General features: G+C 46.4%; 4 protein-coding genes and 1 long non-coding RNA gene across 5 annotated transcripts; all 5 read right to left on the bottom strand.

The window, feature by feature from the left end:
* Positions 1-3,250: 3,250 nt before the first annotated feature.
* Positions 3,251-18,038, bottom strand: TNNT2 (troponin T2, cardiac type). Its single transcript, XM_075613966.1, has 13 exons — positions 17,933-18,038; positions 16,804-16,852; positions 15,431-15,444; positions 13,959-13,997; positions 13,805-13,834; positions 13,130-13,151; positions 12,589-12,649; positions 12,193-12,309; positions 11,709-11,786; positions 11,511-11,621; positions 10,876-10,985; positions 5,134-5,224; positions 3,251-3,356 (listed from the first exon to the last, which is right to left on the bottom strand). The coding sequence occupies exons 1-13, from the start codon at positions 18,009-18,011 to the stop codon at positions 3,312-3,314; spliced, it is 846 nt and encodes a 281-aa protein (XP_075470081.1). The 5' UTR covers positions 18,012-18,038; the 3' UTR covers positions 3,251-3,311.
* A 4,757-nt stretch (positions 18,039-22,795) lies between these two features.
* Positions 22,796-44,230, bottom strand: LAD1 (ladinin 1). The gene is made up of 12 exons (XM_075613963.1): positions 44,074-44,230; positions 35,609-35,722; positions 34,525-35,524; positions 34,211-34,392; positions 33,920-34,094; positions 33,254-33,346; positions 33,132-33,178; positions 32,017-32,089; positions 31,194-31,328; positions 30,916-31,002; positions 30,719-30,793; positions 22,796-23,219 (listed from the first exon to the last, which is right to left on the bottom strand). The coding sequence occupies exons 1-12, from the start codon at positions 44,109-44,111 to the stop codon at positions 23,214-23,216; spliced, it is 2,025 nt and encodes a 674-aa protein (XP_075470078.1). The 5' UTR covers positions 44,112-44,230; the 3' UTR covers positions 22,796-23,213.
* Positions 44,231-67,712: 23,482 nt separating this feature from the next.
* TNNI1 (troponin I1, slow skeletal type) lies at positions 67,713-81,975 on the bottom strand. The gene is made up of 6 exons (XM_075613961.1): positions 81,835-81,975; positions 81,446-81,577; positions 81,190-81,279; positions 74,053-74,229; positions 73,728-73,839; positions 67,713-67,987 (listed from the first exon to the last, which is right to left on the bottom strand). Exons 2-5 carry the CDS (start codon positions 81,569-81,571, stop codon positions 73,732-73,734), a joined length of 501 nt encoding a protein of 166 aa, XP_075470076.1. The 5' UTR covers positions 81,572-81,577; positions 81,835-81,975; the 3' UTR covers positions 67,713-67,987; positions 73,728-73,731.
* Positions 81,976-82,845: 870 nt separating this feature from the next.
* LOC142502673 (uncharacterized) lies at positions 82,846-85,882 on the bottom strand. The gene is made up of 4 exons (XR_012803822.1): positions 85,698-85,882; positions 84,488-84,569; positions 83,282-83,352; positions 82,846-82,877 (listed from the first exon to the last, which is right to left on the bottom strand). It is a non-coding gene; the product is annotated as an uncharacterized LOC142502673 (long non-coding RNA).
* Positions 85,883-99,501: 13,619 nt separating this feature from the next.
* Positions 99,502-106,328, bottom strand: CSRP1 (cysteine and glycine rich protein 1). Its single transcript, XM_075613962.1, has 6 exons — positions 106,148-106,328; positions 102,508-102,623; positions 101,311-101,479; positions 101,039-101,168; positions 100,790-100,883; positions 99,502-100,227 (listed from the first exon to the last, which is right to left on the bottom strand). Exons 2-6 carry the CDS (start codon positions 102,617-102,619, stop codon positions 100,151-100,153), a joined length of 582 nt encoding a protein of 193 aa, XP_075470077.1. The 5' UTR covers positions 102,620-102,623; positions 106,148-106,328; the 3' UTR covers positions 99,502-100,150.
* Positions 106,329-127,142: the final 20,814 nt, after the last annotated feature.

Raw genomic sequence — 127,142 nt, 5'->3', positions numbered from 1 at the left:
TTGCTCGGACAGTTCCTGGGTGGGCTGCTTAGCCTGAAGTGTTCCTCCTCTCCCTTGTTTGCTCGGTCAGTTCCCTGGTGGGCTGGTTAGCCTGAAGTGTTCCTCCCCTCCCTTGTTTGCTCGGACAGTTCCCAGATGGGCTGGTTAGCCTGAAGTGTTCCTCCCCTCCCTTGTTTGCTCGGACAGTTCCCGGGTGGGCTGGTTAGCCTGAAGTGTTCCTCCCCTCCCTTGTTTGCTCGGTCAGTTCCCAGATGGGCTGGTTAGCCTGAAGTGTTCCTCCCCTCCCTTGTTTGCTCGGACAGTTCCCAGATGGGCTGGTTAGCCTGAAGTGTTCCTCCCCTCCCTTGTTTGCTCGGACAGTTCCCAGGTGGGCTGGTTAGCCTGAAGTGTTCCTCCCCTCCCTTGTTTGCTCGGACAGTTCCTGGGTGGGCTAGTTAGCCTGAAGTGTTCCTCCCCTCCCTTGTTTGCTCGGACAGTTCCCGGGTGGGCTGGTTAGCCTGAAGTGTTCCTCCCCTCCCTTGTTTGCTCGGACAGTTCCCGGGTGGGCTGGTTAGCCTGAAGTGTTCCTCCCCTCCCTTGTTTGCTCGGACAGTTCCCGGGTGGGCTGGTTAGCCTGAAGTGTTCCTCCCCTCCCTTGTTTGCTCGGACAGTTCCCGGGTGGGCTGGTTAGCCTGAAGTGTTCCTCCCCTCCCTTGTTTGCTCGGACAGTTCCCGGGTGGGCTGGTTAGCCTAAAGTGTTCCTCCTCTCCCTTGTTTATTCACACAGTTCCTGAGTTATGGTTGGGTTCCACTTGGCTAGGTTGGCAGGTGGCGATTGCGCGGGAAACATGGTATGTGTGGGCTCGGCTTTGGTCGGGCCTAGCCCGGCAAGCCCACTATTGTTGTATGAAATAGTTTAAAATGTGGTTAATAAATGCTGTGGCCTTTTCCCGTCCCATTTCAATGTCTTGTGTCTTCATTGGGTGTGGATGCGGTTGGTTAAGGGAGAGTGGTTCAGTTAATTTGGAAGGATTCCTCTGAGTAGGGCCAAAGTTGTGTGCTGTATTCTGTCCTATATACATATATACTGTTCTGTATACTGTCCTACATATTTATATAGCATGTTATATATTATACTATATACCGAGCTGCATACTGTTATATGTTTTTATATACTGAGCTGTATTTTTTTTATATTCATATTTGGTGCTATGTACTGCGGTACATATTTATATACTGTGCTATATGTGCATATATACAGTGCAGTATAATGTTCTATGTATTTATATATTGTGCTGTGTAGTTATGTACTGTGCTATATATTGAACTATTTACTATTCTATATATTCATACACTGTGCTATATATTTATATACTGTACTGTGATGTATATACTATACTGTATACTTATATACTGTAGTATATGCTGTGCTATATACAGTTCTATATAGCCATGTGTGCTAGTGCTATATATTTATATACTGTGCTTACATATTGTGCAATACATTTATATACCATTCTATATATGAATATACTGTGCTATATACTGTGTTGTATATTAATTTACTGTGATATATATTTATATATTGCGTATATACACTGGGCTGTATACTGCCCTCTATAGTGTGCTAATATTGTATATATTGTGCTTATACTTTACTGTATTTATATATTGGGCTATTTATATACTGTGCTATATATTTATATACTATGCTATAGATTTATTTACTGTACTCATGCTATTTATATACAGTTCTATACAGTGTGCTACATATTTATAACCTGCACTGTACACTGTCCTATATATTGTGCTATCTATTTATATACTGTGTTGTATACTGTGCTAGATACAAAGCTGTATAATGTGCTATATATTTACTCTATACACCGTGCTATATATTTACAGTATATGCTGTGCTGTATACTGTACTACTTGGGGATTCCCATGTGTTGCCTTTGTATCCAACCTGTGGCTGTGCTACAAGAGGTGGAAATTATGCTTAAATTTCTGATTTTATGATGATGAATCAGTGATGTTTTTTGGTTAAAACGTAAAACTGTGTAGGTTACTGAACTGTATACCTAGCTATATACTGTGCTGTATACTCTCCTGTATACTGCTCTATGTATCTTGTACTGTACTATATACTGAGGTATATACTGAGCTCTACATTCATATAATGGGCTTGTATGCTGTCCTGTATACGGTGTTCAATATTTATATACTTTGCTGTATACTGTCCGTTATATCAAGCGGCATTCCACTCTACAGCTAGTCCTCGCTATCCAACGTTTCACTTTACAACGAATGGCATATCCAACGCTTTACAATGCAACCCTAAGGGCCGTTTTTCGACGCCGGAATGCGTTATCCAGCGCTCACCGCCACTGATTAACATGGGACTCACTTTACAACGGTTTCACTATCCAACGCTACTTCCAGAACGGATTCTGTTGGATAACCGAGGACTGTCTGTATATATTCAAATACTGTGTTGTGTACTGACCTATATACTGTTCTGCATACCAGGAGATATACTGTGCTATACATTTATATACAGCACTATATTTTTATACACTGTGCTGTATATTGTCCTATATATAGTGCTATATATTTATAGACTGTTGTGCACGGTCCTATATACTGTGCTATATATTTATATATGGTGTTGTATACTGCCCCATACACAGTACTCTATATTGATTTGTATACCGTGCTATATATGGTCTTATATACCATGCTGTTTACGGTTGTATATTTTCATAATGTGCTGTATAGTGTCCCATGTACAGTACAGTGCTATATATGTAAATATGGTGCTGTATAACATCATATATACTGTGCTATAATGTGCATATACTGTGCTGTATACAGTCCTATATGTTTATATGCTGTGCTTATTGTTCTGGGTGTTACAGTGCAGTTTACAGTGACTGCAAACGTGTACCAGAGACTCACCTCTTACTGCACAGGGAGGACAGCGAGAGGGAGAAGGAGGATGGGAGAAATAAAGAGGGGAAGAGAGAAATTAGGCACATTACTCTGATACCAGACTATATGTACTGTAACTGACATGGGGAAAATTACATTGGGGTGTACTAACTAAGGGGCAGATCAAGTGCTGCGAAGGGCAGGTGAAGGGAGAGCGAGAGAAGACTTAGTGGTGCATACTGTTTGGTGAGGTAACAGGGTGTATGTTAAGTAGCTGGGGTAACAAAGTGAGTTAGTCAGGGAAGGGGTAATTACTCAGGGGTTATTACTCCTGTGGAGGAGTAATTAGCCTGAGGGTGTAATTTGTTGGGAGGGGGGTGGGGGGAGTGTTTCAGAGTCTCTTACAGCTTCTGGTGGTCAGTGACTCGATTCCGCAGGACATTAATCTGAAAGAGACAGAGACAATTTTGTGTAACTTGGCCTAGTCGTTATATTGCTTTAAACTGGGAGTGAGGACTGGATCAGTTTGTATAATGGGAGTGAGGACTGGTTCAGTCTGTATATTGGGAGTGAGGGCTGGATAAGTCTTTATATTGGAAGTGAGGGCTGGATCAGTCTTTATATTGGAAGTGAGGGCTGGATCAGTCTTTATATTGGCAGTGAGGGCTGGATCAGTCTTTATATTGGCAGTGAGGGCTGAATCAGTCTTTATATTGGGAGTGGGGGCTGGATCTGTCTTTATATTGGGAGTGGGGGCTGGATCTGTTGTTATACTGGGAGTGAGGACTGGATCAGTTTTTATACTGGGAGTGAGGGCTGGATCAGTTTTTTATATTGGGAGTGAGGACTGGATCAGTTTTTATACTGGGAGTGAGGGGTGGATCAGTTTTTTATATTGGGAGTGAGGGCTAGATCAGTCTTTATACTGGGAGTGAGGGCTGGATCAGTTTTTATATTGGGAGTGAGGGCTAGATCTTTATACTAGGAGTGAGGGGTGGATCAGTCTTTATACTGGGAGTGAGGGCTGTATCAGTCTTTATACTGGGAGTGAGGGCTGGATCCGTCTTTATACTGGGAGTGAGGGCTAGATCAGTCTATATACTGGGAGTGAGGGCTGGATCCGTCTTTATACTGGGAGTGAGGGCTAGATCAGTCTATATACTGGGAGTAAAGATAAATCCCTGTCTCAATATAGATTTATACTGGGAGTGAAGGCTGGACCACTTTGTATACTGGTTTACATTGTGAGTGAGGGGTAACCCCAGTTTGCATACTGGTATACATTGTGAGTGAGGGCTGTACACTATACAGTATGTATGCTGGTATATACTGGTATATAACCTTTATACTGGGAGAAAGTCTGTGTAGTGGTTTATACTGAGAGTGAGGGCAGTGTGGGACAGGCTGTATACTAGTTTGTTACTGGTATATACTGAGAGTGAGGGCAGTGTGGGACAGGCTGTATACTAGTTTGTTACTGGTATATACTGAGAGTGAGGGCAGTGTGGGACAGGCTGCATACTAGTTTGTTACTGGTATATACTGAGAGTGAGGGCAGTGTGGGACAGGCTGTATACTAGTTTGTTACTGGTATATACTGAGAGTGAGGGCAGTGTGGGACAGGCTGCATACTAGTTTGTTACTGGTATATACTGAGAGTGAGGGCAGTGTGGGACAGGCTGTATACTAGTTTGTTACTGGTATATACTGAGAGTGAGGGCAGTGTGGGACAGGCTGCATACTAGTTTGTTACTGGTATATACTGAGAGTGAGGGCAGTGTGGGACAGGCTGTATACTAGTTTGTTACTGGTATATACTGAGAGTGAGGGCAGTGTGGGACAGGCTGTATACTAGTTTGTTACTGGTATATACTGAGAGTGAGGGCAGTGTGGGACAGGCTGTATACTAGTTTGTTACTGGTATATACTGAGAGTGAGGGCAGTGTGGGACAGGCTGTATACTAGTTTGTTACTGGTATATACTGAGAGTGAGGGCAGTGTGGGACAGGCTGTATACTAGTTTGTTACTGGTATATACTGAGAGTGAGGGCAGTGTGGGACAGGCTGTATACTAGTTTGTTACTGGTATATACTGAGAGTGAGGGCAGTGTGGGACAGGCTGTATACTAGTTTGTTACTGGTATATACTGAGAGTGAGGGCAGTGTGGGACAGGCTGTATACTAGTTTGTTACTGGTATATACTGGAGCTAAACCGCACTCACCTCGTATTTCTGCTTCTTGATTTTTTCCTGATGATCAAACTTTTCAGCCTCTAGCTGATAGATCCAATTATACAGACGCTGAGCTTCTGCCCTGTGCATATATATATATGTGTAACTGATACAGACCCTGAGCCTCTGCCATGTATATACATACAAACACATACACACATTAACACTGTATACAATAGACTATATACTATACCTCCACTGATACAGACTCTAGTCTTCCACAGAGTGTGTGTTTATAATATATATACTACCCCTCCACTACCCCACAACACGCACTGTAATGGGCAAAAGGCCTATTGTCCATATCTGGAAAATAGCGCATTTGCCCATTAAAAATAAAACATTTGCCAGCATATACACGTGCAGCGGCCGTTATTCGAACAAATCACGGAGCCGTTTTCGTGTGCGCTGCTGTACTCCACGCGGCATTAACGCCGCCAATCACACCAGGCACAGGTGGTTACTTTGTTTGAATTTCATGGATTGTGTGCAATTAAATGCAATGAAATGAATGAATTGTAATGTGTACAGTGCTGTGCTACGGTGTCACTTTCAGGTGTTTAAAAGCCAGAACACTAAAATGCCATTTTCTGCACTCGCGTCTAACGGCGTTACAGTTGGAAGACATCGCGCGCCATCACATGGGTATTCCGAGGTATACACCGCGTGAAGTGTTTCAATAACGGCCGCTGCATCTGTAGTAAATTAAAGTTGTGCTTACCCCTGCCAGGTTGCAGGCTGTCATCATCTTCGGCCCTCTGGTCCTCTACGTCATCCGTGGGCAGCAACATTAAAATAAAATAACCAACTACTGGCCACTAACCCCTTAATTACCTTAGTGGTTATTAGCCGCTATCATAATTACGGAGTTAACCCCCCCCGCCCCCCCTCCCTGCTACCCAGCCAGGACGCCCAACCATCCTCTCTGGGGCAACTATCCCCATCTCCACCCCCTCCCCACTACCATCACCACCACGCATACAAATGGACAAAAGCACTAGTAATTGCACGTTTGCCTATTTGTTTTTAAAACAAAATAAATATACAATAAAATAACATTTACATAACAGTACAATACATTACAAAGTAGGCAATAAACCCATTGATTGTCACTGTGGTTATGTATATCCTCAAATGGGTATAAACACATTGCCAGTCGACTAGCACCCTAAACAAAATACACAATTAATTATAATACATTCAATGTGTTTCTTAGCTTTGCTGGGATGAAGATTTATGCTCCTCATCCAACTACAGCACCAACTCTTGCCCCACCACACGATGATCCTCAGCAATGTGAAGAAGTCCATGATCCTCAGTTGCTTACAGAGGAGCTTCTCTTCTTTCTTTTCTTCTTTCTTGTCTTTAAAAGGTCCAGGAGATGTTGATCCGCCGCCTCCTTGGGGTCAAATGAGACGTCACATTTGACTGTCCAATGGTACATCCACCAATCCAATTGGTGGATGCACGATGTGATGGCTTCCATTTTTTTTTCAATGATGTGATGTCACCAAAAAGGGAGGGAGGCATCCAATCAGGTACCATGCCTCCCTCCCTTTTTCGTGATGTCACATCACTCCAAAAAAGGAAAGACATCACATGGTACATCCACCAATAAGATTGGTGGATATACCTTGTGATGACTTTCATTTTTTTGCTGAAGTAACATCATTTTAAAGGGAGGGAAGCATACTGTATGATACCTGATCGGCTAGCTTCCCTCCCATTAAAGTGATGTTACATCATAAAAAAGGGATGCCAGCACATGATATATCCGCCAATCGGATTGGTGGATGTACCATTGGACAGTCAAATGTGATGTCAAAGGCCTTCCAAATACGTCTTATTTGACCCTAAGGCGGCGGCAGATCAACATCTCCTGGACCTGTTAAAGAAGAAAAGAAAGAATAGAAGCAGAAAAGACAAAAGAAGGAAGATCTACTCACCTGAGCCTCCTCTGCAAGCAACTGAGGATCATGGACTTCTTCACATCATTGCTGATGAGGATCATTGCATCGTGGGGCAAGAGTTGGTGCCATAGTTGGATGGATGGATGGAGGATGAATCCTCATCCCGGCACAGGTAAGAAACATTGATTGTGTTTTATTTAATTGTGTATTTATTTTTAGCGTGCCCATTCACTGGCAATGTGTTTATCTATGCCCATTTGAGGGTATAGATAACCACAGTGACAATCAATGCATTTTTTGGCAAATGTTTGTTTTTATTTTATTGTAATGTATTTAAATTTTTGGAAGTTTTATTTTTAGGTTGTTCATTCATTGCCATTGTGGAAAATCCTTGTCCCCATTGTGGGTATAGTTTATCATAGTGACAATCAATGGGTTTATTGTCTACTGTGTAATGTATTGTACTATTATGTAAATGTCATTTTATTTATTGTGTATTTATTTTGTTTTGGAAACTACAAGAGGCCCACCCAAGAGAGTGGGAGTAGCGCTACCCTGTGAGTTGTTGGTGCACTTTGTGAGATACCTGCTCAGTACTCCAGTACTCGGTGCGGCCGACATAATGATGGGGATCCGCTGATCCAGCAACGTGACTGTCCACGATGGCATCCGCCTCTGCATTGGGTGGTCTCTGGTAGGAGGGTCCCACCTTTAAGACTACTACCACGCTCAAAATCGGTAAGTGTTTCGATACACTAACTCCTCGTGGTGACGTAGTGACGTAATACGTCTCAGCATATGGGTCCCTACGCGTTTCATCACAGACACGTGACTTCGACATCAGTTTCCCCTGGTCAGTTTCCAGCGTGGTAGTAGTTTACTAAGGACACTTTATAGCAACATAGTTGCAATTTCATCTCATTGCCCTGCTCTGATTGTGGAGGCATAAGGACTGCTACATTTGTTTCTACACAACCCTCGGAGATCTGATGCGGAGTTTCCTGAAGCTGCAGGAGATGTTCCAGATGAGTATCATCTCGTAAGAGATTGACTGACTCTAAATGCTTACATTTAGCTACACTTGTGAGTGTGCTTTTTAATTATCTACTTTTGAGAACAAATACACATAGATTTATGCAATGTGGCACACGCCTTCCTTCTCCTTTTTTCTGCTAGATTACCCTGGATGTGGTTCATCCTTTGAGAGGCTGCGGAGAAGTCACGGCTTTGGATTATTTATTTTCTATTTTTTATTCACATTCATTTTTTATGGACACATATGTTGACTTTGTTTTTTTCTTTTTTCCATGTGAATATATTCTCATTATTATAGTGTGTATATTTTAACACTGTATTTTATGTTATTCACACACTCTCATTTCTATTATTTTTGTTATCTATCTTCAGCATTTACAACCTATCTCACCTTACATTGGGTTTAATTTTATATCTTATAATGTAATTACCAGATATTTTAGAACAAGCATATACGTTTTTGTTCTGTGTGTATATATATACATACATACATACATGTACACACACGTCACAAAAAGCAGGCATACAAAATATTATATATAGACGATAAGCTTCTAGTGTGTGTATACATATGTATGTGTATGTGTGTATAAATATATATATATATATATATATATATATACACACACACTATATATACAATACACCCACTTATACAGTGATAACACTGTATACTAATTAAATAAGCTAAAGTAAATATTTCACAAAACCAAGATCAAATTAATCAGACACAGCACTGCAGGAAATATTATATATTATATATATATATAGTATCGTAGTCAAATACCCCCAAAAATTGTATTTGACTAAAATATATCTATATTTAGCAGTTTTTCTGCAGTGCTGTGTCTGATTCATTTGAGCTTGGTCAGGTGAAGTTAGGGCCGGCGTGATGGCGATGCCATCGGTGCACCGATCCCCACGGTTACAGAGGCCCCGCACTCTCCCCCATGACAATTAAACTGATTGCCAGGGGGCGAGTGCAGGGCCTCTGTAACTCTCCTACCTTCTCCGGTGACATCTGATCTCATCCCGGCATCTCCCCCTGCATGATCCCGTAATCATGGATCCACGATGTTCAGTGGTGTTGCCATGACAATGGGACGTCGCGACACCATGTGGCGTCACATTGCTATGACACCAGGACGTCCTGTGATGCCGCGTTGCCATGACGACGTGACACCTCATGGCGCCGTGACGTCCTGTTGTCATGGCAATGCAACACCATTTGATGTCGCAGAGCCATGATGACTGGACTATACAGGGGGGGATGCCGGGAGGAGGAGATGCCGCCAGATAATGCCGATGATGAAAGTAACAACTGAGGCCCGCACATGTCCCTGCACCGAGCCCTGCAAACATCCCAGCCCTGGTGTATTAAACCCTTGTGTCCTTTATCCATTGTAACATCGCCGGAAGAAGAGTTCAGTGCATCTCGAAAGCTCGCAGAAATAAAAGATTTCGTTAGCCACAGAACGGTATCGTATATTCATTTTTGATTATTACGCTCGGCTAACACGGTACAGATACATCTACATATAAATATAGTATAAAATAAAAAATTAATAGATGATACCGTTCTGTGGCTAGCAAAATGATTTTATTTGTGCGCGCTTTCGAGACACACTGATCTCTTCCGGCGGTGTTAAAATGAATGAAGCCAAAAAAGGGTTTTTACTTTAAAACAGTGCATACTGGAATGTGATCCATGATTGAAGCTTACCCCTCCCCCCTGTACAGTATGCGTTTTATGACTTGAGGTGTTAAATGGTGCCTGAATGTACAGTGAGTGTGTATGTGTGTATGTGTGTATGTAAATATAAATTTGTAAAGCACCCAGAGTATACAGCGCTTTACAAATGGTGTGTGTGGAGTGGACGTGTATATAGTGGTGTGGGTAATTGTAGAAATGTAAGAGGGTGTTGCATTACTATAAGTGTGTGTAGATACTATGTGGTCCCTATTGATCTATAGGGATCGAATTACATTGTATATTTGTATGTGCAGGAGACTGCTGTGTGTGTATTCATATAGCGCATTATGTATAGACATGGCCTTTAGCACTCATGGGAAGAGAGTTCACCTGTGTCAGTAATGACTCATGAAACTTCAGTCTCGGTTTAGGCCACTGCTAAGTGTCCTGAACAGTTGCATACATTTGTATTCATGCAACCATCTCTCTTTCGGTGTTCTAAGATTACCTTTGAGTATGGCAACCCTCAGATCGTTCATCTTATGGCCAGTCAGAGAAATGTTCGCCAACAAGACTGTCACCTGTTCCACGTTTGACACTGTGGCGATGCAGATTCATTCTCTTGTTTAGCCCCTGTCCCCTCTCACCTATGTAGTAGCATCCCCCTGGGCATTTCATGCACATGATGAGGTTCACGACATTGCTGGAGGAACAGGTTAACCTTCCTCTGATTTTGTACTCCAGATTCCTGTGTGGTATTTGTATTGTGCCCGCTGTGTGGAGCATTGCGCAGGTTTTGCTTCTTGCGTCCTGGCATGGTCTTGCCCCGCATTCAGTTGTTTTGTTGGATATATATTGTATTTATATATATACACACACACAATACACTATATGCCCACTGAAACCAACGCAGAACTCCAGTTCATATGTACCCACTGATACACACACCCACTAATACACACACACAAACACAAACACACACACACACACACATATTTACAGGTGTGTGTTTATATACAACACATTGCATACACATACACACACACACACACTATACGCAGACATTTAATATATATATGTACATATAGTATATACCTCAGTTTGTCCTCACTTAGGTTCTGTATAGTTAGTGGTTTTCTTCTCTCCGTCAGAATCTTTTTTTTCTTCTCTCGCTCTGTCTGCTTCTTCCCTCCTCTCCTCTCCGTCTGCAGGAACACAACACTCAGCCTGGAACATGGATACAGAGCCTGCCACCTCTAAGGCTGGCACGGGTATACAGAGCCTAGCACCTCTAGGGCTGGTACAGGGAATTGGAGCCTGGCACCTCTGGGGCATGCACATGTGTACCGAGCCTGGCATCTCTAGGGTTGGTACAGGGAATTGGAGCATGCACAGGGATACAGAGCTTGGCACCTCTAGGACATGCACAGGGAAACAGAGCATGACACATCTAGGGCTGGTGCAGGAATACATATTCTGGCACCTCCTAGGTCTGAAAAGAGGATACAGAACCTGGCACCTCTAGGGCTAGTACACGGATATTGACCTGGCACCTCTAAAACTGATACATGAATACAGAACCTGGCACCTCTAGGGCTGGCATAGGGGATACAGAGCCTGGTACCTTTAGGACTGGCACAGGGGATACAGAGCCTGGCACGTCTGGGACTGGCATGGGGGATACAGAGCATGGCATCACTATAGGTATACAGCAGTATTTAAGTATATACCTTCTGTAGGTAGCCACCGAAGTGCAGCATGTTGGAGAAGGCTTTCTTCTTCCTGACGTCATCCTCCACTCTCTTCCGATTCTCTTGCTCCTCCTTCCGGGCACGTTCCTCCTGCAGGGAGAGAGGTGAGAGAGAGTGCTGAGATACTCCTGCTGATAGTGCTAGTGCAGCAAGCGCAGAGCTGTACGGGATACTCACAGCCATTCTGGCCTGTCGCTCCTTCTCTCTCTCTGCCCGGATCCTCTGCTGCTCTGCTCTCTCTGCTCGTCGCTTCTCCTAAAATAGAGAGAGTATGAAAGAGAGATGGAGAGGAAGGGAGCAGGAGACATACAGAGATAAAGAGGGAGCGAGAGATGGGGGAAGAAGGAAGAGGGATGGAGAGTAGGAGGGGAAGAGAGGAGTTGAGATTAGATACACAGATCATCCACTCCCCTGGCAGTGCCCCTTCCTGGTAGTTACTCCTACCCTTGCTGTGCCCCCTTGCCTTGGAGTGTCCTCGATCAAGCTGCGCCGACGACCCTTTCTGTGCCCCATCCCTTTGCTGTGCCCCCTCTCTTGGCATTGCCTCCCAACCCCACAAACTGGCAGTGCCTCCTTTCCTGGCAGTGCCCCCATCACTGGTAGTGCCTCATCCTGGCAGTGCTGCCTCCCCTGCAAGTGTTCCCTGTGTCAGTCTCTGTACCATGCGCTCAGTCAGTTCCAGCAGTTCTTCTTCCTCCTTCTTTCGACTCTCAAAATGACCCTCGATCAGAGTCTGGAGCTCTGTGAGGTCCTTCTCCATGCGCTTCCTGTGAATGTCCTGCAAGGGGCAGGAACAGTGGCAAAAGGGGTGGGACAGAGGTGAGAGGGGCAATAAAAGAGTCACAATTAAAAGGACTAATGCTATTAGGATTTATATGATCACACATAATCCTAATAATAATTATAATAGTGATGATATTACTACTACTAATTACACTAATTATAATAAAAAATAACAATAATAATGGTAATTATACTACCAATAATTATAATAAAAATAATAATAATAATGGTAATTATACTACCAATAATTATAATAAGAATTGTTATCCCTCACATCAAAATCCACTTTCTCTCCATCTGGGATTTTCAGAGGTATCAGGTTTGGCATAAAGAGCCTGGGAAGAGAGGAGGAGAATAGGGTTTAACTTTTAAATTCCTTATTGCACCATCCCTCCCTCAGTCTCTTTCTCTCTCGATTCTCCCCCACATTCTCTCTCCACTCACTCCCTCACTCTTCCTCTCTCCCATCTCTCTTCCTCCCCCAAATTCTCTCTATCGCTCTCTCAGTATCTCTCTCCCCACTCTCCTTTCCTCTCTCCTCCCCATTTGTCTCCCCCTCAGCATTCTCTCTATCCCTCTCTCCCCCACATTCTCTTTCTCCCCACTCCCTTTTTCTCTCTCCTCTCCATTACTTTCCCCCTCCTCCACATTCTCTCTCACTTTCTTGAATATCACTCTCTCCCCACTGACTCTCCCTCTTTCCCATTTCTCTCCCTCTTCCATTCTCCCCCCCCCCCTCCCACACACACACATTCTGTCCCTCTTTCTCTCTCCCCTACGCTCTCTTTCTCTTCCCCTCTTTCATTGTTACTCACTTGGGTTTGAGCTTTGACGCCTCTACAACCCAACATATGTAAAAAGAAAAAAAGAAACACAAAATGAAGACAGAAAATAACTTGGCCACATAACATCTTCCACCCCCGGTCACCTGCAAACTGGTACAGTATTCCTAGAATTTGGGGTCACTGTCTTAAATTATCATGTGACTTGAGTTCTCCCTGGGAATGGAACATTCAAAGAGCTGAGGGGGCAGGTGTAGTGTATCCATGACTCTGGCTTGATCCAATCAGAGCCCTCTGTGTTTCAAAGCCCCGTGAGTGACAGCAAACTGAATCTATTTGAGTGAGCCTTGTCTCAAAGTCCAATAAGTGACAGCAGCCCTAGACAATCAGAGTGTTCCCAAAGTTCTGCACTACGTGTGATTGAAAGCAGCCTGAGACAATCCTATGTGAGGATCCCCTTGTAGTAAGATAAAAGGGGCTGTGGGATTCCCTGAGCAGATCTAATTGCTTGATGACACAGGTCTAAATTATCATGGAAATATGGCACTTTAGGCAGGTGTCATATATAAGAGCAGCCCTCACCTCCCTGCTCCTCCTCCCCACCGGTGACAAAAAGCAGGAGGTTAATGGCCGAATGTCCTACATACTGTACAGAAGCAGACAGCTATCTCACCCATATACACAGAGGCAGACAGAGATGTACTTTACCCTCCTTCTCATTCGCTTCCTCCTCAGTACCTGCAATTAATAAAGATCATGTTTGGTAAGATCATATTAACGAAACACACACACACTCTCACTCACACACTCTCTCACTCACACACTCTCTCACTCTCTCACTCTCTAAATAGGGTCTACCTACCATCTCCTACCGGCTCCTCCTCTCCTGCTTCCTCTTGCACTGCAAACATGAGAGCCAGTGACATTAAAAAACCCAAACTTTATTTGTCCCCCAAATGTCCCCTTTTATTTACTTTGCAAAAAAACTGAAATATGATATATGTAATATTTCTACATGTCATCAATTTCAATTTAATAAAGGTTACATTGAAATATCCCAGTATTTCACTGTGGGAATATAAAATAATGTTATAAAATATGATATAATGTAATGTAATATGATATAATATAATGTAATATGATATGTATTGTAATATGATATAGTATAATATAATGTAATATGATATAATGTATTCTAATATGATATAGTATAATGTCATGTAATATGATATAATATAATGTAATATGATATAATGTATTCTAATATGATATAGTATAATGTCATGTAATATGATATAATATAATGTAATATGATATGTATTGTAATATGATATAGTATAATATAATGTAATATGATATAATGTATTCTAATATGATATAGTATAATGTCATGTAATATGATATAATATAATGTAATATGATTGAATGTATTAGAATACATGTTATGCAATATGATATATTATAAAGTAATGTAATAGGATATCATATAATGTAATATAGTATCAAATGTAATGTAATATAGTATTGTATAATGAAATTATCAATTTATTGGTATAAAGTAGAGATGGGCAATTGTCCTGGTGTTTTGGTTCTAAATAATTTTCTCAGTTTTGGGGTTTGACTTTGGTTTTGCACCATGTATTATTATTAAAAAAAAAACATTACATTGCAGAACTGCAATGAAATACACCCTTACATTACCAGAAAGCAGGGACATCCAAATCATTATATATAAAAAAAATAAATACAATAAAAAAGTGAGAAAAAAAGAGACCTCATTCAGGATGTTATTTGTACTTGTGTTGCATTTGCATGTCTCAGACAGGTCTGCAACCCTGTGTTTCCCCTTTAGCACTTAACAAATGGGTCCATGCTCAAATGGATGAGAAGTAAAGAGTGACACACTGTGCTCGTTTACATGTCATTACCCAGAATACATAGCTGCAGTGGAGACCTGTTTGAGACATGCAAATGCACCACAAGTGGTATTTTTATTTACTGTTCACTGTACGGTGTAGGGTTTTTGTCGCTTTTTTCCCGCACCCAATAATAGCCTGGTATTTTGGTTCCAAGGATCCTAAGAGTTCTGGTTTTGTATTTGGTTTTGGAATGTAAGGTTCTAGTACAGTAGGTTCTGATTTCACACACTTGGTTTTGCCCATTTTCGGTGGAAAAATATAAAATATTTTACATTTCTAAAACACAAGTTTATAGGAATTGCTATTAAATATCCAAAACAAACCAAAGGGACATAAAGGGGTTAAACAGGGGCACAGAAAGTCAGCGTCGGAGCCATTACGGGACTCTCAGTATAGAGGATTCTCAAATTCTTACCCTCCTCCTGCTCCCTGTAAGAAAGAAGAGAGTTAATATAGTTAATATAGTGCCAGAGACAGGAGGGAGCTATATAGAGCTGTCCAGGCTCTCCCACCCCCTCCCATCTGTGAAAAGGGGCCTCATACATGTGGAGGACGCCTTATAACGTCTGAAGCTGCATCTGTCAGGGGTGGGGTTATGAAGCGAGGGGGGTGAGCTTATGATGCGCGGGACACGTTTAGGACTCTATATCAGGGTCTGCGGTCAGCGGGAGAGGGACCGTGAGACAGAGCCCTAATGTGTGAGCCTTGACGGCTGGCTATGGGACATGAAGTCTGTCCCTCCTCCTGCAGGGTGACATAGTGACACAGATAGAGGGAACCTATGGGACATGGATTCTGTCCCTCTGCTTGCAGGGTGACATAGTGACACAGATAGAGGGAACCTATGGGACATGGATTCTGTCCCTCTGCTTGAAGGGTGACATAGTGACACAGTGACACAGATAGAGGGAACCTATGGGACATGGATGCTGTCCCTCTGCTTGCAGGGTGACACAGACAGAAGGGACCAGTGAGACATGGTGTCGGTCCCTCTCCCCGCAGGGTGACACAAACATAGACAGAGGAAACCTGTGGGACATGGAGTCGGTCCCTTCCCCTGCAGGGTGACACAGTGACACGATAGAAGGGATCTATGGCACATTGAGCCTGTCCCTCTCCCACAGGGTGACAGTGACACAGACAGAGGTAACCTCTGGGACATGGAGTCTTTCCCTCCCCCCGTAGGGTGACACAGAGAGATGGGATCTAGGGAATATAATGTCTGTCACTCCCCTTAGGTCTGGCTTGATGGCTGTCCCATCGGTGCCCCTGCACCGCGCCCCGCGCTAACAGAGGCCCCGTGCTCTTCCCCACAACAATGAAACTGATTGTCGGGGACAGCGTAAGGCCTCTGTAAGTATCTCTTCCCTGGCCCGGCGGCATCTCCTGGCATCTCCTCCTACAGAGTCCCGTCATCATGGCAACGGGACGTCAAATAGTGCCGCATTGCCATGACAATGTGAAGCCACATGGTGCCACAATGCCACATGGTGTCGCATTGCCATGACAACGTGACGCGGCATGGCGTTGTGACGTAACATGGAGTTGTGTTGCCGTGACAATGTGACGCCGCATGTCGTCATGATGTCACATGACGCAGCTACGTCATGACGCCATGAAGTCTGAGGAGGGGATGCTGCACCGGACCAGGGAAGTGGCCCCACGAAAGCTCCTATACCGAGCCCCCCGAAATACCAAGCCAGCCTTGCCTCACCCATGGGGTGACACCGTGACAATCACTGGGTGCCTTACTACCAGAATACTAAGGAGTAAATAATATATACGCACTCATATTCCTCTGTTATCTCCTCAGTGTCAGACATGATGTGAGCAGGAGCTACAGGGTTAAACAAATGATACACTGTCACTTTAACCCATTAAACATGTCACTGGGATTGTCAATTTGCTCTTATAGATGTAGCAGATATAATTAACCCTAACGCAAAATAGCGCATTAAATACCATGTGTTATCGCCTTGCCCAGTGTTTTCAATAGCACTAGTGTTAAATAACACGTTAACAAATCATGTAAACGTGTGAAACAATGTCTGCTAGGTCTGTACATGGGACTAACCCTTTAACGGTACCCATTAAACATGTCACGGTCATTAGGTCACTTCAGGACCTTTAATCCCTGCAATGCTTTGCTGGCCCTGCCGGCAGGGAGAGGGTTAAGTCCGCAGCCTCTTTGTGCCGCCTTATCTCTGGCTCCTGCATGGTTTGAGTGCTCTGTATCTTATCAGAGGCCTGTTTATTAGGGCACTCTCTCTGAGTCTCTCCTTGTATGGCTCTGCGTTTAGTATCATATACTGTAATCCCAGCCACTGATATGTGACATTCCTGTGACCTGTGTGCCTGCTCCCCAGCTGCATGACACCCTGACACTGGTAACTACTTGCCTGCTTGGATATACAGTATATCTGTATATAGACTGTCAGAACTTCCTCTATATGTATATAGATTGTTAGCTCTTCTTCCTTTGTTATATCTGTATATAGATTGTCAGCTCATCTCCCACTATCTGTATATAGTGTCAGCTCTTCTCCCTGTGCTGGTATATAGAGTTCCGGTTCTTCTCCTAGTATCTGTATATAGTCTGTCAGCTCTTCTCCCTGTATCTGTATATAGATTGTCAGCTCTTCTCCCTTTGTTATATCTGTATATAGATGTCAACTCTTCTCCCTGTCCCTGTATATAGACTGTCAGCTCTTCTCCCTGTGTCTGTATATAGATTGTCAGCTCTTCTCCCTTTGTTATATCTGTATATAGATGGCCAGCTCTTCTCCCTGTGCCTTTATATAGATTGTCAGCTCTTCTCCCTGTGCTTGTATATAGAGTTTCAGTTCTTCTCCCAGTATCTATACATAAATTGTCAGCTCTTTTTCCTGTACTATATATGAAGTGCAAGATTCCTTACCTGAGATGGCTGCACTGCGGACAGAGTGAGAGACAGCTGTGGTGGAGAGGAGGGGACACTGTCTTATATCTCCTCGCATACGTGCTGATTAGAGGTAGGGGGAGGCTGGCACTGCTGCTGCTATTCCTGGTTATCACAGGACCACTTAAGATGCAGACATGCCCACCTTATAAGTATATACAGTATGTATTACATGCAGAGAAGCCTGCGCATTTGTATTATAGGCAGAAGAGTGTGTATGTTTCTTATACGCAGAGCATCATGCCTATTATACGCAGATTAGTGTGTGTATCTGTATTATACGCAGAGCAGCCTACGTGTTTATCTGTACTATACGCAGTGTGGCATGTTTATCTGTACAGAGGCGCCAGCCTTTATTCTAAAACTTCGCCCGGCGCACCGCTCTGAATACCGGGGTAATTAGGCGCTATGTTTTCCAACCGTATAGCAATTGACTCGGGTTTCTATTGGGCGCAGAAAAGCGCATTTTAGCGTTGTCTGCAATACTGTCTACAAACTCAAGTGGGCGATTGCGAGCTGTTGTCTTAAAAGTCTAATAGCAATTCAACCTACAGCCGTACAGTTCTGCAAGTCTGTGTGAGTGTGTGTGTGTGTGTGTGTGTGTGTGTGTGTGTGTGTGTGTGTGTGTGTGTGTGTGTGTGTGTGTGTGTGTGTGTGTGTGTGTGTGTGTGTGTGTGTGTACAGTAATTGTAATTTGAAGATTTATATTTGAGGCAGAGATTAACGTTACGAGTTCAAACTGTATACAGTAGTCTGAGGCTCCTTAGCCATACACATAAAAAATATGAGGACACATACTGTACTGTATACAGGATAATAAAGGGAAAAGAAGTACAGTATTACAGTACAAAAATATAACGTCTCATCTTCTTCCGAATATAAAATATTTTTTCCGCTCATGCGGATTGGAACCTTGCTGAAACGCATACTGTATGCGTGTCATCACATTTCTATATGTATTATTTATTAATCAATACTTTTGCTAGGCTTGCTCTTCTTTTCATACTGTTTTTATTGTATGCGCATGCGTGTATGTCCAACTCAGGAAGCAGGGGGTCGCTAGGGGTGATGTGTATGGGCTCCAGGATTCGGAGATTATGCCAGTCCCCTTTAGTTCCACTTCAGCCTGGGACAATCTCTGTGACCTTTCCCTGTAAAGATGGATCTAGCCCTGCTTTTTTTTTCCATCCACTGCGAGGCCTTCAAACACAAGGGATGGATGGTCAATGTCCAGCAATAATCGTTTCCACCGGTGGTCTGGCACCATTCTGCAATTGTCCAAATATATGGGCATTTGTGTCAATTATACTGTAGTCCCAGTTTCAACCTTGCTGCTGACTTCAGGGCATATGAGGACCACCCCCGTCAATGGTCCTTCTACTCCAGTTATTTTCTTGGGAAACTTAAGCTTCACCACTACATATCCTAGATAAGGGTAGCGGGCGTCACTAACATCACAAATGACCAAGACCTCCAATGGTTGCACGGCAGGTGTTTTAGGTATTGATCATACCAGGGCTTAAAAATTATGGATACTTGTGATCCACTATCCAAGAGGATGTTGCATATTTGTTCCTTAATCTTCACCTTCACTCACGCTGAGGGCCCCAGTAATCTCCAGGTAAGTGGGAGGTAGAATGATCTCTTGCTGGTGCCATCCAAACGGAGCCTTTCCGCACCCAGGGCCCAGTATTCTCCTTTAGTAGGTCCCTAGGTCATTTCCCGAGCAGAACGAGAGTGGATGAACTGCTTCACCCCCTGAGGTAGATTTTCTCTTTTGCGGCAATGACTGGCATAGTGCCCTTCTTCCCCACATCTATAGCAGAAATCCATCCCTCCGTTTTTGGGATTAGGATTTCTCTACAGCTTCTTCCCACACCTGGATGTTTGCTCTTTATAGGGTGACCATCGTGCTTCTCCCGGATATTCCTCTCAACCATTCGCATTATCCACTTCTCCCATTCGCATGGCATTCATTAATTCTGCCACCTCTTCTGTGGGCTCACCTGCTCGGTCCAATGCTCGGTCGCTCCTCATTTGGCCTATCTATAAGGGTTCATAGCCCACGTCGGTCCTTCCTCGGGGGGCCAGACTCCAGCTGCGCTATCTCCTGAGCCCCATTGGCTAGCTGCTGCTACGCTCTTCACTGACCGCCCTGTGGCCGGGCGAAGGGCCACCTGTTCTTTCTCATGCCGTATTCTCGTAGTAGCTCTAGCAACTTTTGGGGAGACACTTTTCGCTCTCAGAATCGCAAATAGAGGGTCATTACATCTCCGTATGGTACCACCCTGATCAATTATTCTACTTGGTCGTGCTCTACCCGATCAAGTGTAATACCCTTTTTCCTCATACCCTCATATTCCTTATACCCTTCATTAAGGCCATCTCCAGTCTGCACAAGAGCTCAGATAGTTACTCACCTTCATGCTGGTTCCTTCTGCGAAATCTAAAATCTGAGAAAATTTGTAGCTTCTTATAGTAATTGTTCCCCTCTGTGGAGTGCATGGATTTCTGCACAAACTGTCCCATGGCTGTGATGAGGGTCTGGGGGAAAGCGGGGGCATGTCCCGTAGAGGAAGTGGGTACTTCAGGGTACATCTCATTACGGAACTGTTCTGGTGTAGCTACCTCCTTAGCTAGGAACTCTCGGACCTTATGAGTCTCTGCAAATAACTTACTGGGCCACATGTGTCAGCAGTCAGACGGCAGGAAGAATACAGACAGTATGGGTGATACAATTAGTTTACTTATACCTTACTGACTATGGTACCTTGTGATCTTCAGATGAGGATCACTGCGGTTATTACACACCCTCAATAATGCTGTGCTGGTGTGAGTCAGTGTCAGGGGTGTAGTAGCCACCCAATCCTGGGTTGTGATGGTGCCGGCACACAGTGGGACCTTGTTGTGTACTGACCCTGTTGCAGGCCTGTTCTTCGAAAGGGAGCATCAGCACCGCTGTGCTTTTATAGTCGTTGAGGGTCCCCTCCAGCAGCGTTTGCTCTCTCGTCCATGTCTGGAACTGTTGCTCTATCTTCCTCGTGCACTCTGCAGACCTCAACAAAACCTGATAGCACGAGGTCCGCGCAGATCTGATTCAACACGGCCGCTCCCCCCTTTTTAAAGGTTCCTTGCCCTCTTAGTCCCTCCTCTTTCACATCCGTTATTATCGGCTGCTCTCATGTCTGTCACAGTCACATGTCCAGAGCACACTGGAGAGGAGCCTGCCAGGGTGAGTGTGTGTGAGCTCATCACACAGGCGTTACATGTATTATGCACAGAGCAGCATGTGTATCTGTATTATACGCAGAGCAGGAGAAGAATCAAAGGCCGCAGAAAGGTTGAGTAATATAAGCAGGGTGTATTGACCTTGGTCTTTGACAGCATGGAGGTCATTAGTTATTTTGGTGAGGGCCGTTTCAGTGGAGTGAGCAGTGCAGAATCCAGATAGTAGAGGGTCTGGGAGAGAATAGGAGGTAAGAAGAAGGAGCAAGTGAGAGAATACAAGGCGTTCAAGGAGCAAGGAGTTTAGAGGCAAAAGCCCGCCGAGAGGCAGGGCGATATATAGACAGGTAGTGCAAGCTTAATGTTTTTGAGTAAAGGTATAACTGTTGCATGCTTGAAGGAGGTGGGAGAGGTAACAGAGCTGAGGGAGGAGTTGAAAATATGTGTCAGTATAGTGACTTGAGTGGGAGCAAGAGTTTTGAGGAGATGGGAGGGAATGGGGTCGAGGGCAAGAGGTAGAGGAGGAGAGCATCAGAAACACTCCCTCTGTATCTGTAGAAACACGCAGAGCAGTGTTTGTGTCTGTATTGTATGTAGAGCATAGGGTTGCCAGGTGTCCGGTATTGAACGGGACTGTCCTGTATTTGGATACTCTGTCCAGTAAAAAAAATGAGAGGTACTGTAATACTGGACATGTATGTGTCCGGTATTTTCCTCCCTGGACATAGTGACCTGACGCACCTTTCACCATTGAGTCCAGTATTTTTGGAGAAGCCACCTGGCAACCCTAGTAGAGCAGCGTGTATCTGTATTCAGGGCCGCTAACAGCTCTCTGAGGAGGTGGGTTGTTGGGGAGGGTGGGTGCGCCCCACAGCTTGTTCAGCAGGGTGAGGGGGGGGGGGGCAACCTCTGTGTATCTGTCAGCAGCAAGGTACAGACCGACCCAGGCGGCCAATAGCAGAAGCAGCTGGGCACAGCTTTCAGGTTCAGTCCCAGCGCTTCCCTCATTGGCGACTTTGTCTGTATTATACACAGAGCAGAGTGTCTGTATTATATGCAGAGCAGCGTGTCTGTTTTATACGCAAGACACATCCCCTTAAAACAAGAAGGAACTGGCACTCCAGAGGTCTTCATCCAAAATATTTATATTTTTAATCCACACATTAAAAGGAGGATGTGTAGTTTATTATAGGTCTCCCCTGTGGGTATAATCTCTGTGCACCTGAGGCAGTTACATATATATACGCAGAGCAGCATGTGTCTGTTTTATACGCAGAGCAGTGTGTGTCTGTTTTATATGCAGAGCAGTGTGTGTATCGATTATACACAGAGCAGCGTGTGTATCTGTATTATACACAGAGCGGCCTATTTTTCTGTATTATACACAGAGCAGCGTGTGTATCTGTATTGTACGTAGAACAGCAGGTGTTTCTGTATTATATGCAGAGCAGCCTATGTATCTGTATTTTACGCAGAGCAGCGTGTGTATCTGTATTATACGCAGAGCAGCATGTGTATCTGTATTATACGCAGAGCAGCGTGTTTACAGTATCTGTATTATACGCAGAACAGCATGTATATCTGGATTATATGCAGAGATAGATAGATACACAGATATAGATAGAAGACAGCTAGATAGTAGCTGTATTAAAGGAGTGCTCCTATAATTTTATTTCAATACTCATCTTTATACAGCAGCAGGAGAGACAGATTGACAGATAACAATGAGAGGGCAATTACTAGAGAGAAAGAGGGCACTCAGGAGTTTGGTGACTCACAGAGGGCAATTAATAAAGCACTGAGGTTGATGTCAACCCAGGGGCAGCGAATGGGCATAAGGCACTCAGAAGCTGGGTTACCACTGAGGGTCACCTACCCCCTGAGTGCCCCATTGTCAGAAGGAGAAAGGGGCATGAAGCATCTTTTTTTATGTTGGCACAGAGGATGGCCCCCTCCTCTCTACTTCCTTGAAGGAGGGGGGTGTTGCGGTAAGAGGTATACAGGGCAATTTCTTTGCTGGAAACTTCATTGCAGATCAGAGCTGGAAGAGGCAAAGGAGAAAACAATTACCCTGGGAATTACCCCTGTGGCCACCTGCCCCAGATTAATGGGACAGGCTCAGCCAATCCATGTTTATATCTAATGTAGGATGACTATCTTATCAGGCTCAGACAGTACTGTTTTACGTATAATGTAGGGTGACCTTCTGACCACAGATTATAGGGACCGGCTCAGCCAATCCTGATTTATATCTAATGTAGGAATCTTTATTTTAATACTTGCAACATAAAATTGTTTAAAATATATATAAACAAGTAAACCACATCACATTGATATCATTCAATCTAGGAAACAAATCAATATGATTTGAGTATATTTTGTCTTTATGTACATCCTTATCTTTATGAAATATATATTTTAAACTTCCCTGAACATTATACATCACTTTTTCACCTTATTGTAACACTTTTAATCAATTCTCCACTTAACCACTCTTTCACAACCCTCCCATAGGGTAAAACCTATTATTTCTCTCCCATATTTGACCTCTCCTATTTGCTGATTTTAATCAAGGTTTGCTGAAGGTTGAAAAATAAAAATGTTTTCTTGTAAAGTGAATATCTACCTATCTATCTCCATGTCTTGTATAGCGTACATGCAGAGCAAACCCTGCTCCTACGCGCTTTTTAAAAACGCCAAAAGGTGGAGCGAAGAATCAATCGGGGTTTGGAAAGGTGATTTCAAAGAGCCGTCTTGGCCTTTCCTCCCCCTTTCCTCCCGACCACTCGAAATCCACCCTCCTGCGCAATTCTTGTTGGGCACTCTATGATAGCTGGTTCTCTATATTAATTGATGTTTCATTTTTTTTGTAACGGGACATTCTTTGATACCTGGGTGCTTATTTGGTGCTTCTTTATTGGTTGCACCATTCCTTACAGTTGGGGCTGGGCGTTCCTTGCTAGCTGAGCCATCTTCAGTGGGTGCTGTAAGGTCTCTCAGTTTTTCCGTCAATTATAGATGACTTTTATTGGTTCATACTGTATTTATGTTTCTTGCAACTTGCTTCATAGCAGTAAATGCCCATCCTAGTGATTCACCAATGTCTTCTCTTACACTGTGTTATTTTTCCCAATCAGGGTTATTGTGCTGTGGATCTGGACATAGTCTCAAAGTATGTTCGCTCTCAAAACACAGATTGCAAACCAGGGGTGGAACTGCTCCCCGGTGGAGAAAAAAATATATTCCTCTCTTCTTTCTCCCCTGGGGCCCTACCTGGGCAGCGGGGCGTTACCCAGCAGCGGTGGAAGCAGGAGCCCACACAGGTGGCAATTGTGGAAGTTGGGCTCCGATGGTGCCAAACTTCTGTTAGGACCACCTGGGTGGGCTCCGCCTGCCCCACTGCACAGGAAGGGACATCAGGGAAGGGAAGAGAGAGAGGGGGCCCTGTAGAAATGCCACAACGCTGTTCCGACGTGCGGGTAGTAGTATGGGCCCCTAACAGTCGGGGGCCCTGGTGCAGTTGATCTGGCTGCACATGTGGTAGTCCCGCCACTGTTACAAACTACATCCTTCTTGCAGTCCTCTTTTGTGTGGCCAAGTTCTCCACATAGTGAGCATTTGAATTTATGACAGCTGTATGACAGGTGCGTGACAGAGGCACATTGGTAGCACACGTGTGGCTGGCTGGGATATAAGCATGTTCCTCTCTCAGCCCCCAGATAAAACACGGGGTAGGTGCCGAGTGATGCTTCTCCTTTGCCATAGCTTCACTGACTTTCCAACCGCCATTCCAGATTTCTCCTTCATCACACATTTTCGTAGGTGTCTTTATCACCGTACATTGTCTTTGTAGCGAGAACAGTATGTCTGACGGGGCTACCACCTCTGCCTGGAACAGCAGGGTCAGTGCTACCGCTACAGGTTTGGACAGCTGAATAAGTTGCAGTTATTCACAAATGTGTTGTTCCTTTGGTTTGTGAAACTGCTCCCAGAGTGCACCCAACTGCTGTGGCAACTTAAAGCTCTTATAAGCACAATGGGAGAGTCTGAAGCATGCATTAGTGCAGGAGTGGCCAACTCCAGTCTTCAAGGGCCACCAGCAGGTCACATTTTAAGGATATCCCTTCAGCACAGGTGGCTCAATCAGTGTGCTCAGCCATTGACCTGACCTGTTGGTGGCCCTTGATGATTTGCTGGGCTCACTGAGTTGTGTTAGGTCTTCAGATAACTTTAACTGTGGAAAGTGATAATTTGATTCCGGTGTCCTATTATCCAATAAAAGTGGTTCTTGATCATTGGAATATGTTTTTTTTTAAGTTAACAGCATTTTCCGATTCTTTATTTGAGAACTGTGCTTTGCTCACAGGTAACGTGCTTTGCTCACAGGTAACGTGCTTTGCCCACAGGTAACGTGCTTCGCCAACAGGTAACGTGCTTCGCCAACAGGTAACGTGCTTCGCCCACAGGTAACGTGCTTTGCTCACAAGTAACGTGCTTTGCTCACAGGTAACGTGCTTTGCCCACAGGTAACGTGCTTCGCCCACAGGTAACGTGCTTCGCCCACAAGTAACGTGCTTCGCCCACAAGTAACGTGCTTCGCCCACAGGTAACGTGCTTTGCTCACAGGTAACGTGCTTTGCCCACAGGTAACGTGCTTCGCCCACAGGTAACGTGCTTTGCTCACAACTAACGTGCTTTGCTCACAACTAACGTGCTTTGCTCACAAGTAACGTGCTTCGCTCACAGGCAACGTGCTTGGCCCACAGGTAACGTGCTTCGCCAACAGGTAACGTGCTTCGCCCACAGGTAACGTGCTTTGCTCACAAGTAACGTGCTTTGCTCACAACTAACGTGCTTTGCTCACAAGTAACGTGCTTCGCTCACAGGCAACGTGCTTCGCCCACAGGTAACGTGCTTCGCCCACAGGTAATGTGCTTCGCCCACAGGTAACGTGCTTTGCTCACAGGTAACGTGCTTCGCCCACAGGTAACATGCTTTGCTCACAAGTAACGTGCTTTGCTCACAGGTAACGTGCTTTGCTCACAGGTAACGTGCTTTGCTCACAGGTAACGTGCTTTGCTCACAGGTAACGTGCTTTGCTCACAGGTAACGTGCTTTGCTCACAGGTAACGTGCTTCGCCCACAGGTAACGTGCTCTGCTGCTGTCCTCTTGTGCTAGGTTTACTCACCCTTTTTTAATTTTGTTTAACCCCTTCTCTTCTCAATCTTTTATCCACTGTGAGGTTTGTTTTTTAGTTCTGTCCCTGCACTCCCCGTTTCTACTATTCTCCTTGTGATCCAGGTAACATTTTCTGCGATAGACTGCGAAAAGTTATTTTATTTCTTTGTATGCATTCAGCTCTGCTTTCTCTCTCTGTTGTGGCCAATTTCTTCTTTTTTCCACTCCACCCTTTTGCCCACCCTTTTGCCCACCCTTTTGCTCATGCTTTTGCCCACCCTTTTGCCCATGCTTTTGCCCACCCTTTTGCCCACCCTTTTGCCCATGCTTTTGTTCAGCCTCTTGGATTTGTTTTTTTTTTCCTGCAGTTTTTTCATCAAGGGGGGTTTCCAAGGAGCTTTTGCAGTTTTTTTTCCTTTTTAGATCTCCCATTGCAGCTTTGTGCTCTTCATTTCCGGGCTCAACACATTGATGTATTCAATTCTGCTACTCACTCTGGCTGCATTATACAGCTCTTCAGATGTGTTCATAACATTTGGGCCTTCCGCTATAGACAACCAAAGGAGGCCACATTCACTCTGTTTCCTGGGGGATTCAGCCCGGCTTCCTCCACTTCCTCTTATCAGAGCCCAGACTGAGCCCCAAGTGGGGGTTCAGCAGAGCATGTCATCTCCCTGCTAGGGCGACCTCCTGACTCCAGATTATCAGGTACTGGCTCAGACCGTGCTGGGTTTATATAGCTCTTTGATGAGCCTTCCGGGTCGTGACAAAAACAGATACATTATCTGCATAAGGGCTGTTCTATAGTGCGCGCGCTACGCCGTGCACGCTGCAGTTTTAGTTGGCTGAGGTTAATCTGCCTTTCTATAATGGTGCCGCGCGCGCACGGCATTGTGCGTGGTACCGGCCGACAGGGGGGAAGATGCGTAAAATAAAGAATTTGCGCCGCTACCGCCGCTGAAATGTATGTATATGTGTGTATGTATGTATGCGTGTGCGTGTGTATGTGCAATGTTAATAAATAATTTATTAACGTATTTATTTAAAACGTATTTATAACACACACATACACATACACACACACACACACACACACACACACACACTACCTTTCTAGCCTGTCGCACGGACTCTGTACACACAAAAAGTGTGCGTCACACGCACACTACAGAACAGCCCTAACAAACACATTTAACAGCATTATCTGGCTTCATGATCTTTACAGGTTTTGGGGCCTATGTTAGTAGACTTCATTTAAAAAACCCGCCCTGCCATTTAATCCGCCAGTTTTTTGAGCGTTGCTATCACAGTGTTCTGAAAGCCTCGATTACCAGTGATAGCAAAATTCCCAAAACTGGCGAGTAACCGGCGGCGTGCTGATCGCCTCTCTCAAAAAGTCACATCTGGTGATTGGTTTCAGCTGCAGAGCGAGCCGCCTCTCCCTGCGCAAATCTCGGCTGAAATTTTTTTTTAATACATTTTTTTAATACTAGTGTAGATGAGCAGGGGGTCTCGGGAGCAGAACCGCGTCGATTTCATGTCCGGGGAGCCCCTGCTTCACCGAGAAACAGGCCATGTTATGGGGTGCCGGTATCTCCTATGCCTTGTATTCCCACGAGCACGTGACGGTGGGATTTAAATGCATACGAGATACCGGCACCCCATAACGGGGCCTGTATCTTGGGAACCAGGGGGTCCCCGGACCAGAAATCAACGCGGTTCTGCTCCGGTGACCCCCTGCTCATCTATTCTAGTATTAAAAATGTATATTAAAACAGCTTCATTTCGCTAAGGCAATGAAAGGGGTTAAACACCAATAGCCTGTTTCTTGGGGCAGAATGGATGGATGAAGGGGGTAGTAGTCCCAGGGTGAGTGGTTAACCCCTTCACTACCATAGTGGTGGGAACCGCTATGGTAATGAAGGGGTTAACCAGTCCCGCTACCCCCGGAACACCTAAAGACCCACCCTTGGGGCTACTTCCCCCGTCCCCCAATACCTCTACCCCCAAAAACAATAATAAAAACAACAACCCTACTACCCACCTCCTCTACCCCCAACAAACCCCCACAACACATACAGTACATTAATGGGCAAAATAACTATTATCCAGATATGGATAATAACTCATTTGACCATTATAAAATCAAACATTAGCCAGCCAGCATAAATAAAGTAAATAAATAAATAGAGAAGGAGTGGCTCAGTGAGTAAAGACACTGACTGGCACTGAGTTTGAAGCAGGTAACAAAAATCTTCTCTCTTTAATCTTCTTTCACCTCCTTCTATCTTCATCTGTCATTATTTTCTTCTTTTTTCTATCTTCATCTGTCAATCCAAATTTCTCCATTGTAAATCCAAACGAATGTTGCCACATTGACGTCTTCCGCTAAAATGAGACATACAGGCCTTATATAGGGCCTGTGACATCACTTTTTTCAGTCAGATGATACAGCTTCAATCCGATTGGACGCTGTATCATGTGCCCGCCTCCTTTTTTTTTTTTTAAGGGAGGTATGTCAGATCCTTAAAACCACATGGCTATATCACATGGCATTACATTGGATCTGTTTCCTTTGTGAGGGCTACGTGTTGTGTTTGTCTGGCTTTGCATAGCCCCGTTCTCCTTGTGATCCAGGTTACAGTTTCTGCAAATTGCAAATTTTTCATTTTTTCCTATTATTTCTTTGTGCAGCTTCTGCTTTTATTTCTTTCTACGTTAAGCCCAATTTTGTATTTGTGCTACCGCACCCTTACTCTCGGACTTCTGTACAGCCTTCTGGAACTGGGTTTTGTCTTCAGTATACTCATGGCTCTGCAGTATGTATCTAGGCAATTTTGTGTCAAAAATTGGGGCATTTTCATCCTGCCCCTATGTACCGTACAAAGCATTTTGCCCCATCTGCCCTAGCTTGCCTTTTGGGGAATGCCAGTATGAGGAATGGGGGAGGAATGACATAATGCCCATATTCCTGTATAATGTGACGAATCACATTCCTCTCTGTGCGCCATTCTTTTTTAATTTGCCACAATAAACCCTCCATATCTGAAGTGCAAGTCTAACATTCTGCATCAGATATAAGAAAAACTGTTCTTACATATGCCGCAGCTCTGCTTAAAACAAAACGATGCCGTGCGGCAAAACACACTTTTCTCTGCATTAGTACATAGACAAAGTCTCTTTTATTATTCAACGATAATTTGCAGCGTTTCCTTTTTAGACGTATCCTTTTCTTTTCCAAGCCCTCTTTGCAGCCTTATGATCTTCATTTCCATGCTGAGCACGTTTATAGATTCGGTTTTGCTGCTTTATACGATTCTTCTGATTTATCCGTCACATTCTTTTCTCTCGAATTCCCAGCATCCATAATATCGGGCAGACCGGCCAAAGTCACAGCCGCTCGTTTTCTTAGCGGCCGCAGCCCAGCTACTTCCACTCCCACCTGGATCAGAGGCCGTGACGAGCCTCTAGTGCAGGGTAGCGCAATCTTTTTCCCCTGCGCCACCCTGCCGGCTGACCCCTTCTCCGCACGCCCCCCCTTTACCTCGGCTCCGGCGTTCTGGGCGCCATGACGTAATTTGATGCCGCTTTGCAATGGCGACGTGTCTTCAGCAGCTGTCTGATCCAAGGTAAGTGACGTTTACAGAGGCCTTCGCCGCTTCCCCAGCTTTTCATTGAAGTGCCTTCGGGAAGCGCGTGGGGCCTCTGTAAACCCCGCGCCCCCCTCAGACCATCTCGGCGAGCCCCCCAGTTTGTGCACCCCTGCTCTAGCGCATATTTATTTTTAACAGCAGTTCCTATGAGTCCTTGGGTTCCCTGGGTATCCCTAAAAGGTTCCATGCAATTTTTCACCTCATTTTAAAGTTGTACCAAATACAGAAGAATTTACAGTGAATCTGATCTCAGACGCGCTGTTAGAGAGGGTTGAGGTTCCTTACAATGCATCTGATCTCAGACACACTATTAGAGAGCGTTGGGGTTCAGCAGCATTTCACAATATCATTATAGGGTTCCCAAACCAAAAAAAGTTGAACACCACTGTCCTAGTGGTAGCTCAGAAAAGTATGGCCTCTCTCTGTGAGTGTGATCTCCTGGCTGCAGATAATAAGGGTCGACTCTGACAGTACTGGATTTATATTTAATGTAGGGTGACCTCCTGACTCCATAACATTAGGGACAGGATTAAACTATCCAAGGTTTATATCTAATCTAGGTCGATTTCCTGTTCCCAGATTAGCAGGGACATGGTAAGACAGTTCAAAGTCCATATCTAATGTAGGGTTACCATCTGACCCCAGATTATTAGAGATAGTCCTGGGTCCCCTCTCTGTGGGTTAGTGGCTCTGTATTTCCCTCCTCACCTTGGTGTCACTCGATGACTGAGATCTCTGCTGCCACAAACTCCTTTTGGTGGCCACGTCACCCATCCTGATGTCCTGCAATGAGACCCAGGTCACACCCTGCAGAACGATGACACTCCCCCCTTAAACTCTTTTCACTGCCAGAGAGCTGTAGAGTCTGAACACTCACCCCATTAACCTCTTCACTGCCCCCTCACCTTGGTTCCTGTGCTGGCGCTGGAGTCCTGCTGGTTCCTGTTCCATTGATTGATCCGGGAGGAGACAGCACCAGGAAGAGTTAAATCCTGAGGAACGTAATACAGAGGTTAGGTTAACCATGTGATGTCACTGTGTCACTCTGCGGTGGGTGGACAGACTCCATATCTCATAGGTATCTTATGTCCGTGAAACCCTGCTCTGCGTGGTCCCCTCTGTTTGTGTCACTGTGTGACCCCAGAAGGTCCCCCCTCTCTGTCCCAGGTCTGAGTTCTCTCACCTTCTTGGCATGGGTGTCATTTGTTCCAGCAGAGTTCTCATCACTCTCAAAGATGCTCCTCTTGCCGGCGATGCCATCGGCTGCCCCAAGGATGCCCCGGCTACGGGGATTGGATATCCTGACACTTCCTGACCTCTGGGGAGAGAAGCAGTGACTTACAGAAGCATGGCACAGAGGTGAGTGATGGTGAGAAGGAACAGTGATACGAGAGTGACAGCGACAACTAACACTGCACCTTGCACGCCCCTCTCCCTCTACAAACACTGAACCATGTGCACCACTCTCAGTATTACCACTGTATCCTGTGCTCTCCGCTCTCTCTGCTAAAGCCGCATCTGCTCTCTCTATCCTACGCTCCCGCCTCTCTCTCTGCTAACACTGCACCCTGCGCTCCCCTCTCTCTCTCTCTCTCTACTAACACTCCACCCTGCGCTCCCCTCTCTCTCTCTCTACTAACACTGCACCCTGCGCTCCCCTCTCTCTCTGATAACACTGCACCCTGTGCTCCTGTCTCCCTCTGCGAACACTGCACCCTGCACTGGGTACCTGCACTAGGTGTAATTCTCCACTCGATACTCTTTCTATCCCCCATTGAGTGCCCCCCACTCCCACCTGATGCGTGTAATTACTGCCGCCACTCCCCCCCTGCAACCCATGCCCCCCTTACCTCCCCCCCCCCCAGGCTAAGGGTAGCTGATATCCTGACACTTCCCTCTAGCACTAACACTACTAGCACAGCACCTTGCACGCCACTCTCCCTCTGCTAACCCTGCACCCTGCGCTCCTCTCTCCCAGTACTAACACTTCACCCTGCGCTGGGTACCTGCACAGCTGAGGTGTATTTCTCCAGTCGATCTCCTAACTTCGGATTCCGAAGAGAAATCCTGAGACTGCAACTGGACAGAATAAGGGTATCACAAGACTGCCCCTCCAATGTGTGAGACTGACCTCCAATGTGTGAGACTGCCCCTCCAATGTGTGAGACTGACCTCCAATGTGTGAGACTGACCTCCAATGTGTGAGACTGACCTCCAATGTGTGAGACTGACCTCCAATGTGTGAGACTGACCTCCAATGTGTGAGACTGCCCCTCCAATGTGTGAGACTGCCCCTCCAATGTGTGAGACTGCCCCTCCAATGTGTGAGACTGCCCCTCCAATGTGTGAGACTGCCCCTCCAATGTGTGAGACTGCCCCTCCAATGTGTGAGACTGACCTCCAATGTGTGAGACTGCCCCTCCAATGTGTGAGACTGCCCCTCCAATGTGTGAGATTGCCCCTCCAATGTGTGAGACTGCCCCTCCAATGTGTGAGACTGCCCCTCCAATGTGTGAGACTGCCCTCCAATGTGTGAGACTGCCCCTCCAATGTGTGAGACTGCCCCTCCAATGTGTGAGACTGCCCCTCCAATGTGTGAGACTGCCCCTCCAATGTGTGAGACTGCCCCTCCAATGTGTGAGACTGCCCCTCCAATGTGTGAGACTGACCTCCAATGTGTGAGACTGCCCCTCCAATGTGTGAGACTGCCCCTCCAATGTGTGAGACTGCCCCTCCAATGTGTGAGACTGCCCCTCCAATGTGTGAGACTGCCCCTTCAATGAGTGAGACTGCCCCTCCAATGAGTGAGACTGCCCCTCCAATGAGTGAGACTGCCCCTCCAATGAGTGAGACTGCCCCTCCAATGAGTGAGCCTGCCCCTCCAATGAGTGAGACTGACCTCCAATGAGTGAGACTGACCTCCAATGAGTGAGCCTGCCCCTCCAATGAGTGAGCCTGCCTCCCCCCCGATTATTAACACTTGCCCCCGCTCTAATGAGTGTGATTGCCCTCCAATGAGTGAAACTGCCTTCTAATGAGTGTCACCCAATGGAGGTTGACAGTGAAACAAACAGAGGGGGCCTGATGGTCCTTGTCCAAAATTAGAGCCCAGCAGACTGACCTGCGTGTGAGAGGGCTGCCTTCCTGGTCCTCACTCTGAGACATTGCCTGAAAACAGAGAGACAGTCAGTATACTGTAGCAACAAGCCCTTCACTGCCGGAGTTTGCATTGATCACACTCACTCGGAAGGAGCTGGTCCGGGGACTGAACCGTCTTAGGGGAGAGACACCATCATCATGAGACCCCTCTGCTGAGGGGGAGGTGGGGGGCTGGTCCTGAAGAGAAAGAACAATAAGATACTCAGAAGCCGGATTTCTTCAATAATAGGTTACAAGTGCAATAAGGCTCTCAAGAACTGGGGTAATTCAATAAGGGGTTACAGAAACAATAACGCACTCCGGAGCTGGGTAACAGCAATAAAAGGTTACGGGGCAATAGGGCATGCAGGAGCTGGGTTCCTGCAATAAGAGGTTACAGGGGCAATAAGGTACTCAGGAGCTGCGTTATTGCAATAAGAGGTTACAGGGGCAATAAAGTACTCAGGAGCTGGGTTCCTGCAATAAGAGGTTACAGGGGCAATAAGGTACTCAGGAGCTGCGTTATTGCAATAAGAGGTTACAGGGGCAATAAGGTACTCAGGAGTTGGGTTACTGCAATAAGAGGTTACAGGGGCAATAAGGTACTCAGGAGCTGGGTTACTGCAATAAGATGTTACAGGGGCAATAAGGTACTCAGGAGCTGTGTTATTGCAATAAAAGGTTAGAGGAGCAATAAGGCACTCAGGAGCTGGGTTACTGTAATAATGTGTTACAGGGGCTACAAGGTACTTAGGAGTTGGATTATCTCACCTTTTTCCTGCTCTGATCTCCACTGAGTGCAGGGGGGATCTGAACTTCAGCTCTCTGCACTGTGTTGGTGACAGGGAGGGCTCCCTCAGCCTGACCCGGCACAGATGGGGGACTCGCTACCCGCTGACCGCCATCTTTATCGCTCCCGCTATGCCGCCGTGGAATCACTATAGCGCTGTGAAAACATGTAGCAATGCATCTGCTTCACTAGAGGGTAGGATGGAGGTGCAGAGACTGAGCTGTGTGTGGTCAGTAAGGGTATTGCTGAGGGTGCAGGGACAGTCTGTATACCTCACAAACACCTGGCTCCTGTATTTCGGGGAGTTCCTTGGGTCTGGAGAGGTTACAGAGCTACTCCTTCTTGCAGTATCTGTGGGGGACGCCGTGATTGTCACCACAGCACTGGAGATGCTGGTTATACTGGGAGCACTGCCACCATCCTGCACTCCTGCTGCTCCATCAGTGTCCTGCACCTGCAGTGACAGAGAGACACACGGCCAAAGTGACCCACAATATTGACAATAATTTTTTTTATGGGTTAAAAAGGTCAGTCCCATTTGGAGCAAAGTGACTTAATGTCACCACATCCTTTATGTAAATGTTACCTCTTTACAGGGCTGGGTCTTTTTAAAGACCCCTCTCTCTGTTCTCTGTATTTCTGATTTCACTCGCGCATCTCTGTGCCTCTGGATATCTTCTCTCTGGGTCCTGGGCTCCTGGTTTGATTCTCCCTGGCTCTTATCTCTCTGGATTCCAAGCTCAGGGTTTGATTCTCCCTGGCTCTTATCTCTCTGGATTCCAAGCTCAGGTTTTGATTCTCCCTGGCTCTTATCTCTCTGGATTCCAAGCTCAGGTTTTGATTCTCCCTGGCTCTTATCTCTCTGGATTCCAAGCTCAGGTTTTGATTCTCCCTGGCTCTTATCTCTCTGGATTCCAAGCTCAGGTTTTGATTCTCCCTGGCTCTTATCTCTCTGGATTCCAAGCTCAGGTTTTGGTTCTCCCTGGCTCTTATCTCTCTGGATTCCAAGCTCAGGTTTTGGTTCTCCCTGGCTCTTATCTCTCTGGATTCCAAGCTCAGGTTTTGATTTTACCTGGCTCTTATCTCTCTGGATTCCAAGCTCAGGTTTTGATTCTCCCTGGCTATTATCTCTCTGGATTCCAAGCTCAGGTTTTGATTCTCCCTGGCTCTTATCTCTCTGGATTCCAAGCTCAGGTTTTGATTCTACCTGGCTCTTATCTCTCTGGATTCCAAGCTCAGGTTTTGATTCTCTCTGGTTTTTATCTCTCTGGATTCCAAGCTCAGGGTTTGATTCTCCCTGGCTCTCATCTCTCTGTCTCTCGTGCCTCTGGATTTCTTCTCTCCGACTCTCTGGTCCTTGTTTTGATCCTACGTGTCTCCCAGGCCCCTGGATGTCTTCTTTATGGCCCCCAGGATCCTTGCTCTCTACACTCTTCTTCCAGGGCCCCTGGCGCTTTTCTCCCTTTACAGGGACCCCATGGCTCCGCAGTCCTTTTAGGGTCTCCACCTCTGTGAGTTTCCTCGGTATCTCAGTGAAGTCACTGTTCTCAGTGCTGCAGACCGTTGACACCGATGGGGATGGAGAGCTACGGATAAAACATAAGACAGGTGAGGGGGAGGTTACTATCCAGCCTTTAGCCCCTCATCCTCATTTGGGACTCTGCTCTCACCTTTTCCCTGCTGGTGATATTTCTGTTACTCTGCCCCCTGTGCTGTTGCGGCCCCTCCTCCTCCTCTCTCGGACCTGCTCCTCTTCATCATCCTCAGTCCTCTGCTTGGCCAACCTGAGGGGATAGGGTGGACCAATGTCACAGCAGGATGACACAGTGACAAAAGAAACCCGTGTGACACCCACACGGTGACACTGTGAGCCAAATAAAGGGGACGTGACTCATGGCGTCTGTCCGTCCCGTCGTAGGGTGACACAGTGACAGACTTATGTCCCTTTAAAATAAAAGTTCCAAACAGGTTTCAAAGAGACACTGCCCTATAATCTTAGTCGATTTCAGAGCTGACGCGCCCTGTCACCAATGCCCAATGATAAAGGGGATTTTTATGGCTTCTGCCGGGAACAAAGAGCGCAGTGTGACATCGGGAACACTTCCAGGACTGGTCACACCCTAAATAAACTTTTTATCTGCTGGGGAGAAGGGAGGGAGTGCCAGTGGATCATACATATATACATACATACATATAGAGGTTCCTCTGATGAAGTCGCCATTTACCCTAGCGACCTTGGTTGATCCTGGAAGCTGTTCCTACTGTTTACCTGCCACTGCGCAAGAGAGCTGACGCAAGTGGAACCAGAAAGTGCAGATACTAATGTGCCGGGGGACCATTGTGTGGACGCACACAAATGGAACTATCCGACCATGTATGCGGAAGACCAGTGCACGCTTCTAACCACAAGCTTCAAGCCCTGTACCGGCAGAAATACTACAGGATTCCAGAGTTTCTATCCAAGGCGTTTTTTTCTACTGAATTGTTGCGTGTATTGATTTTAGCATTGTGGTATTAAACCTTGCTGCCCGCGCTGTCCCTTTTTGTGTATGTGTGTGTGTGTGTGTGTGTATATATATATATATATATATATATATATATATATATATATATATATATATATATATATATATATATATATATATATATATATGTAGAGGTATCAGTACCGTGTTAGCCGAGCTTCAATAATCAAAAAATAAATAGATGATACCGTTCTGTGGCTAACGAAATGCTTTTATTTGTGCGAGCTTTCGAGATACACTGATCTCTTCTTCCGGCGATGTTACAATGAATGAAGCAAGGATAACTTAAAAACAGTGTCTCTTGGAATGTTATCTGTGCTGTTCCTTCCCCCGTGTGGATGTGTTTTATGGCTAGAGGTGTCAAAGGGTAACTGAAAGCAAGTGAAGAAAGAGTGTGTATGTGTATCAGTGTGAATAAAAATGAATGGAGAGCCCACAGTATAAACAGTGCTCTACACAAGGTGTGAGAGGGATATAAATGGTGTGGGTGGGTGTGGAAATGTGAGAGTTTGTAGCACAACTAAAAGTGTGTGTGGATACTGTGTGGTCCCTATTGGTGTATATGGATGGAAAAATAAGGAGTATTAGTATGTGTGAGAGACAGCTGTGTGTGCATACATATAGCACAGTATGTACAGACATGGCCTTTAGCGCTCATGGGAAGAGAGTTCGCTAGTGTCAGTAATGACTCATAAAATTTCGATCTCTGTTTAGGCCACTGCTAAGTGTCCCGAACAGTTGCATAAATTTGTATTCATGCAACCGTCTCTCTTTCGGGGTTTTAAGATTACCTTTGAGTATGGCAACCCTCAGATCGTTCATCTTATGGCCAGAGTCAGAGAAATGTTCGCCAACAGGACTGTCTCTTGTTCCGCGTGTGATGCTGTGGCGATGCAGGTTCATTCTCTTGTTTAGCCCCTGTCCTGTCTCACAGATACTTTCTGGGATCGCAGGAGCCACTCACAGAGACAGTGACTAAATGCATTGAATTTATTCTGACCCATAACTACTTCACATTTGGAAATGACACATACCTCCAGACAACCGGGACCGCTATGGGTACTCGGATGGCGCCACAGTATGCCAATCTGTTCTGCGCAAAACTGGAAAGTGACTTTCTGTCCACCTGTCACTTGAAACCCCTTACATACCTTCGCTACATCGATGACATCCTCCTGATTTGGACCTCTGGCGAACAGGACCTCCTACAGTTCTATGACAACTTCAATACTTTCCACCCGACCATCAACCTCAAACTCACCCATTCCCCGGATGAAGTACATTTTCTAGACACCACCATTACTATAAAGAACAACCAACTACAGACTTCTGTATACCGCAAACCTACAGACAGAGCCAGCTATTTGAGGGACACCAGCTTCCACCCGACACACACCAAACATGCAACCATCTACAGTCAAGCCATACGATACAACCGGATATGCTCCGACACAGCAGACAGAGACCAGCGGATTAAAGCCTTGAGATCAGACTTTATAAACCGTGGATATAACCACAGAATTGTAGACCAGCAAATTCACAAAGCCACCAGAATACCAAGAAGTGATCTCCTTGAATACAAACAGAAGGAGACAAGCGACAGGGTTCCTTTGGTGGTCACATATAACCCACACCTAGGAGCCCTACGCAAGATCGCCAGGAAACTACAACCCATCCTCCAGGAAGATACAAGACTGCAACAGGTCTTCCCTGAAGCACCCTTATTATCATACAGACAACCCCATAATCTCAAGAAAATTATGGTGAGGAGTAAAGTATTCAGCAGTACAACTGAATGCGGGACAAAACCATGCCAGGACCCAAGATGCAAAACCTGCGCAATGCTCTACACAGCGGACACAATACAAATACCACACAAGAATCGGGAATACAAAATCAGAGGAGGGTTCACCTGTTCCTCCAGCAATGTCGTGTACCTCATCATGTGCATGAAATGCCCAGGGGGCTGCTACTACATAGGTGAGACAGGACAGGGGCTAAACAAGAGAATGAACCTGCATCGCCACAGCATCACACGCGGAACAAGAGACAGTCCTGTTGGCGAACATTTCTCTGACTCTGGCCATAAGATGAACGATCTGAGGGTTGCCATACTCAAAGGTAATCTTAAAACCCCGAAAGAGAGACGGTTGCATGAATACAAATTTATGCAACTGTTCGGGACACTTAGCAGTGGCCTAAACAGAGATCGAAATTTTATGAGTCATTACTGACACTAGCGAACTCTCTTCCCATGAGCGCTAAAGGCCATGTCTGTACATACTGTGCTATATGTATGCACACACAGCTGTCTCTCACACATACTAATACTCCTTATTTTTCCATCCATATACACCAATAGGGACCACACAGTATCCACACACACTTTTAGTTGTGCTACAAACTCTCACATTTCCACACCCACCCACACCATTTATATCCCTCTCACACCTTGTGTAGAGCACTGTTTATACTGTGGGCTCTCCATTCATTTTTATTCACACTGATACACATACACACTCTTTCTTCACTTGCTTTCAGTTACCCTTTGACACCTCTAGCCATAAAACACATCCACACGGGGGAAGGAACAGCACAGATAACATTCCAAGAGACACTGTTTTTAAGTTATCCTTGCTTCATTCATTGTAACATCGCCGGAAGAAGAGATCAGTGTATCTCGAAAGCTCGCACAAATAAAAGCATTTCGTTAGCCACAGAACGGTATCATCTATTTATTTTTTGATTATATATATATATATATATATATATATATATCCCTTGAAGAAGTCACTCACGTGACGAAACGCGTCGGACGTCGTGACGCATGTAGCACTGACGTCATCGGCTGATCAGGAAATTGTGTGGAGGAACCTGTAGCAGCTGTGTGAGGGTTTGGAGTTGAATGCTGCCGATTTTACTGAGAGGAGAGAGGGCAAGTGTGCAGCATTGACAGCTTGTGCTGTTACACAGGAGGCACAGAGAGAAGGCGCAGTTCCTAGTCATACCTGGGCTGGATACCACAGCTTCGTTTGAGGGATGGTCATCTCCAGGCTGCTTCCATCTACACTGCTGTGGAGAGAACCACCCCCCTTCCTCTCAAGTGGATAAGTATCGGCTCCTACACCCACTCCATTGCAATATATTCTGGCTGCAGTTTCTCTCCCTGATTCCTGAAGGCCAAACAGATTGTCTCCCATGATTGTTTTTTACACATTGAAGTGAGTGCATGTCCTGGCAGTGAGTGCATGTCGTGGCAGTGAGTGCATGTCGTGGCAGTGAGTGCATGTCCTGGCAGTGAGTGCATGTCCTGGCAGTGAGTGCATGTCCTGGCGGCCTCTCTTGTTGTTTTGTTAATAAATTTGATTTTTATACAGTATTATGCTATGGAGCTGGCGCTTCTTCTTCTCTTTTTTCTTAGATTTCCATGATCTGGCTAGATCATCTTAGAAGCCGCCTACTCCATACTGTGACTGGAACATTTACACCTGGACTTGATTTCATCTTTTTCTATCTTGGACTTACAGCTTGTTCTATATATTTTTTATTGGACACTGAACACTAAACGTCAAATATTTTTTTTTTCCGTTTTTGTTTTTATTGTGGTTTTATATATATATATATATATATATATATATATATATATATATATATATATATATATATATATATTATTTTATTATTATTATTATAATTATATTATTTTTATTTTTACATTCACATCACAATTGTCACATTCACTTTTATAGAACACACTTTATTCACACACTGCTAGCGCTACTTTTTGTTTTTTTATATATATATATATATATATAAATATATATATATATATATACAGCCCCTCCTGTGCATTGTTACAGGGCTGACTGTTTTCTCATCACTGCCAACCTCCTGTCTTTAACACGTGCGCACCCTGCCCCCTGCATCCTAGGGAGGTGACGATTTGGGAATTTATTAGATTCTTATCTCATGCTGTCACAAAGTGTGAGTGACATTTGTATGTCTGAGTCACCCCCTCGCTACACACTCCCTTCAACAGTGCTAATTACCCCACAATTATCATTGCGCTGGCTGTACCTGTTCAAGAAGGTGTATCAGTGTGTGTGATGTAGAGGTTGGCACTGCTGCTGCCCGCGCTGTACCTGTGCTGTGTATAGATGTCATAGTGTAGCACTATATGTGTGAGGGGGAAGCTGGCACTTCCACTGCCCACGCTGTTCCTGTACTATGTATACAGGTTATGGTGTAGTAGTGTGTGTGAGGTGGAGGCTGGCACTCCTGCTGTCCACACTGTACCTGTGCTTTGTATAGATGTCATGGGGTAGTAGTGTGTGTGTGGCGGAGACTGGCACTGCCTCTGCCCGTGGTGTACCTGTGCATACATGATGTCATAGTGTAGCAGTATGTGTGTGAGGGGGAGGCTTACATTGCTGGGGCCCTCTGTATACATGTCATGGTGTAGTGTGAGGGGGAAGCTGGCACTGACTCCCGAGGTGTACCTTTTCTTTGTATACATGTGTACCAGCACAGATACAGCGCAGGCAGAAGTAGTGCCAGCCTCACCCACATACTGTGTATGTGTGTGAGGGGGAGGCTGACACTGCTGCTGACTGTGCTGTATCTGTGCTGGTACACGTCATGGTGTAGTAGTGTGAGGGTGAGGCTGGCACGCCTGCTGCCTGTGCTGTAACTGTGCTGTATCTGTGCTGGTACACGTCATGGTGTAGTAGTGTGAGGGTGAGGCTGGCACGCCTGCTGCCTGTGCTGTAACTGTGCTGTAGTAGTTTGTGTGTGAGGGAGAAGCTGACGCTCACTCCCTCTGCCGTGCTGTATCTGTGCTGTCTATACATGTCATAGTGTAGTAGTGTATGTGAGTGTAGGCTGGCACTCCGGCTGCCCACCCTGTTTCTTTGCTATGTATACAGTACGTCATGATGTAAGCCAGTAGTGCGCAAATTGGGGGGCACGCGAGAATTTTTAGGGGGGGCGCGGTGGTTACAGAGGCCCCGCGCTCTTCCCCACGGCATTTAAGTTAAAGTGAGGCCTCTGTAACTCCATTACCTGCTCTCTGCTGCGACGCGTCGCCATTGCAATGCAGCGTCAAATTACGCTACAGGGTCATGTGACGCATCGCCATGGCAACGCGTGTCAAATGACATGGCGGGGTCACGTGACGTAACATCACATGACCCGCGACGTCATTTGACGCAGAGTCCTTGGCGTGGGGGGGGGGGGGGGGCGCGAAGGCTGCGGCTGCCGGGCAGGGGGGCGCAGCTCAAGAGGTTTGCGCACCCCTGGTGTAAGCAGTGTGTGTGAGGGGGAGGCTGGTACCGCACTAACTGCGCTATATTAGCCCTGTGTGTACATGTCATGGCGTAGCCGTGTGTGAGGGGGAGGCTGGCACTGCCTCTGCCTGCGCTGTACCTGTGCTGTGTGTACATGTCATGGCGTAGCCGTGTGTGAGGGGGAGGCTGGCACTGCCTCTGCCTGCGCTGTACCTGTGCTGTGTATACATGTCATGGCGCAGCTGTGTGTGAGGGGGAGGCTGGCACTGCCTCTGCCTGCGCTGTACCTGTGCTGTGTATACATGTCATGGCGTAGCTGTGTGTGAGGGGAGGCTGGCACTGACACTGCCCGTGCTGTACTTGTGCTGTGTATACATGTCATGGCGTAGCTGTGTGTGAGGGGGAGGCTGGCACTGCCTCTGCCTGCGCTGTACCTGTGCTGTGTATACTGTACATGTCATGGTGTAGCCGTGTGTGAGGGGGAGGCTGGCACTGCCTCTGCCAACGCTGTACCTGTGCTGTGTATACTGTACATGTCATGGCGTAGCTGTGTGTGAGGGGGAGGCTGGCACTGCCTCTGCCTGCGCTGTACCTGTGCTGTGTATACATGTCATGGCGTAGCTGTGTGTGAGGGGGAGGCTGGCACTGCCTCTGCCTGCACTGTACCTGTGCTGTGTATACTGTACATGTCATGGCGTAGCTGTGTGTGAGGGGAGGCTGGCACTGCCTCTGCCTGCGCTGTACCTGTTCTGTGTATACTGTACATGTCATGGCGTAGCCGTGTGTGAGGGGGAGGCTGGCACTGCCTCTGCCTGCGCTGGACCTGTGCTGTGTATACATGTCATGGCGTAGCTGTGTGTGAGGGGGAGGCTGGCACTGACACTGCCCGTGCTGTGTCTATATGTCATGGTGTATTAGTGTGTGTGAGAGGGAGTCTGTCACTGCCGCTGCCTGCGCTGTATATTATTATATATATGTTAGTAGGACCTATTAACTTGTATATGTCGTACTCACCCTATAATCATGCCGTATAAAAACAGTGTCTGTTATTAGGAATTTAACCTACATACCAATGATAGGAACACACTGCATTGTAAATAATGCTAAGTATCTCTATGCACTGATAATGAATATATTGTGTTGTATAATGATACCGAGTATCTACAGTATTTACACTGAAAATAAGCATTATGTACTGTATAATGGTATTGAGTACCTATACACCGCACTGTAAATAATGCTGAGTATCTCTGTAGACTGATACTGCACACAGTGTGCTGTATATTGATGCTGAGTATCTCTACACTGATAATACACATGCTAATACATCTCACTTCCCCCTCGTTACTTCTTGCTGGGTATTACGTGGGGTCAGAGGCAGGAACCTCGATATAGCAAAGAAGCACTGACAGCGAAAGGAAAACCAAGTGAGAGATAGCTGTGCATGTTATATATGGAGAAAGTGAGAGATAGCTGTACATGTTATATATGGAGAAAGTGAGAGATAGCTGTACATGTTATATATGGAGAAAGTGAGAGATAGCTGTACATGTTATATATGGAGAAAGTGAGAGATAGCTGTGCATGTTATATATGGAGAAAGTGAGAGATAGCTGTACATGTTATATATGGAGAAAGTGAGAGATAGCTGTACATGTTATATATGGAGAAAGTGAGAGATAGCTGTACATGTTATATATGGAGAAAGTGAGAGATAGCTGTACATGTTATATATGGAGAAAGTGAGAGATAGCTGTGCATGTTATATATGGAGAAAGTGAGAGATAGCTATATATGTTATATATGGAGAAAGTGAGAGATAGCTGTACATGTTATATATGGAGAAAGTGAGAGATTGCTTCCCTCCCTATATAATATGCACAGCTATCTCTCACTACCTCTATATATAACACGTACAGCTAGCTCTCACTATGCTCCTCTCTTTATAACATGTACAGTACATCTCTCTCTCTCTATTTAAGATGCACTGCTTAGTGAGAGATAGCTGTGCATTTTATATAGAGAGAGAAGCAGAGTGAGAGATAGCTGTGCGTTTTATATAGAGAGAGAAGCAGAGTGAGAGATAGCTGTGCATTTAAGAGAGAGGAGCAGAGTGAAATATAGATATGCATGTTATATAGAGGGAGAAGCTGAATGAACGATGTGCATCTTAAATAGAGAAGTGCAGAGGGAGAGATAGCTGTGCATGTTATAGACTGGAGCGCAGTGAGAGATAGCTGTGCATGTTATAGACTGGAGCGCAGTGAGAGATAGCTGTGCATGTTATAGACTGGAGCGCAGTGAGAGATAGCTGTGTACACATACCTGGAGAGGTTAGACCAGGTGCTCCGGCTGACAGACATGTCCAGAGGGACGGGGGTGTCAGGTGCAGTGCGTGTCCCCCCTCCTCTGCTGCTCTGCGCTCACACACCTGCCTTCCTGGTTCACACGGACACCTTGACTGTGATGGGTCATGTGACCGACGTGTCCCCTCCCAGGGGAGGGCGGGACATGCAGGTGACACTGTACCTTGTACTGCATGTGTCCGCGCAGCACAGTATAGCTATACGAGAATTCCTACATACGAATAATGAACACACTGCACTGTATAATGATGCAGAGTATCGCTATACACAGATAATCAGCAAGCTGCACTGAGTAATGATACTATCTATATACTGATAATGGAAATGCTGCACTGCATAGGCATACTGTGTCTCTATACACTGATAATTAACACGCTGCTCTTTATAATGATACTGGGTATTTCCATACACTGATAGTGAGCACACGGTGCTGTATAATGATGCTGAGTATCTATACACTTAAAATGAACATGCAACGCTTTATAATGCTGTTGAGTATCTCTTTACACTGATAATCAACATACTGCTCTGTATAATGATACCGAGTATATACGGATAATGAATGTGCTGCACTATATAATGCAGCGTATATATACACTGATAATGAATACACTATGATTTATAATGATGCTGAATATTTGATAATGAACATGCTGCACTGTATAATGATGCTGAGTATCTATACACTGATGATGAACATGCTGCAATGTGTAATGATGGTGAGTACTGGATCTCAAATACACTGAGAATAAACACGCTGCACTGTATAAATATGCTGAGTATCTATGCACTGTTCTAGAGAGCCCCAAACTGATTAAGTGGAGGGATGGCATGACTACATGACAGGGGTCACCTCTTAATGGTTGTTCAGTGTTACCGGGTGTTGAATGTTAGGCATGGTATGTATGGCTACACTTGGCTTGATACAGCCTCTCCAGATACAGCAAACCACGTAGAGAAACATGGCTGTGAGGAGGAGATCTCCATCTGTGAGAAGGACTGCAGGCCTGTGGAATAAAACATCCTTTCCATATTTACTTATTTGGTATATCCCTGTATATCGTCCCTTTCTAAAAAGATGTCCAACCATTTTTTGAAGATATCTATTGTATCTGCCATCACAGTCTCCATGGGTAATTAATTCCACATTTTAACTGCCCTTACTGTAAAGAACCCTCTCCTTTGTTGCTGGTGAAATCTCCTTTCCTCCAACCTAAAGGGATGACCCCGTGTCCTTTGTACTGCCCTTGGGATGAATAGTTCCTTTGAAAGATCCTTGTATTGTCCCCGAATATATTTGTATATAGTTATCATATCCCCCCTTAGATGCCTCTTTTCGAATGTAAATAAATCTAATTTAGTTAGCCTTCTACTCATAAATCAGATTCTCCACCCCCTTTTATTAATTTGGTGGCTCTTCTCTGCACTTTCAATAGTTCTGTCCTGGAACAGGATTGATTATATGTTTTTTTCTGCTCTCAGCAATCCCCAGTTTAAGTTGCCACATCGTTGTAACTAGTATAACTTATTTCCCTCCCTGTTTTGCCTGTTGCCTAGCAACTACTGCACAGACCCCTGTTGGTTCTCCCAGCAACACTTGTTGTATGTGTAGTTCTGACTATATCCTGTTTGTACAGACTAGCACACTTCCTTTTAGATCTAGCAGTCTGTGAGTACACATCTTTTACTTCCTCTCCCAAGGCATTATTAATTTACCTTCCCCCCACAGGTGCCACCCCTGTACTTTTGCCAATACAACTGCAGAAGATAGAAAAACTTTGTGTGTACTTAAAGGGGATCTGTCTGACCCTACCCCTTTGTTACAAGGGGCTGGAGGGCCATAACAAGTTCCATAATGTATTTTCTATGAAGTGGTGCCCAAAATTGTACTCCATTTCAAGATGTGGTCTTACTAATGCTTTATATATAAAGGGGCATAATTATGTTTACTTCCCTGCCCGTTTAATGCAAGATAAGATCTTGTTTGCTTTTGAAGGTAATGCATGACTTTGGGCACTATTGCTAAGCCTTGCTGTCTACAAGCACTCCTAAATCCTTCACCAAGGATTCCCCCAATGTATCCTCATTTAATTTGTTAATTGCCTGTTTATTCTTGTTTCCCAAATGCATAACCTTACATGTACCTATATTAAACCTTATCTGCCATTTAGCTGCCAAAGTTTCCAGTCTTTCCAAGTCCTTCTGGAGAGAAATTACATCCTGCTCTGATTCTGCTACTGTACCTTACAAAATGTAGTCTCATCAGCAAAGATGGAGACTTGGGTCTATATGCCAACCATGTCATTAATAAACAAGTTAAAAAGCAGGGATCCCAATATCGATTCCTGAGGTACTCCACTCACAACTTTAGCCCAACCTGAAAAAGTTAAATTTATTACAACTATCTGTTGTCTATCCTTCAACCAGTTTTCAATCCAGGTGCAGATATTTTGACAGAGTCCGATTTTGCTTTATTTTGTACATTAACCTCTTGTGTGGAACTGTATCAAAAGCCTTTGCAAAAAAAAAGTAGACCACATCAACTGCATTACCCTGTACTAAATTCCTACTTACCTCCTCAAAGAAACTAATAAGATTAGTTTGGCACGATTCTTTATAAATCCATGCTGACTATTACTAATAATTTTGTTTTCCATTAGGTATTCCTGAATATTATCCCATACTAAACCTTCAAATAGCTTCCCCACTATTGAGTTTAGGCTTACAGGTCTGTAATTCCCAATTTTGATCTCTCTTTTTAAATATAGGCACCATGTCTGCTTTAGGCCAATCTTGTGGTACTGAGCCTGTGGAAATGAGGTCCTTGAATATTAAATGTAATGGTTTGGCTATTACTGAGCTCAACTCCTTAAGAACTCTTGGATGTATGCCATCGGGGCCAGGTTCATGGACTGTTCATGTCCAGTTTTTACTATGATTACCAATGCTGGTAGCACGAGTACAAACCAAGATGAATAGTTATCCACTCTGCTGTGCACCACCTCTCTCACCTTGGGATCTACAATAATCATGTGTTTTATACCTCTGCTTTTTCCTTTTCTCCAATAATTTGACTGCCCATCTCATACTGAACGGGTCTTAAATTGTCATTTTTTCAAATGAGATCATGTTATGATCACTGTTACCCAAATGTTTCCGGACCTTAATATTTGTTATTACATCTACATTCTTTGATATTATAAAATCCAGTAATTGTCTTTTAAGTACCCCCAAAAACCTGTTTCCTTTTGTTGTAATGCTAATCTCGTTTCCCCAGTCTATGTCTGGATAATTAAAATCACCCATTATACAAGCATGACCTAGTTTTGACGCATTCTTCATTTGCAAAAGCATTTTGGCTTCCTCAAGCTCACAGATATTTGGTGGGTTATAGCAAATCCCTACAAACCGTTTATTTGTACTTTTACCTCCACTGCTAATTTCTATCCACAAGGTCTCTACATTCTCATCATTCCCCTCATCAACATCTTCCCTTATAATAGGTTTAAGATCCAGTTTAACATATAAACATAATCCACCTCCTCTTCTATTTACTTGATCCTTCTGAAAAAGGGATTAACCCTCTAGATTAACTGAGCAGTCATGAGTTTCATCCCACCATGTTTCAGTAATGCCTATGATATCATACTGCTCCCTTGTAGCGATTTAATTCAAGCTAATCCATTTTAGTCCATATTATCATTGAATATGGGTGTCTCTTCTTGCCAAACTCCCACTTGCCACCATTCTACCTCAATGACCTCAACTATTTCCCCATCCCTATCTATTCTATCCACTACAAATTCCACCCTCCTGGCCCACACCCTGGATTACTCAAAAGACTTGCACTATCTACTGAATGTTGGTGGAGAACTCTGAAAACCAGCACACCAAGCACCACTCATTCTAATGGCCAACATCACAAGTTTACAGCTTGTAAACAACAACTCAAATTTCTATCTATACTGTTACTCTCTTTAGCAGATGATATTGAACTTAACCCAGGCCCTCCCTTTTCAACTCTGTGCCATACCCCTGAGAATACCCATTTCAAATTTCAAAAAGGTCTATATAAATATACAGAGCCTGCTGCCCAAACTGGATGAACAAAGGGCATAGTGCCTTATATATAAACCCAACGCCACCATTCTCACAGAAACATAGCTAACTCCTAAAACCCTCGATGCAACCATCGCCAATCAGGGATACTCCATTTTCTAGGAAAGACAGGTCAAAGAGAGGAGGAGGGGTGTTATTTTATATTGCAGACACCTTACAATGTGTGCTGCTAACTTGCCCCCAAGCCCACTGTCCTTTGAACTCACAGTTGGCAAAATCTGCCTACCCTTTTCTAAACCCGTTCTTATTGCTGGCATCTACCGCCCCCCTAAAGCCCCACCAATCCCTGATTGATATCATCCAGTTTCTTGGCTCATTTTCCTCTCTGAATGAGAAGAGTGAGCTGCTAGTTATTGGCGCCTCCCCTGCCTTACCTTCTCCATTGGCCACCCCCCTCCGTACCTCGACGCCGCTGGGTCATGTGATGTCACATCACGTGACCCGCGTCGTCATTTGAAGTCACGTTACCATAGCAACCGTAACGTCACATGACCCCACGGCGTCATTTGACGCCACGTTGCCATGGTCACGCATGCTGAAGCCGGCAGAATCCCAGTAAGTAGAGGTCGCAGAGGTCTTGCGCGATCCCCTGGCAGAGCATGGGAACTCTGCCACCCCCCCACAAAAAAAATCTCATGCCCCTGAGTTTGTGCACCGCTGACTTAACCTAAAGCAACTAATTTCCCAACCCACACGCAAAAATTTCAAATCTCTGAATGCTTAAGGGCTAAAAGGTAAAAGAGACAAGAGATAACAATCAGCCATGATCAGGATTCTACCTAAAAAAACGGAGGCCACAGTTCCCATATCTTATAGAATTTATCTAACTTTTGATTAAGTTGAGCTGAAAGCTTTTCCATTAATTTAACTTTATTCACTCTTTTAATTATTGTATGTCTCGATGGTACATTTATATTCTTCCACGCCGCTGCTATAGAGCAACGTGCTGCTGTAAGAACAATAGAGATAATTTTTCTCATCTTATTAGATACCTCTTCAACAGGCTTTGCTAATAAATACGTTAGTGGGTCTAGAGGGATTCTCGTATCTGTAATTTCCTGTAACATAATCTGGATCTTTGTCCAAAACTTTTGAATCTGTGGACATGACCACCATATATGTACCATATCTCCTCTCAGGCCACATCCTCTCCAGCATAAATCTGATGTGCCTGGGGAAATCTGGCTCAGCCTACTCGGGATTAGGTACCATTAAAATAACATTTTGTATATATTTTCCTTCGTTATCGGGCAAATTGAAGTTTTCGCTGCCGATTCCCAGATATCCTCCCAGGTTTCCCTATCTATTTCTACATTGAGATCTTCAGCCCATTTTAACATATAATTATGATTCTGAGGAGTTGTTACTAGAATTAATTCCTCATATATTCTCGAGATCAACCCCTTTTGATACGCACCTTTTTTACAAAGTCTTTCAAATTTTGTTAAATCAGGAAATTTCTCTTACTGTAATAATTTCAACAAATAATGTCTAATTTGAAGAGAACTAAAAATTGGAATATCATGTGTTTGATATTTTATTTGTATCTCCTTAAATGTCATTGGTTTCCCTTCTACTACCAAGTCATTTACCGTTGTAATATTAGCTCTCTGAATTGTTTGAATGTTTTTTTGCCCACCATGGTCTAAACTCAAGATTATTAAATATAGGCGTTAATAACGATGGAGTTGAATTTAGTGAATATTCTGTTTTGTTTTTAGACCAAGTTTCCCATGTACAGTACATCTCATCGATCCTAATTTAAACTTCTCCACATATCTTTCCTCTTTTAACCCAGTCCATAGGACTGACGTCAGTGAAAGTGGACTCACATAAATTGACTCAATCCCAGCCAGCACGTAGTTGCCGGGTCGTGGTTCCACATCACCACTTGTTTCAATTGGGCCGCCTGATAGTATTTGATGATGTCTGGGACTCCCATGCTCCCGCCTCCTCTGTGAGCTAACATTACCGACCTTGCCACTCTTGGTCTTTTTTCTTTCCAAATAAATTGGAAAATTCTATTTGGGATATTTTTATATTTTTAAGTTCAATTAATGGGACTTTTATTGGGATTGTCTGAAACAAATATAATAGTTTTGGCAAAATATTCATTTTTACTGAGGCAATTCTGCCTATCCAAGATATCTGGAAGCTACAGTATTCCATCTTTGAAGATCTGCTTTAATTTTTTAAAATAGGGGTGGATAGTTGCTTTTGTATAAATCTTGATATGATTTTGCTATATTAATTCCTAAATATTTAATATGTTTGGAATTCCGTTTATATTTAACATTTCTTTGTAAATGTGACATCTCAGGTATTGTCAAATTTAAATTTAAAGCTTCTGACTTGTCATTATTGATTTTATATTCAGAAACTTTTCCAAATTCGGTTAGTTGATATTGAAGATTGGGTATGGAGATTAATGGATTAGATAAGAACAATATTATATCATCTGCAAAAATAGATATTTTATCATTTATATCTCCTATCTGAATTCCTTTAATATTTATATCTTCTCTAATTGTAGACACTAGGGGCTCAATTGTTAATGCAAAGAGAAGCGGGGACAGGGGGCAACCCTGTCTGGTCCCATTTTTTATTTCAATGGGTACTGAGTCTCCTACTGGAAGTTTAACATAGACAGTTGGTGATCTATAAAGAGCTCTAACACCCTCTAGAAATGGGCCTGAAAATCCAAATTTTAACATTGTTTGATCAAGAAATATCCATTTTATTCTATCAAATGCTTTTTCTGCATCTAAACTTAATAGTATAGCTTTTGTATTAGTCAGATGAACATGGTCAATTATATTTATAACTTTTCTAGTGTTATCAGAGTCTTGCCTATCTTTGATGAAGCCTACCTGGTCTTTATGAATGAGACCTGGGAGTATTGAAGACAATCTATTTGCTAGAATTTTACTATACATTTTTAAATCTGAGTTTAGTAAAGAAATAGGTCTGTAACTTCCACATTGGAGCGGTCTCTTTCTTCTTTATGTGTGATAGCCAAATTAGCTGTAGACATCGAGAGGGGGATAGGGGCCCCTTCCACGAATTAGTTGAATGTCTCAAGAATATACGGGGACAAAACCTTTATGGATTTTTTATAGTATAAATTTGAAAAACCGTCTGGGCCTGGAGTTTTATTTGTTTTTAGTAATTTTATACGTCAAAGAGTTCTTCCTGAGAAATTCACATATTTAGAATTTGAGATTCTTCCTCTGTTAAGACCGGTAGTTTACACCTACTTAAATATTTAGTTAATGCCTCAGAACCTGTATGGACATTTTGATTAGAATTTAGATTATAAAGTTTATTATAAAATTTTGAAAATTCTTGAGCTATTTCTTTTTCAATATATGTTGTTGATCCTGCTTTTGTACGAATTACTGGGATTTGAGATTGAACTCTCAGACCTCTTAGTTTGCAGGCAAACAATCTATCTGCTTTATTTCCTTTATCATAATATCTTTGATTTGTCCACTTTAGTGCTCTCTCTACTTCATCAATTTGGTTTTGTTTTAGGTCCATTCTGTTTTTTTCTAATATTTGGAATAACTTTTTCGTAGGTTTATTTTTATGTTGTTGCTCTAGTAAAGCTAATTTGTCAGATATTTCTTTATATAATTTTTGTTTCTCCCTTTTTTTATATGTCGCAATAGATATAAAATCTCCCCTAATTGATGCCTTGTGTGCTTCCCACAAAATTGCCGGGGTAGTCACAGAACCTGTGTTTAATTCAAAATATTCCGACAACTTTTGTTTGATCATACTCTCTATTTCTTTAGAATTTAACAGAGAGTCATTCAATTTCCAAGAATACTTATAATTTTTTCCAAATGGTAAAGAAAGCACCAACTCAATAGGAGCATGGTCAGACCAAGATATAGATTCTATATTTGTCTGTGAGGATGCCTGGAGAATATTTTTAGTACCCAGAAAATAATCAATCCTCGAGTAAGTCTGACGTGGAGCTGAGAAAAAAGTATAATCCCTCTGACCTTGATGTTGGGTTCTCCAAATATCTGTAAGCGCAAAGCTTTTTATTATTTCCCTGAATTTTTGGGGATTTTTGGGGGGTTTGTTTAGAGTGATCAGCTCCAAGTGATATAGATTTATCTAAGTCTCGGTTCTAGACTACGTTCATATCTCCTGCTACAATTATGGAAGATAAAGTCTGTTGGTCAAGTGTATATAACACATCATTCAAGAATTCTGTTTGGGAATCATTAGGAGCATATATATTAAGTAGAGATAGCTGAATTCCTGACAGAGACCCTTGCACTAATAAGTATCTTCCTTCTGGGTCTGTAGTAACCTTACTAACTGCAAATGGGGTATTATTTTTAAATAAAATAGCTACTCTTCTCTTTTTTGTAGTATATGACGCATAGTATGCCTGAGGAAATATTTGGTTGAATGTATTTGGAGGGGTATTAGTATTAAAATGAGTTTCCTGTAGAAACCGGATGTCTCCTTTAGTTTTTTTGAGTGCTTGTAATGCTAATCTCATTTTTTTGTTTGAATTTAAGCCTTTAACGTTTATTGATACTATTTTTATTGAGGTTATATTGGCCATAACTCTATTTTATTGACAATAAAGGTATGATTAACCACTTTCCCAAGGTGGTCAGTTCGGCTCTGATCAACTTCATCCCAGGGGGCTGAGAAGGGGGGTGGGTTGGAAAGGGATATAGAAAGGGGAGTGAAAAAGAATGGGTTTATCAAAGAAAACCCTAATGTGCATTCCATGATCACTTATGTGATCGGGAATGTGGGCTTATTTCCCTTTGGAGTCAACTCTGAGTACTCCACCCGACAGGCACTCAGAAATCCCATCCCGAACCCTCTATCTTTTCTACTGTTTTATTTAACTTGAATCATTTGTTGGCCTTCTGCTCTTTTGCTCCTTGTGGTATCTGATTTCAGGTGTGTTAGACCCCACCATGGATGGGAGTGTCATGATAATATCATGTGATATTAAGTCTTTTAGTCAATCTGGCGCTTCAGGGGTTAATGTAGCCAGGGTTTCGTTTAAAAAATACAATATATTGGGTTTATGATAGGCTAAGACGCTTCCTGTCAGCCTCAAAGAAAACAAAACATTCTTGAATGAATACTAGTTGGAGGATTTTATTAAAAATGAGAATATCATGTGATGTCATCTACTGAGATATATATTCGACATCGTGACAAAAAAGACAAATCAAACCATACCACACACGTCCGGTCTATCAGGTAATAAAGGACAGATATCAATTTGTCAGTCAGATTTAGGCATAAGACGGTCATAATTTGTCTAGTTACATCTGTCATAATCGCCTGAATCTATTGATATGACTCACGTGTGTTTAAGTATTAGAGAAAAGGAAGTTATGAGTGTGTTTATATATTGAGGAAAAAACTTAAATGTTGTTTGTTAGGTTTTTTTTTTTACATTGTCGTTAAACTGTGAAACTAGCATCTGATTTATGACAGGGGTGGGCTTATATTGTTACAATGGGGAAAAATAGTACATAAGACTTAACAAGGTATTACAGTATGCAAATCAGAATTCAACAGAGCTGTGTTTTGGACCAAACACTTGAACTTTCATATTTTTACGGCAGTCACCTCTCTGGGGGGAAAACCTATGGTGATGTAATGTATATGGATTTATGTTTTATCCTGTTATTTTAAGAAATTGTCCTACATTTACTGTAATTGTATGTTCTTGTAAGTATCCTTTTCTGTAATCTGAAGCACTGTATTTGTATATATATTAAATAATTCTTTAATAAGTGATGGTTTGGGGCTCTGAATGAACTGTTGCACGCTTTGGAGAGAGTACCTTTTTGGACACATTTTGCTACAACAGATTTATGTGTGTTAAGTGCATAGTTTTTCTATAATAAACAGGGACCTGAGACCCTGGCAGATATATATTAATGACATATTATGCATATTTCTTGGGTGGTGGCAGTGGATAGATCTGATTGCAATTGCGTGAGGGGTTAATATTAACTCATTGAAAGTACCTTGCATAGGAGAAAGGTGTGTTGGCTAGAGTTGCTGTGTGTATTAACCCTGGTTGCATAACTAAATATTGTGCTCACGTGTGTCGTACGTGACAAATGGTGGCATACCGTAGCAGTGGGATATGATTTGTTAATATCAGAGCTTTTTAGTGGTTTGCATTTATGCCTGTGGGAGAAATGAAACAGTAAAAAGTGACTGACCTGTATGAGTCTTGTGAGAGATCACAGCTCAGTTCCCCATAGCTATTGCTCAGTGCTATTTTTATAAAACATACTAGCAGACAGTTTTGTGCTCTTCCCCTCTTGTTTTTCTTTGCTATTTCTTTATTTTGAGTAAGTGTAGTGAATATGGCTGCTTTATACCAATGCCAGACGAAAGAGGCGCTGATGACTCAGTGTGATGAGCGTGATCTCCAAAGTCTGGGTAAAAATAAAGAAGAGCTGATACAAATCTTGCTGGAAAATGATAGAGAGCAAGATGCTACACTGAGCCAGGACGACAACGGTACTGAAACTGAGTGTGGCTTAGCCCTGGAAATTGCCCACAAGTCAAGGAACACAGGACTGTCATATTCTGAAGACGCCAGCAGTTTGTAGCCTGCCAATGCCCTGGATGTAAACTTACAAACTACACTCAAGTATCCGGGACCAGTAGATGATTCACTGTGTTTGCAGTTCATCACCCAGTTCCAAGAGCTTGGGTTGAGAGAGAAAGACAAGCTTTAGAACACGAAGCAGCGAGGTATGCTACAGAACGCAAAGCAGCGAGATATCCTGCAGAACGTGCAGCACAAAGAGTTAGGCAAGCAGCTACAGAAGCGAGGTATGCTGCAGAATGCTAGGATGTAAGGGAAAGACACGCTGCGGACCTAAGGTACCAACTGGAACTTGCCAAGCTCCAGAGGGCATCGCCAGCACCAAGCAGCAGAGGTTCCAGCCCTTCCAACCCCTGTATGGACCATTTCCCAGTAGTCCTGCTACCCAAAAAAGATGGGACCACCAGATTCTGCGTTGACTATAGGGGACTAAACCTAGCGACTTTGTTTGACGCATACGCCATGCTCAGGATAGATGAGCTGGTAGACCAGCTGGCAGGTGCCAGCTACTTGAATATTATGGACTTGAGCAAAGGGTACTGGCAAATCCCCATGATGCCAGAGGGTCAAGAACGGTCCGCATTTATTTATAAAATGTGCTATTAGGAAGTAATACATTGAGAGTTACCTCTCGTTTTCAAGTATGTCCTGGGCACAGAGTTATAACATTACATGGTTACATTAAATGAACAGAGGTTATACTGTACAGTTAATTCACAGACATTTCATGGACAGATAGGGTTGGAAAATTGGGTACAGGGGATAAAAGGGCTGGTGAGTTTCAGATTCAAATAGAGAAGCTTTAACATCACCAAACATCAGCGAATGGCAGCAAACGGCTCGCATCCTTTAGCTGCCTTCAGCTGCACCAAAGAGTGTCCACCTTTGGAGCGACGCAGATGTACACTGAAGGGGTTCATATTGAATGCAGCTTTGTATTCAAAATCCTTTGTCTTCCTGGCTTATTAACATTTCAGTGGGTAGTTTATCACCCGGTTGGTTTATATGAGTTTTATGTCATGTCCTTTGGGAGGAAATATACCCCTGCCACCTTCCAGCGACTCGTGAATCACCTGTTAGAAGAGCTAGAAGGAAGAACTGTAGCTTATCTGGATGATTTTGTAATATTTAGCCATTCCTGGGAGGAGAATCTCAAACACTTGGCAGAGGTACTCATTTGCATAAAAGCAGCAGGGCTAACCATAAAACCAGTGTTTAAAGTGCCAGATGGGTATGACTGAGGTACAGTACCTAGGGCACTGATTATGGGTTGGGACCCTGCGCCCAGAGCCTAGCAAGGTGGACACCATTACTGCTTAGCCCACCCCTAAGACTAAGAAATAGGTGATGCCCTGTTTAGGGACTGCTGGGTACTACAGAAAGTTTGTCCCTCACTATATTACCCTGGCAAAACCTCTGATGGACCTGACAAAAAGGAAACTACCCCTACTGGTGACATGGACTCCTGACTGTGAGTAGGTCTTCAATTTCCTGAAAACCTCCCTCATTAACTCCACTTACAGGTCCCTGACTTCAATAGGAGGTTTGTAGTACAGACAGAAGCTTCTAACTTTGGGCTACGAGCCATCTTCACCCAGGTAGATGGCCAGGGTAAGGAGCACCCAGTTGTGTACCTGACTAGGAAACTGTTGCCTAGGGAAGTAGCATATGCCACAGTAGAAAAGGAATGTCTTGCCATTGTGTGGGCCCTGCAGAATATGCAGTCCTACCTGTACCAGAATAGTTTTGCAGTAATTAACGACCACAACCCCCTGAGTTGGTTAAACAGAGTGGCTGAGGAGAATGGGAAGTTACTGAGATGGAGCCTAACTCTCCAACAATACACTTTCCAGGTCCATCACAGGAGAGGTAAAGAACATGGTAATGCTGATGGCTTGTCATGCCAAGGCAAAGGTAATAGTCATGTGAGCCCGGAGAATGGCTTGTAGCTCATTTTGAGGAGGGAGGTGTCATGATAATATCATGATATATTAAGTCTTTTAGACAATCTGGTGTATCAGGGGTTAATGTAGCTACGGTTTGATTTAAAAAATACAATATATTGGGTTTATGATAGGTAAAGACACTTCAGGGGTCTGTGCAGACTTACAAAGAGGCCTTAATAGGGAGGGCTATCACTAAAAGGGATATACAGTATGTGTCATTTAGAGCACCATAAACAATAGCCAAGTACATTTATGTCAGCCTTAAAGAAAACTAAACATTCTTGATTGATTATTGGTGCATTCCAGAGATAGGTAACACACAGGTCATGCCTTAGTTGGAGGACTTTATTAAAAATGAGAATATCTCTACTGAGATACATATTCAGCATTGTGGCAAAAAAGACAAATCAAACCATACCACACATGTCCAGTCTAGCAGGTAATAAGGGGCAGATATCAATTTGTCACACAGATCTAGACATAAGACAGTCATAATTAGTCTTGTTACGTCTGTCATAATCGCTTGAATCTATTGATATGACTCACATGTGTATTAGACATAGGAAGTTATGAGTGTGTTTATATATTGAGGAAAAAACTTAAACATTGTTTGTTAGGGTTTTGTTTACTCTGTTGTAAAATCGTGAACCTCCCATCTGATTTATGACAGAGTTAGGCTTATATTGTTTCAATGGGGAAAAATAGTACATAAGACTTAACAAGGTATTATGAAAATTAGAGTTCACCAAAGGTGTGTTTTGGACCAAACACTTGAATGTTCATATTTTATGCCAGTGACATCTCTGGGGGAAAACCTATGACATATTTTACCCTGGCAGATGTATATTAATTAAAAAAAATTTGCATATTTCTCGGATGGTGGCAGTGGATAGATCTGATTGCAATTGCGTTAGTGGTTAATATTAACTCATTGAAAGTATCTTGCACATGAGAAAAGTTGGCTAGAGTAGCCATGTGTATTAACCCTGGTTGCATATCTCAGTCACATGCTCACAGGTGCGCCGTACATGTCAGGATGTTATCTGTATTTTCTGTATTATTCAGTGTGTTTCCTATGATATTGTAGGTGCAGTAGTATAGGTAGATTCTTACTGTTTGCTCTTCTGTTTGGGTTTCTGTTTTACAGAGTCTGTTCTGGTTTCCTTCTTATTTTATTTTTTACTCTTTAGTAATCTTTGTTTTAATGCAGAGTTCTTTCATTGCTTTTTGTTGTTTGTTTTTTCTTGAAAGAATATGGGCCTCATGCTATAAACAGAGATAAGCCCCTAATCGCCAAAAAAGCCTAAAGTGATTCAGTAAGCCCAGATAAGCTGGCGATAAGAGCAAAAATCGCCAATTTTTTTGCCTGGAGAACAAACTTGCCAAACGTGCGGCGATAAGCCACTAATCGCTAGCTTCTCAAACTCGCTCAATTCTAGTAGCCCTGATCATCTTATCAAGGCTGATCACTGCTATAGAATGGAGATTTCCTCTCCAAAAAGTCCCACCACAAAAAGTTGGCAAGAAGGTGGTGAGAAGCTGCCGATGAGCAGCGAGACGGCACTTAGAAAAAAAATGCATTTTTCCTACATCTGATTGATGTTGGGAAACTCCGGCGCTGATATCCATTAATATCACCCCCGGAGACCCCCGGCATGAATCAGATGCATTTAAAATGCATTTACATGCAACTTCATTACGTTAGGGGCTAACCGCTAAGGAAATGAAGGGGTTAACCACCAGTGCCATGCTTATTGTGGGTAGCGGGGGTGAGTGAAGGCATTATTTGGTCCTTGGTGGGTGCTAAGGCCTTGCGGGGGGCTTGCGAGTGGACTTAACCCCTTCATTAACCCCTCCCACTACCCACCCGGTAGGCCTAAACACCCATCCTTGGGGCTAATACCCCCTTCACCCACCACCGCTACCCACAATACAAAAAAATACACACAACAGCCCTACTAGCCACCTCCTAGGCCACCAAAAACCATTGCAATATTTAATAAACAACAATACATAAACCACCCACCATCTGTGCCCCCCCCATAAAACCATTATTTATTTTTTTACACACAGGATTAATACCACAGGCCGGTGGGGGTCTGCAGGGCACCCTTGGGGGGTTCCCACAGGTGTCTGGGGGCCCACAGGTGGTCCTCGCTAGGCTCCGTGAGCATCCAGATGGTCCCTGCGGGTGTCCATGGGCCCCAACGGGTTGCATGGGTAGTCCCCGCGGGTGTCTGGGGGTCCCCGGGTCATCCCCACAGGTGTCTGGGGCCCTCAGGTGGTTCCCACGGGTGTCTGTGGGCCCTTAGGTGGTCTCTGCGGGTGTCTGGTCCTGCAGGTGTCCAGGGGTCCTCAGGTGGTCCCCGTTGGCGTCCGTGGGTCCTCGGGTGGTCCCCGTGGGTCCCCGCTGGCCTGCGGTACCATTCCTGTATTTAAAAAAACAGAGACATGGCCTACATTTCAATAAATACACCCCCCCCACCAAACACATACAGTAATGTGCAAAATAACTATTATCCAGGTATGGATAATAGATTATTTGCCCATTATTAAACACATTAGCCAGCCAGCATAAATAAAGTAAATAAAAACCATTCTACTTACCCCTGCCAACATGAAGGGCGTCCTCGTCAGCATACTGCAGGACCATGTCCTCCGATGGCACAACAATACATAAAAAAATTCAATCTAATGGCCTCTAACCCCTTGATCACCTTAGCGGTTAATTACCGCTATATTAATTAAGGGGGTTACCCACCCGGGAGGCTTAATTACCCACCCTGGACCCACTATACCCACTCTGTACTCACTATACCCACTCTGTACCCATTGAGTGGCATAGTAGTACATCATACCCATATAATATGGGCATGATAAGCTACTATAGCAGTCAATGGTCACACTAATTCATGCTTTTGTATGTCAAAAATACACAAGAATAAAACAGATACAACAAGCACCTAAACACCTAAACACCCAGGAACACAAATTAAAAGCACTAGCCAACCAAGCAATTAACTAAATAAAACCACTAGCCCGTCAATTAAAGAAATAAAACCACTAGGCATTCAATAAAATAATTAAAACTTCTATGCAATCAATTACATAAATCATACCACTAGCCAAAAAATACATGTAATACCTAAAAGCTGTAACCAACACAACAATTAATTCATACAACTACTAGGCAACACATTAATTAAAACCAGAAGCCACCAAAATACATCATTAAATAAAATCGCTATCCAATCTGTAAAAAGAAAAAAACAAGCCATCAAAATTCAAATCAATGTAATCTAAACAATAAAACAGCATAGAAAATAAAACTGTCAATAGAAGAAATTAAATGCATTTGCCAAAAAAAGCATTGGCTCCCACTGTATTCATCTGTACCATAAACAGGCACAGATTAATACATTAGCAGTTTTGCGGCTGGCAATACATGCCGAAATCAGTCCCAGGACTTTCGTGAGTACGTACCAGTCAAGGAAAAGGGCTCCTAGAGAGGTCATTTTTGTGAATTTCGTTTAGAGGATAGATATATTCGTTAGCCCCGTTCCCAGTAAATGTGTTAACCCTGTAAATTGTGTTACATTGTGTGTATGTCTTTTCCTGAAATAAATTACAATTTATTTTACCGCCATGCTTTGCTCAATCAATGATTCCGGTATAAAAAGGTGTTAATAAAATAACAACGCCCTCATTCTTTTCTCAGCCGGCCACAAGCGGAAATCTTCCACCACCAGCCATGGACGAACCCATGCAATTGGGACTCACCCGCTTGTCCACCGTTGAGAGTCAGCATAGACGCCGCTCCGGACTATGTGTATACTGTGGTAATAGCGGACACTTAGTTGCTACCTGCCCTTTGAAGCCGGGAAATGCCACAGCCCAGGGAAAGCCGGGAGGACCACACTGGGAACCATCTCTTCTCCTCCCAAACTTCCGTCCAGGGTCTACATCTCCATCGTACTATGCGGGAACACCTTCAGGACTACCACATGGACCTTCCTGGACTCCGGGTCAGGTGGCAACTTCATTGACCAGAGATTTGCAGAGAGGAACAAAATACCCCTAACAGATAAGGATCGTCCCGTAGGCCTCAAAGCAATCGATGGCCGTCCACTCCAACACACCTTCATCACTCTACAAACTAGACCTCTCTTCTTGCAGGCCAATGGAGGTCATTCCGAGATCATACAACTAGATGTCATTCACACCCCCTCCGTGGACATCATCCTAGGACTACCATGGCTCCAGCTACATAACCCCCAAATCGATTGGACGGGAGCCTGGCCTATCCGTTGGAACATCCAGTGTCAAGGGAGGTGCCTGACTCCTTCCAAAGGTCTAGCAGGAGTGCTACTGCCGGAATCAGGGAATCAGCTGCCTGACATCTACACAGAGTTCCGGGACGTCTTCGATAAGAGATAGGCCAAAGAACTACCACCCCATCGTCCCTACGACTGTCCTATAAATCTTCTGCCGGCGCCACTCTTCCCAGGGGGTGCTCTTATCCTCTGTCCTCACCAGAGACCAAGGTGATGAGACAGTACATTCAAGAGAATCTTCAGAGGGGCTTCATCCGAAAGTCTTCTTCACCCGCAGGTGCGGGGTTCTTTTTCATAAAGAAGAAAGATGGGTCCCTCAGGCCGTGCATTGAGTACCGGGGGCTCAACAAAATAACAGTTAAAAAACGCTATCCCCTGCCCTTAATCTCAGAGCTGTTTGACAGGCTCCGAGGGGCCACCATCTTCACCAAGCAGGACCTGCGGGGAGCATACAACTTGATAAGAATCCGTCAGGGGGACGAGTGGAAGACGGCCTTCAACACTCGGGACGAGCACTATGAACATTTGGTGATGCCCTTCGCTCTGCAATGCACCCGCAGTCTTGCAAGATTTCGTGCATGAGATCTTCCGGGACCTACTCGACCAACACATGGTCGTGTATCTAGACGAAATCCTGATCTTTTCCAAAAGTACTTCTGAGAACATGGAACACGTGAAACAAGTCCTCCAAAGACTACGAGCTGATCACCTCTTCGCCAAACCGGAGAAGTGCCAGTTTCACAAGACCTTAACTACCTTCTTGGGATACATCATATCCAACACAGGACTTGCCATGGATCCAGCCAAGGTTAAAGCAATCATAGACTGGCCACGTCCTCTATCCCTCAAGGCTGTGCAGAGATTCCTCGGGTTCACAAACTACTACCGGAGATGTATCCAAGGTTTCTCTTCAGTGGTGGTGCCCATTACGGCCTTGACCCAAAAGGGAGCCGATCCAGCCCAGTGGCCTCCTGAAGCCACCAGAGCTTTCAAAAAGCTAAAAATGGCCATTATCTTGGCACCTATATTGGTGCACCCGGACCCGGCACTGTCCTTTACCCTTGAAGTAGACGCTTCAGATGTCGGAGCAGGGGCAGTATTTTCCCAGAGGAGAAATCCTCAAACCAGGCTTCACCCATGCGCATTCTTTTCGAAAATAAATTCTGCCGTCGAGAGGAACTACGATGTGGGAAATCGGGAACTCCTTGCCATTAAGATGGCTTTAGAAGAATGTAGACACCTAATCGAAGGTACAGAGACTGCCATCACCATCCTGACCGACCACAAGAACCTACTTTATATTGAAGGTGCGTGTCGCTTGGGGTCACGCAGGCATGATGGTCCTTGTTTTTCACCTGTTTCAATTTTATCATATCTTACCTTCCCGGTTCCAAGAATGTAAAGGCAGACACGCTCTCTCAGCAAGTTCTGGTGGAGGTTAAATCGGAGGATCACCAGGAGACTATACTTCCCCCGGCCTGTATCCTCTCAGCCAACATCTTTGGCGCTCTACCAGACATCACAAGGGCACAGAGCAGCATCCCAGAGGGTCTTGGGGTACAAGAGTGATGCCTGTTCACTCCTCCCACCTTCAACAGACAAGTAATGGAATGGGGCCACGATCCTAAAATGGCGGGCCATCCCGGTACTTGGTGGACAATCGACCTCCTGGAATGCACCTTCTGGTGGCCTGGTATGCGTAAGGACATCAGGAACTTTGTGTCGTCTTGTGTCATCTGCACCCAGAACAAGACGCCCCGCAACAGACCCCCAGGTCTTCTTCAGCCCCTTCCTATCCCGGATCGGCCTTGGACCCATCTATCAATGGATTTCATTGTGGAACTGCCCAAATCCAAGGGGATGGATACTATTCTAGTGGTAATAGACCTCTTCTCGAAACAAGCGCATTTTATTCCACTCAGGGGTCTACCCTTAGCCGCCAGACTGTCCAAAATATTCATAAAGGACATCTTCCGACTTCACGGAACACCGCAAGTCATCATATCTGACCGAGGCTTGCAGTTTGTCTCCAAGTACTGGAGGGCTTTCTGCCAAAAATTAGACATCAAACGACATTTTTCTTCCGGCTACCACCCACAGACCAACGGACAAACGGAGAGAACCAATCAATCGCTTGAGCCGTTTATCCGCTGTTTTATCTTGGACGCCCAGGACAATTGGGCGGATCTGCTGCCATGGGCAGAATTTGCGCACAACAACTTGCACAACGAATCCACTCAACAATCTCCCTTCTTCATCAATTATGGTTTTTACCCCTCCACTCTTCCTTCCTCAGTTCCTAGTTCGGGGGTCCCTGCCGCAGAAAACAGGATCCAATACCTCCAGAAGTCCTGGGAGAAAATTCAAAGAAACATGAGACATGCCGTCTTCCTACAAAAGAAACAGGCTGATTGTCATCGCCGGGAAATTCCTACCTACACTCCAGGACAAAAAGTCTGTCTGTCAGTCTGTCAATGACAAATATTCACCTTTAAGTATCCTCGCCCAACCTGGCGTCTAGGTTCATTGGACCTTTCTCCATCCTAGAAAAAGTCAACCCGGTCGCCTACCGGTTGAGACTACCCCTGACGATGAGAATCCCACCAGTATTCCACATTTCACTCTTGAAACCCTTCTTACCTGATCCCCAATCTTCCGTCCAGTACGTTGTACATTGGAGGGGATTCGGACCCGAAGAGCGGGATTGGATCCCTCTAGAACAAGTACATGCTCCCCGGATCACCCGGAATTTTCACCACAGGTATCTGGCAAAACCAACCCGGGGTCGCCCTGAGGTCTCCCCTGAAGAGGGGGGTACTGTCAGGGTCGCGCATGGATCACGCCCGCCCCCCCCCCCCCAGCATGTCACGCCAGCCATCCGGGGATGCACGTGGACTCCCGCCTGCGTGCGCACACCAGCGCAGCAAACAACCCTCCCAGACGTGCGCCTGCAACGACACCAAAGAGCACAACCATGGTGGTGGCGCGCCCGCTGCACGCCACGCTCTCCCCGCACGTGCAGGCTGCTCAGTGGCTAATGTCGGGACCACCCTCAGCTGTGCCACACCTGAGCTGCATGTAACTTCCTCCTATCGGCTTTCTATCTACATCTAGAGCATTCCCCCTGCCTCATTTTCATTGGTTCCCTTCCCTACATATACCCACTCAGCCCTCTTCTTGTTGCTGAGCATAAACCATTGTTTATGCACTGTGCTTATTGCAGCCTGAGTTTGCCTGTATCAGAACCTTGTTTTGATCACTGTTGTGACCCCTGCCTGCACCTGACCCGTCTCTTCTATATCCCTCGCCTTCAGCTCGTATTTGGGTTCCCGCTATTTCCGCTCCTCGACCACGGCTTACGGACAACGACTACTCTTCTCTCTCCAACCACGGCAAGTACCCCGACCTACCTACTGTACACTCTCCTACCCTGACCCGGCTTCTTGTCCCTGACTCTGCTATCCGGACCTGGCCCCGTGGTTGTAGGGCGGCGGTCATATACATCCCCACCCCGGCCCCGTGGTCTAGTCCAGGTTGTAGTGAGCGTCCGTGACACCCTGTTATACTGTACACGGTGTATATTGATATCAAACATGGATATAAGCTGATTTTAATTGTCTCACTGGAAGATTATAATTAGGTGTCAGTAATCAGTTGGAACACTGCCAATATACTGCCTTTAGCCGCTTCATCCACTGCTCTGATATTGATCTCTCAGACCTACCCTGGACTAGATTTAATATTCTTTCTTTTACATAGTTATATTTTGTCCACCTTTTTTATTGCATTATCTATTAAAGTTTCATTTGAATTTTGCCCATTGCTCTTGATCGCGAGTGCAACATTGCAGAGCCTGTCCCTTTTCTGTATTTGATTATTCCAAAATCCTGCATTCACCTTGATCTAACACAACCAATTTCCCTTTACGCTGAGCAGGAGTTGTTCTTTGTACTATTTATGTTCTATCTTGACTATGTGGTTTGCAATATGTGGGGTGAACCACTTGCCCTCTAACTGTTAGAATTCTAGTACATATTTGCAATAAACACCTAGGTTTGGAATCTCATAATGTTTCATTACATTTTTTTTAAATGTCATAATTCTGACCCTTCCAGCTTGTTATGTCTGGGGATTGAACAAGCCCAAATGTATTAGAGGGCGGTAATAGAATTACTGCACTTGTCCAAAGAGAATCCTTTTGGAATCACCGTTTCTGTACAATGCAACCCAAAGGGCTTAATGTCGAATTTGATGTTAATGCTATTTTAGTCTAAACAGTGATTATCCTCCTTTTCGTATGCAGTGATTATCCTCCTTTTCGTATGCAGTGATTATCCTCCTTTTCGTATGCAGTGATTATCCTCCTTTTCGTATGCAGTGTTTATCCTCCTTTTCATATGCTCCTACCTTCTATGTCGTTTTTATTGCTGTTGGAAGCTTTTCACGTTATTTTGTGTATGTACTGTACATAAGATCCAATAGACTATGTAAAAATTTTCTACCTAGGAACCAATTATAATGATAGATTTTAAATATGTATTGTGATATTGAAAGACTTTTTAATTTTTTTTTTTTTATATTTTTAATCAATCTACTTTTACATTTGTATATTTGCCTCTAGCCATATTTCCTAAACTTAATTACAATACCCTCGCAATTTTGCTTATATAGCTTCCTTCACTTTGGCTTTAGTTATTTCCCTTTACAGATATATCCCAGAGTCATATCTAGTTAATATGGAGTCTGTGTGATTTTATGTATACGATTAGCTAATCCTTTTTGGATTTAATATGTTAATAATGTTTCAATTATTTTTGGAAGCCTATAAGATTTTGAGTATTAGTAATGATTTTTTTCTTATTTTAGAAGCCCAGTTCTGTGTATGATTAATCCTTTTATCTGATTATGTAATTTTTTAGTGAATATTTCCGCATTGCGTGCGTCATGATGTTGATTGTATCTTTCGTACTATACAAGGGGAAAACTCTCAACACTCAACATAGCCCCTGAGGAAACTATATGAGTGAAACGCGTATGGCTACAGCATGTGGAGCTTTCCGTGTGGAGACATCAACTGGGATTCCTGCTCTCATCCCCATATGTTGGCATCATACCTGGAAGAGACGTCACGATTGTCCGGATAGGAGGAGAGAGAGCCTCGGGGTCCTTTGCTGCAGCAATTCAAGCGCTCCGTCTCTGACCCTATGTGGTCATAACGCTTTCTTGTCATCTCCGCTTGTGAGTGTATTATTTTTCATTCCTATTTTGCATAAAACTATATTGCACCATATTTGCTTTTTTTCGTTTTATGTAATGGGAGCCCCTGCTATACTCCGGAATGTCTACTGAAGATGTCAAGTCTCCTCAAAATGAGTTTAAATAACCTAACTGCTTGAATATCTCGCACTCCATGTGAGTGAGATAACTTACACCCGTCCTATAATATTAGAAGTGATTTAAAACAGGGTTGCAGTATATTTTTTCTTGCTGTTTTCCAATTCACATATCCCTTGGGACACTTTGCGCTCCAGATCCTGTTCTTCTCCTTATGAGGAGAGACTAGCTAAAAAAGATTTGTTTACATTAGAAAAGAGGCATCTACGAGGGGATATAACTACAGCTCAACCCCGTTATAGCACGATCCGCTGTATATACAAATATTCCTGGACAATACAAGGCGTATTCAAAATAACTATTCATCCCAAGGGATGTACAAACAACACAGGGTCATCCCTTTAGGTTGGAGGAAAGGTGATTTCACCAGTAACAAAGGAAAGGGTTCTTTACAGTAAGGGCAGTTAAAATGTGGAATTCATTACCCATGGAGACTGTGATGGCAGATACAATAGATATCTTCAAAAAAAGGTTGGACATCTTTTTAAAATGGAAAGGTATACAGTGATATACCAAATAAGTAAACATGGAAAGGATGTTGATCCAGGGAGTGATCTGATTGCCAATATTTGAGTCAGGAAGGAATTTACCTATCTCCCTATGAGATATTATTGGATGATATTTCACCGGGGTTTTTTTGTTTGCCTTCCTCTAGATCAATATAATGTAAATACAAATAAAGGATAAGTATCTGTCGTCCAAACTTAGCATACAGTGGGTTGAACTTGATGGGCATATGTCTTTTTTCAACCTCATCTACTATGTAACTTCTGTATGTATGTATACACTGATAATGAATACACCACAGTTTATAATGAGGATGAGTACTCTATCTATACATTGATAATAAACACGCTGCCCTGTATAATGATGCTGAGTATCTCTATACACTGATAATGAACATGGCGTGCTGTATAACGATGTTGAGTATCTATACACTGATAAGGAACATGCTATGCTGTGTAATGATGCTGAGTATCTCTATACACTGATAATAAAGATGCTGAGCTGTATGATAATGCTGAGTATCTCACTGTTGTTTTTTCTCTATCTCCTGCTTGGAGCTCTCAGCCCTCTCTGAGCTCTTTATGAGAGAGACAGACAGAGAGAGAGAGAGACAGAGAGAGATAACACTAAGTTATAACCCCACTAACCCCTTGTGGTTTGATATAAATATCCTGAGTTAATACCATGTGAAATATTTTATTGATCATGTTAAATTACATGAAGTACACAGGTGGATGGAGTCTCTCCATCTGTAGTTAATAGTCAGCAATCTTTAATACTCCCACTTCACACCAGTGTCACTGACATTATTTGATTGTCACCCAAATCTTCAAGTGTCAGAGGGTGAAAAGAAGCAGCAAAGAGGGAAGGAATGAGGTGAGAGAGGGAGATTGGGAAAAAGGGAGAGAGAGAGAGACTGGGAACTGAGAAGAGTCACAGATCTTTCTGCCCCTGAAAAGAGAAGGAAATAAAAGGAAATGTGTAAATAATGTGTTATTATACTGCGTGTATACGTGTACAGTATGTGTCTATATAAGGTGTTATTATACTGCGTGTATACGTGTACAGTATGTGTCTATATAATGTGTTATTATACTGCGTGTATACGTGTACAGTATGTCTATATAATTTTTTTATTATACTGCGTGTATACGTGTACAGTATGTGTCTATATAATGTGTTATTATACTGCGTGTATACGTGTACAGTATGTGTCTATATAATGTGTTATTATACTGCGTGTATACGTGTACAGTATGTGTCTATATAATGTGTTATTATACTGCGTGTATACGTGTACAGTATGTGTCTATATAATGTGTTATTATACTGCGTGTATACGTGTACAGTATGTGTCTATATAATGTGTTATTATACTGCGTGTATACGTGTACAGTATGTGTCTATATAATGTGTCTTTATATTCTGTGTGGAGAGAGAGGCACACACACAGGGCTGCCAACAGAAATCATGGGGCCCAGGACAAAGAAAGGAGCAGGCCCCCCCCCTGCCCTCCAAACCCAAAGCGCACCCCCCCTGCTCCCCAAACCCATAGCGCACCCCCCCCTGCTCCCCAAACCCATAGCGCACCTACCACCAAAAAATATTTTTTAGCGCGCAACTTTTACTTAACTGTTTTCTTCTTATTGTAATACGGAAAAAACATTACAATACAATCTGTTTATTTTTATATTTTCAACAAAAGACAGGTGACTACTGACTGCCTGGGTGGGTGACTGACTGACTGCCTGGGTGGGTGACTGACTGCCTGGGTGGGTGACTGACTGACTGCCTGGGTGGGTAACTGACTGCCTGGGTGGGTAACTGACTGCCTGGGTGGGTGGATGACTGCCTTGACTGGGTGTGTCGGTGACTGACTGTCTTGACTGGGTGGTTGGGTGACTGACTGACGTCCTGGGTGGGTGGGTGACTCACTGCCTGGGTGGATGACTGACTGCCCTTGATTGAGTGGGTAACTGACAGACTGACTGGGTATGGAAGACTGTCTGGGTGAGTGACTGACTGACTGCCTGGGTGGGTGGGTGACTGACTGACTGCCTGGGTTGGGTGAATGGGTGGGTGAGTGAATGGGTGGGTGAGTGACTAGGTGGGTGACTGAGTGAATGGGTGGATGAGTGACTGAGTGACTGGGTCAGTGACTGGGTGGGTGGGTGAGCGATTGGGTGGAAGGGTGAGTGATTGGGTGGGTGAGTGACTGGGTGAGGGAGTGGGTGAGTGACTGGGTGGGTGGGTGAGTGACTGGGTGGGTGGATGACTGCGTGGGTGGATCACGGACTGGGTGAGTTACTGGGTCAGTGACTGGATGGGTGGGTGAGTGATTGGGTTTATGGGTAAGTGATTGGGTGAGTGAGTGGGTGAGTGACTAGGTGGGTGAGTAAGTGAGTGAGTGGGTGGGTAGGTGACTGAGTTGGTGGGTGAGTGACTGAGTGACGGGGTGGGTGACTGAGATCATGGGAATAAGTGCTTCAGACATAAACGTAACATTGTGGAAGAGGAGTCCCTGCTCCAAAGAGCTTACAATCTAATTGGTAGGGAGAACGTACAGAGACAGTAGGAGGGCATTCTGGTAAGTGCGTCTGCAGGGGGCCAAGCTTAAGGTATCATGTATAGTATTAACCACGATGCTACTTATATGCTTCTTTAAGCAAGAGTGTCTTAAGGTGAGTCTTAAAGGTGGATAGAGAGGGTACTAGTCGGGTATTGAGGGGAAGGACATTCCAGAGGTGTGGGGCAGTCAGTGAGAAAGGTTTAAGGCGGGAGAGGGCTTTAGATACAAAGGGGGTAGAGAGAAGACATACTTGAGCAGAACGCAAGAATCGGGATGGTGCATAGCGAGAAATTAGGGCTGAGATGTAAGGAGGGGCAGAAGAGTGTAAAGCTTTAAAAGTGAGGAGGAGAATTGAGTGCGAGATGCAGGATTTGATAGGAAGCCCCGAGAGTGTGATTTCAGCAGGGGAGACGCTGAAACAGATTTTGGAAAGAGAAGAGTGATTCTGGCAGCAGCGTTAAGGATAGATTGTAGGGGAGACAGGTGAGAGGCAGGAAGGCCGGACAGCAGGAGGTTACAGTAATCGAGACAGGAGAGAATGAGGGCCTGAGTCAGAGTTTTAGCAGTCGAGTAACAGAGGAAAGGGCGTATCTTTGTAATATTGCGGAGGAAAAAGCGTCAGTTTTTAGATACGTTTTGAATGTGAGGGGAGAATGTGAGAGAGGAGTCGAGTGTGACCCCCTATGCAGCGTGCTTGGGCTACTGGGTGAATGATGGTACTTCCAACAGTAATGTGGAAGGAGGAAGTATAAGGAGCTCTGTTTTTGCCATGTTAAGTTTAAGTCGGCGGAGGGCCATCCAGGATGATATCACAAAGAGACATTCAGAAACTTTGGTCTGTACAGAAGCTGTAAGGTCAGGGGTTGAAAGTAAATTTGTGTGTTGTCAGCATAAAGGTGATATTTAAACCCAAGAGATGTGATTAGGTCACCCAGAGAAAGTGTGCACAGAGAAAAGAGAAGAGATTCCAGGATAGAGCCCTGGGGTACCCCCACAGAGAGATCAATAGAGGAGGAGGTGTTAGCAAAAGAGACACTGAAAGTACGATGGGAGAGGTAGGAGGAGATCCAGGATAGAGCTTTGTTATGCATAGCAATAGTGTGGAAAATGTGAAGGAGAAGAGGCTGGTCCACGGTGTCAAATGCTGCAGAGAGGTCAAGTAGTATGAGCAGAGTGTAATGACCTATGTCATTAGCAGCATGGAGGTCATTAGTTATTTTAGTGAGGGCTGTTTCAGTCGAGTGAGCAGTGCAGAAGGCAGATTGTAGAGGGCCTAGGAGAGAATGGGTGTTGAGAAAATGGAGCAAACGAGATGGGTGTTTAGAAAATGGAGCAAACGAGAGAATACAAGACATTTAAGGAATTTGGAGGCAAAGGCAGGAGGGAGACGTCAATCGTTAGAAAGACAAGTAGGGTTAAGCTTGCTGTTTTTGAGTAATGTTATAACTGTTGCATGTTTGAAGGAGGAGGGAAAGGTTCCAGAGTAGAGGGAAGAGTTAAAAATCTGTGTGAGCGTAGGGATTATAGTAGGAGCAAGAGGTTTTAGGAGATAGGAGGAAATGAGGTCAAGAGGGCAGGTGGTAGAGGGAGAAGAGGAGATCAGCAGTGACACATCCTCCTTTGAGACAGCGGAAAAAGAGCCAAGGAAGGCAGGAGGAGAGTTAGGAAGGGAGGAGGAAACAAAGGGGATGTTTTAACGTATGGATTCCACCTTTTCCTTAAAATAGTCAGCAAAGTCCTGAGGTGAGATGGCGGAAGAAGAGGAGGCAGCTGAGTGTGGTCTGAGTAGAGGGTCAAAGACAGAGAAGAGTCGGCGTGGGTTAGACTTGTGCGTGTTGTTTAGTGAAAAAAATTTGGTTTGTTTAGCCTGCGAGAGGGCAGAGTTGAAACAAGACAGCATAAATTTGTAGAGAAGGAAGTCTGCGAGTGTGTGAGATTTCCTCCAGAGGTGGACAGAGGAATGAGTGCAGGAACACAGCGTGCGTGTGTGCGAATTTAGCCAGGGTCTGGGGTTAGAAGGACGAGGACGGCAGAGAGAAAGTGGGGCATGTAGATCAAGAGAGGAGGATAAGGCAGAGTTGTAGTTCCTGACCAGGTTGTCTGTAGCAGAACTGAGAGAGGAGAGGGAGGAGCGTAAAGTGGAATCAAAGGCTGGTAGGTTAATAGAGCGCAGGTTTCTGCAGAAACGAGAGGTAGGTGGAGATGGAGAAGAGAAGCGAGAGAGAGAAAATGAGATGAGGTGATGGTCCGAGAGAGGAAAGGGGGAAATTGAGAAAACAGAGAGAGAAATGTTTTTAGTGAAAACCGGGTCTAGATAGGGAGCATCCTTGTGGGTGCTGGCTGCAGTCCACTGTTCAAGCCCAAAAGAAGAGGTTAGAGAGAGAAAGCGGGAAGCCCAAGGGAGAGAGGGGGCATCAATGTGGCATTTGAAGTCCCCAAGGAGAAGAATAGGGGAGTCTGAGTAGAGAAAGAAAGAGAGCCAGGATTCAAAGTGAGAGAGAAAGGCAGAAGGGGGATGAGTAGAGGTAGGTGGGCGATAGATGACCGCCACATAGACAGGGAGAGGAGAGACGATCTGGACAGTGTGAGCCTCAAAGGAGGGAAAAGCAAGAGAGGGAGGAATAGGAAGGGTCCGTTAATGCAGAGAGAGGACGAGCCCAACGCCTCCACCCCTGCCATCAGGGCGCGGAGTGTTGGAGAGAGAGAGGCCACCATAAGAGAGGGCAGCTTCAGGAGCAGAGTCAGACTGAGTGAGCCAGTTCTCAGTTATAGCAAAGAGGAGCAGAGAGTGAGAGAGAAAGAAGTCATGCACAGAGAGGAACTTGTTAGAGAGGGAGCGAGCATTCCAAAGGGCACAAGAGAAAGGGAGAGAGGAGGGAGGGTGGCAGGGGATAGGTATGAGGTTGGAGGGGTTGACACCAGAAGGGATAGAAGGTGCATTTGGCAGGCGAGGACGAGAGCATGTAGAAATAAATCAGGGACCAGGATTGGGAGAGATATCCCCAGGAGCAAGGAGAAGCATGGATAGAAAGAGAATGTGAGAATGTGTGAGGATGGTTTGTACGGGTGTGTTTCAGTGACAATCAATGGGTCTATGTTTAAAATGTATTTTTATATAATGTTTCTATTTTGTATTTTAATGTGTTTTTCCTCCTTCAAATTAATGTAACATGTTTGTGTTTTTAGTGGCCAAAAGCACTATTAGCCACATTTGGCTAATAGGGCTACTGGCCAGTACTCAAGGGGGGGGGGGGGGGGATTATGTTGGGGGTAGTTGTACAAGGGATGATTGTAAGGCTCTCCCCAGAGGGTGAGGTAAGGGTTAACCCCTAGCTTGCCTTTGTGCTAAGTAAAGCATTGCATGGGAAGGGGTGTGGGGCTTGTTGAGGGGTTAATATGTACTTGAATGTGCTGTAGTTTATTTTTTGAATATCACCTATTCCATGTTGGTTTAGGTTATCTGGCCTATGTAATATACATTGTATACTTAGGCAAGATAGGGATAATGCCAGCCTGGAGTAGGTGATAAAAAAAATGCAGTATTTTTGGCATTGGGTTGTTTCCGATAAATATCAGGAGTTGATGACGAGCATTAAAATGTAAAAAATTATGGTATTTAGTAAAAAAATGGATGCACCGAAAATGTGCTCTTATTAGCGGTACAACATTGATGACTTGGGGTGAAAATACCAAATATTTGCAGTATTGGCCCTATTTCTGCTGTGTTCTGATACGTCATTGACACCCAGTGGCTAGAAATCAGAATGCACAATCTGGTTACTGCTTTTTATTGTATGTATGTATGTATGTATGTGTGTATGTGTGTATGTGTGTATGTATGTATGTGTATATGTATGTGTGTATGTGTGTATATGTATGTACAGTATGTATGTATGACTTTATTTATATAGCGCTATTAATGTACATAGCGCTTCACAGCAGTAATACACGTGACAATCATATAAATAATAAATAATACATAATGGGGAGAAGTGCTTCAGACATAAAAGTAACATTTAGGAATAGGGTCCCTGCTCCGAAGTGTTTACAAAGAGCTTACAATCTAGAATTGTGTAACCTACTGTACATTTATAGGGCTCATCCTCATTGTTGGGCACTCACCTCCTCACACCGGCATGGGGGTCTTTGCTGCATCGAACATCTTCTTCCTGCCCTCCATCCCAGACATTGCTTCCACGTTCTTGCGCCAATCACTGACTTCAACAGGGCGCTCCTGCGGGGTGAAGGCACAGCTATCTCTCACTGACACACACAGCTAATTGTCACTAAGACGCACAGCTTTTTGTCACATACACAGCTATCTGTCTTTGACAAACTGAGCTCTCTATCATTGACATGCACAGCTATCTGTCACTGTGAGACACACACGGTTATCTGTCATTGACACAGCTATCTCTATGGGTGGGTGCATTAAATATGGCGTCACCTTCTCTGTGTCCTCCTTCTTAACAGACTTTAGGTTGGCGCGCAGGTCCATGGAGACCTTGTGCTTGGAGCCCAGCAAAGCACGGAGCATGGCGTCCGCACTGACCCGCACCCTGCGCAGAGCAGGGCGCTTAAACTTCCCACGCAGATCCATCACCTTCATCTTGAGGTTTTGAATCTGTTGAGCGTGAAGAGTCAGCCGCAGTGCTAGCCTCCCCGACAAACACACAGCAGCAGTGCTAGCCTCCCCGACAAACACACAGCCGCAGTGCTAGCCTCCCCAACAAACACACAGCCGCAGTGCTAGCCTCCCCGACAAACACACAGCAGCAGTGCTAGCCTCCCCGACAAACACACAGCCGCAGTGCTAGCCTCCCCGACAAACACACAGCTGCAGTGCTAGCCTCCCCGACAAACACACAGCAGCAGTGCTAGCCTCCCCGACAAACACACAGCCGCAGTGCTAGCCTCCCCGACAAACACACAGCCGCAGTGCTAGCCTCCCCGACAAACACACAGCCGCAGTGCTAGCCTCCCCGACAAACACACAGCTGCAGTGCTAGCCTCCCCGACAAACACACAGCAGCAGTGCTAGCCTCCCCGACAAACACACTGCCGCAGTGCTAGCCTCCCCGACAAACACACAGCCGCAGTGCTAGCCTCCCCGACAAACACACAGCAGCAGTGCTAGCCTCCCCGACAAACACACAGCCGCAGTACTAGCCTCCCCGACAAACACACAGCCGCAGTGCTAGCCTCCCCGACAAACACACAGCCGCAGTACTAGCCTCCCCGACAAACACACAGCCGCAGTGCTAGCCTCCCCGACAAACACACAGCCGCAGTGCTAGCCTCCCCGACAAACACACAGCCGCAGTGCTAGCCTCCCCGACAAACACACAGCCGCAGTGCTAGCCTCCCCGACAAACACACAGCAGCAGTGCTAGCCTCCCCGACAAACACACAGCCGCAGTGCTAGCCTCCCCGACAAACACACAGCCGCAGTACTAGCCTCCCCGACAAACACACAGCCGCAGTGCTAGCCTCCCCGACAAACACACAGCCGCAGTGCTAGCCTCCCCGACAAACACACAGCCGCAGTGCTAGCCTCCCCGACAAACACACAGCAGCAGTGCTAGCCTCCCCGACAAACACACAGCCGCAGTGCTAACCTCCCCGACAAACACACAGCCGCAGTGCTAGCCTCCCCGACAAACACACAGCAGCAGTGCTAGCCTCCCCGACAAACACACAGCAGCAGTGCTAGCCTCCCCGACAAACACACAGCAGCAGTGCTAACCTCCCCGACAAACACACAGCCGCAGTGCTAGCCTCCCCGACAAACACACAGCCGCAGTGCTAGCCTCCCCGACAAACACACAGCAGCAGTGCTAGCCTCCCCGACAAACACACAGCCGCAGTGCTAGCCTCCCCGACAAACACACAGCCGCAGTGCTAGCCTCCCCGACAAACACACAGCCGCAGTGCTAGCCTCCCCGACAAACACACAGCCGCAGTGCTAACCTCCCCGACAAACACACAGCCGCAGTGCTAGCCTCCCCGACAAACACACAGCAGCAGTGCTAGCCTCCCCGACAAATACACAGCAGCAGTGCTAGCCTCCCCGACAAACACACAGCCGCAGTGCTAGCCTCCCCGACAAATACACAACAGCAGTGCTAGCCTCCCCGACAAACACACAGCCGCAGTGCTAACCTCCCCGACAAACACACAGCCGCAGTGCTAGCCTCCCCGACAAACACATAGCCGCAGTGCTAGCCTCCCCGACAAACACACAGCAGCAGTGCTAGCCTCCCCGACAAACACACAGCAGCAGTGCTAGCCTCCCCGACAAACACACAGCAGCAGTGCTAGCCTCCCCGACAAACACACAGCCGCAGTGCTAGCCTCCCCGACAAACACACAGCCGCAGTGCTAGCCTCCCCGACAAACACACAGCCGCAGTACTAGCCTCCCCGACAAACACACAGCCGCAGTGCTAGCCTCCCCGACAAACACACAGCCGCAGTGCTAGCCTCCCCGACAAACACACAGCCGCAGTGCTAGCCTCCCCGACAAACACACAGCAGCAGTGCTAGCCTCCCCGACAAACACACAGTAGCAGTGCTAGCCTCCCCGACAAACACACAGCAGCAGTGCTAGCCTCCCCGACAAACACACAGCAGCAGTGTTAGCCTCCCCGACAAACACACAGCAGCAGTGCTAGCCTCCCCGACAAACACACAGCAGCAGTGCTAGCCTCTCCGACAAACACACAGCAGCAGTGCTAGCCTCCCCGACAAACACACAGCCGCAGTGCTAGCCTCCCCGACAAACACATAGCCGCAGTGCTAGCCTCCCCGACAAATACACAGCCGCAGTGCTAGCCTCCCCGACAAATACACAGCCGCAGTGCTAGCCTCCCCGACAAACACACAGCAGCAGTGCTAGCCTCCCCGACAAACACACAGCCGCAGTGCTTGCCTCCCCGACAAACACACAGCCGCAGTGCTAGCCTCCCCGACAAACACACAGCCGCAGTGCTAGCCTCCCCGACAAACACATAGCAGCAGTGCTAGCCTCCCCGACAAACACACAGCCGCAGTGCTAGCCTCCCCGACAAACACACAGCCGCAGTGCTAGCCTCCCCGACAAACACATAGCCGCAGTGCTAGCCTCCCCGACAAACACACAGCAGCAGTGCTAGCCTCCCCGACAAACACACAGCAGCAGTGCTAGCCTCCCCGACAAACACACAGCCGCAGTGCTAGCCTCCCCGACAAACACATAGCAGCAGTGCTAGCCTCCCCGACAAACACATAGCAGCAGTGCTAGCCTCCCCGACAAACACACAGCTGCAGTGCTAGCCTCCCCGACAAACACACAGCCGCAGTGCTAGCCTCCCCGACAAACACACAGCCGCAGTGCTAGCCTCCCCGACAAACACATAGCCGCAGTGCTAGCCTCCCCGACAAACACATAGCCGCAGTGCTAGCCTCCCCGACAAACACACAGCCGCAGTGCTTGCCTCCCCGACAAACACACAGCCGCAGTGCTAGCCTCCCCGACAAACACACAGCCGCAGTGCTAGCCTCCCCGACAAACACATAGCAGCAGTGCTAGCCTCCCCGACAAACACACAGCCGCAGTGCTAGCCTCCCCCACAAACACACAGCCGCAGTGCTAGCCTCCCCGACAAACACATAGCCGCAGTGCTAGCCTCCCCGACAAACACACAGCAGCAGTGCTAGCCTCCCCGACAAACACACAGCAGCAGTGCTAGCCTCCCCGACAAACACACAGCCGCAGTGCTAGCCTCCCCGACAAACACATAGCAGCAGTGCTAGCCTCCCCGACAAACACATAGCAGCAGTGCTAGCCTCCCCGACAAACACACAGCCGCAGTGCTAGCCTCCCCGACAAACACACAGCCGCAGTGCTAGCCTCCCCGACAAACACACAGCCGCAGTGCTAGCCTCCCCGACAAACACATAGCCGCAGTGCTAGCCTCCCCGACAAACACACAGCAGCAGTGCTAGCCTCCCCGACAAACACACAGCAGCAGTGCTAGCCTCCCCGACAAACACATAGCAGCAGTGCTAGCCTCCCCGACAAACACACAGCCGCAGTGCTAGCCTCCCCGACAAACACATAGCCGCAGTGCTAGCCTCCCCGACAAACACACAGCAGCAGTGCTAGCCTCCCCGACAAACACACAGCAGCAGTGCTAGCCTCCCCGACAAACACACAGCAGCAGTGCTAGCCTCCCCGACAAACACACAGCAGCAGTGCTAGCCTCCCCGACAAACACACAGCCGCAGTGCTAGCCTCCCCGACAAACACACAGCCGCAGTGCTTGCCTCCCCGACAAACACACAGCCGCAGTGCTAGCCTCCCCGACAAACACACAGCCGCAGTGCTAGCCTCCCCGACAAACACACAGCCGCAGTGCTAGCCTCCCCGACAAACACACAGCCGCAGTGCTAGCCTCCCCGACAAACACACAGCAGCAGTGCTAGCCTCCCCGACAAACACACAGTAGTAGTGCTAGCCTCCCCGACAAACACACAGCAGCAGTGCTAGCCTCCCCGACAAATACACAGCCGCAGTGCTAGCCTCCCCGACAAATACACAGCCGCAGTGCTAGCCTCCCCGACAAACACACACAGCAGTGCTAGCCTCCCCGACAAACACACAGCCGCAGTGCTTGCCTCCCCGACAAACACACAGCCGCAGTGCTAGCCTCCCCGACAAACACACAGCCGCAGTGCTAGCCTCCCCGACAAACACACAGCCGCAGTGCTAGCCTCCCCGACAAACACACAGCAGCAGTGCTAGCCTCCCCGACAAACACACAGCAGCAGTGCTAGCCTCCCCGACAAACTCACAGCAGCAGTGCTAGCCTCCCCGACAAACACACAGCCGCAGTGCTAGCCTCCCCGACAAACACACAGCGGCAGTGCTAGCCTCCCCGACAAACACACAGCCGCAGTGCTAGCCTCCCCGACAAACACACAGCCGCAGTGCTAGCCTCCCCGACAAACACACAACAGCAGTGCTAGCCTCCCCCACAAACACACAGCAGCAGTGCTAGCCTCCCCGACAAACACACAGCAGCAGTGCTAGCCTCCCCCACAAACACACAGCAGCAGTGCTAGCCTCCCCGACAAACACACAGCAGCAGTGCTAGCCTCCCCGACAAACACACAACAGCAGTGCTAGCCTCCCCGACAAATACACAGCCGCAGTGCTAGCCTCCCCGACAAATACACAGCCGCAGTGCTAGCCTCCCCGACAAATACACAGCCGCAGTGCTAGCCTCCCCGACAAACACATAGCAGCAGTGCTAGCCTCCCCGACAAACACACAGCCGCAGTGCTAGCCTCATCCACAAACACACAGCCGCAGTGCTAGCCTCCCCGACAAACACACAGCCGCAGTGCTAGCCTCCCCGACAAACACACAGCCGCAGTGCTAGCCTCCCCGACAAACACACAGCCGCAGTGCTAGCCTCCCCGACAAACACATAGCAGCAGTGCTAGCCTCCCCGACAAACACATAGCAGCAGTGCTAGCCTCCCCGACAAACACACAGCCGCAGTGCTAGCCTCCCCGACAAACACACAACAGCAGTGCTAGCCTCCCCCACAAACACACAGCAGCAGTGCTAGCCTCCCCGACAAACACACAACAGCAGTGCTAGCCTCCCCCACAAACACACAGCAGCAGTGCTAGCCTCCCCGACAAACACACAGCAGCAGTGCTAGCCTCCCCGAGAAACACACAACAGCAGTGCTAGCCTCCCCCACAAACACACAGCCGCAGTGATAGCCTCCCCCACAAACACACAGCCGCAGTGCTAGCCTCCCCGACAAACACACAGCCGCAGTGCTAACCTCCCCGACAAACACACAGCCGCAGTGCTAGCCTCCCCGACAAACACACAGCCGCAGTGCTAGCCTCCCCGACAAACACATAGCCGCAGTGCTAGCCTCCCCGACAAACACACAGCAGCAGTGCTAGCGTCCCCGACAAACACACAGCAGCAGTGCTAGCCTCCCCGACAAACACACAGCAGCAGTGCTAGCCTCCCCGACAAACACACAGCCGCAGTGCTAGCCTCCCCGACAAACACACAGCCGCAGTGCTAGCCTCCCCGACAAACACACAGCCGCAGTGCTAGCCTCCCCGACAAACACACAGCCGCAGTGCTAGCCTCCCCGACAAACACACAGCCGCAGTGCTAGCCTCCCCGACAAACACACAGCCGCAGTGCTAGCCTCCCCGACAAACACACAGCAGCAGTGCTAGCCTCCCCGACAAACACACAGCCGCAGTGCTAGCCTCCCCGACAAACACACAGCCGCAGTGCTAGCCTCCCCGACAAACACACAGCAGCAGTGCTAGCCTCCCAGACAAACACACAGCAGCAGTGCTAGCCTCCCCGACAAACACACAGCAGCAGTGCTAGCCTCCCCGACAAACACACAGCCGCAGTGCTAGCCTCCCCGACAAACACACAGCCGCAGTGCTAGCCTCCCCGACAAACACACAACAGCAGTGCTAGCCTCCCCCACAAACACACAGCCGCAGTGCTAGCCTCCCCGACAAACACACAACAGCAGTGCTAGCCTCCCCCACAAACACACAGCAGCAGTGCTAGCCTCCCCGACAAACACACAGCAGCAGTGCTAGCCTCCCCGACAAACACACAACAGCAGTGCTAGCCTCCCCCACAAACACACAGCCGCAGTGCTAGCCTCCCCGACAAACACACAGCCGCAGTGCTAACCTCCCCGACAAACACACAGCCGCAGTGCTAGCCTCCCCGACAAACACACAGCAGCAGTGGCGCTCCCCCCATCCCCACACACACACAGACAGCTTCAGTGCCAACCTCCCCCTCACATACATAAAGCGTCAGTTTCAGCCTTTGACTCATACACCCAGACAGCGACAGTGCCAGCCTCCCCCCCACACACAGCAAGAGTGCCAGCCTCCCCTCACACACACACCAGGCAGTGACAGCGTCCCTCTCTTGCACACATACAGCAGGCAGTGTTAGTCCCTCACACTCACAGAGACAAAGGCTGCATCCCACTTACACATACCTGGTGTTGGTGCCATGCTCCTCCACACACACATACACACTGCGGAATTGCATGCAAGTCCCCTCACACTCACAATGGCAGTCTCCCCCTCATATACACATTGGCTGTGTCAGCCTCCCCTTCACACACATATAGGGGGGCCAGCCTAACCCTCACACATCAGTATCAGTGTCAGTGCCGTGCTCCTCTTCACAGACACTGCGGTAGTGCTTGTCTCTCATACACACAGCAGCAGTGCCAGTCTTCCTCTTACACACACCGTGGCAGTGCCAGTCTACCCAGCACACACAGTGGCAGTACCAGCCACACACACAAACAGTACCAGCATTGCCCTCACACAGTGGTTGTGTCAGCCTACCCCTCACACACACAATGTCTGCGCCACGCTCCTTATTGCATACAGACTGCACAAGTACAAGCCCCCCCCCCCCCCTCTCACAAACACACAGGCACACACCTACCCCTCACACACACGGGGCATTACCAGGCTCCCCCTCACACGCAGCATGGCCAGTGCCAGCATCTCACCTCCCTGATGTTGTGAATGACCTTGGCCTCAATATCGTATCTCTCCTCGTCTACGATGCCAGCCTTCTCATGCAGCTCCCTGCACAGCTCCTGCCAGGTAAAGGGCAGCACCGAGTTAGTGAGTTGACCTCTGAAGTGGGAATTTTTCCTCTACACTGTATCCAGCTCCCTCCCGGAGACCCCCTTTACCCCCTGATAATTAGGCCATCAGCTCCTGAGGGTGTTAGAGAGGGCACAAGGCTGTGACTCCCGGTACCTGCAGGGCGGATAATGCCAGGCCGTGGGTTTGGGCACTTGGGACCCTCTCACTCAGGTATCGCTGCTTCTCCTCCTGTGTGTCCACGTGGTCCTGATCCCATGCCTCCTTCGCCTTCGCCAGCATCAAACTCTGGGGGAGCAACAGGAGGAAGAAGGGACTGAGAGAGGCTCCCCTCACCCCATAGTAGCTGGACCCACAAGCTGCCCTTCCCTCAGCAGCTGTCCCCATTATCTGCCCTTACCCTTACCAGATGTCCCTACTCTCTGTCCTCCCTTCCTTACTATTGTTGCCCACTCTCTGCCCTCCCCACTCTCTAGCTATTCCCATAGATCTGCCTTCACAAATGTTTTCCCCTCCCCTCATCTTCTCTCTTTCTGTATTTTTACCTTTAATAGAAGTTTGCGGGAAGCTGAAATCTTTGATTTTCTCTATTTAAAAGGAAACAAAAACAGAGTGTGAGAGAGGGAGAAATGGGGAGAGAAAGAAAGGGATGGGGAGAGAGAGAGATGGGGGTGGAGAGAGATGGGACAGAGAGAGATGGGGGCAGAGAGAGAGGGGAGAGAGAGAGATGGGGAGAGAAAGAAAGGGATGGGGGAGAGAGAGATGGGGATGGAGAGAGATGGGGACAGAGAGAGATGGGGGCAGAGAGAGAGGGGAGAGAAAGAGAAGGGGAGAGAGAGAGATGGGGAGAGAAAGAAAGGGATGGGAGAGAGAGAGATGGGGACAGAGAGAGATGGGGGCAGAGAGAGAGATGGGGATGGGGAGAGAGAGATGGGGATGGGGAGAGAGAGAGATGGGCAGAGATAGATGGGGAGAGAGAGAGATGGGCTGAGAGAGATGGGGAGAGAGAGAGATGGGCTGAGAGAGATGGGGAGAGATGTAGGGAGGAAGGGAGAGAGAAGGAGAGGGAGAGAGGGAGTTAGAAGGGGGGGTAGAGACACAGACATACACATGTACATGTTCTCACCTCTCTGAAGTTGTTTGCCAATCGCAGAAACGGAAAGAAAAAAAGAAAATATATAATCAGACTCTTGAAATTTGTGTACACACTATATGAAAATCTATATGTCTATATACAGTATACATATACGAAGGATGGGCATGTTTTCGGATCTTTGAGGTTAGTTCAAATGTGGAATTTATTTAAACTGAGCAAAATTCAAACCAGAACCAGAGAAAGGCTCTTCCTCTGGTCTTTTTTTAAAAATTATTATTATTATTGAAACTGGGTGAACTTTTGAGTCCACAAACTAAGAAAAACAAAAGTTTGCATAACATTTTTAATTATTTTCCTGCTTATTGTTAAAAAATAAAACCAATTAAGTTCCAGCAAAACCATCCCCCACTCTCCCAGCAGCAGCGGTGGTGGAACCTTCCGGTGCGGTCGGTATACTCACGGTTCAGGCATGTTGACGATGGAAGAGACAACCTAGAGGACGAAAGGGGAGATGGGGGTCTAAGAGGTGTTCCAGTGCATCCTGGGGATTGTAGTCCCGAGCCAATGAGTGAGACTGACCTCCAATGAGTGACGATTACAATGAGTGAGTGCCCTCTAATGAGCGAGACTACCCCCAATGAGTGATTCTGCCCTCTAGTGAGTGAGACTGTCCTCCAATGAATGAGACTGCCCTCCAATGTGTGTGACTGCTCTCCTATGAGTGAGACTGCTCCTAATGAGTCAGACTTCCCTCCACTGAGTAATACTGCCCCTTGCCCTCCAGTGAGTGAGACTGCCTCCTTATAAATAAGGCTGCCACCGAAAGGTGCCCACAATAAGCGGGGCTGTCCCCTACTGCCTACCAATGAACAAGTCTGCCCTCCATTATGACTCACCTCTCTGTAGTGTTAGCTCTCTGTGTTATGTTGGGATCTGAAGTCACTGATGGAGTTTTTAATTCTGGACCCTGGAGAAGAGAACATAAATAGTAACACCCCATTAATCTCTACACTGCCAGAGAGACATGTTGAGCAATAATACTCCCCCCTTTGTGCTCTGTTGGGGCCTGGAGGGAGGATTAATCTGCACCTGTCCATCTGGGGTATATATTGTTCCTTAGGACAATGCAGATATGGGAATGCTGGTCATTTTAATCCTGTGGTCTATTATGTGGCCTCCTATAAGAGAGACTGCATTCCAATGAGTGAGACTGCCACTGATGAGTGATACTGACCCCCCCAATGAGTGAGACTGCCACTGATGAGTGATACTGACCCCCTCAATGAGTGAGACTGCCACTGATCAGTGATACTGACCCCCCCAATGAGTGAGACTGCCACTGATGAGTGATACTGCCCCCCCCCAATGAGTGATACTGACACTGATGAGTGATACTGACCCCCTCAATGAGTGAGACTGCCACTGATCAGTGATACTGACCCCCCCAATGAGTGAGACTGCCACTGATGAGTGATACTGCCCCCCCCAATGAGTGATACTGCCACTGATGAGTGATACTGACCCCCCCAATGAGTGAGACTGCCACTGATGAGTGATCTGGACCCCCCCAATGAGTGAGACTGCCACTAATGAGTGATACTGACCCCCCCAGTGAGTGAGACTGCCACTGATGAGTGATACCCCCCAATGAGTGGGACAGCCACTGATGAGTGATACTGACCCCCCCCCCCCAATGAGTGGTACTGCCACTGATGAGTGATACCGACCCCCCAATGAGTGAGACTACACCCTATTAGTGAGACTGAATTCCAATGAGTGATAGACTGCCTTACAATGAATGAGACTACCCTAAAGTGAGTGAGACTCCCCCGAATGAGTGACACTGCCTTCCAATGAGTGAGACTTCCCTCCAATGTGTGAGACTGCCCCCGATAAATAAGACTTCTCAGATGAATGAGACTACATTCCAATGAGTAAGACTGCCTCACAATGAGTGAGACTGCTCCCGATGAGTTATACTACATTCCAATCAATGAGATAATTAGTGATATTGCCTTTCAATCAGTAAAATTGCTTTCCAATGCATGAGAGTGCCACCTAAAGCCTTTTAATGAATGAGACTGCCCTCCATTAGGACTCACCCCTCTGTAGTTTTAGCTCACTGTGCAGTGTCTGTGTTATGTTGGGATCTGAAGTCCCTGCCAGAGATTTTAATTCCGGATCCTGGAGAAGAGAACATAAATAGTAACACCCCATTAATCTCTACACTGCCAGACAGACATGTTGAGAGCAATAATACTCCCCCCTTTGTTCTCTGTTGGAGGGAGGATTAATCTGCACCTGTCCATTTGGGGTATTTATTGTTCCTCAGGACAATGCAGATATGGTAATGCTGGTCATTTTAACCCTGAGATCTATTGTGGGCTATCCTATAACTGAGACTGCCCACAATGAGAGTAAGACTGCCATTCAATCAGTGAGACTGCCTTCCAAACAGTGATACTGGGCCCGATGAGTGAAACAGCCGTACAATGAGTGAGGCCCCCATTCCAATGAGTGAAACTGCCCTTCAATAAGTGAGACTGCCTTCCAATCAATGAGATTCCCCTCCAGTGAGTGAGAATGCCCCCAATGTGTGAAACTGCCCCAAATGAGTGTGACTGCCGTTCAATGATTGTGACAGCCCACCAACGAGAGAGACTACCTTACAATCAGTAAGACTGCCCTCCAATGAGTGAGACTGCTGTTTTGTGAGTGAGACTGTCATTCAATAAGCGAGATTGCCCTCCAGTAAGCGAGACTGCCATTCAATGAGCAAGACTGCCTTCCAATGAGTGAGACTTCTCCCAGTGAGTTAGACTACTCTACAGTGAGTGAAATTGCCCGACCAAGAGTTAGACAACCTTCCAATCAGTGAGACTTCCCTCCAATGAGTGAGACTACCCCTGATGAGTCAGACCACCCTCCAGTGAATGAGATTGCCCTCTCAATGGGTGAAACTGCCCCCAATAAGTGAGATCGAAGTGCAATAAGCCAGATTGTCCCCCATAAGCGACACTGCCCTCCTATAAGTGGAACAGCATTCCAATAATGAGACTGTCTCCAAATGAGTGACACTAATCCCCAATGAGTGAGACTGCCCCCCTCCCCAGTGATTGAGACTGTCTTATAACAAGTCTTATAACTGCCTTCCAATGAGTGAGACTGCCCCACAATTATTGAGACTTCCCCCAATGTGTGAGACTACCTTCCATTGATTGAGACTGCCCTCAATGATTGAGACTGCTCTCTGGTGAGTAAGGCTTGCCCCCCAATGAGTGAGACTGCCTTATACCTCACATTAGGACTCACCTCTCTCCAGCGCCAGCTCGCTGTGCAGTGCCTGCGTTGTGTTGGGATCTGAAGTCAGCGCCGGAGTTTTTAATTCTGGACACTTTAGAAGAGAACGAAAATAGCAACAAACCCTATATTAACCCCTTCACTACCAGAGAGAGCCGTCGAGGTATAACACTCCCTCCTCCTCTGCTCTGCTGGGGGCGGAGTGAGGATTAATCTGCACCTGTTCTTTTGGGTCTATATTGTCCTCAGAACAATGCAGCTACGGGAATGCTGGTCATTTTAATCCTGGGGTCTATTATGGGACAGGAATGTAGAGCGTTTATAATCCAACCCCAGGCAGCACAAGGGCAGGAATCCCATAACACACCTCATACTTATTAGCGCTCATATTTATATATGGCTGTGTACACAGCACCTCTGTATGTCACAAGCAAGAGGGACATGTCATCTTTATATGGAGCTCTGTAACAAGAAAGTACCACTTTACATGCAATTAAAATGGTGATAATAAAAAAATCACATTGTGGAATTCCCTCTGATATTTGGGATGTCACTGTCCCTTCTCTGCCACTGTCTATGTCACTCTTTGGGGGTGATGTACAGTATCAAGGCACATTTGGGGCAAAATGTATGCAAATAGCGTCATTTTCATCATGTCAATGTATCAAGGTTTTTTTTTTTTAATGTTTGCATCACTTTTGCGATTTGAGAAGTGATAATAGGAGTTAGGGAGAGCTACACGATGCCCGGATTAAGGGGAGATATATCAAACTCTGCGTCTCCATGGGTCACTTTTGTATCTGGTATTTGCGTTAAAAAAATCAGCAAGGTCAGAGGTGGCGTAAACTTTTCTGGCCAACAATTCGCATCAAAGGTAAGAAACACTTTATTATATTTGCCGCAAACACCAGCAGAACATGGAGCAAAACAAACGTCTACAGTATGTGCACTTTCTTTAAGTTGATACATCTCACCCAATGTGTGATATCTATGCCACTGTCTCCTCTTCTTCTCTGTCCCTTATTTATATCCTATCCCCTCTTCCCTGTATTTGCTCTGCCCCATCTCTCTATCAATCCATTCTCTCTGCCACTTTCTCCCTCTTCTCCTCTCTATCACTGTCCCTTTTCTCTGCCACTGCCCCTTTGTCGCTGTCCCCTCTTTTCTTTCTCCAGCACTGTCCCTTCTCTTTTTCACTGTCACCAATCCCCACTTCTCCCCAAATTCCCTGTAGTTTTTGGTGAACGTGTGAAAGCCTCACATCATATTCCTGCCCCCTCAGCAGTGAAGGGTTTTTGCCCGGGGTATGGGGGGCACAGCAGCTGCCACCTCCCCGGTGCTACTGGATTGTCACCAGTTTTTCCCAAGCCACACCGGGGTGGTGACAGCATGCCAGCCCCTGACATCAGCTGCTTTTTCTATATTTGGGTTCTGCACCTCTGTGTATTGTTCTGAGAGTTCACAGGTTTAACCTGACACCCCCCCGCCCCCCGCCCTCCCCTCCCAGGCCCATTGTCAGCTCGGCAGACGAGGGCGGTCCAGGTTATAGGGAATTCTTCTACTGTAAACCTAGGGTTAAAATAGGGTCATTAATAGAAAGGAAAGAGCTATAGAAGAGAAGTAGAGGTCTCCACCACACAGGTCTCAGGTGCTTCATGTTGTCTTTATTTGCAGACAGCTGCTTTCATTGCTCTGTCTGCAAATAAAGATATGAAAGCTTTAACCCTTGTGTTAAGCAGAATGTGCGACAGAGACCTCTCCTTCTCTCCTGTGACCCTGCAGATGTGGATCCCTGCATTGTACTCCAGCCGGCACCACTATCTTTCATTGGACAACAAATCCCTTATTGGTGAGGAACGCTCTTGAGTGTGACAGATGACATGCAACACTTTAATGTGGGGTCTTAGAGTCTATAACACATGGCTTGCCCAACTGACACAGAGTAGAGGTGTGTGTATATATATATATATATATATATATATATATATATATATATATATATATATATATATATATACAGTGCTCGACAAACCCGGTCGCCAACTCGCCAGCTGCGATCGGATATTGGCTCGTGGCCAGTAACCTTTCCCCTGCTCTCTAAAAAAAAAATCCCCTGCTCGAAAAAAAAAAAAAAAAAAATCGGGAAAAAAAAATCAGAGCTGATTGGCTGTGACGCGGGATGGAGTTGCCAGGACTTCAAACCGCCCTTTCTGCACGGGTAAGTAATAGGGGGGGGGGAGGGGAGGAGTGCGTGCGTGTCTCCTCGTGCGTGTCTCCTCCTCCTCCATAGTATCCTCTTGTATAATTGTGTCAGCTCCTTACAAGACCTGCACTGATCCGGCCATGGAGGAGTTTGTACAGATGCTTGAGGTGGGGGGAATTTAATACACTTCAATATTTATATATACACTGGTACATCTTTCCCCCTCTCTCCGGCGCTCCCGCTGCCCGCACGGGACGTAACATACTCTAACTGGCCGGGGTGCTTCTCTCCCCCCCCCCCTCCCTCCGGTGCTACTGCTGCCCGCGCGGGTCTGAAGATGTTGCAGTAGCCGGAGCTTTTCTCTCCCCCCCTCCCTCCGGTGCTACTGCTGCCCGCGCGGGTCTGAAGATGTTGCAGTAGCCGGAGCTTTTCTCTCTCCCCCCCCCCCCCCTCCCTCCGGTGCTACCGCTGCCCCCGCGCGGGTCTGCAGGATGTAGCAGGGTGTTTCTCCTCTCTCCCCTCCGCGCACGTCCCTTCCCGTGTGTGTATGTGTGGGTGGGTATGAGAGTGAGATTGAGTGTTTGTGTGTGTGTGGGAGAGAGATTGTGTGTGTGTGTGTGTGTGTGTGTGTGTGTGTGTGTGTGTGTGTGTGTGTGTGTGTGTGTGTGTGTGTGTGTGTGTGTGTGTGTGTGTGAGAGATTGAGTGTTTGTGTGTATATGGGAGAGAGAGATTGAGTGTGTGTGTGTGTGTGTGTGTGTGTGTGTGTGTGTGTGTGTGTGTGTGTGTGTGTGTGTATATATGAGAGAGAGAATGTGTGTGTGCAGGACACCAGAGGTAACCACCCAGTCACCCCACCCCCCCACCCAGTCAAGTCACCCACCCCACCCCCCCCCCCCCACCCAGTCACCCATCCCACCCCCCCACGCAGTCACCCAGTCAGTCATCCCACCCCCCACCCAGGCAGTCATATGTCAGTTATCCCACCCCCCACCCAGTCAGTTATCCCACCCCCCCACCCAGTCAGTTATCCCACCCCCCCAGTCAATCAGTTACCCCCCCCCGTCTCTCCCCCCCTCTCTGTCTCTCCCCCTCTCTCTCTGTCTCTCCCCCCCTTCTCTGTCTCTCCCCCCCCTCTCTGTCTCTCCCCCCTTCTCTGTCTCTCCCCCCCCTCTCTCTGTCTCTCCCCCTCTCTCTCTGTCTCTCCCCCCCTTCTCTGTCTCTCCCCCCCTTCTCTGTCTCTCCCCCCCTTCTCTGTCTCTCCCCCCCCTTCTCTGTCTCTTCCCCTCTCTCTGTCTCTCCCCCCCCTCTCTGTCTCTCCCCCCTTCTCTGTCTCTCCCCCCCTTCTCTGTCTCTCCCCCCTCTCTGTCTCTCCCCCCTCTCTGTCTCTCCTCACCTCTCTCTGTCTACTCCCCTCTCTCTGTCTACTCCCCTCTCTCTGTCTCCTCCCCTCTCTCTGTCTCTCCCCCCCCTTCTCTGTCTCTCCCCTTCTCTGTCTCTCCCCCCCTTCTCTGTCTCTCCCCCTCTCTCTCTGTCTCTCCCCCCCTCTCTGTCTCTCCCCCCTCTCTGTCTCTCCTCACCTCTCTCTGTCTACTCCCCTCTCTCTGTCTCCTCCCCTCTCTCTGTCTCTCTCCCCTTCTCTGTCTCCCCCCCCTTCTCTGTCTCTCCCCCTCTCTCTCTGTCTCTCCCCCCTTCTCTGTCTCTCCCCCCCTCACTGTCTCTCCCCCCTCTCTGTCTCTCCTCACCTCTCTCTGTCTACTCCCCTCTCTCTGTCTACTCCCCTCTTTCTGTCTCCTCCCCCTCTCTCTGTCTCTCTCCCCTTCTCTGTCTCCCCCCCCCCCCTTCTCTGTCTCTCCCCCTCTCTCTCTGTCTCTCCCCCTCTCTCTCTGTCTCTCCCCCCCTCTCTGTCTCTCCCCCCCCTCTCTGTCTCTCCCCCCTTCTCTGTCTCTCCCCCCTCTCTGTCTCTCCTCACCTCTCTCTGTCTACTCCCCTCTCTCTGTCTCCTCCCCTCTCTCTGTCTCTCTCCCCTTCTCTGTCTCTCCCCCCCCTTCTCTGTCTCTCCCCCTCTCTCTCTGTCTCTCCCCCTCTCTCTCTGTCTCTCCCCCTCTCTCTCTGTCTCTCCCCCTCTCTCTCTGTCTCTCCCCCCCTTCTCTGTCTCTCCCCCCCCTCTCTGTCTCTTCCCCTCTCTCTGTCTCTCCCCCCCTCTCTGTCTCTCCCCCCCTCTCTCTGTCTCTCCTCCCCTCCTCTCTGTCGCTCTCCCCTCTCTGTCGCTCTCCCCTCTGTCTTTCTTCCCTCTATGTCTCTCTCCCCTCTCTGTCTCTCTCCCCTCTGTCTCTCACTGTCTCTCCCCTGTCTCTCTCTCTCTCTGTCTCTCTCTCACTCTCTGTCTCTCACCCACACTCTCTCTGTCTCACACTCTGGACATGGATATCTTACCCTATATATCTTAACAGCCCTATACTACACCGAAATAACAAACTGCTTTCTTCCAGATCTGACTCAAGCTTCACACGGGAGACATCGGAACCCCCCCTAACCCAGAAGACAGGTAGGGAACGCCTCCCCTCCAATGTATAACATTGCGGGAATTAAGGTATCTGGACATTGAGGGACTGCGGATCAGGTAAGATCCCAGGCGGGATTGCTGCTTTAGATATTGTGAAGCGAGGCGTCCAGACATTGGTTAAGGGGTTCAGGAAACTAGTCATTCACATCTGGCTTTTTTTTCTCGATCCGACATACACACACACACACACACACACACACACACACACACACACACACACACACAACACACACACACACACACACACACACACACACACACACACACCAAGGACTAATTGTAGTATAATGTAATACAATAAATAAACTTATGTCAAAAACGAATGTTCTTACTAGGAATTTACTCAATTTATTTTATTTATGTATTTTTTTTAAAGCGGGGGCGGGACTAAGGGCGGGGTTGGGGGCGGGATTAGGTGGCGAGTAGATTTTTTGGTTCGGCGAGTAGATTTTTGGGTGATTTGTCAAGCACTGTATATATATATATATATATATATATATATATATTCCCTCACTGGGGGGTAAGTGTGACTGCCTCTCCTGGCCCCTTTCCCCTACTCTGGGATCTCCGTTATACTCTTACTATACTCTTACGGGGATAGTTCAATTTCACTCCCTTCCTCATCTTGAATGTGGTTCCGAGGACAAAATCATTAGCCTCAGGATCCAGCTCACTCTGAGCACTAGGTGGAGACCCTTAGGGTAGGCCATCCTGTGGTCGAAAATGTTCATCATTAGCATCCATCCGACTTGACAAATGACCCGGTCGCCTTTTGTCACCATAATCTCTGTCACTGTCAGACTCATCATTTTGGTTCCGCACAAAGTCAGCAGTTGGATGATTATTTTTATCCCAACTCTTTGTAACGCTTGCGCTCACCACGAACAAGGCGGGACCCTGGTGCTGAGGTGGGAAAGTATAGAACTGCGCACCCACAGCGGCATAGGCGCGCCTGGAGGGTGGATAGTCAAGATCGCCGGGTTTGGGTTGGAGAGAGTGGGTTAGTCTTGATACTTGCCGAGGTCGTAGGTAGGTGCCAGGAGAATAGTCAGTCTGAGGTGCCAAGGTCAAGGGTTGGAGCCAATAGAGAAGTAGATTGTCCATTTGCCGTGGTCAGGGATGGAGAAGGTCGGAAGGTCTGAGATAAGCCGGGGTCGATAATTTTGAGCAGGGTCCAAAGTCTAGCTGGGTCGGTACACGGGGAGGCAAGCAGCAATAAGGTAAAAGGTACAGAGAACACAAGGCAGAGACAAACACGTGGGAACACAAGGCTACCAATAACTATGCTCAGCCAAAGAGGAAGTGACAAAGCTGAGCATATATAGTAACATGAGTCCAATGAGAGAAGGGGGTGGAGCGGCCACTGCGGAGGCAGGGTAGGCTGAGAGAAGCAGGAGACAGGTGAGGAAGATGTTAGTGTTGATGCGCAGCTGGGGAGCGGTGCACGCACATCACGTGTGCGTGCCGCGAGGGGTGGCCGCGTGTCACAAGTGGAGGGGTGGAGCCAAACTCCATGGGAAACCTGAAAGCCCTCCATGGGCGCGCGCTCTGTAATGTGCACGGGAGACTGTACAGTAGGAGGCAAGGAGGAAGCGAGCCGCGAGGGGCGCGTTCTCTGACCGCTTGCAGCGGAATGCTGTGCGGCAGGCGGTAAGGAGGGAACACGTCGCAGGGGCTGTATTCTCCAATTCCTTACAGTAACCCCCCTTGAGGAGCGGCCTCAGGACAACTCCAATATGGCTTGTGGGGGTACCTGGCGTGGAAGCGCTTCAGCAAAGTGGGAGCATGTACTTGGTGATTGGGTATCCAGGACCTCTCTTCGGGTCCAAACCCTTTCTAGTGGACCAAGTACTGGACTGATCCCCTTGACCTTCTAGAGTCGATAATGGACTGTATATCGTACTCCTCTTGACATTGTACGATCACCAATTTGGGAGTAGAAGAAGTGTTAGGAAATTGAGAACTTTGAAACAGAGGCTTAAGGAGAGAAACATGAAAGACAGAAGGTATTTTCATAGAAGGAGGTAGTTGTAACCGGTATGCGACCGGATTGATTTGTTCCAAAATGGAGAAAGGGCCCAGGAGCCAATTTGAGGGTGGATATCTTCAGCCTGATATTTTTGGAAGAGAGCCACACCCTGTCTCCTGGTTTGAAGTTGGGCACCTTACGCCAATAACAGTCCGCTTGAACCTTTTGTCTGCGAGTTGCTTCCAGAAGAGTCCTCTGAATCCTCCTCCATGATTCTTGTAAAGAATTGATTCTGTTGTACGCTGCTGGGACCCCAGAGGGAGAAGAGGAAATGGGAAACCGTGCTGGGTGACATCCATAATTGATTAAAAAAATGGTGATTCTTGTGTAGATTCGTTCCTTAAAGAATTGTGGGCAAACTCAGCCCATGGGAGAAGGTCCACCCAATCATCTTGGGCGTCGAAAATGAAGCACCGTAGATATTGTTCCAAAGTTCGGTTAGTTCTTTCAGTCTGTCCATTGGTCTGGGGATGATACCCTGAAGAAAAATGAAGAGCAATGTCCATTCTTTGGGCGAATGCACGCCAAAATTTAGAGACGAATTGAGGTCCACGGTCGGATACTATGGTCAGTGGTACCCCGTGAACACGAAAAATCTCTTTGACAAAGATATCAGCTAAGGTAGCGGAATTGGGTAGGCCTTTGAGAGGGATGAAGCGAGATTGTTTTGAAAATCTGTCGATGACAACCAAAATCGTATTCGTTCCTTTAGAAATAGGAAGCTCGACAATAAAATCCATAGAGAGGTGACTCCAGGAGCATTCAGGCACTGGCAGTGGGTGTAGGAGACCTGGTGGCTTGTTGCGTGCAGCTTTACCCTGAGCGCAGATAGAACAGGATTTGATGAACTCCTCAATGTTCTTTAGCATTGTAGGCCACCAGAAGGTTCGTCTGATAAGGTCAGAAGTACTTCTGGTACGAGGATGACCGGCAGACTTAGATGAATGACCCCAGTCTAGAATCTTTTTGCAAAATTGAGGAGCAGCATACAGACAACCATCCGGCACCTCAAGACCATTGGGAATGTTTGTTTGAGTAGCCAAAATGTCATCCAGGACGTCAAAAGAATTGGCAGAAATAACGTATTTGGAAGGAAGGATAGTCTCCGATATATCTTCAGACTTGTCTTCGACCACGAACTGGCGGGGCAGTGCATCAGCTTTCAGGTTTTTTGACCCGGGAATATAAGAAATAAGGTAATTGAATCTAGAGAAGAATAGAGACCATCGAGCCTGACGAGCTCCAAGACAACGGGCGTTTTCAATGTACAGCAAGTTTTTATGATCTGTGAGAATTGAAATGGGACTTTCAGTACCTTCCAAGAGGTGTCTCCATTCATGTAGTGCGAGTTTGATAGCGAGGAGCTCCCTGTTGCCAACTCATAATTCTGTTCCGCCGAGGAAAACTTCTTAGAAAAGAAACCGCAGGGGTGAAGCTTGGCCTGAGGGGATTGCCTTTGAGAAAGAATGGCGCCGGTGCCAACATCAGATGCATCTACCTCCAGAGTAAAAGGTAGTTTGGGATCTGGGTGACACAGGATAGGTGCAGAGCCAAAAGCTTCTTTGAGAGATTTGAAGGATTGAAGTGCCGCAGGTGGCCAGGAAGAGGTATTTGCTCCTTTCTTTGTCAAGGCCGTGATAGGAGCTACATTAGAATATTTTTTTTTTTTGAGGAATTTGCGATAATAATTAGCAAATCCTAAGAATCATTGAATAGCTTTCAAGGAGGTCAGATGTGGCCATTCTAGCACTGCCTTGAGTTTGGCAGGGTCCATGGAGAATCCGGTGTCCAAAATAATATAGCCCAGGAAAGAAATGGATTTCTGGTGAAATAGGCACTTCTCTAGTTTTGCATATAGAAGATTCTCCAGAAGGCGAGACAAGTGTGCTTAGTGTGATGGATGTGTTCTGAGAGTGATTTAGAGAAAATCAGAATGTCGTCAAGATAGACTATGACAAAAAGATTGAGAAGATCTCGAAAAATCTCATTTACGAATTCTTGGAATACTGCCGGAGCATTACAAAGGCCAAAAGGTATGACTAAATATTCATAATGCCCATCACGAATGTTGAAGGCCGTCTTCTATTCATCGCCTTGGCGTATACGGACAAGATTATATGCTCCTCGAAGGTCCAATTTGGAAAAGATAGCGGACCCTTGTAAGCAATCAAAAAGCTCAGAGATGAGCGGTAGGGGGTAACGGTTCTTCACAGTGATCTTATTAAGCCCCCTGTAGTCTATACAAGGGCGGAGAGACCCACCTTTCTTTTTAACAAAGAAGAAGCCAGCCCCAGCTGGGGATGAAGAATTCCGAATAAAACCCCCCTTCGGGTTTTCTTGAATATATTCAGACATAGCTTTGGTCTCAGGAAGAGAGAGAGGGTAAGATCTGGCTTTAGGAAGAACAGAGCCTGGCAAAAGATCAAATGGGCAATCAAAAGGCCGATGTGGGGGAAGAACCTCTGAGCGTAACTTGTCGAAGACATCTTTGAACTCAGCATAAACTTCAGGAAAAGTAGATTTGTCTTCTTTAGGGACCTTTAAACCGCAGATTTGTTGTCTCGGACTGAAACAAGACTTGGTACATTGAGGGCTCCACTGTATGGGTCCTTTGTTGGTCCAATCCAACTGTGAGTTGTGTCATTGAAGCCAGGGGAGGCCCAGAATTACCTAAACGGATGGTGTATGAATTACGTCCAGAACGATCTCCTCCTTATGGCCGTCTTTAGTGATGAGAGAGTTCGCAAGTCTTCCGAGAGATGAAGGCTGGCTGGAGGGGACGTCCGTCGATGGCTTCCAACCCGACAGGCACAGATTTATGGAGAAACGGAATCCTGTTCCTTAAAGCAAAGTCTTGGTCAATAAAATTACCTCCTGAACCGGAGTCAATGAAGGCAGATGCAGTGACCTGGAACTTGTCACCCTTGAGGGGAATGGGGAGCATGATCCGGCTCGGCAAAGTTTCCTGGGAAGAAAGGGGAAGGAGAGATAGTGCCCAATGTTATCGCCTAATATCTCATTGAGCTTTGGCGTTTCCCGGTTTGAGTGGAGAGCGAGATAGTTGATGACCAGGGTGACCTCAATAGTGACAGAGGCTGCTGTCGCGCCAGTGCTGTTTCTCTGTGAAAGATAATCGGTGGCTTCCCAGTTGCATAAGTTCAGGATCGTCTTAAAATGAAGGATCTATAGGAACAAGATAGTGGATAGAGGGTCTGGCCGGAAGAGGCCGAGAGTAAGAGCGTTCAACGTTTCTCTCCTGGAGACGCTGGTCGACATGGATACATACAACAATGAGATCCTCTAAATTAGTAGGTCTTTCCTGAGCAGCCAGTTGATCCTTGAGGGGTTCGGCTAACCCCTGGCAGAAGGCCGCAGACAATGCCTCATCATTCCAGGCTGTCTCTGCTGCGATGGTTCAGAAATCCAGAGCGTACTTAGCAACTGTCCGGAGACCTTGAGAGATATGAAAAAGAGAGGATACTGTCGTGATCTTGCGACCCGGGGTGTCAAAGACCTGCTTAAATTCTTTTATAAAGCGAGAGTAGTCCTGGATAACCTCTGGTCTTTGTTCCCAAATGGGAGATGCTCAGGCCAGGGCGTCACCGGTCAGCAGGGTGCTGATATGATATAAGCTACTTTCGACCTTGCAGAGGGGAAAAGAGAAGGGATTAATTCTAATTGAATGCCACATTGGTTAAGAAAACCTCTGCATTCATGGGGGTCATCAGAATAGCGGTTAGGAGTAGGGAGACACGGTTCAGCAGACATGGTTAGTTTTGAAGGGGGTGAGAAAGTAGCTGCCGGTCTCGTAGGTCTATTTTGCTGCAGCGGCAGAGACAGCCAATAGGGGAAGTGCTGCAGAGCAAGCAGCATCAAGACAAACAGGAGTCTGAGTTCAGAACAGGTGATTCCAATAGCTGTTCAGGGAGAGCTTTGCCTGGAACCTCTATAGCCATCTAAGGGTGAGTTCCAGCCAAACATAGGGCTGGATCCCTTACAGGATCTGCTGTACCCTTTCCACAGATAATCCACCTAACTACGAGGACCTCATGGATCGAATACAAGATCAAGAGGTCATCTTGCAGTTTCAGACCCCTAGAACACCTCGTGACTCCTCCAAAGGAGAGACATGCGAGTCCCGCAAAGAAAAGTCCAAAGTGGTGTCAGCCCCGAAGCCCAAGGAGGCAGAAAGTGCAGAGGACAATACCCCTTTCAGGGTGCCTGCCTCCGCATCCAGGATGCCCCGGAGAGTGACTCCTACTTTCAGCGCCAGTGCGAACTGAAATAACCACTGCTACAACTGTGACCAAGATGGTCACTTCTCTAAGGACTGCCCGAAGCCCAGGAAATCCACTCCTAGGGCCATGGCCTTCACAGTGCAACCGACAGAAATACCCTCCATGTCATCGGAGAGCGCCCCTGCGCCTAGCCTCGATGAAGCACCCCAACAGGATGCCTACAGTCCAGTGGGTCCGACAGCAATTATGAGTCCTAGTGGAAGGTATATATTCCTAAGCCTTGCTGGATACCGGGTCACAAGTGGCTATTCTGCCGACCATTCTACGAGCAGCATCTGAAACATCTGCCTATGCAGTCGGTGGAGAAGATGAAGCTGCGGTGCCTTAGCAATGAAGACTACCCCATTGATGCTGTGGTGCAAGTACAGTTGAATATACCGCAACTGAACACCAACAAGACCCACCTCATGGAGATGAAGGCTCTGATATGTCCAGCCCCAGGAACATCCAAGTTCCCCAATCATATTGGGGACCATCGCCGATGTGGTGCGGGCAGTGATTCAGGCTAATCTACAGGAGGCCGGCAAACTACCCTTATCCTCGCTACAGATCCAGCCAGTACTCAAACAAGAGTGTTGTAGGATCTCAGCCCAAGAGGGCTATGGTCAAATGTTCAATAACGAAGCGGGGTTGACCGAGATTCCACCAGGGAGAGTGAGGCACATGGACGCTGTGTGTGGCTATCCGGGACGTGACGAGTCTGACTGGTACTTCTCCCTAGAGACCACACCCGAAGAAGACACCATGAGAGGGTACAAGATGCTGGCAGAGATAAGAGAGTGGAAATTCTTGATTTCTGGGAGGATCAAGGTAAAAACAGCAATCAGGCTGAAGGGTTCCATGTAATAATGGATTTAAGACAAAAGGTGGCACTGTGTGGTCATTTGCATGTATGCAATTTGATAAAGGTGAAAAGCAGGGTTGCAGACCACCTGCCTAAGACATGTGAATGTGCTCACAAGTGACACGCACACAATAAATGAGGACGCTGGGTTATTGTCCCTTATATTAGTCCCAGTGTCCAATGTGGAAGCCACTTAGGCCAATATTGTTATTGCAATGCATTGAAGCTATCTCAAAATGGTGGGAAGTCGCATGCAGGCCTGTTAAGGGTGAAACATTTGTGAGGTGTGTCTGTAATACACAAAGGATACGAGAAAGTTGTGGGAAATGGCCTCCCGGCTGTCTGTTATCCGGTTGTGCATTAACAGCCCATATCTGGATCTCTCTTGCTGTGGGCTCTTCTCTATCTCAGCATGTATTGGCTAGCTGTCTCCTACAAGCCTCCGCTTTCACCTCTGGGAGTATCAGAAGGCTGTCTCTCTTAATCCCCTATCACTGTCACTTTGCGGACAGTCGGTGTACCTCTCGGACTGTAACTACCTATCTCAGGCTCTGACTGACCGTTGCTCTCCAGATTCTATCCGTTATTCTTCTAATCCAATCCCATATATCCTGTCATGTGTTGCTAGGCAGATCAGGTAGAGAGTCTGATATGCCTTATCGCAGGGGTGTGCAAACTTTTCAGTCTGTACCACCCTGTCCCACACCCGGTGTCTGGCGTCTTCTGACATCACAACAACGCAACGTCATGTGACTACAAAACGTAATTTCATGCCGCGTTACCATGGCGACGCGTTGCTGGAGGCCGCCAGAGACCAGGTAAGGGAAGTTACAGAGGCCTCGCTCGCGCTCCCCAGTATTTCATTTAAATGCCTTGGGGAAGAGCGCGGGGTCTCTGTAACCGCCGTGCCCCCCAGAAAATCTCACACACACCCCAGTTTGCGCACCCCCTGCCTTATCGCATCATGTGATAGGTGGAGCACATTAATGCTGTATTGTCCACAGAATACATCTATTTGTAGCAGCGGCTACACTGAGAAGAGAGGAAACAACTTCCAATCCTAACAAAAACTTTTTTTTAAAGAATCTGAATTTAAAATGTTTCAATGTGATTTCTGCCCTTTCATTTCAGTTGTTTTTCAACATTAGGATTTATGTTTGAGGTGGATAACAGAAGCAGACTGCGCCACATGAGCGTCTGTCAATACAGAGCTGTCCTTGTTTTTAACAAAGTTCATTACTGAAAACGTCTGCTCACAAAACATTTAATGTCATTATTTGATTTATTCTGTTTTTAATTCTTAAACAAGGTTTTTTAAATTGTGTTCATTTTCAAAATGTATGTTAATATTCAGAAGTTTCCTGTCGCGTATTTTTTTTTTTTTTTTAATTTTAAGGATTTCGTACCGTTTCTGTTCTTAATAGAGTTTTCTTTTTTGCAGGAGGGGCGTTCCAAATGGCATAACGGGGCCACTTTGGGACCCGCGGGTCACAGCTGTTCTATACTGTAGTGTGTCACTGTCCCTTCCCTCTGTGACTGCTACTTCTGTCTCTTCCCCACTAGGTGGCACTTCTGAGCAGCAAGCAAAATGCTAAGGGAGACAACAACTGTTTGTGTCCCCCTGCTGGCGGACGGACAGACTGTCACTGTGCCACCATGCAGCGGATGGGAAAGACTGTCAGTTTGTCATCCTGCGTGGGAGGGGAGCAGTCTGTCAACCTACTGAGGGGTCAATTGTCTGTCACCCTCCATTTGTACCACAGTGCGGGGGGGGAGGGAGCGACTGAGGATGGAGCCATTGTCTGTCCGTATTAGTGGGGGCTTGGAGCCTTCAGCTACCGGGACTTTACCCGTACTGTAAGAGACAGAAGCACTGAGGGCAAGAAATATACCTTTATTGTATAGATTGAAGCGAGTCATTGCAGAGAGCGTAAAAAAGGGAGAGAAACCTGGAATACAACACTGTAGGAGAGCTCCCTGACATAATCCAGGAATCAAACAACCAGAAGCAAGAACCCCCAGAAACAGGCTGGGAATGGAGAGCTGTAATGGGCCGAAATATGGAATGATCCATTATTATAGTGTTCACAGGAAAGGAACATGACATGTTATCTATATATACACACATCTCCATATACCCACCTGTGTCTGTGCCTATAGATATACACCTATGGCTGTGTGAATATATATTTAGAAATTCATTGGTATATAGCTATATACACACACACACACACACACACTATATAGCTACACACACACCTGAATATGTTGATATACCTATGTCTCTCTGTGTGTTAGTATATCTACTATATCCGCATGTGTACAGTATGTATTAAAAAATAATATATATCAAAGGTGCAGCGAATCTACAGTCTACAGTGGTCTTGTTAGAAAGCAGCAGTGTCCACTGGCGGCCATCTTTTACTATCCCGCTGATGCAGGGTGATAAGGTGTGAAGCGCTGGTGCTGGGTGTGGGAATCCGAGCTGTGTCGTGGGGATTCCAGCGTTGCAGGGGTCAGCGTCTCCTCACTCTGTGTGCGCCAGAGCCCCGGCCCCCTGACCAAACCCGAAGCCTTTAGGACCAAAGTTCTTAGCGTAGCATCCTGGGGTGGGGGGTGGGGGGGAAAGGGGGTAGAGAAAATGAGAGATGTGTGTGACAGAGAGAGATAGCTGTGATTGTGTGCGCGAGACAGATAGCCATGTCTGACACACAGAGATAGCGGTGTGTGAGACAGGAAGCGGTGCATGAGACAGCCGTTTGTGACACACAGAGATAGTGTGTGTGCCGTGCTCAGACAGTGGTGTATGACACAGAGACAGTAGTGCGTTTGTGACACACAGAGATAGAGTGTGTGTGCCGTGCTCAGACAGTGGTGTATGACACAGAGACAGTAGTGCGTTTGAGAGTTGTGATAAACGCACACAGCTATCTCTCAGTGTAAGAGTTGTGATACACTGAGAGATAGCTGTGTGTGTGACAGACAGCTGTGTATGACAGAGGAAGAGAGCTGGAGACAGAGAGAGAGCTGTGCGTACGAGAGTTGTGACACAGAGATAGTTGTGTGTGTGTGTGTGTGACAGCTCACAGCTATGTGACAGATAGCTGTGTGTGACACACTGAAAGATAGCCGGTGTGACCGATAGCTGTGTGTGACAGCTGTTTACCTTTACAGTAAATTTCTCCATCTTTATCCGCCAGCGTTGTGGACTCCAAACCTTTCCCACATTTGGCGCAACGGAAGCAGGACCTGTGCCAGGACTGAGATCCACGAGGGAGTAGCAGAGCAGAACAGCACAAAGTGCAGCGCTAACACACACACACACACACACACACACACACACACACACACACCCCTTCACCGGCAGAGACGGAACACTCCCCCCAGTAACCTATTCCTCTCCAGTTATACTTACATTCCCTCCTCCGACAATTTTCTCGGCTGCGTACACAGACTTTCCGCAGCGCGGACAGACGTCTGCTCCGCCCACTTTCTGCGCAATTTTAGAGGCATTTGGGTTATTTGTGGGCTGGTGTCTCTGGACTCTGAGGGGGACAGAAGAGTGTGAGAGAGGGAGGGGGACAAGAAGAGTGACTGTGTGTAAGAGGGAGAGAGAGAGAGAGAGAGAGATTAAAGTACAGCTCAGAGAGATACACAGAGCAGGGCATTCATGCGCCTGTTACTCACTCATCAGGCTGGATGCCCAGGCTCTCGCCCCGGTCCATGCTCAGGGTGCCGGCTCCCTGCCCAAACCCGTAGCCTTTGGGACCATACTTCTTGCCGTAGCAGGACTTGCAGTAAATCTCCTCCCCATGAACGGCCACAGTGGTACTGTCCAGATTCTTCTTACAGACCACTGTGGAGAGAGGGGGGTGGGGGGACTTCTAGGACCTGCACACAGACTGGCACCTTTAGGGTTGGTATATACACCAAAGTGATTCAAAACAGGCGCTTTTAAACACAAGTGAACTAATAAAGTGAAAGTGAAATACGTAAATGCAAGTGAACAATTAGATTATTGTAAGGTGATAAAAATGAAGTCTCAACCTCCAAGGGATGATGTACACAATCCCACTACAAGTCAGCAAATCCAGGAAACGGAGGGAGCGTGTTCATCAGGGTCACCCCAGAATGAGAGAAAGGCAAATATAGTGCACTTCTGTTTAACTTGTGTAGAGATAGTTAGCGTAACATGGCTCCTATAGAGAGCCTACTTACTGTACAGTCTATAAGAGCCGAGTTACATTAACTATCTCTACACAAGTTAAACAGAAGTGCACTATATTTGCCTCTCTCTCATTCTGGGGTGATCCTGATGAACATGCTCCCTCCGTTTCCTGGATCTGCTGGCCTTTAGGGTTGGCACAAGGACACAAAGCATGGCACCTTGAGGATGGATATACAGCCTAGCACCTCTAGGACTAATACAGGAGATACAGATCCTAGCATCTCCAGGTCTGGCACAGGGATACCCAGTTTGGTAACTCTACGACTGCCACAGGGAAACACAGCCTGACATTGGGAGGACTGGCTCAGTGAATAAAGACTCTGTACTATCCTCATCCCGTCCCCTTTTCTCTCTGTATAACAATGACACAGAGTTTGAAGCAGGAGAACCTGGTTCCATTCCTGCGGTCAGTTCCTTGTGAGCTTGGGAAAGTCACTTTATTTCCCTGTGCCTCAGGCACCAACAACATACTGTAGATTGTAAGCTGCTCTGTGCAGTGACCGTATCTGCACAAATGGCTGTGTGTGTACCGCACACGATACAGTAATTGTGAAGCGCTTGGAGTCCCATTGGGAGCTATATGAAATAAAGTTATTATTTCTAGTGGTGCACACAGCATTACTTGGTATCTTTGAAGTGGGAGTGGAGCAACTCACGGCACAGGAAGCAGGACTTGTGGTAGCTGTTCCCCTCACACTGCACCTCCTCTGCGAAGTAGACAGATTTCTGACACACCCCACACCTCTTCCCTCCGCCCCAGTTTGGCATTTTCCTGTGGAGGGGGAGGGAGTCATAAATATATATTAGTGTATAGAGATTATACATAGATAGATAGAGCACTTGCGTCAGTCGAGGCCTCTCCTGGATTAGATTGGCAGCTCCTAGGGACAGTGACGTTAGAAAGCTGGTGACTGTGTGTATGGCGTTTGAGGTGTGTGTGTAGGATGCATGGGGGGGGGGGGGAGGGAGAGTGTGTGGTGTAAATCTGACCGGCAGGTGGATATAAATACCCACAGACATGCCATAGTGCAGTGAGACACACTACCAGCCCACCTGGGGTATTCACTACAAGCTCCCAGCAGGGCAAAAAACAAACAAACAAACAGCTGTGAGTTAGATGAAAGAAAGATCAGTCTGCTGTAATTCAAGGCACTTTATTTCATGTCACTAATCTTTCGGCTCTTAAACGAGGGATACCCAATTAGTACTACGAGAAAGAAAAAAAACAGCGCCATATTTGTCAGAGGAGAAGCTGCAGATCCATTCACCCAGAATCCTCTTCCTCTCGTGTACTCAAGTTCTTCAGAGAGATTGGAAATGGATCGTTAGACGGAGGGGGGATTTATCAACATAGAGAAAGCGCACAAAGAAGTTTGTTTTGACGCATGGCTCCATTTTCTGCACCGCAATCACGCCAAGTGTAAGAAAGTGTGTAACTTTCGAAGCACATTGTTGGTCAGAAAAGTTTACGCCACCTCAGACTTGGCAATTTTTTATGACGCAAATACAATCTCAAAAGTGATGTAGCGTTTGATTGATCTATAATCTGCACGTCATGTAACTCATCCCCATCTCCTATTGTCACTCTCTAAATCACAAGGTGACACACGGCACAAAGCTTGGAGGATATACTTCAAAACATTGACGCAAGATTAAAATGATGCATTTTGCGTAATTTTGTTCCAAATTTGCATCTTCCGCCATTCTCAAAACGTCCCGGCTTTTTTTGTTTGCGGTTAGTGCCCGCGGCGATCGTGAATGCGTTGCCAGCAAGAGCTGATCCTGCGCAATCGGCTCTTGCCCGCCTCGCATGCGCAATCGCTGTGGCTTGTTCGCGCATTCGCAATCAGCGCAGGCCTTTCGTGCATTCTTTTCAACTGGGAAAAAAATCGTCACCCTACTTTACTTGCTCAACGTTTTGGCTTCCCCATGGAGCCTTTTTCAAGACACATTTAGTGTATTGTGCAATTTGGTGTGCCTGGCCTGGTTTGTGGCCCTTCTACATAGTATAATTTAGTACATTAGCAGTAGCACCCGCTCGATCAGCAGTTTTTTGTATGGACCAGCCGGCGGTGGGGGTAAAGAAATCTTCCACCACAGTTGTTAGTTGCAGCGAGATACTAACCTCCGTATGAGGTGCCGGTATCTTTCTTCAGTTTCAATGCCCCAGTCACGCTGGCCAATAGAAAGCCGCAAGTGATGACGTCATGGCTTCCTATTGGCTCGCAGGACGTGGGACTTTTGAACCCCTATATTGTGAACCCAGCCAGGGCTTCTGCCAGCACCCTACACGGAGGTACGTATCTCGGGAAGCAGCGGGTCCCCAGAGCTGAAATCAATGCGGTTCAGCTCCGGAGACCCCCTGCTTCAAACCAATTTTTAAAAAAAATCCTGTAAGACATGTGTGCAGAGGTACATTTAGTGGAGACCGATTAGGGTAAAATTATATCTTGACTTTATTGCGCCTGTTCCTTTAACAATGCAAAATGTACAAAAACAAACAAAATAAAGGCCTACTCCACTTTGGTGAATAACTAAAACTTTACTCCAGCCCTTTCTAACTGGGTGGTTAGCTAAGCAGGTTACCACCCTAAACGTACATACATACATCGTATATACATACACACATATTTTACATAGGCACAAGGACTGCTCCTTTAATATACAGTAGGGCCCGCTCATACAGCAGGTTGCGTTCCAGGCCGCCGCTGTAAAGCGGAAATCGCTGTAAAGCGGGGCCTTAGTGTACTGTATTGTACCTTTTGTAAACAGAGATGCAGAGCTGTAAACAGACTGTTTCGCTGACAAATGGCATCTGACAAGGAGTTGCGCACGCGCTAAAACTGTTGCTTAGTGACAGCCGGATACTCAGCTGCTGTGCGCGTCATGCCAAAAATCGCCGGAAAAACGGAACAACCGCCGAACCTAATGAATATGGGTATACCTTGGGAAACGCTGTACGAGCGGAGCGCCATAAAGTGGGGCCCTACTGTATTCTCTTTTTAATATGCCTTTTTAGGCTGTTCTCTTTTTGTTCATATAGTTATTATTACTATTAAATTATTATTAGAAATCAGGCCCTTTTCTCTGCAGTGGTGTTGCACTTTAGTCATTAAACCTCTTGAGGTTTTGGGTTCCTCTGAAACTACCCATTGAAGTTAGCGGCCACTTTGGAGTATATAAAACGTGCCCCATGTCTCGACCTCTCTATGGGGGAAATTCCCAAAGCTGCGATGCGGATTATCGCGCCTCGATCCAGCGTCAACTGCTATTTAAGCCAAAGGCAGTTACCGCCGAAACGGGCCCTGGATCAGCGCTTCATGAATCCCAGCCTATGTTTCTCTCTTCTGTCTGCATGTTTCTCGCTGTCGCTTCTGTCTGCAAGAGGCACACAGATAGTCTCTTCTGACTGTATGTTTCTGTCTGTATGTGTCTCTCTCTGTGTACTGTATGTCTCTCTGTGTATGTCTGTCTGGTGGTGTCTCTCGCCCCGTTAACAGTATCCTTTTCACCTTAAAAGGACACGGCTGCCCCATAACACAGACATACTTATACACCCACACACACAGTGACGCACGTACGCACGCACGCACATATATGCACACTCACTGACACAGCCCCCCCTGTTTCTCACACAGACAGACTGCTAGACCACAGATATCTAACAATCACCATAAAAGGGAGACTCCAACAGGAGAAGCATTCCTGAGGTTAATGGGGATGAGAAGGAGGGGTTCTTACTGCTCTGTAGGTATCTAGCAGTGAAAGGGTTAAAGGGGAGGAGTGCTCTAGCTTTTTCGGTCTCTAGCAGTGAAATTGTTAATGAGTGTTCTAGCTCTGGCAGTGAAAGAGTTAATGGGAAGTGTTGTAGCTCTGCAAGTCTCTGGCAGCGATGGGGTTAATGAGGCGGCATGGTCCAGCTCTGGCAGTGAAAGGGTTAATTGGGAGGAGTGTTCTATCTCTGCAAGCCACCGACAGGGTTAATGAGGAGGCGGTTTCCTGTTTTGGCAGTGAAAGGGTTAACGAAGAGTGTTCTAGTTCCGTAAGTCTCTGGGAGTGACAGGGTTAATGAAGGGGGGTTGCTCCAACTCTGGCAGTGAGAGGGTTAATGGGAAGGAGTATTCTAGCACGGCATGTCTCCCTGGCAGTGAAAGGGTTAATGGGAGGAGAACTCTACCTAGCTCTGCGACTCTTGACAGTGAAGAAGTTAACGAGGGTGTGACAGTGGAGGGGTTAAGGGGGGCTGCGGAAGGAGAAGGGGTTACACTTGCATGTACCCCTTTTGCAGAAAATTACCTGGTAATGAAGTGTTTCTGGGAGTGGATAAGTGTTCCTCTGCCTCATTCTCTCGGGCTCCCTTTCCCTCCCTCTCCGGAGCGGCTCCCTCTTTATTGAAGCTGTGGGCGCTGGGTGTGACCTTACACGGGAAGAGGAGAAAAATGCTGCAGAAAGTGTAAACAGAGAAAGGGGGGAGGAGGGAGGAAAGAGGAAGGGAGGGAGGGAGAGATGTGCACACGGAAGGCAGCTAGTTAATTATTTCGCTCCCAGAGTGGCATGCAACACATTGCCACTCTGGGCACACAGGCAGAGATGTATGTATAGCTTTATGTATATAGCGCCATTTATGTACATAGCGCTTCACAGCAGTAATACAGACATAACAATATAAGACATAATGGGAATAAGCACTTCAGACATGACAGTAACAATAGGAAAGAGGGTGCCTGCCCCGGAGAGCTTACAATCTATGGAAATTAGGGAGCACTAATAGAGACAGTAGGAGGGTGTTATGGTAAGTGATTCTGCAAGGGGTCAAGGTCTGTGCATCTTATGTATTGCATCACCAGTGGAGCTACCCATATGCTTTGTTAAAGATGTGTGTTTTTAGATACAGTGGGTCTTAAAGGTGGATAGAGAGGGGGCCAGTCGGGTATTGAGGGGAAGGGCATTCCAGAGGTGTGGGGCTGTCAGTAAGAAAGGTTGAAGGCGGGAGAGGGCTTCAGATACAATAGGGGTAGAGAGAAGAGATCCTTGAGCACTCAGGCAGGTGTATAGTGAGAAACTAGGGCTGGGATATGAGGAGGGGCAGAAGTCTGTATAGCCTTAAAAGTGAGGAGGATCATTTTGTAAGTAATAGGGGAGGGATTTCAGCAGGAGAGACAGAATTAGGAGAGCGTGAAGTGATTCTAGCAGCAGGGTTTGGGATAGATTGTAGGGGAGACAGGTGACAGGCAGGAAGTGACGTCAGAAGTCCCATACGCGACATCACAGAACCACACGTGACATCACACCTAATGACAGACTGGTATTCACATTTCAGATGGAAATGGGAGAATGTGGTATAAAATTAACCCCCCCCAGCAACGCATTGCTCCTCTGGCATTGAAGGTGTTAACGATGACCCATGTCCCATGTAATTCAGGGTCCGATGCATAAAAAGCAGGGATATTGGAGGTCACACGCTGCCCCAGTGTCCGTAGTGTTGGCCAGTGATTCACAATGTTTGTTTACATGGTAGTGTGTGGGGTCATGTAACCCGCATCTGCTGTATAGGATGTGTCACAATGTCTGTGAGATACCGTCCTGCAGACTATCCTGTCACTTTGTCATTTTTTCTTGTGCTAACCCTACACTCCCATTCTCTACTAAACACTGCACCCTGTGCTTCCGTCTCCTCTGCTAACACTACATTCTGCTCTCTTCTCTGCTAACACTGCACCCTGTGCTTCCGTCTCCTCTGCTAACACTACATTCTGCTCTCTTCTCTGCTAACACTGCATCCTGTGCTGCCCACTAAGGCTGCGTCCAGAGAGGGTGGAGGCGCACTGAGCCGCGCGGACGCTGAGGCTCGCCTGTTCAAGCATGAGCGATTTCATGCACATGCAGGCGAGCCAGCGGGCGCGATCGGGAGGCGGGGCAGTGACGTCGCTGGGCCAATAGCCCGCGACGCACCGACGTCAACATCACGGCGCCGACGTCAGAGCGCCGTGACGTTGACGCTGCTGTGGTGTGATTGGATGTTTTCAGCCGACAGCGCGCTGAAAAACAGCTTTGCCTATCGGCTGAAAAATCCAACGCTTCAGCACGCCTGCGGACGCTCGCGTAAGCCCCCTCTCAAGACATCCTCATTGAGGATGCCGGGGCTCAGCGCGGAGCGTCCGCACGGCACAGCGCTGCCTGTCTTTCCATGGACGCGGCCTAATACTGTACCCCACGCTCCCCTCTCCCAACAATACATCCTGTTCTCACCTCTGCTAACATTGTATCCCACGGTCCTCTTTCCCAACACTACATCCTGTGCTTCCCTATCCTCTGCTAACACTGCACCCTGTGCTCTTCTCTTCTAACACTACATTCTGCGGTCCCCTTTCTCTGCTAACCCTGCGTTCTGTGCTCCCCTTTGCCTACACTGTACACCACACTCCCCTCTCCCAACACTGCACCTTGTGCTCCCCTCTCCTCTACTACCACTGGTACCCTGTGGTCTCCTCTTCCTCTGCTCCTATCCTCCAGTCTTCTCCCCTAACACTGCACTCTGCTCTCTCCTCTCCCAACACTACATCCTGTGCTCCCCTCTCCTGCCCTAACACTGCATTCTACTCTCTCCTCTCCCAACACTACATCCTGTGCTCCCCTCTCCTGCCCTAACACTGCATTCTACTCTCTCCTCCTGCTGTGTCTGTGTTTGGGACTAGTTAATGTCAGGGTCTGTGGGATCCTCTATGTCTATGGCAGTGATTCCCAACTCCAGTCCTTAAGTACCCCCAACAGGTCAGGTTTTCAGGCTCTCTCTAATTCAGCACAGTTGTCTCAATCAGTGGCTCAGTTATTTTGATTGAGCCTCCTGTGCTGAAGCAGGGATATCCTTATAACCTGACCTGTTAGGGTACTTCAGGACTGGAGTTGGAAATCACTGCTCTATGGGATTGTTAGGGCTATTGTACGTGGTCAGGTCCCCAAGGGAGAAATGTTGGTTTTATTCCTGTTACAGTATGAGGACACGTCCTGAAAATCCCACACAGGATAAAGCTGCATCCTGTCCGGACCCCCCAGCCCACCCTGTATACAGCACATGAGGGGTCAGGAGCAAAGGTTAACCCTATACTTCCTGACCCTGTATACAGCACATATACAGGCTGGAGATCAATTAATCTCAACGGCTCTACACACATAGTATCCTATACTACTCTGTACACCCCCTTCCATACACATAGTATCCTATACTACTCTGTACACCCCTTCCATACACATAGTATCCTATACTACTCTGTACACCCCTTCCATACACATAGTATCCTATACTACTCTGTACACCCCTTCCATACACATAGTATCCTATACTACTCTGTACACCCCCTTCCATACACATAGTATCCTATACTACTCTGTACACCCCCTTCCATACACATAGTATCCTATACTACTCTGTACACCCCCTTCCATACACATAGTATCCTATACTACTCTGTACACCCCCTTCCATACACATAGTATCCTATACTACTCTGTACACCCCCTTCCATACACATAGTATCCTATACTACTCTGTACACCCCCTTCCATACACATAGTATCCTATACTACTCTGTACACCCCCTTCCATACACATAGTATCCTATGCTAACCTAAATCCACCTACACAGTATACTGTACTAATCGCATCTCCTTTACACACCATATCCTGTACAGTACTAAACTTAACTCCTCCTCTACAGACATAGCAGCTCCGCCCTTCACACAAATCAAATCAAATAAGCTTTATTGGCACGACGAAAGAACATTTCAGTATTGCCAAAGCATGAATAAGAGGGGGTGGGGTACAATGATTACACAGTACTTGAATAATAGGGGGTGGGGTACAATGATTACACAGTACTTGAATAATAGGGGGTGGGGTACAATGATTACACAGTACTTGAATAATAGGGGGTAGGGTATAATGGTTACACAGTACATGAATAACGGGGTGGGGTATAATGGTTACACAGTACATGAATAATAGGGGGTAGGGTATAATGGTTACACTGTACATGAATAATAGGGGGTAGGGTATAATGGTTACACAGTACATGAATAACGGGGTAAGGTATAATGGTTACACAGTACATGAATAATAGGGGGTAGGGTATAATGGTTACACAGTACATGAATAACGGGGTGGGGTATAATGGTTACACAGTACATGAATAATAGGGGGTAGGGTATAATGGTTACACTGTACATGAATAACGGGGTGGGGTACAATGATTACACAGTACATGAATAATAGGGGGTGGGGTACAATGATTACACAGTACATGAATAATAGGGGGTATGGTATAATGGTTACACAGTACATGAATTATAGGTGGTAGGGTATAATAATTGCACGGTACATGGGTAAGTTACACCATGGGATGTGGGGGTTAGTGGGCATCTCTCAGCCTGCGGCAGGTGCTGATATAGTGTACAGCCAGTTCTGCTGTGGATTCATCTTCCCCCAGGAGGATCGCTATTTTTTGGTTCTCTTCTATATTATTAAAGTTCTGAATAAGAGCTGTGAGTTTCCTAGGTGGGCACTCCTCACTTCAGAGTATTGTTTGTGTAGTGCTGCTTCCCCCACCCTATAGGTGATCTGCCTGCTACCCAGTGTGTAATGGTGCATGATACCTGTTGGCTTGCAGGAGAGTTGAGGTTCCGCCAATGTTATTGGGGAAACAGGACAGGCTTTTGATGTAGATGCTTGATTCGTTCTCCGGGTGCTAGCGCCTCCATCTGCCACAGGCTCCAGCTTTGCTGAAGGCAGTCCTTATGGTAGAACCAGTCCATACTCCCCCTGATTGACTGCAGACTCAGGCCAGGAGTATATTGAAACAGTGGCATCTTTATTTAGCATCCACAGCACACAGCATATTAATACAGAGAATATAGTTTTCTTTCTAAGGTCCCAGACCTCTGGATGGTCCCTGTAGTAGATAATATGATTGAGGCCTTGCCTCCTCCTTTGCTATTTCACAGTCCCCTCATGGGACTGATCATATAGTCCCACCCCGGAGGGCGAGACAGCAACTCTGAGTACTCACTCCATAGCTAGAGTACTCACTGACTGACTAAATTTAGGGTTGCCTCTTCCCTAGTACAAAGGGGAGGGAACAAGGTCTGAACCCAGGATTGGGCAGCACACAGACAATGCCCCGCCTCCACCCGTCACTCAGGGAAGCTGCTTGTGGGGGGTAAACCCAAGATTGGGCCCGAGACTGCCTGCAACCACCAGGACTTACGTGTCAGGGAGGGGCAGACGGGTAGCCAGAACCAGCGATGGCTACACGTGCAACGCAGCAGGAAGTGTGTTTCATCTTCTACCAATCCTAGCTCACATCGTTGGCACAGTCTCATCTCCTGGGGCATCCAGTTCTGTCTGTGTCTGCCTGTTTCTATTTCCAGCCTTTGGGCACTCATTCTGTACTGGCCCAAGGTCTGTCTCTGCTTTGGGTCTTTTACCTTCAGTAGGTAGGGTGATTTTTTCTGGAATACAATTATTCAGTTTTTTTCTAGGTACACAGAGAGTGCTCAGGTCTGGCTGAATTTTTCTAGTATTGGCAGTTTCTGTTGGAACCCTTGTTCTGTTGGAGACAGCAGGAGAAGATCGTTTGCGTATAGTAGAGACTTAGGGGCCTATGTAGTAAGCAGCGATAAGCTATGTCACATTAATAAAAAGGGCACATGGTTTTCACATCCAATCAGATGGCGTGTGAACCATTTGCCACCCAAATGTGACGTCACAGGCCATATTTAAGGCCGTGACGTCTCATTTGAGCTCTAGAAGCCGACGGGTCAACATCGTGGATTTAACCTGGGGTTATTGGATTAACAGATGAAGGCAGAAGATTAAGAAAATAAAGAAATAATCACAGATGAAGAAAGAAGATGAGAGAAGATTAAAGAAAGAAGAATTTGGTTACCTGTTCCGGATTTTCACGGTGGATGGCGTTGGATTGAGTTTCATGACGTCACGGTACGAGAGCTTGCTGATTCCAAAGGATTCGGGGCCAACGCTTCTGAAGGTTAGAGAAATATTGAATTTATGTACTTTTATTTTTACAGGTTTTTTGATTGGATTTTTTTTTTTAATGTTTTTCATTGCCCATTGACTGCTAATGTATTAATCTGTGCCTGTTTAGGGTACAGATGAATACAGTGGTAGCCAATGCATTTTTGGCCAAATGCCTTTCTTCTATTGACTGTTATATTCTCTATTTCTGTTTATTGTTTACTATTAAATTGTTTTGAATTGTGATGGCTTGTGCATTTTTTTGGGAGACAGATAGATGGTTATCGTTTTTATTAAATTATGTATTTTGTTGGCTACTGGTTTTCATTTATGTGTTGCCTAGTGGTTGTATTAATTAATTGTTGTGTTGCTTACTGCTTTTATGTATTAGAGAAGGGAAAGGATCCGTGGTCCATCCGCTCCAGGAAAAAAAAAGGTAAGAACTCACCAGCAAGAGGGGTTAAAAACTAATTTATTGGGCTACATAAAAACAAAAAAACAAACAGTAACAAACTCTCCATATGCTTTTATGTATTAAATGTATTGTTTGGCTAGTGGTATGATGTATGTAATTGATTGCCTAGTGGTTTTAATGATTTTATTGAATGCCTAGTGGTTTTATTTCTTGAAGTGATTGGCTAGTGGTTTTATTTAGGTAATTGATTGGTTGGCTAGTGCTTTTAATTTTTAATTTTGGAGGTTTAGGTTCTTGTTGTATATGTTTAATTATTGTGTATTTTGGACATTCATGCTTTTGTATTAGGGTGACCATTGACTGCAATAGTATCTTATCATGCCCATAGTTATTTTGCACATTACTGTACTATATGTGTTTGGGGGCAGGTGGTGGTGTATTTATTGAAATGTAGGCCATCTTAATTTTTTTTTACAACACAAATGGTACCACAGGTCAGCAGGGACCCACGTGCACCACCCGAGGACCCCCGGACGCCCATGGAGAACACCCGGGGACTCCCGCCAGCCTATGTTATCAATCGTGTGTTCAAATAAATAAATAATGGTTTATGTGGGGGCACAGGGGGTGGGTTGTGTATTGGTGCTTACTACATATTTTAATTTAAATGTTATTACTAGTGTAGATGAGCAGGGGGTCTCCGGAGCAGAACCGTGTTGATTTCAGGTCCGGGGACCCCCAGCTTCCTGAGATACAGGCCCCGTTATGGGGTGCCGTTATCTCCTATGTATGTAAATGCCACGTGACCGGGACCCCCTACTCATCTACACTAGTAATACAATTTCAATTACATTTTTTTTTTATTTCGGTCGAGATTTGTGCAGCCGAGAGGCGTCTCTCTCTCTCTCTGTAGCAGAATCAACTCGATGGGTGAGCCCTTTTCAGAGGGCCGATCATTTCGTTGCCGGCTACTCGCCATGTGTGCAAATGTTGCTATCACTGGTGTTCGGGGCTTTCTGCATACTGTGATAGCAACGCTGTCAGAAATGGGGATTTAAAAATCGTGGCGATTTATTTCTATCGGACTTTACTGCATGAGGCCCTTAATCTTTTGTTCCAGCCAAGTTGAGCCCAGGTGCTGAGGAGGATTCTAGGGCTGCTGCAAGCTCATTTATGTATATGTTAAAAAGTGTGGGACTCGGGTTGCAGCCCTGTCTAACTCCACGGCCTTGATGGAAGAAGTCTTTCCTTTTGTTATTAACGTTCACACAGCTTTTGTTTTCAGAGTACATACTGTACTTTTGATGGTGTCATGTGTTCTTTCCCCTCCCCCCTTCCAATTCCACTCTCTTGTATTTTCAGCAATAGACTTGGATGCCAGATGGAGTCGAAGGCTTTTTTAAAGTCCATAAAGCAAGCAAAGATTTTGCCCTTGTTGGTGTTGTGGACATGTTTATTGATCAGGCTTTGTAGGGTGGAGATGTGATCCGTGGTGCGGTGATTTGGCAGGAAGCCTGTCTGGCTCTTACTCAGTACACTCTACTCTGCTCTGTCAGGAAGGTGCGGATTCTGCTGTTCAAGATGCTGTTTAGCAGTTTCCCCAGGATGCTGCTGACACAGATGCCGCTGTAATTGGATGGGTCCAGCCTGTGTCCTTTCTTGTGGAAAGGGGTTATCAGTCCTTCGTTCCACAGTTCAGGGAAGTAGCCAGTAGTAAGGACCAGGTTGAACATTTTCTGTAGAGCTTGTATAGATGGATTGCTATACTTCAGCATCTCAGGTAGAATGCCATCTGGTCCACTGGCTTTCTTGGTTTTTATTATTTTTTGAAATTTTATTTCCTGGATTGTGATTGGTATGTCCAGGGGGTTTTGGTTATCTTTTTTAATGTTCTCCAGTGATGTTTGTTTGGTGAGGATTTGTTTTTGGTCTCGTGTCAGGTTTTCTTCTGGGATTTCTTGGTAAAGGTCTTCAAAGTAGTTTTTTCCACATGTTGCCATTCTGAATGGCCAGGTGTCTGTTATTCGGTTTTGTATCCAGATGTTTCCAGGTTTGCCAAAAAGTATTTTCATCCAATGATTCTTCAATTCTTTCTCATTTTTTGGCAATGTGTGTTTTTTTTTTTTTTTTAGTGTGTGCCTGTAGTGCTTCAGGTGTTGGTGGTACCTTATTCGTAGTTCTGTATTGTTTGGGTCTCTGTGTTTTTGGTTTGATATTGTTCGCAAGCTTTTTCTAAAGGTGTTGAACACAGTATCCTGTACTAACCCCCAGCACACACGCAGCGCCCTGTGCTAGCCCCCAGCACACACGCAGAGTCCTGTGCTAGCCCCCAGCACACACGCAGAGTCCTGTGCTAACCCCCAGCACACACGCAGAGTCCTGTGCTAACCCCCAGCACACACGCAGAGTCCTGTGCTAGCCCCCAGCACACACGCAGAGTCCTGTGCTAACCCCCAGCACACACGCAGAGTCCTGTGCTAGCCCCAGCTCCACCTCTGAACGCAGTATCCTGTACTAACCCCCAGCACACACGCAGAGTCCTGTGCTAGCCCCAGCTCCACCTCTGAACGCAGTATCCTGTACTAACCCCCAGCACACACGCAGCGCCCTGTGCTAGCCCCCAGCACACACGCAGAGTCCTGTGCTAGCCCCAGCTCTGCCTCTGAACGCAGTATCCTGTGCTAACCCCCAGCACACACGCAGAGTCCTGTGCTAGCCCCAGCTCTGCCTCTGAACGCAGTATCCTGTACTAACCCCCAGCACACACGCAGAGTCCTGTGCTAGCCCCAGCTCTGCCTCTGAACGCAGTATCCTGTGCTAACCCCCAGCACACACGCAGAGTCCTGTGCTAGCCCCAGCTCTGCCTCTGAACGCAGTATCCTGTGCTAACCCCCAGCACACACGCAGAGTCCTGTGCTAGCCCCAGCTCTGCCTCTGAACGCAGTATCCTGTACTAACCCCCAGCACACACGCAGAGTCCTGTGCTAGCCCCAGCTCTGCCTCTGAACGCAGTATCCTGTACTAACCCCCAGCACACACGCAGAGTCCTGTGCTAGCCCCAGCTCCACCTCTGAACGCAGTATCCTGTACTAACCCCCAGCACACACGCAGCGCCCTGTGCTAGCCCCCAGCACACACGCAGAGTCCTGTGCTAGCCCCAGCTCCACCTCTGAACGCAGTATCCTGTACTAACCCCCAGCACACACGCAGAGTCCTGTGCTAACCCCCAGCACACACGCAGAGTCCTGTGCTAGCCCCCAGCACACACGCAGAGTCCTGTGCTAGCCCCAGCTCTGCCTCTGAACGCAGTTTCCTCTTCTTACTCCCCCTGCTACTCGCCATATGAACAGCAGAGGGAGCTCCATTCATCCTATTCTTTTATAGCTGAAGAAGATTGCTGCAATGATAAAGAACACATGAAAATCCCCGGCAGGTCCCTGAACCTGTATTACCCCTATAATCACACAACAGACTGAGGCCCAGATCCACAAACCCTCCAACTGTGACTATTTAGCAGGATTTTGTGTGTGTGGTAAACAGGGCTGCCGACAGATTTTCCGGGGCGCAGAACTACAGTTTCATCTGCACCCCTCCCCCCTCCCATGTGTCGGCAGTCTTGCGGGCCCTCTCCCTTCCTTCCAATCTCCTCGCTCTCACCCTCCTCTCTCCATGTATTCCCCCCCCGCTGTCACGCATTTACCACTCTCTTCCTCATACCCCCTTGCACCACAAACCCACCCCACCTCCCACTATCACTCAATTACTCCTCCGTCAATCCCCCCCCCCCACTCACACTCATTTCATCCTCCCCCCTGGTCACACACACACACACACACACACACAATTCTGCCCCAATACTTATACCATAATCCACCCCCACAATAACTATCCCACACAATACTCACCCCCCCTCGCCCACCCCCCACAATACATACACAGTAATATCCCTGTAAGAGATGTGTGCAGAGGTACATTTAGTGGAGACCGATTAGGGGTGAAATTATATCTTGACTTTATTGCGCCTGTTCCTTTAACAATGCAAAATGTACAAAAATAAACAAAATAAAGGCCTACTCCACTTTGGTGAATAACTAAACCTCTACTCCAGCCCTTTCTAACTGGGTGGGTAGCTAAGCTGGCTACCACCCTAAACGTGTGTGTGTGTGTGTATGTATGTGTGTATATATATACTGTGTATATATATATATATATATATACATATATATATATATATATATATGTGTGTGTAACATGGTAAGTCTATTCTACCTGTCTTTCCCCCTACTATGTAAGTCCTTAATAAGTTCAGGGCATTAACAGGTTAATCAGTGGGATTTTGTCCCCTCTGCAGACTCCTCTGTGATGGACAGAGGTGAGGTGGTGATTTATGACCAGGGTAAGCCTATCAGTATAGGTCTAGACCCTGAACCCGCCCCCTCTGAACCCTAATCAGGGGAGTATCCAAATTTAGTCTTCAGTCTTGCTCTAGAGAGAAAGAAGAGAGCAGGGGCTGTCAGTCTCTCCTATTGCAAAGATGAGCTGGTCCACACCAGGCCTGCGCCTGGGGAACACCAAGACTCATTGCCCCTACTATCGGGTTAGGCACCCTTTAGAAGTCTGGGACTTCAAAGACCGTACAGCACTGTAGAAAGAGTTGCAGTGGCTGTATACCATGCTGTTAATAAAGGATCCTGGTTCTACTATATTCCCCTGTCTGAGTGTCAGTCATTGGACAGGGGGGAGAAGGATGCCATTGAGGGGGCTGATATCCGGAGCACCATGGGTCCCATTACAGCTGGAGGCGCTAAGTACCAGAGAAGAACTACCGTAATTGAACATAAAAGCCTGTCCTGGTCTCAACAACAACGCAGACAGCTCAAGATCTCCTGCTCCCTACAGGTAGTGCACCACACAAATAGCGTAGACTGTAAAATCTCCCAGAGAAGGGGGGAAACAGGGCTACATGTTATATATATATATATATATATATATATATATATATATATATATATATATATACAGTGTTCGACAAACCTATACATTTGCTCGCCCCGGGCGAGTGGATTTAACCCCCGGGCGAGTAAATATTGGCCCAAGCAGCACACGTTTGGTACTAGGTGGCGAGTAGATTTTTTTGTGTGGCGAGTAGATTTTTTGGTGATTTGTCAACCACTGTGTGTGTGTGTGTGTGTATATATATATATATATATATATATATATATATATATATATATATATATATATATATATATATATATATATATATATATATATATTATACAGAGTCAGATGGCACTCGCAGAAATGTTGAAGATAGGTGCTAGTCCCATAAAGCAATGAATAAAAATAGGAATTCCTTACCAGGCAGACTGGTGAATCCAAAACCACGCAGCAAGAAAAAAGACAGCACTCAGTATAAATATCAAAAGATGTATTGAAGACAAGCACATACAACTGACGTTTCGGTATTGTCTTCAATACATCTTTTGATATTTATACTGAGTGCTGTCTTTTTTTCTTGCTGCGTGGTCTTGGATTCACCGGTCTGCCTGGTAAGGAATTCCTATATATATATATATATATACATACACACATAATATATATATATATATATATATAAATATATATATATATATACATACACACAGTTAGGTCCGGAAATAATTGGACACTGATACAAGTTTTGTTATTTCGGCTGTGAACCAAAATAAATTCAAGTTACAGTTAAATAATGAATATGGGCTTAAAGTGCAGTCTATCAGCTTTAATTTGAGGGTATTCACATCCAAATTGGAGGAAGGGTTTAGGAATTACTGTACATCAATTTAATATGTAGCCCCCTCTTTTTCAAGTAATTGGACAATTGACTCAAAAGCTGTTTCAAGGACAGGTGTGGGCTATTCCTTCGTTATTTCATCATCAATTAAGCAGGTACAAGTTCTGGAGTTGATTCCAGGTGTGGCATTCGCATTTGGAAGCTGTTGCTGTGAACCCACAACATGTGGTCAAAGGAGCTCTCAATGCAAGTGAAACAGGGCATCCTTAGGCTGCAAAAAAAAGAAAATCCATCAGAGAGATAGCAGGAACATTAGGAGTGGCCAAATAAACAGTTTGGTACATTCTGAGAAAAAAAGAGTGCACTGGTGAGCTCTACAACACAAAAAGGCCTGGACGTCGATGGAAGACAACAGTGGTGGATGATCGTAGGATCCTTTCCATGGTAAAGAAAAACCCTTTCACAACATCCAGCCAAATGAAGAACACTCTCCAGGAGGTAGGCATATCATTATCCAAGTCTACCATAAAGAGAAGACTTCACGAGAGCAAATACAGAGGGTTCACCACAAGGTGCAAACCATTCATAAGCCCAAGAATAGAAAGGCCAGATTAGACTTTGCCAAACAATATCTTAAAAAGCCAGCCCAGTTCTGGAACAGCATTCTTTGGACAGATGAAACTAAGATCAACCTGTACCAGAATGATGGGAAGAAAAAAGTATGGAGAAGGCTTGGAACGGCTCATGAAACGAAGCCTACCACATCATCTGTAAAACACGGTGGAGGCAGTGTGATGGCATGGGCATGCATGGCTTACAGTGGCACTGAGTCACTAGTGTTTATTGATGATGTGACAGAAGACAGAAGCAACCGGATGAATTCTGAAGTGTATAGGGATATATTGTCTGCTCAGATTCAGCCAAATTCAGCGAAGTTGATCGGACGGCGCTTCACTTTACAGATGGACAATGACCCAAAACATACTGCGAAAGCAACCCAGGAGTTTTTTATGGCAAAGAAGTGGAATATTCTGCAATGGACGAGTCAATCACCAGATCTCAACCCGATCGAGCATGCATTTCACTTGCTGAAGACAAAACTTAAGGTAGAAAGACCCACGAACAAACAACAACTGAAGACAGCTGCAGTAAAGGCCTGGCAAAGCATCACAAAGGGGGAAACCCAGCGTTTGGAGATGTCCATGCGTTCCAGACTTTAAGCAGTCATTGCCTGCAAAGGATTCTCGACAAAGTATTAAAAATGAACATTTTATTTATGATTGTGTTAATTTGTCCAATTACTGTACATTTGAGCCCCTGAAATAAGGGGACCGTGTATGAAAATGGTTGCAATTCCTAAACGTTTCATACCATATTTTTGTTCAACCCCTTGAATTAAAGTTGAAAGTCTGCACTTCTATTGCATCTCGGTTGTTTCATTTCAAATCCATTGTGGTGGCGTACAGAGCCAAAATTATGTCAGTGTCCAATTATTTCCAGACATAACTGTGTGTGTATGCATTTCCCAGAATCCCTTGCTGCAGTGGAAGTGCTGTGTGCTGGGTGATAATGGTGAAAGGTGGGGTTGCAGACCTGTCTAACATGCAAATGAGCATACAGTAATATTTCCATTTGCTATATGCTTTGCTGTGGAGGGTTTTTGTCACTTTTTTTACTCACCATAACTTAACTAAGTATGGTAAAACCCATCCTCATTGCTTCAGCTTTGCATAGCCAGTGTAACTAACCCCACACTGATGAGACCCATTAAAGTTGAAACAGCTGTCTGTGGGTGGGTTTACTGGCTATGGATCTTAACCCTGGCTGTGCTTAAAGCTGTGACCATGCAGCAAGCTTAAGCCTATAGGGAACCATGTTTAAAATGGTTTTGAAGCAAAAAGTGGCTCTGTGTGCTCATTTGCATGTCATTTCTCAGAATCCCTTGCTGCAGTGGAAGTGCTGTGTGCTGGGTGATAATAATGAAAGGTGGGGTTGCAGACCTGCCTAAGGCCTGGGACATAGTAAGCGCTTAGGTGCTGCTGCTCGCTCTCGCTTGCTGCCGCTCGCTCTACCAGGAGCTTTTTGCTGTCCTGACAGAGGAGACAGCAAGCGCTTGGGAGGCGGGTATCACTGTGTGTGTGTGTCACTTGGTAGCTGTCAGTGTGTGTGTCAATGGGGAACGTGTGTGTGTGTGTGTGTGTGTGTGTGTGTGTGTGTGTGTGTGTGTGTGTGTGTGTGTGTGTGTGTGTGTGTGTGTGTGTGTGTGTATATTATATAATATTTAAAAAATGTAAAAAAAAGACATGTTGTGAGAATAAATTATTTATTAACATTGTGCAACTTTGATAAATATATTCACGCACGCGCACGCACACACGCATACACATACACATGCATACACATACACACACACACATACACACACATGCATACACACACACACACATGCATACACACACACACATGCATACACACACACATATGCATACACATACACACACACATACACACATGCACACACATATACATACACACACACACACACAAAGGCACACACATGCATACACATACACACATGCATACACACACACACACACACACACATGCATACACACACACACACAGGAGACATGGATCGGGGCAGAAGGGAGACATGGATCGGGGCAGAAGGGGGACAGGGATCGGGCAGAAGGGGGACAGGGATCGGGCAGAAGGGGGACAGGGATCGGGCAGAAGGGGGACAGGGATCGGGGCAGAAGGGGGGCAGGGATCGGGGCAGAAGGGGGACAGGGATCGGGCAGAAGGGGGACAGACCGTCAGGGGGCGGGCGCGTCACTGGCCAGGGGCGGGCCAGTGACGTCACGGAGCTGGTTCGCCCTCATTGGGCGAACCGCTCACGTGACCGGCCTGTCTCGCCGGCAAGCGCGGGAATTTTAAATTCCCCTAAGACCTGCGCTTCCGCAAGCGCGCGGAAGCGCAGGTGAGCCCTTACTAAAGCCGCTCTAATTGCGGCTGTAGGGGCTCAGTGCTGAGCGGGAGCACGCGTCAGCACGCTTCCGCCAGCAAGCAGTAAACATGGCCGAGGCCTAAGACATGCAAATGAGCATACAGTTATATTTCCATTTGATATATATATATATATATATATATATATATATTTAACAATTAAGTAGTGCTATAGAGTGCCATATTATATGTGTGAGAGTGAGTGAATAAATAAAATAGTGTACTTTCAAATTTGTGATTGGATCAGGCTCTGCAGGTCCCTGGCAGTAAAGGGGTTATTGGGGGTTGTTCCGACACTGAATGGGAATGGGAATGTGGGGGGGGGGGGTTGTTTTAACAGTGAAGGGTTGAGGGGGACTGTTTTGTCAGTGAAGGGGTTAATGTGGGAAGTGTTTTGGCAGCAAAGGGGTGAATGTATGGGTTGTTCTGGCAGTGAAGGGGTTAATGTGCCATATTCAGACAGTGAAGAGGTTCATGGGATGTTCTGGCTGTGGAGGAGTCAATGGGGGAGTGTTCTTGCTCTAGATATCTCTGGCAGTGAGGGAGTTAATGGGGGCTGTTCCTGGCACTGCAAAGTGGTTGCTGTGATGTAGTGGCTTGTCCCGTGGTGCTGTCAGTGCTGGCTCAGCGACTGTGTGTGCGGCTGCCACGTGTGTGTGAAAAGTCAGTATCCTGTACTAACCCCAGCTCCCTCTCTACACACACAGTATCCTGTACTAACCCCAGCTCCCTCTCTACACACACAGTATCCTGTACTAACCCCAGCTCCCTCTCTACACACACAGTATCCTGTACTAACAACCCCTGCTCTGCCTCTCAACATAAGGCATACTGTACTTACCCCAGCTCCCTATCTGCACAAACAGTATCCTGTACTAATGTCAGATCCCTCTCTGCACACAGAGCATGTTATATTAACCCCAGATCCCTCTCTGCACACACAGCATGTTATATTAACCCCAGATCCCTCTCTGCACACACAGCATTTTATATTAACCCCAGATCCCTCTCTGCACACCCAGTATCTTTTACTAATCCCAGGTCCCTCTCTACAGACGCAGTATCCCTTACTCACCCCAGCTCCTTCTCTGCACACACACAGTAGCATCCTATACTAAAACAAGCTCCCCATCTGCCCACAATGTACTTAGTCCAATTTCTTCTCCTGCACACACTTTACCCTCTACTAACCTCAGAGATCGAAAAGAGGGGAGAGCGGGATGTGCAAGGGCTGTATATACAGTAATACATGAGATAAATAGAGCGTATGCAGCCGGGTTGGTGGGTATTTGGCTCCTTGCTCTGTTTACTTTGTCTCGGTTTAATTACATTAGTGATCAGGACTCAAAGAGCACATTGATAATCTGACAGCACTCTCTGCTATTGCTATACTGACCCCACAAACAGCTATGTCACTATGCCTCCATCCTGCACCGCACCCTCTGCTATTCCTATACTGACCCCACAAACAGCTATGTCACTATGCTCCATCCTTCACCGCACCCTCTGTTATTCCTTCTGTCTCTGCACCGTAATCCTGCACTCTGCTATTTCTGTACTGACCCCACACACACACAGCTCTGATACGGCACCGCCATACTGCCCTGTAGACCCCTCTGATATTGAATTACCAGTTCTACACATTTCCCGGTATAGATTGTCAGCTCTGTTGTACAGGGCCTCTGCTGTGGTGAGGGACAGGGGATCAGGAGGCTGGATTGGGGAGAGCTGACCCCCCCCGCCCCGATGCACGAGGAGGATACTGGATGCTTTGTGTGTGGGTGGAGAGGGGTGGGGGAGCTGCGCTTCTCTGGCCAACGCGAATGAATTAATTACAGACGGCCTCATTATCTGTGCATAGCTCGTTATGGGATCTTTCACTCCTCTCTCACTCCTTTTCTCTCACTCCTCTCTCTCGTTCCTTCTCCTTCCCTCTATCTCCTTCTTTCCTCTCTCCTTCCTTCACTCATTATTCCCACTCAATCCTCTCTCACTCCTCTCATTCTGTCTTTCCTCAACCTTCTCCCACTCCTTATTTCTCTCTCCTCTCATTACTCTTCCACTCCTTCTCTCCAGCACCTTTCCTCTCGCTCCTTCCCTCATTTTTCTCTAACTCTTTCTTTTCCCTCACTCCACTTTTGCGCCTTATTCTCTTCCACTTTTCTTCTCTAGCTACTTCTACTCTCTCGCTCCTGCTTCTCTGTCACCCCTTCTCTCTGAGTAAAAAGCACCAACATAAGATGTGTTATAGATGACTAACAGAATAAACATCAGGTAATAGGCCATCCATTGTTAAAAAGTCAGTGACCATTTATTAAAACCATCTACTTTAAAGTGGCTCAGTGAGTAAATGACACTGAGTGTGAAGCAGGGGAACCTGGTTCAAATCCCGGTGTCAGCTCCCTGTGACCTTGTGTAAGTCACTTTATCTCCCTGTGACCTTGTGTAAGTCACTTTATCTCCCTGTGACCTTGTGTAAGTCACTTTATCTCCCTGTGACCTTGTGTAAGTCACTTTATCTCCCTGTGACCTTGTGTAAGTCACTTTATCTCCCTGTGACCTTGTGTAAGTCACTTTATCTCCCTGTGACCTTGTGTAAGTCACTTTATCTCCCTGTGACCTTGTGTAAGTCACTTTATCTGCATGTGCTTCAGACACAAAAAATATAGATTGTAAGCTGTAGATTGTAAGCTCACTCCCTCACACACTCTCACTCTCTCACACACACACTCTCTCCTTCGCACATACACTCACTCCCACTTACTAACACACACTCTCTTCTTGACACACTCTGTCTCTCCCCCATTCCCTTCTCACCTTCACCTCTCTTACACCCCCCTCTCACACATCCCCCCTCCGCTATCACTTAATTCCCCCCTCCTCTCACTCAATCCATTACTGAACACCCCACCCACCACCCACTGGCCACAAACACAATACCCCCACAAACCTCCGCCCCACACAATACCCCGACAAGACCTCCCCAAACAATAACCCCCACACAAACCAACACTATCCCCAACAAACCCCCCTACACACAATATCCCCATAAACCCCCCTACACACACAATACCCCCACCACACACAAAATACCAACAGACACACAACACACACTGGACTCAGGCCTCCGGTGCCGCACCGGTTCCGCACACGGATGCTGAAGTTGGGCCCGATGTCCGGGTGGACCCAACTTCTGGCACAGGAGAGAGGCCTGCAGCAGCTGCCAGGCCCGGCTCTCCCCCAGTCGCACACCCTGCTGGTACCAGTCCTCTTAGATTACCTGTTTCTCACTACTTTGAAATCTGGAATGAAATAACGGATTGTTGTACTTTTCCAACTTTTGTTGTTTGATTTGGTAGTTTTGATTTTACAGTCCCCATTGGTCTCTTTTCTTTTGGTATTTTTACTTTTGAAAGATTTGAGCACCATCTCGAAGTGGGGGGCGCGCGAGATTAACTGCGGGGGGCGCGGGGTTTACAGAGGCCCCGCGCGCTTCCCGAAGGCCCTTAAATTAAGTGCCAGGGAAGCGGAGAAGGCCTCTGTAGACCTTACTTACTGTCCCCACGCTCTCCCGCTCACCTTACCATGGCGGTCCACGCGGCCGCATCCGCCGCTCCTCCATCAGCTCCCTTCCCGACAGCGCACCGTCCCTGCCTCCTGGAGACAGGCGGCAGGTCCCGTCCGCGCGCGCACCTCAGCGCGTCACACTCCCGTCGCGCGCGCGGCACGCATGCGCACCTCTTAGAGACAAATACCTACAATAATGCCTGGATTGATCTCAGGTGGGCTACACCTGAGCTACACCCTGCTTCAACCTATCACCACTCTACCTACAGCTGAGCCACTCCCCCCTTCTCCCCCTGATTGGTGCTTCCCTGTATTTAATCTCATTCAGCCCTCTGGTCATTGCTGAGCATAGACCTTTCTATGCACCGTGCTCACTCGCAGCCTGAGTACCTGTCTACGTTTATTCCGAATTCCTTTTGTGACCCTGCCTGTTCCTGACCTGTCTCTTCTTGTTCCCCTGAACTACGACCACGGATTACGGACAACAACTATTTTACGCTCTCCAATCCTCGACCACGGCTTACGGATCTCGACGATTCTACGCTCTCCAACCCCGGATCATAGGCAAGTACCCACTACCCTCTCCACTCTCCAACCCTGACCCGGCTACGTTCACGACCCTGCCATCCGGACCCACCCCCGTGGCTTAGGGCGGTGGTTATATACAGTGGTGTGAAAAAGAAAGTACACCCTCTTTGAATTGTTGCTGCCCATCAATCTGGGAAGAGTTATAAGGCCATTTCCAAACAATTTAAAGTCCATCATTCTACAGTGACAAACATTATTCAAAAGTGGAAAACATTCAAGACAGTTGCCAATCTTCCCAGGAGTGGACGTCCCAGCAAATTCACCCCAAGGTCAGACCGTGCAATGCTCAGAGAAATTGCAAAAACCCCAAGAGTTACATCTCAGACTCTACAGGCCTCAGTTAGCATGTTAAATGTTAAAGTTCATGACAGTACAATTAGAAAAAGACTGAACAAGTAGGGTTTGTTTGGAAGGGTTGCCAGGAGAAAGCCTCTTCTCTCTAAAAAGAACATGGCAGCACGGCTTAGGTTTGCAAAGTTGCATCTGAACAAACCACAAGAATTCTGGAACAATGTCCTTTGGACGGACGAGACCAAAGTGGAGATGTTTGGCCATAATGCACAGCGTCACGTTTGGCGAAAACTAAACACAGCATATCAGCACAAACACCTCATATACCATCTGTCACGAACAGCACACAAGTGAGCCCCTAACTTAGATATACAAACAGGGTTAATACACACGGCTACTCTAGCCAACTCACATTTCTCCTGCGCAAGGTACTTTCAATTAGTTAATAGTAACCCCTTCTCAATTCTAATCATATCTATCCACTGCCTTCACCCAACAAATATGCAAAATATGTCATTAATATATATCTAACACATTCCCAGCTAGCTTAAACTCCTACACCCACCACATCATGAATATATATTTATGTCAAAAAAGAGTGCTACTGGGCGTGGCAAATGTATACAACAAAAGACAGGGGTGCCCAATGCTACATCCAATTGACAAAACATATATGGTAATAAGTATAAAGTTTAAATACTTCAATAATAATAATAATTACTTGGTTATTTAGTTAAACCCTTTGGCCAAAGCGTCGTAAGCCTGCATACCAAATGTCAAGGTATAACCAAAATAATATATCTGCCAGGGTCTCAGGTCCCTGTTTATTAAAGAAAAAAAAACATGAATTTAACACACAAAAATCTGTTGTAGCAAAAAGTGTCAGAAAATATATATACTTTCTCCAGAGCGTGCAACAGTTCATTCACAGTCCCAAAGCATCACTTATTAAATGTTTTAATATATAAAAAAAACAGTGCTTTGATTATAAAAAAGGGATTACAAAAACATACAATTACCGTAAATGCAGGACATTCTCTAAAATAACAAAAGACAAAAATACTCAGTCCTACATCCAATAAGACAAAATACATAGTTAAATACTTCAATGTTAGTATTCTAATGAATAAGGATAATTTAGTTAAACCCTTTGGCCAAAGCGTTAATAGCCTGCAGCCATTTCACGGCATGACCAGTATGTGCAGGTCCTAACACTACCTGTGAAAATTCTCATTAACCTCTGCAGTGGAGGGAGAATGGCCACAATGGACCTGTCCAGCACAGGTACATGGAAAACCTGCTACTTAAAAATTGGCGGATTGTCAACGTATCCGGGTCTGGGTTGGAGAGAGCGGGTTAGTCCTGATACTTTCCAAGGTCTTGGAATGGAGAGGTCAGAATAGTCAAAGTCCGTTAAGCCGTGGTCTGGGGTTGGAGAGGTCAGAATCGTGGAAGTCCGTATAGCCGTGATCTGAGTTGGAGAGGTCCGCAGATTCGAGGGTAAGCCGGGGTCAATATCCAAAGGGGTTCAGAAGTCAAGCCGGGTCGGTACACGTAGAATCAAACTGCAGGAATAAACACAAGATACAACAGACGCAGGAGCTCAAGGCTACAGCAA

This window comes from Ascaphus truei, chromosome 9 (assembly GCF_040206685.1).
Source record: "Ascaphus truei isolate aAscTru1 chromosome 9, aAscTru1.hap1, whole genome shotgun sequence".
Classification (NCBI taxonomy): domain Eukaryota; kingdom Metazoa; phylum Chordata; class Amphibia; order Anura; family Ascaphidae; genus Ascaphus; species Ascaphus truei.
The sequence above is the reverse complement of the archived record's forward strand: the minus strand, read 5'-3'. Positions and strand labels throughout refer to the sequence as shown.

Coding starts and splice junctions, on each gene's coding strand:
- CSRP1 (XM_075613962.1), bottom strand. CDS start 102,619: ATGCCAAACTGGGGCGGAGGGAAGAGGTGTGGGGTGTGTCAGAAATCT. Junction 101,480..102,507: donor CAAGTCCTGCTTCCTGTGCC/GTGAGTTGCTCC, acceptor CTCTCTCCACAG/TGGTCTGTAAGAAGAATCTG. Junction 101,169..101,310: donor CTGGGCATCCAGCCTGATGA/GTGAGTAACAGG, acceptor TGTCCCCCTCAG/AGTCCAGAGACACCAGCCCA.
- LAD1 (XM_075613963.1), bottom strand. CDS start 44,111: ATGTCTGTCAGCCGGAGCACCTGGTCTAACCTCTCCAG. Junction 34,095..34,210: donor AGGAGCCAGGTGTTTGTGAG/GTATACAGACTG, acceptor ATGTTTTCACAG/CGCTATAGTGATTCCACGGC. Junction 31,329..32,016: donor AATACACCTCAGCTGTGCAG/GTACCCAGCGCA, acceptor TTCTCTCCCCAG/AGGTCAGGAAGTGTCAGGAT.
- TNNT2 (XM_075613966.1), bottom strand. CDS start 18,011: ATGCGAGGAGATATAAGACAGTGTCCCCTCCTCTCCACCACAGCTGTC. Junction 13,835..13,958: donor GGAGGAGCCGGTAGGAGATG/GTAGGTAGACCC, acceptor TATTAATTGCAG/GTACTGAGGAGGAAGCGAAT. Junction 5,225..10,875: donor CTAAGTGAGGACAAACTGAG/GTATATACTATA, acceptor ATATATGCACAG/GGCAGAAGCTCAGCGTCTGT.
- TNNI1 (XM_075613961.1), bottom strand. CDS start 81,571: ATGCTGGCGAAGGCGAAGGAGGCATGGGATCAGGACCACGTGGACACA. Junction 81,280..81,445: donor TGGCATTATCCGCCCTGCAG/GTACCGGGAGTC, acceptor TTTACCTGGCAG/GAGCTGTGCAGGGAGCTGCA. Junction 73,840..74,052: donor AGAAGGAGGACACAGAGAAG/GTGACGCCATAT, acceptor TTCACCCCGCAG/GAGCGCCCTGTTGAAGTCAG.